Source organism: Ursus arctos, unplaced genomic scaffold (genome assembly GCF_023065955.2).
Source record: "Ursus arctos isolate Adak ecotype North America unplaced genomic scaffold, UrsArc2.0 scaffold_15, whole genome shotgun sequence".
Classification (NCBI taxonomy): Eukaryota; Metazoa; Chordata; class Mammalia; order Carnivora; family Ursidae; genus Ursus; species Ursus arctos.
Genome location: NW_026622819.1, coordinates 12,778,218 through 12,904,348, shown reverse-complemented (window position 1 = coordinate 12,904,348; position 126,131 = coordinate 12,778,218). Strand labels below are relative to the sequence as shown.

Here is a 126,131-nt window from a genome sequence, read left to right as displayed (position 1 = left end):
AAAAAATAAACAACAAATGACAAACAGAGAAAAATGAAAAGAATGGACAATAAATGTCCTAGGAGAAAAAAATAAACAGGACCTCCATATAATGTAGTGTCATCTTGTGGCAGGGTCATCGAGCACAATGGTCAAGAAGGAATTCTTGAGATGGTTTATGGTGCAAAAAGGTGTTTTTATTTTAGCATGGGGACAGGACCTGTGGGCAGAAAAAGGAGCACTGGGATTGTGAGGAGTGACTGACTATATAGCGCTTTCCATCCTGTGGAGGGGAACATGACATTGGGGCTCAAGGAAATTGTGTCTATAGGTTCCTGGAGGTCTGGCTATTATTAAGCTTGTGTTTTACTTGTAAATCATTAAGACAGTTACAAACTGTGATGGAGTTTCATGTCCTGCAGGACTGCGATCTTTATCAGTTAACCATTTGTTTCTTCCCTGCCTTTTGTTTTTGGGCAGTCATGAATGCCTGAGGAATGTCACATATATTGCACTGTTGGTGGGGGCAGGGGTGGTATGTGGGGTGTCAGCTTGCCTTTTGCACTCTCATCAATCTCACCATTAAAAAGTATACTTTAGAAGGATACAAGAAAACGATCAAAATATGCTGCCTGTAGAGTAGACTTCCCTTAGCTGAGGCATAATGTTTGGGAGGACTACAGGACTTAGTTGACTCACTAAAGGAAATCTTTCTGATAAGTATGCATTCCTAAAGACTAGCCTGTGGAGAAGATTTCATATTCTGTTAAGGGTGTTCCTATTATGAAAAAGGTATTCTGGGTCCTTTTGTCCCCTCCTTTAGGCCTCAGTCAGTCTCTCTCTGGCTCACCCTCCACCCCCATACCCTCACCAAAACCCCTCTTCTTCTTTGTCTTTGCCGAGGGTATTGGGGGAAGAGCTCCCTTGCTTCCAGGCCTTCAGGGAGAAGCATTTATGAAACAAAAAGAAAGCTTTTATTTGCATACCCTAACTTTGCTCTCTTAGCGAGACCCCTCTTTGACTCCCCTTCTGCTGCATTGTTATTTCAATGGAGATTATGGCTCTTTTCCTGCTTTTACTGAAGACCCTTCCTGGGAAGGGGTTTCTGGAAGGGACAGAAAAGCCCCGACACTACAAGGGCACGTTTGTTATGCCTGGGTTATAGCATCAGCCATCACTGTTTTTTCTATTTTGTTTTCTGTATTTTTCCGAATTTCAACAAATAATATATGTAGGGAAGGAAAGATAATTTTCCCTCTACTCTTCTAGGTTCTTGGCTGAGAACTCCCCACCTCCCCCCGTAATAAAAGATTAACAGGAGAACAAACAGAAGTTTAATCCTGTATATACATGGGAGAGACACCCCATCACATACACATCACCTTAAAGCTAAAGACAGAAGGATGCTAGGGGGAGGTGACCAGGAAAAGCTCAGGAAATAAGTGCAGCTTGTTATGTAGATCTAAACGGAAGACTTCTCCATTGACAAGATTCTCCAAATGGGATTTAGAGTCATCCTCCTGGTACCAGAGGGAAATACCTTTACACATGCAGATATCCCTCCTAAATGTAAATACCTCTTAAGAGAGGGTAACCTCTTTATTTTCCAGAGCTTTTGCAGTGGCTGATTTTTCTTAAAAAAAAAAAAAAAAAAATTAGCTCAAGATAACCTTTAGGCCAAAGAGGTATATTTTGGGGTGGCATGTTTGTCTCCCCTTCTTATAAAAAAAATCTGAAAAAATATAATCAGTGTTATTAATTTTTTTTTTGTTTTTGTTTTAAGAGTTACTAACCTGATGTCTGATAATTAGGGATTTCTTCTGAGTGTTTTTGTTTTTAAACCCACTTTATGAGGATTACATTTTCCTCTACCAGTAGAATTTTTCCTTTTCATTACTACCGCCTCTCCTAGAAATACAGGTGTCATTCCCATTGCTCTCATCAAAATATTTATTGTGGTTTAGTACGTGAATTTCAGCATAAATTAGATAAGCATGTCCCTCTATTTTTGGAGTTTTGAAGTCTAAATCATTGTGAGTTCATAATTCTTCACGTCTAATTTTTAGCTTCCATAAAGCTAATGTGAAAACCAAAATATTCTTTGAAATCAGTGGGAGGTTTGTTCACTGAGCATTGGAAAAGATGAAAAATAAGCCAAAAGTGACTCTCACCAGTTTATGAGGAGTTACCTTTCGCACATGCATTACTTTCAATCTATTTTAAATTAGCTCTTTAAGCATGTGTTCTTGTATTATGTATTGTCAGTCCAATTGGTCTTTGGACCCTGTCCTTCTTTCCTAATTGTTTCTACTTCTTTCAAAATGAAAAAAAAAAAAAAAGAAACTTCAATATTTAACTTCTCACTTTTTTACTTCTGAAACTTTTCAGAATATCCTTCTTTGTGTAATTTATAATTTCCTTTTCGGTGTTGCTTTTAAAATTTTAACTGTTTCTCCTATACTCACGTTTTCAGAAGAGTTTTGTAGTTATTTGGGGTGGGACCTTGGCATTATTGACATCTGGGGCCAGGCAGGGTTTTTTTGAAGGAGCTGTTCTGTGTATGGTCAGTGACTTAGCACCATGCTCTCTACCCAACTCCTTTCCAGAAGCACTACCTGATGATTGTGACACCCCAACATGTCTCTGTGATATCTCTCCCAATCGAACAGGGGCCCCCAAATGCGGGGCAACCCAGTAGGTTGGAAGCCAGCAGCGCGGGTGGTGAAAGGATTCACCCAAGGCAGAACAAAGGAGCTAGGAGTTAATTGAATCCACCACAAGGGGGCGGTGGGCAGGACAGCAGGAAGAGGCTGTCTGCCAGGAGGCAGTGGATGGGGGTCGTATTTAAAGCAGGAAGGTGACACGGTATGCGGATGCATGCAGTTTCCTTTTTCTTTTCTTTTCTTTTCTTTTTCTTTTCTTTTTTCTTTTCTTTCTTTCTTTCTTTCTTTCTTTCGTTCGTTCGTTCGTTCGTTCTTCCTGTGCCTGGTTGTAAGTAAGCCCTTGGTTAGTCAGGGCCTGTGGATATTTTGGGTAGGTTGCCTGATGGGCCTGTGTGTATTCAGCTCGGGGGTCACCGAGGGCCCTTTTGCCTTGATCAAGTTTCCACTGCTCAAGCCAGTTGCCTAAAATGCAGCCTCTAGAGTCTCCAGAATGGACAAGTATCCCCTAGGCGTGGAAGACACAAGTGGGCAAAGTTGCTCCCTGTGGGGAACCACAGAATTAGGGTGAGTTTTAGGCTTGTGTTGCCATTTTTCAATTATGATGTTTAAATGAATTATTCTCTGAAACATGAAAGTGAATAAGCCTTTTACATCCAGATATTTTTTTTTTAGGTAGTACACAGGTAAGAGCCTAGGAAGTATCATACTTACTCAACTTAATGACCGTTCATTTCTGTGATTTTTCTCTCTGCCACTGGCATCAAAACACAATTTTGAAAGAGTATGGCCATGTTATGTCATTCTATCAACCTCAAAAGGTCAAGCATATAACACTCCTACCTCCCCAGAGCCCTATCCTAACACTCCCTGCTACTCAGGAGCAGAGATGTAAAAATGTGGATGAAAGTCAAGTTTACCTCTATTAAAAACAAGACATCAGACCCCAAATGGAGTCTCTTATGCTAAACACCACATTACCAATCCAAAACTGAATTATGGTTTCTGTTCTCCAGGAAGTGGAGCCTTAAACCTGTCAGTCAGGAATCTCCTGATCAGATCAGCAGATAGACCCCTGCCAGTGCCTAAGGGAAAGTGACCTTCAATAACCAACCCACTTTTTTGCCCAGTATATCTGGCTTCTGCTCCCTTCTGCCTGTCAAAGTCTTTCATTTTGTACAGCTTCTCAGAGCTCCTTTCTGTCTGCTGGATTGGGTGCTACCAGATTAGTATTGATTTTTGCTCAAACTCAACATTTTTAATAGGCCTCTATTTATCTTTTAACACTATACTCCCATGTTCACTGCAGCATTATTCACGATAGCCGAGATATATAAATGGATGGAGAAAATGTGATCTATATATGCGATAGAATATCACTTAGCCTTAAAAAAGAAAGAAATCCTGCCATTTGCAACAACATGGATAGACCTTGAGGATATTATGCTAAGTGAAATAAGTCAGGCAGAGGAAGACAAATATTTTATGATCTCACTTGTATATGGATCCAGAATCACAGAAGCAGAGGGTAGAAGCGTGGTTAAACATGGAGGGTTTTTTTTTTTTTTTTTTTTAAGTGGTGAGACTACGTTGATGATCTTAAGCCACCTCTAGCAGCAGAAATTTCTTTTTTTGGTCCGCTATGAATTAGATAGCCTGGGAGGCGTATAGCAGAGTAGTTCAGGAGATGGGCTTGGGAGTCAGATGGCCTCTGAGGCTTACTAGCTGCCTGAATGGGCACCATTCACTGTCTCTGGCCTTACTTTTCTCATCAGTAGAAATGAAGATAATCACACCTGCTCCACAGCACTGTGGTGAAGATTAAATAAATTAACACATGTTCAGCGCTTGGAATGGTGCCTGACCCAGCAAATGATCAATCAATTTCAGTTATCATTGGTAAGTGTAAGAGAATTGTTCATGTAGTTAAAGGTTCATTCATTTTTAACATAAATCTTCTTTGAAAGTGCTACAATCACTTCATTTCTCTTGTTCATTATATATAATTTTTTTGGCTACCCATTACATACCAGTGCATTTGTACTTAGCACCGGGAGCAAACTGTAAATTTCATATGCATATAAATGATCTGGCCTCAATAACTTAGGATCTGCTGGTGGAGAGAGACAAGCAGAGAGAGTAAGGAGGGTGCTGTGGCCCAGGCTCACAAGGGCCCTGCGTGATCCCCGCTCCACTCAGGAGGGGGACACAGAGGGCTGCCCAGAGGAGTCTCAGAAAACTTTTTAGGGATGCCTGGGTGGCACAGTCAATTAAGCATCCGACTCTTGGTTTCGGCTCAGGTCGTGATCTCAGGGTCTTGAGATCAGGCCCTGCATCTGGTTCTGAGTGGTCTTGAGACTCTCCTTTTCCCGCTGCCCCTCGCCCCCCACTCTCTGTCTAAAATAAATAAATCAACCTTTAAAAAAAGTCCAACTTCTTAATCTGGTTACTTTAAGTGATAGAAATTTGTAATTAACAATATTGGAAGGAAATCTTTTGAACATGTCCCTCATTCTTTGCAGATTGCCCAGGCTGTAAACTTTTCTTGGAGAAATGCCCTTCATTATGAATACCAGTGATTATGCAAGACTACAAGGCAAACACCTTCAGTGGCTTAGTAAACTACATGTAGGGCAATTTGCTCTTAAATGAACTCTTATTGCTAAGATTTTTATTTTTATTTATTTTTATACTTTAAGAAAAAATAGTTTATTATTTTTCTTAGTAATACCTACAATCTCTACATCCAATGTGGGGCTGGAACTCACAACCCCGAAATCGAGAGTGACATGTTCTTCCGACTAAGCCAGCAAGGCGCCCCACTGCTAAGATTTTTAAATTACTGGGTCTGTTTCTTTGGGAGGAGAGCTGGAACGTGAGCCGTTGTTTTGCAAAGCTCCTACTCTGCTTACATTTCTAAATTTGTTATTTGTAATTTGCTGTGGATAGGAAAATCAAGCATAAGTATTAGGATTATATTTCAAATCAAATGTAACAGATCTAGTGGTTTCACTTGATAGGAAAGTAAAAGCATTAGTATCTGTGACTGGGGGTGGGCTTCAGTGGGCTTCTGGAGGCTGATTAGTTTATTTCATGGTTCTAGGTCACATTTGATGGAATAGTGACTTCTTGGTAATTAAATGGTCTAAGTTCTTCTATGGTGATTATTTTTCCAACAGAGGAGTGCTCCTCTTCCAGTATTTCAGTATGTAGTAGGTTCACTTTTATCCTTATCAGTGCCTTTATTTCTTATGAACCTGAATCATATTCTCAATCACCCTTCCTTGCCTCTATAGTCCTAATACTTAAGTCTGATATCCACAGCAGTTTCTCTAGCCTCTTGATTTTGTTAGTTGCTGAGATGGAAGCAAACATGGCACACTCCTATCTAGCCTTCAAAGCCCAGTTCAAATGACCCACTCTGAGAAACTTTTTCTTAGGACAATCATCTTTCTTACGCAGAATTGTTTATATCTCTACTTCCATCATGCTTTTAATCTTTCTACTATAACTCTTAATTTGCATAACATGTTTATGTCTTTGTGCCTATCTTTTTATTTGGACTATGGCTATTTTGAGGTCAGGTCCATCCATCTCTCAAAGTCCAATATGCAAAAACTTGTCACTTGGCAATTATTGATTTTACAAAATACAGTGTTTTGTGGTTTGCACTCAATCCTTTTTTGTAATGCCTATCATTTGTAGGATCCTCCAATTCCCCCAACCACGTATCCCCCCACCAGCATATTGAGCTCATGCTTATAGCATCAAAAATTATTTTTTAATTGTATTAACTTAGTCCACCTATTCAAAACTCCCTGCATTTAAGAAGCCTTGTATATAGCTGCAGGTTATAACTCTTGGTTTTGCATTTTAGTATGTTTTGGAGTGCAGTTTCATCTTGTTGACTTAGCTGGGAGGGGCTATGTTTGGGAGTTCTGTTGGATAGGAGGAAGGCGCTGACAAGTACTGTAAATCAAATGGGTTAGAAGTCAAATTCCAAGATGCAGAGAGGGTTGGCATCTGTTTGTATCTGTCAAAAAGTCATTTCCCTGGAAACAAGCATTTCTCTTCCTTTGAGGAGTTGCTGTTTGGCCATACCAACCATGTCATTCTGTTGAAGTTTAACTTTGGTGATTGGTCAGCAGCTCTTGATCCAGACTGAGTCAGTCATTTTCTGAAACTTTTAAAGTCTGGAAAAGGGGTAGATTGGGGTAGTGTTGGAGATGGGACATGGAATTTGTGATCTGGTGTAAACATGGAGTTTCCTCCTCTTGTCTGAACAAGGACCCTCTAAGAGGAATAAGAGCAGACCAGTTCTCCTCATGGAGGCAGAGGCCCTGTAGAAGAAAGAGAGAGCCTAGAATTCTATGAGTGAAGTAACCAGGGTTCAGGTCAGTACCCAGTTAAAGCCAAGCTCCAGCACAGCATCCTTGTATGTTTCTGGCTTCATGGCTCTGCTTTTCTCAGAATGGTGGTGAAACTGACCTGATGTCCAGGTGGTTAAGAGAAGTACCCTGGGGGAGAGTGGGCAAGGGAGTGGGAAAGGGAGAAGACAAAGGAAATGTGGGTGTTTCACTGTACTTACTTACTTCATTAATTTATATTTATAAGTAATCTCTACACCCCATGTGGGGCTCAAACTCACAACCCCAAGATCAAGAGTCACATGCTCTACTGACTGAGCCAGCCAGCCCTCACTGTACTTACTAATCTTGGATTGATCCTTAGGGACTCTGATAAAGGTATCTGTAGAAGAGTTTGTCTAGCAAACTAATTTTCTGCTCTCCATCCAAACATTATGGAAGCATAGCTATCTTTAAGTTATTTATGGAACTCTTATCAAAAACTTTAAAAAAGTAAATAATATTTCTTTTGAAGTAAGATTTCAGTTAATATTTATTTATTTGATCCACATTTATTGAGTTTCCACTAATATCAGCCATCACAGTACATGCTTCAGAGAAAAGGTCCATTTAAACAGACAGACTTGAATTCCAAGTAGCTTACAATCTAGCACAAGAGTGAAAACAATCCAGATAAGTGCATACCTTACCACAATGCAAGGCATAATGTGATAAAGGTCATAAAAAATCTACCTAATTTAATGTGTGAGTTTGGTATAGAAATAGATGATTTTCGGCTGAGGGGAATCAGGGCTGGCTTTATTCCAAGTCCTTCGAAAGCTTGGGTGGCCCTTTTGGGTTATGCTGATTCGACTGCATTCCAGATCTCAGTCAGGTTTAGAATATTCAGTATACATAATAATTCAACATATTTCTATGCCTTCAACTTGTCTGGTAAAAATCCCTCTGCATTACCAAGTTTCAAGGTAGCAAGACCAAGAGAGAAAATAATGTTTTGGGGTTTTTGGGTTTTTTTTTTTTTTTGTAATTTTTAAAATGCAATATGATTCTTTACAAATCAAACATACCCTTAATACATTATTTTATTGTTTTGAAGGTCTCAGAGTACTGGGAGAAGATATAGGGTTTTGAGTAGAAATTAGGAAGCTAATGATATATAGCTTTGGCGATTTTGTATGCAGAGTTAAATATCTGTTGAGTGTGCAAAGAAGATAACAGGTTCCGGGAGAGATGACAGGTCAAAGGAGGTTAGTGAGGAACAAGGCACCTAGGGAGGGTAGAAGGAGGATTGGCCAGTCAGCTTAGATTTGGAAGCCTTTAGGAGTAGATGAGCCAGCAGGAACAGAAGATAATGGAGAGGAGATGGAAGAGGCAGAGATAGAAAGACTTGAAGGAAAGTATGGTACCAAACTTATGAGTAGAATTGGTAAATGCTAGAATGCAGTGTTGTGTAAAATCATATGGGATGCATCATGAGCAATCAATTAGATTGGTCAGATATGGAGACCCATCTACCCATATTCCTTCACTTTCCTTTAAGACCAGGGGCATGCATTTTCAAATTTCTGACATCTTCATTGAATGTGAAATCAAGGTGTAGGGGAGGCAATATTTTCCCTTCTTCCCCTCTAGGTTCTTTGGCTGGTCTACTAATTAAGATGAGACAGATTAATAGGAGAAAAACAAATTTAATTATGTAAGTATGGGAGTCCCATAAAATAGGACACTCAAAGGCAAATGACGCAGTTGTGGCTTACAGTCCATCGTGAGCTAAGGAATGGAACAGGGGCAATCGCAGGACAATATGAAGGGCAGATATTTTATAATTAGATGTTTGCCTTGCCACCTAACTTTTAGAAAAAAAGCTACCTTTGGTAGTAGTTCTCTTTCTGGGCCATGCTCCTTATTTAAATTCTTTAGGTAGTTAAGGGAGAGGTAAAAAGTTTTTCTTGAATCTGCTGGGACCTTGACTGCCTTCACCCCAAAATAATGCACATGCTAAAATGACATATTTTGGGGTCATGTAGTCTGTTCCCCATCAAAGGTCAATCAAGACTTTGATTTCACTTCTACATGGTAGCAAATGACTGGCTACAAATTGCTAAGAGAACAGCATAATTTTAGTTGATTTGGTTATATGAACTATATAGTACACTATATCCTTCATTGTCCTACAGATTGCAGTCCTACCTGGGCACTAGGGTTTAAATAGATGCACAGTGCCTTAAAGACAGGCTGGTTAGTGATTACCTGCTTGATTAACTGAATTATTCGTCTATTTGTTCAATAAATATTGGCTGAACACTACTCTGACCAGCCACTGTTCTAGGCACTGGGGACAGAACAGTGAACAAAGGTCTCCAATGGAACCAGTGTTTCAGCAGAAGATATTAGATAAGAAAAGAAGCAAACAAAATACACACAACATGTAAATGCAGGCGTAGCTCAGCGATATCGTGGGTTTGGTTCCAGACCCACCATAATAGAGCCAAATATCACAATACAGTGAGCCTAAAGAGTTTTTTGGTGTCCCAGTGCATATAATAGTTATGTTCACACTATACTGTGGTCTATTAAGCATGCAATAGCATTATGTCTAAAAAAAAAGTACATACCTTAATTAAAAAATACTTTATTGTTCAGCAGTGCTAACCATCATCTGAGCTTTCAGTGAGTTGTAATCACTGATCGCCATAACAAATATAATAAGGATTAAAAAACGTTTAAAATACTGCGAGAATTACCAAAATGTGACAAGAAACGCTAATGCTGTTGAAGAAATGGTGCCGACAGACTTGCTCAATGCAGGGTTGCCACAACCCTTCAATTTGTGAAGAACACAAGATCTGTGAAGCACCATGAAGTCAAGTGCAACACCACAAGGTAGGCCTGCATCTAATGTTGAGTAGTGACCCGAGAAAGAATAAAACCGGGCAAGAGTTGGAGTTAAAATGGCAGGGAAGGAGTCTATTTCCGATAGGAGGGTTAAGGACGGTCTTTTTGATGAGGTGCCACTGAGCAGCGATCTGAGTGAAGTGAGAGAGAAAGAGAGAGATAATGACTGGAAAGAGGAGTGAAGAGGGAGTATCCTTGGGAAATCGTAAGCTTGGAAGCTCATTGTAGTAGGAATGAATAACAGGGAGGCGGTTTAGGGTGGGAGGGAAGGTATGGACATGTCTTGGAGCTGTAGCCAGAAGCTAGATTGAAGACTTGGAGGGCATGCTAAGATTTGATATTGCACGAAGCACGATGGGAAGCCATTGGTGGGTACTGAGCAGGGGTGTACACGATTAGGCTTCCATTTGAATTGGATCATCCTGGCTGCTACAGGGAATGGATTCAAGAGTAAGAAGCAGGGTGATGAGAGGCTACTTTGATCTTCCTGGTGCACCATGATGGTAGTTTGAATTGGGATGGTGGGGTGGTGAAAAGTAGTAGTAAAATTTGGAGTATATTTTGAATGTACATCTGAAAGAATTTTTTGATACACTGAATGTATGATGTGAAATATTAAAGCAAGGATGACTCCAAGGATTTTGGCTTAAGTAAGTGGATGAACAAATGACTAGCTTACTGGCATAATAAAGATTGGGAAATGAGCAGGTTTGGGATGTTGTTTGCTTTTGGACTGGGTTAGTTCGAAATGACTCTTCAGCATCTAAGTAGAGCAGTCAAGGAGACACTTTGATACGTGAGTCTGAGGTTCAGTGGAGAGGTTAGGAGATATAAATTGTGGAGTGGTCTGCACACAGCATTGTGTTGTAGGATACCGACACTGTTTTAGTACTCATGTACAACAGAGCTACACTCTGCATTGAAAACTCACAATACACAGATTGCACTTCACTATCCTCTTTAAAAAAACCACCCTCCCACCCATACAGCATAACCTCATTGCTCTATAACGTAGAGTTCTTTTCTCTCAGATATTTGAAGGCAACTGAGAAGTCTGTGTATTGTACTCAGAGACCACAGAGACAAATTAGGGCACCCCACCCGAGTAGATATTCTCTAAAACATTTTTCAAAAATATATAACCACTACCGTGTGTCCCTGAATGTATTCATTTTTTTAATCACTAAATTATTCAATATGTACAATGAATATTTGCTACGAATTTATATTTACAAATATGGCAGAATATATAGCTTAAAGAACATTTGTCATCAGTTTGGGAAAGAGAACAATGTCTCCATTAAATAATTTTGTGAAAATGCAAGATCATCTTAAACTAAATGTCAGGATTTATGGCATAAATACAAAATACAGAAGAATTTGAAGGACAGAAATCTAACCCCCCCAAAACAAATTAGGGTACCCCAAAGGTGCCAAGTGTGCAATTCTGGAACACCTCAAAAAGCTTAACTTAAAAGAATTGAAAAGCAATTCTGAAGTACTCTCCAGACTAACTCTCCTATTGCTAACCCTCCTATTGAAGGGCATTTCAAGGTCATCATACATAATCTAGCTTCAAGGTCATTCTGAAACCATGCTGACCTACAGTAGCCTGAATTGTTTTATATCTAAAATTCCTAAAGTGACCCCAGAGGACAGATTCAGGATATGGTAACAAGGGAAGTTCAAGGAGAATTCCTAAAGATATCCACTAATATCACTAAGTAACTTTTTGGGAGAGACTTGCCTGGGCCCCTCCTATCTCTCCTTCATTCTTGGATTCAGCCCAAGAAACTCCTGGTATTTAAAGGGTTTGCAACTTCACAATGAAAGACCTGTTTTGGTGAAGGCCCATTTCCCTCTGTGTGTGTGTGAGGGGAGGGGGACATAACAAGGGAGATTTCAAGCATTCGTTATGTTATTTATAGCTTTCTTCTCCATATAGGTTGAAGCAGGTTGGATGTGCCTTTCAGTATTTGCTCAAATTGATAGAATTGCCTCTCCCCTCATTCATTTTTTAGTTGGTGGATGCATTTTGGCTACTGGATGCCTGTCCGTGGCTGCTCCTGCCCTGCTCTTATCAGATGTTTGTGTCTCTATCATTTCTTTCACTGGGATACCAGTAGCTAGAGTGCCTCATCCTTTCTGTGCTCCCCAATGTTCTATATTTTTACAGCAGAGAATGCATTCAAAGTTACAAAGGTATTTTTCCTTGATCCAGTTAAGATTCACTGAGTTAACTGAAGAAGGATCATGAACAAATAAATTTCCCTTTTTCAGGGAAGGGTCAGCTCTGGAGGTCAGAGAAGCTGGAAAAAATAATGTTCTTATGTGGCTACTCACTGTAGCAATGAAACTTAATTTTCTCGTACTGGAATTATTTTTCAGAAACAATCAACCAAGAGGACACGTCTAACACTGGGGCTCCTTCCTCCTTTATCCATGCTACTCTGCTGTCTGCATTGTTCCACATTGTTTATACAGAATCCACAGCTGTTATGCTGCCCTTCAAATAATAATGGACTTTATCACACTGGGTAGAAATTTACTTGTTATAAATTGAATTATTTAGGGGTTTTTTAAAAGACAATTTAGAGAGCTTTTAATTCAGTAACTTAGGATCAAGGCTTCTGACTATCAGAAGACTGTGGCAGTGTACAAACGTGGCAATGTCATTTTGACAGGTGCAGACTGAAAATGAAAGCATATCTACAACCACATTTCTTCAATGTGATAAGTTCTGAGGGCATTCAGGGATTATTATTTTAAAAATATGCTTGCTGCCTGCCACTCTGCTACCAAAAATAAGCTAGGCTGAGGGGGGTTAAGTGTTAGAGGACATTCCTGGGAAGTATTTCATTTGAACCATTTGTGACAAAGCATTTCTGAACTCTTTTTTACTACCTTCTTTCTCTGCTTTGCAGCCAAGCCAGTTTATGTCAAAAGAGCTGGGACTGGTTTTTGTTTCTTTTTTTTAACCAAATATACTTTTTACTGCCAAAATGTGTAATGGACAAATTAATTAAAGCTGGTAGTTTATCTCAGTCGTATCAGAGCATCTAACTATTAATGGGAGTCAGCACCATCAAACATACCATGTACTATAATACTGTTTGAGGAGACATGATAGAGGATTGGGAAAAAAAATCATTGAGTGTTTGAGCCGGAAAATCTGAAGTCAGGGAGCTCAAAAGTTCTTTGTTAAATAGTCTGGTGACCTTGAACTTACTTTGCCTATCTGATCCTGGGTCATCAGCTATGAAATGCAGCCCAAAATGCCTGGCCAGAGAGAGTCGATTATTGTTAGAATAGTGAAAATCATCATTGATTTGGATAGGCACATTGCACTATATAAACCCAATGCTTCATGAGTTTACACTGAACGGGTTTGGAAACTACTGCCTGTGCACGCTTTTACGTCCAGTTCCCTGCAGGTATGGCAGTTTATTTTCAGAAAAGAACGAGGGGAAAGTTGCCCTGCCCATAGAGCAGTCCCAGAGAGGTTTTGCGGAGTGGAGGTACAGAGAACTGGCTTTGGGGTGCTTAAAATCCTGACCGGAGGACACAGCCACTTCTCCGGGAGGAGAGGTGTCATTCGAGTCCTTTATAAAAGGGCAAGGATGAAAGTGACCACCCGCCACACAGCGTGGCACCAGGGTTCACTGGGAGGAACCATTCCAGGAAATGACCCAAGATAGTGACAGTGTCACTAAGATATTTACATATACGCCGAATACTCACTGCAGGAGGGAGGGAGCGAGGAGGACTCGGGGAAGATTCAGGGGCGAGACGGACAGAGGGAGGGATACAGGTTCCAGAGGCTTCGGTTTTTAGGGCTCTGGTGGATCCGTGAGAGTGCCCTTGAGGAACAAGGCTCTGAGAGGGCTGGGAGCAATCGCCGGGCAGCGGCGGTTACAGTCAGTCCCCAGGGCTCGCGCACTCTTTCCCGGGCACCTGCTCAGGCAGTTCCCGCGAGCCCAGGGCAGCAGACTGCGGCCCCCAACTCCCACGAGGGTCTCGGGTTCGATCATCCCGGCCCCACCCAGACCGCCGCTGCCGCATCCCACTTGCCTTCCCAGTAACGGTTTCTGGACCCGTGGCCTCCGACCCCTCCCCCTTCTCCCGGCTCCCGAGAGCCGCAGTGCCGCGCAGTTTGGAGAGGGGTAATCCGCCCCGGAACCGACGTGAGCTGCCCCGGGGCGGGGTCCGTGGAGGCGGCTCGGGGATCTTCCCTCCCTGAATTCCGGCCGGAGGTCTCTGCACCCCAGCCGGGGTTTGCACCCGCCCCCCCCACATCCCCCGCCCTCCCCTGGAACGCCCCCTCCGCTCCTCCCCGTCGGCCCCGCGCCCGCTCCTTCCACCTCCTTCCCCCGCCCCCCCCTCGCGGCGCGGCTCCTGTCCCCCTCCCCCTCCGTCTCTCCCGCCCCCCGCTCCCCCGCGGCGCGGCTCTCACGCGCTGCCGAATTCAGCGCCGCCTCCATCAGAGCCGAGCCGGCGGCTCTGCGGAGCAGCAGCCTCTGCCGCCGCCGCCGGGCCTTCCGCGTCCCCTCCCCGTCCCGCCCCCCCCAGCCCCTGGCGTCCCGGTCCCCCTCCCCACACTCCTCCCTCCCTCCACTCCTCCCTCCGTCCTCCCTCCCCCTCCGTTCTCCCTTCTGCTGCTACCCGAGCCCGGCCCGCCAGCTGGGCTGGCAGGAGGGCGGCGGCGGCACCACCATGAGCTTTGAGGGCGGCCTCAGCGGCAGTCTGTGCCGCGGGGCGGAGAGCGGGGACACCGAGCCGCCCCCGTCACCTCCCCCGCCGCCGCCGCCGCCGCCGGGAGAGCCGGCCTCGGTCCCCGCGCCCCCACGCTACCTGCCACCGCTGCCCGCGCCGCCCGCGTCCGCTGAGCGCGCCGCGGGACCAGACGAGCCGCCGACGGAGGTGGTCCCGCGGCGCCGGGGTGCGGACGAGCTGCCGCCGCCGCCGGCGCCCCTGCCGCCCGCCGGCCAGGAGGTGTCGGCGGCTGGCGACTCCGGGGAAGGTCCGAGGCGCCTTCCGGAGGCGGCGGTCACTGAGGCGGCGGCAGCGGGGAAGGGCGTCCCCGGGGAGCCTGAGGCCGGCGCGGGCGGGGAGGGCGAGCGGCGGGGCGCCGGCGACCAGCCCGAGACGCGCTCGGTGTGTAGCAGCCGCAGCAGCAGCAGCGGCGGTGGCGACCAGCGCGCCGGGCACCAGCACCAGCACCACCAGCCCATCTGCAAGATCTGCTTCCAGGGCGCGGAGCAGGTAAGGCCCTGCGGGACCTCGGAGCAGCTGGCAGTGGGCTCTGGTCAGGACTGGACCGGCTCCTGCCCTGGACGATCGACCTTTCAGCACCACGGACAGCGCTCGCCTTCCGCGTTCCTCGCTATCCCTGCTTGTCTGTCTGGCCAACTAAGCTGCTACTTGTGTTCCCTTTTCCCTTTCTCTGAAGGCAGATGAAAATGTCCCGGTGGCGAATGCAGGTTTAATTTGATTTACACTTATTTTTTTTTTCCTACCTGGTTTTGCAATTACGCATTCCTCAGGTGCTTTAATGATCATGCCCTAAGTATCTCTTTTGTGAATTGCTAAATGGATTTTGGTTTATATGTAGAAACGAACCTATATCCCTTTTTCTACAAATGTATCCTGAGGAAGTCTTAGAATATAGTCTGGGGGTGAGTCATGCCTAAACTAGAAAGGGCAGGGTCTTCACATATTGCAAATTATGTTGACTTAATCTCACTGATGTGAAGAGCGTATTACAGTTTTTACAAGAGAAATAGGAATGTACTTTGACCTTGTGAAAGAAAGCCTATTTAGCTAACAGTGTATTTTATATTTTGTTAGAAACATAAAAACTAAAATTAAAAACTTCATTAGAGGTGGATGCAAACTTATATGAGAGTGATCATGGAGACAACAGGATATCTCTTACAAAATGTGTGGTCTGAGAAAACATTAGGTTTAATATTTTTAAAAGTAAGGAAATTGCGTAAGAATATGCAGGCTTTCAGGAATACAGTGCCCTAAGTCAATATTTATGATGCCACATTTAGAAAAAAATAAAAGCATTGCAAGCTACTTTCTGGGATGCCATGCATTTCTTCTTTAGCGATGATTAAGAATAACTGCAGAGGAAATGCATCTGACCATCCACTTAAAAGTTATTAAAGAGATTTAATAGTACAGCTTTCCCCCAAGGGTATTGGGAGCTCTATCTTGCAGACATTTTGTATGTTGGTAGAACATTTATGTCATAACTCCAAGCAATATCTTTGAAATAGTTTTAAGACTTAAGTTTCATTCCCATCAGAGATATAAAAATTTAATTTTATGTTCTAAGATAGTTTGATGCTTGTATCCTTCTGGGTAAATGGCTTTGTAAGAAAAGAAAGCAAGTTTTAAGTTTTTTTTTTTTTTTTTTTTTTTAATAGAGACATGAGTATAAATATTCACATGAGCTGGTTTCTTTTCAGGGAGAGTTGTTAAATCCCTGCCGCTGTGATGGGTCAGTTCGATACACACATCAGCTGTGCCTGCTAAAGTGGATCAGCGAGAGGGGTTCCTGGACCTGTGAGCTCTGCTGTTACAGATACCATGTCATAGCCATTAAAATGAAACAACCTTGCCAGGTAAACACTCATGACATTTTTTTCCCTGAAATGATTTTACTAAACATGTGTGCTCTTGAGTTTAGTTACTACTAAGGATATTTACATATGCTACTTACAAACATTTTATACAAATCAAAATAAAGCCAAGGTTTAGAATTTATTGAGTTGTGCTTTGAGAAATCTGAGACATTATTATCTGAGAAACTCAAGAGACATTTTATTCAAATGGTTTCCTTTATTAATTTGTTGCTTTTTGATAAACTTATGCCCATATTTTTTCTAAAAGGGCAAGTTGGTAAACTGTCTTATACTTCAATCAAATCAATTATTATTAATTAAAAACATTACACAATTTATTTTAATAATATTTTTGTTAATTTAAGCATTGAAGCCCAGAATGGGCTCCATTTATGGGAGACACATGCAAGTAAAGCGGAACTTTACAATCTGGAAACTTCAGTTGAATCTATTAGTTTTAATCTGAAAACTTTTTTCACTTAACCAGGCTCTTTTTCATATGATGCTGCATTTGGAAGCTTTGGCTACTTTCATTTGCTGTGTTCAGCTACATAGTAGCTGAAATTGTGTATATTCTTAAAATTTTTGTGTATAATCACATAAAACACAATACCCATAACCCTACAAATGCCCTTGGAAAAATAGGCTTTGGTTTTTTTCATGGTGGAACTGATTCAGATTCTTTGAATAGACTGGTGGGATGTAAAATTCAAAATATTAAGAATGACATTAAATTAAAGCAGAATAGTGTGTAATTGATGAGATCTGGTAGTGACATGGGGCTGAAGTTAAGCAGATGTTAAAGAGTAGGTTCAAAACAGACGAAGGATGCAGTAGAAGGAAGAGGGGGGAGGGGATTGAAAAGTTAGGAGGGGAAGAAAGTCATAAAATCCAATGTCCCTTGTTTCTGTTTAAATTAACAAATGTAGTTTGCATTGAGCAGTATAAAATAGGTGAAACTGTTAGTGATTGCAGAGGGAACCTAGAAGCTGAATTACTACTGCATTAATAATTTAAATTTCATAGATTTTAATTTGTGCAGCCTTCGTATGGTTTGCAATTAATTTGCATCTCTGATAGTCATCATTTAAAGCATGATTAGCAGGCATGAGATGAAAATGTGGATTTTTTTCAAGTTGACCAAAGGCTTATAAATAATTTGGAGAGAAGAAGAATAACCAATGTGGATAAGTGATGCTGTCATGCCAAAGATAGGCACAAACCTGACACGTGTTCCCAGAACCTCTAATTGATTGAACTACCTGGGTATCAATTTATGGATCTATCACAGTTGTCCTGAGAAACAGATGGAACCATGTCTGGATATAATGAAAAGAGTAGTATCACTGGATCTACAATAATTCTGTGACTAGAAACATGGGGAGAGGAGAAAGGGGGCGTTTGGAACTCCAGTGAAAAGTCCCATGAGAAGCATTATGGCTGGATGTTCAAGAGCTCAAATAGAATGCTAAGTATTTCAGAAACTTATGGCTACCATATATTAACTCATGTGGGTTGGTTAATTTTGAAGTAAACAGAAATAGGTCCTTGATATAATTTGAAAATAGAAGAGACAAAGGGCTGGGGCAAAAAATACTGTTTAATAATTCTGTAGGAAAATGAATTGATGGCTATTATGTTTTGCTTCATTCATAAAACATATCATTCAATATCATTTTAACAAAAGCAGTTCGCAAAGTTATATGACCAAAAAAAAAAAAACAAAAAAAAAAAAACAAAAAAAACCCCCAAACCCAAAAACTAACCCAGTGTTACTAAAACACTAGAATTAATTTTATTATGGCATATGCAAATACCACCCTGATCTGTAAGGTGACCTCTTTGTTAGAGTGAATTACAAAATGATATTTAGAAACAAAGTTGATATGAGTGTGATGATGATAGCTTAGATCATGCCTGAGAAAGTAACTTTCCAGGACTATGTTATACGCATAAAAAACTCAGTACTCTTAATGAATGGAAATCAGTTATAAGGTTCCTAGAGTGTGGATTCTTCTACCTAGGAGCAATTTATTCTCAGATAAAGTTTTATTAATTGTCTGACATTTCTGTTACGGATGACCAACAAACTGAGCATTACTCTCATTTATGGTTTTCTACCTTGCTGGTGTGAGGCCTATCAGATTTAGCATTTATCACATTCGTGCTTTTATAACCTGGCAGAAATCCATTTCTTCATGGTGTAGGATCAAACAGGAAGTATGTTTTGGCACCCCCCCCTTCACTTGCCGTATCCCTCTGTCCTAAGTATAGAGCCCTCCATAGCTGTGAGTGGGTGGTTCCTTGGATGTAGAACAGAAGAGAGAATAAATAATAATATTAATAGAGAACATTTGCTGACTACTTACCCTGTGCCAGGCACTGTTCTAAGTGCTTTACATATGCTGATATTGGTGTTTAATCTTCATAACAAACCTATTAGGTAGGGAACAGTGTGATCACTATTTTACACAAATGAAAACTGAGACAGACACAGAAAAGTTACACAACTTCTACTAGGTACATATCTAGTCAAAGGCAAAGGCAGGATTCAAATTTAGTCGGTCTGGCTCTGAGGTCCATGGTCTTAGCCTCCATGCCCCATAGTTCTCAGTTCCATCATAGCCATTTCTGGGCCTATCATGGCTTGTCCTGTGCAAAGCTGAGTCACTCAGGAACTGGTTTTAGCTTGTGTCTCTAAGATGGTCTAGAAAGGCTTTGACTATTTATTGTTGTATAACAAACCACCTCAAATACTTGGTGGTTTGAGCGACAATCAGTTATGATCCCTTCAGAGCCTGGGTTGACTGAGGTCAGCTGGAAGGTTCTTCTCCATATGTGGTGCCAGCCTGGAGCCATAGTCATCCAGACGTTTGACTAGATTGGAGCATCCAGGATGGCTCACTCATATGACTTGTTCTTCGTGCTGGCTGGTCGCTGGAAGCTCAGCCGGGCTGTCAACTGGTGCCTCAGTTCTCTTTCCATGTGACTTGGATTTTTCACAGTATGCTGGTTGAGTTCCAAGTGCCTACAGATCTCTTAAGGCCCGATCTTGGAAGTGACATAGTTTCATGTATGCTGCATTCTCTTGATTAAAGCAAGTCACAGGACCAGCCCACATTCAAGAGAAGGGAAAATAGACTTCACCTTTGGAGTCTGCCCTCCTTTAAAGAGAGCGGCTATCTTTAATCCACAATAGGAGATAGCTTCAAAAAATAGCTCTATCTGCCTATCCTGGTCTCTGCGTCAAGTACTCGTTAGGCCCAGATAGGTCAACAGGCACCGCCATAACTTCCCTCCTAGCGCTCAGAAATAAAGAAAGCTTGAAAAAAATGCGTGGGCGGTTGATTCCATCAGTGATGCTTGGTACATACTCTCAAGGACTTTCAGAAGTGATTACTACCATGAGGTACCTTGTAGTGCTCAGAGGGATATGGGAATAGAGAAGGAAAAGGAGCAGCTAACCAGAAAGTGTGTGTGTGTTTGTGTGTATGTGAGGGTCTTGTGCTGCAAAGAGTCTAAAACTTTAGTTTTACTTGTTTTTCTCGTTGAGATTAGAGTTCTTTGAGAACTTGGGTCTAAAATTCCCCATTCCTTTGGATTTTAGTGATGTTCAGCAACATGACCCAGTAGAAAACTGATGTATCTTCTAAACATATTTAAACCTTAATTGCTGTGTCATTAGCAGTAGGAGTTAATTAAGACATTCCAAGTAATTAACATGCATTTACCCTCCTACCTACTTGCAGAATCTATTTTATTGATTAACATATTCAGGTTGGTGCACTAATAATATTTTAAGAGTAAAAGCCAGTTCTGTTTTGAATCTCATAGTGTGGTATAAAATTAGTGGAATCTAAGGATATATAAGATCAAATTTATCTTGAGATGTTGGTGACATTAACTAATTAAGCTATATTCAAGTTTATGAATCCTTTCAGTTCTTGTTCAAGAGATACAGATGTTTGAAGAGATAACATTTATTTGGTAACATATTGTATGGGAAACTTAAGACTTGTTATAAAAGACTGAGCACACTGCCTAAACATAGAAAAACACACTATAAATGGAAGGTACTCCCTGTGTTACCTTGCACAACTTACAACTTGTGCCTCGTTAGCTCATTTTTTAAAAGTGATCTCTAAACCCAGCATCGGGCTGGAATGCGGGACACTGAGATCAGGAGACACAGGCTCTACCAACTGAGCCAGCCAGGCGTCCCTGTTAACTCATCTTTAAAAGACCATAAGGGCACCTATTTTATTCACTATTTTGAGGACTAAATACATAATATATGTAAAGCGGTTAGAGTAGTGCCCAGCACAGAGTAGGTGCCATTTTAATGTTGGCTCTGATTATTATTACTTGTTCATTCAGCTAATGGAGGGGGACCTTCGGTCGCTCATGGGTCCCTGTTGTGTCCTGCAATCTCTTGTCACCAGCGTGAAGTTAAGGACTTCTCTTTCCGTATCATTCTTTTCCCCTGGATGTTCACCCCCTGCTTTTTCTGGGAGAGCCCATCTCAGTGTCTGAACAAATTTGTTTTTGTAAATAATGAATGAATCAGCATTTAGAAAATGCAGGGGTATAATGCGATATAATGATCTCAGCACATAGAAGCATATGTACTCTCCAGATATCCCTCCCCATGGGTCCCTATTGGAGTCTGCTCGTAATCGGAGTTACGAGATGCTTCCACAGATAGCCAAGCCCAAAGCAGTGCTGTTCAGCTTCTCAGACATCATTTGTTTACACTTTGGAAATCCCCCTGCTGGGTGGGATGTGTGTGAGTAGGAGGAGGTTGGAGAAGCCCCAGAGATCCCTGGGGGGTGATCCCAAAGAGGCACAGACAGTTGGCAGAGCATCAGTCAGAGTGAATAGTGGTGTCCTTCAGCTTTCCTTCTTCCTGCCTTACTTAGAGTACCAAAGGAAAGGACTAGCAAGGAACTTGCCTTGGGCGGCATTGAGAGTTGCATGTGGGCCGTATACCCTTGTGAATATTAGGCCCGTGGACATTTTTACTAGCCTGTAACATTATTATCGGCATTCTGCTTACAGCTTTTCCTTTCAACACTTACAGTGTGCAGTCCGCAACAGGTCTTCGCATAGCAGTAAGAGTGACGGGAAAGTCTCCTGGGAGGGAGAAAGACTTGGGAGTGTTTTTCATTTTTATCCATATTCTTAAAAACCCTGGGGCTCATCGTGACAATTTTGAATTAGAGAGGACGTTGGCTCCAGGTAGGTTCCTAGGGGCTCATGTTCTGGACCTTATTTGTAAAGTGTTTCTAGAACTTTAACTTCTCAAGGAACCTGGAGTCATTATTTCCCTGAATGGCGCTGTGTCATGAAAGGGGTGGTCTGCCTTCAGAAGTGAGGTAGTCATTCTCATGATAGAGCTGATGCACTAGGAGAAGTTGGCAAGTTATTCTAGAAAATCGACTGTGATTTTGAAAACGCAATAAAACATCAGAGCATGAGCTTTATCAGTATTGCGTGCTGTCATTTGAGAAATACTTCAAGGCATTTGCATTTTACGGTTTAAAAATGTCTGCCTGCATACAACCTGTTTGGCGTCGTGAGCTTCCCCTTTTCTTTTTCTTTTCCTAAGTGTTGTTCTTACTAGCATTCTCTGTAGGTTTACTAGCAAATGGCAAGCTGAGGAGAAGCTTTTCATTACCATGCCTGAACAACTGAGAAACAACATTAAAATGTAATATTTAAATGCATATGTTGGCATATTTTATAGATAATTAAAAATGTCAAAATAAACAAAGAACACATCATGAGGCAATTTGCTCGCCTTTGAAATTATTTTTGTTTCACTTGCTTACTAATTCTCAAAACACATGAATCTTCATTGTACTCACTAGAACAGATTAACGGTTCTCCGCTGAATAAAATATGTAAATTACACTTTGTGTACTACTCACAAGCCGTCTTACTTATTGTATAGGCCACATGTACTGGGATTTTACAATTTGTCTCAAGGCCAGATTGTTCTGAGATGGTAGTTAAAAGAGACAGCGTCCATTTAGGTATCGTGTGCTGGTTTTGGCTTCTACCTTTTATCGAAAGAGGATTGGGGATGGTGTTGCCCGGATGGATGATACTCTGTGAAACTGTCTTCTACACACATTTCCTTTTGTACATTCCTTACCTCTTTTAAAGTGGATTTCAACTTGGATACCTTTCTGTTCTTTACTTTCTTGGCCCTTCTACCCAGTTGCCTGTAGAAGAAAGAACCCCTACCCCTACCCCTACCCCCACCCCTGCTGGGGTGGAGCTGGGCAGACTTTTTGGTCAAAGCAAGTTATGGTAGCAGGAAAATTTGGTAGTGGTTGGGTAGAAGATCCTTGCTATGGCTCCAAAATGTCTTCGCTTGATGACATTTATCTCGTTATGTAAACCAGAGGTTAGAAAATCTGTTCTGTAAAGGGCCAGAGAGTAAATATTTTAGGCTTTGAGGGCCTAAAATATTATAGTTACTGTCTTAGCATGAAAGCAGTCGTAAACATTGTATGAAGGAATGAGTGTGTCTGTGTTCCAGTAAGTCTTCACTTGTAGGCCCTGAAATTTGAATTTCATGTAACCTGAACGTGTCGGGAAATCATATCCTCCTTTTGTCTCCCCCCAACCCCAGCCATTTAAAATTTAAAAACTTGTGGGCAACACAAAAAGAGGTGGTGAGCTGGATTGGGCCCACATGGATTTGGCATAGTTTGCCAAGCCCTGATTTAAACAAATTGAGTATCGATATGGGCATAGGTGTTTTCTGACCTCTTAGAAAATGAAATGGGTGAAATGTTCCAAAATTTGTATGTTTCTTTGTAATTTTGAGTGAAATCATCATAAACCTGTATCATTCAGAAAACAGTGGCACTGTATCTCCATAACAAAATGCCATTAACTTAATACTAAATATTAAAACCATTGTTTCTTCTAGACCATTTCTTGGTTGTATCAGACTCAAACCCTCCATTTCCAGGAGCAGCTTTAGTTAAGTTAGAAGCAGAAGGCAGAGACATCCCAAAATAAGCCCTCAGTGTCCCTGGAATGGGCCACCTTCTCATCTCCTTGAGTTGTAGAATGCATTTTAGAGAGAGTTCACAGATCCATTCCCAAAGCAAGTCCTTCCAGGCTATCTGCAACTCAATAGGTATGCTTAGAATACCCCCTTTTGAGTGTCTTAAAAAAATATTTAGTTTGATTGGGGTTCCAAGCTTGCCTTCTAGGAGGACAAGCTTATCAGTGAGTGGAAGGGTTTTAGAACAAATTTCGTAACACAGCTCAACATCGCTTGGGAAAACTTCTCTTTCTTGGTCACTCTGTGATCATTCAGTGAATACTTGTGGAGTGAATGAATGAATGAATGAATGCAGAAGCGAATGTCTTGTAAGATGAACAGAACCATGGGGGTCATGTTCATATTCGTGCAGCGAGAACATGTCTTAGGAAAACGAGTTGCATTCGTTGCTCACACATCAGCCGTCTAGACTGGCTGTTAGTTCTCAACTTGTTCTTAAATTGCTCTTCTAATAATTCTATTCCCAGTGTGCCACGGCGAAGTATGTTCAGTTGTTCAGAGCACAGGAAAAAGCCTTAAGAGTAATAGAGGGATCTATTTTTAAAATCTAAAATTAAAAAAAAAAAAAGTTTCCAGAGAGACATGTCTGCTCTTTTCACAAAATAAAATGTCATGAAAAGAAACTCTGTGAATGTAGAATTACCCATGTGTGACACACTTGCTTTCTTGAGATTGTCACTGGTTGACAGATTTCATCTAGGGTTTGTTCTGAGAATTTGACTAATTTGTTGGAAATTTTGCTGTATGATCATGGGTATAGATGAGCTGCTAAGCATATCTACTCGGTAGAATTTTTTGGGGTGGAATATGTCACCTGATTGAAAACAAGGTGACTTTTTTTTTTTTTGACAAAAGGTCTGTACAGTTGTAACATAACTTCAAACTTGCTTTTTCTACCGGTGATAACAATACTCCAACACAGGGACATGTAGCAAGAGAACAGACTATTCCTTCCTTGCTCATTTCCTGCTTGGTATGTGGCTTTGCCGTGATAAACTTGGCTTCCTTCTATTTTCGGACCTTGTAAGAGAAGAATGTGGTATGACTGAGGGCAAATCGAGTGTGCTTCTGACCCTTCAGAGCAGCAGGGAGGGGACCAACGGGAGATAGTTGCCTATAATTACAAGTAAATGGATGGTAGAATCAGAGGTCTCTCCAGGAAAAACTACACTGTGGCTTGTGCTTTCTGTATCCTTGGATATTTGACAACATCTTCCCTGGGAGCGTAACTTAGAGTTCAACAACTGCTCGACATGATTTAGCCAAACAGAAGTCCCATGTAAGTAGAGGTGGATGGTCTCAGCGGGAAGCAGTCACCTGGAAGCGTTTCTATAGAGGTCAAGTCAATAAGAGAACTTACTGAGGATACATTTCTTATTCCATCCTTCCTTTTAGGTGTGGTATGCTCTGGAAACTCCTGTCCAAAACCTGTGCTCTCTCTCCAGTTTTTATCCCTTCAAGACAGTTCACTTTGATAACACTTGGGCAGTGTTTACTTATCATAGTAATAGAGTGTCATTGCCTTAATGTGCCTTTTGGTTTTGTTTCTCATTTTGGTATGCTAATTATGTGCAAGTGGCCAAAGCTTAATTTGGGCACAGGGGGCCCTCCCATATGCATCTAGCTCTAATTACAGGCACCCTCTTGGCACTCCTTTGTTATATATGGATGTGCACTTGTGCTGTCACGCTCATTTGTGTCATGACTCTGAGTTACGATATAGTTCAAATAAACAAGGAACTATTTCAAGAAATGTATACAGTCTCGCCTTGGTTTGTTCAGCCTGTTAAAAAAAGATTTTTAAGAATGATAACGTTTCTCACAAGTATCAAGGAATTTTACTTATATTCTTGTGAAAGAATATTCCAGAATATTCCAGGAAATACTTTTGCTCTTTTCTACCCCCCCACTGCCTCCCCAGTATTAACTTCTTTTCTATGCTACATTTGCAATTTTTTTACATAAATAAGTATGTAGGAGGAATCTCTTATTAATTAAAAAAAAAGAACTTAAAAAGTTTAGAGTAGAACAGAGCATAGGATTTCCTAGAAATATATTCAGCATTTAGTAAATATTTGTTTTATGCTCATTCCATCTTTTTCTTCCTTTTCTCGATAACATCGTCCCTTATTTTTTTCGTGGAAGCAAGTAGATGGGAGCTTGCCAGGGGAAGCTCCAGTCTTTTTAGAGAGGAGAGGTTATCGATCCTTACCCACATTGTATCCTCTAGGACCAAGCATGCCCAAGCTCAAACCTGGAAGTTGAAAGAAACTTTTGATTGTAAGACCACCTTTTCATCCTTTCTGAAACTGTTTTCCTTTACTTTTATGGTGGACTTTCAGTCCTACAGCTATAGCTTCTATTAAAGTCATTTTCAGATCTCGGCAAGACTTCTCAGCAATTTGAGAAGTAGTATAAAAAAGTGAAAAAATGCAAAGCCAACAAGATTATAAGTAATTGTGCCAAAATTTGTTGGGTAGCTTTGGATGGCACATGGTTCTTAGAGTATGGAGGGAAAGACTCTTGGATATTGAAAACTTTTTGAGTAATTTGGTGAAACATGTAACAGTGGGTGACTCATCTCCCTACCTCCTGCCTGCCTCTTCTCTCTGACCTACATTCTACTGAAACTGAAGGTAGTAACTATTACAGAAAACAAAATTTGAAATAGAATATGCTACTTTCATTTTGGACATGATTAAGCTCTACTACAGTAAACATTAGGGGGAAAATACCAACCATTCCTTGAGTTGCTTATAGGGAAAATTTCAATGCTAAGTGATGATGAGTGCGTGGAGATTGTTAATATAATAGGGCATAGCGATGGGTTAATGTGTGTTTATTTTTGGTCTAGAAGATGATTTTACTCATGTCAGGGGTTAGCCTCAAAATATTTCATCTTTGTTATTTCCTTTTTTTTCTTTTTCTTTTTTTTAGATTTCATTTATTTATTTGACAGAGATAGAGACAGCCAGCGAGAGAGGGAGCACAAGCAGGGGGAGTGGGAGAGGAAGAAGCAGGCCTCCAGCGAAGGAGGCCGATGTGGGGCTTGATCCCAGAACACCGGGATCATGCCCTGAGCCCAAGGCAGACGCTCAACGACTGAGCCACCCAGGTGCCCCGATCTTTATTATTTCCTACCAAGAATTATATAATCAACACTTTTCTGTTGATTATGTTTTCCTGCATCTAACAAATTAACCACTATTATGTAGCAGGCACTGTTCTAGGCCCTAGAGCTACAGAGTTAGGTAAACCTCTGCTTCTTATTTTAAATCGTTGATGGTGAGGGATAGACTGTAAGCAAATAAATTTTAAAAACTAGGTAATTACAGATTACATTGATACTTCTACTGGAAATAAACTGAGTGGTTAAAACAGGGCATGCTTGTGTGAGCCGTGTGGTCCTGGATTAGAGTTGGAGACATCAGTATAAATTCATGTTTTGCTTAAGATAAATACAAATATTTATAGATATTTGCTTATGCAGGGGTTAGTATACACTCATCCATTTCCTAGCTCTGTCTGTTGAGAGGGCCTAATGGTAGTGACACTCCAGTAATAGCACCAGATCTTGGTTTCCAATACCATTTTCCAATAAAGGGGACCAGTCACATACAAAATGGTGTTCTTACACAAGATGAGACTGGAGTATCTTGTACCAGAAAGTAAAGAAGTGCTCAAAAAAAAAAAGGATGGAGGCATAGCAAGACAACATAAAGGCCAACCTTAAATGGCTAAATCTGGAACACTTTGAGCAATGAAGTAAATAATATAGTATTGGATTATAACTCAAACTATAACATAAACATCCATGAGTACATACTGATATAAATAAATGATTGAATAAGTGAGTGGAGGAGAAGAGACAAATCTCCCCAACTGAAGAATTCCAAATATTTTTTTCCATATTGCATGCACAATGGAGTACTCCAGTTGTACCCTCCTGAGTGTGGGCTGTACTTAGTGACTTGCTTCCCAGAGTAGGTTGGTTACAAAAGTGGAAGGAGGCAGGGGAGTAACCTTCCACTGGAGAAGCCTGGCAAATACATTAGCTGGGTGATAAGTGTTTACATTATCTGTGATAAGTCATATTCATAACATATGCTGTTGTTATGATGTGATGAGACTACTTTACCTCTATGGTCTTCCTCTTAAGAACCCATACCTAGTCTAATAATGAGAAAAATATTAGCCCAAACCAAATTGGGGAGAGTCTACAAATACCTGACCAGGGCTCTTCCACACTGCAAAGGAAAAACAAGGAAAGTCCGAGAAACTGTCACGGACCAGAGGGAGCTAAAGAGATATAATGACTAAATGTAATGTTGTGGTGTCCTGGATGGGATGCTGGAACAGAAAAAAAAAGGACACTGGGGAAGAACTAGTGAAATCCTAGTAAAGTGTGGAGCTTAGTTAATAGTAATGTACCAGTGTTAGTGTATTAGTTGTGACAAATTTATCCTAGTAATGTAAGATGTGAACGAGGGAAACTGTATACAGAGTACAAAGGAACTCTTTATATTAGCGTTGTAACTTTTATGTAAACCTAAAAATACTCCCAAATCCATTTTATTAGAAAAAAAGATTATGGGGAAGTCTAAGTATACCTAGGTAGGAGGGGTAGGGAAAGTCTGCGGAGACAACATCTAAGCTTAGACCTAAATGTTGATGAAAATCCTATCTTGAAAAACTCTTTGAAGAGCATTTTGAAGGAAGAGCAGCTAAACCAAAGACTCTAAGTAGGAAAGAGCTCAGTGTGTTGGAGGGAATAAAAAGAGGACGATGACGGAGGAGGGGCAAGTGATGTCATTGGGGAAGCAGGGGTGCACCTCACCATGTAGGCTATCATGAAGAATTTATGTTTCATTCTAAGAGCAAGGGGAAGACATTGGAAAGTCTCAGGCAGAGGAGAAATAATAGTAGTAATAATAGATGTCTCTGATTGCTTTGTGGAGACTGGGTTGGAGAGAGGCTGGGCTGAGGCAGGAATGCTATTAGAAGGCTTCCTTGGTGGATGGATGGGAGGGACATAACAGTAAGTCATGATGGCAGCAGAGATGAGGGAAAGTGGATCCATTTGAAAAATGTTTGAAAGTTGAAGCAACAGGTGTGTTTTAATTTTGTTTTTGTTTTTTTGTAATTTATTTGATGACAAAATATCTGAACTGACTTGAGGCTACTGATGGTCTTTATCTTGCTATCAGTTAAGGTCAATATTCATGTGTTTTGCCACAGAAATATTGTGATTAGTTAATAAGATGTTAACCTAAACCTTGCTTAGTATATGGGACGTTCCATTTATGTTGAAAATGCACCATGTCATATTTTAAAAATCTGGACAGTTTCAAATTCTGAAACATATATGGCCCAAAGTATTTTGGGTAGGGGGTTTTGGCCTAACACATGGTCTGTTCTGGAGAATGTTCCATGTACTTCGGAGAAGAATGCATATTCTGCTGTTGTTGAATGGTGTGTTCTATAAATGTGTTCCTGGTGCAGTTGATTGATAGTGTTGTTCAAGGATTCTATTTTCTATTGATCTTCTGTCTAGTTGAAAGTGAGTTATTGAAATCTACAACTATTATTGAATTATCTATTTCTTCAATTCTGTCAGTTTTTGCTTTTTATATTTTGGGGCTTTGTTATTAGAAGCAAATATGTTTATGAGTGTTATATCTTCTTGAAATATTGACCGTTTTATCATGACAAAATGTCCGTTGTCTCTAGTAACGATTTTTATCTTAAAGTCTGTTTTGTCTCATATTGTGGTACCAACCACTGGAGTGGCATAGCCACTCCAGCTCTCTTTTGGTTACTGTTTGGATATATATCCTTTTTCATCCTTTTGTTTTCACCCTATTTGGTCTTTGAATCTCAAGTGTATCCCTGCAGACAGCGTATAGTTGGAGTCTTAGTGGGTAAGGGAGCTCGGACCTGCATATGGTTATTCTTGGAATAGAGCCTTCTGAAAACCAATAAATGTTGTTGAGCTAGCTTCTTCTTCTTCTTCTTTTTTTTTTTTTAAGATTTTATTTATTTATTGGACAGAGAGAGAGACACAGTAAGAGAGGGTACACTAGCAGGCTTCCTGCTGAGCAGGGAGCCCAATGCAGGGCTCAATCCCAGGACCCTGGTATCATGACCTGAGCCGAAGGCAGATGCTTAACAACTGAGCCACCCAGGCGCCTCGTTGAGCTAGCTTCTTTGAAGTTATCAATTTAGGGAGAGTCTGTGATTCTACAATCATGGTGATTATGTGCTAAATGAGATTATGTGTTTCAAATCCCTAATCAAATATTCTGTTAACCCGTGTATTTGTGCAGTTGTCTTCACCCAGAATCGTGAGGCAATTGTGTGATTTTTCATTATCTTCTCTTTCCCCAATCACCTGAGACTTGGTGTGAGTAATTGAAGAGTTGTGGGACTATGCTTTTTAAGTAAGTAAGAGATGAGTATTGCCATTAATAAATATTCAGCTCCTTCTTCCAAGGTCTCCAGAGCCTCCCGAATAGGAGTATGGACACAATTAGCTTTTGTAACTTAGCCCATCTTTTTAAAAAATTTGTTACACATCTTCTAAAGGGGTTGAGATTATATGAGGGTCAGTGTGATATAATAGAAAAAAGTGTGTGCTTTAGCAAGATGCAGACCAGGGTCCAAATTTTAGCTCAACCACTTACCAAGCTGTGTGACCAGCAGTGATGCCATAGGTCTTAATTTCATCTTGTTGTTGGGAAAGTTAAATTGAGTAACATTTTCAGAGTTCTTGGCATGTGATGTTGCTTTATTAATCCCAGACTTCTAACCTTGTTAGAACAAGAGTTGTAACACATATAATTCTGCCAGATTTTGTATTTGTTGTTTATTCATTCTTTAAATAATACAAGAAATATTTAATTACTAATTGACAGGCACTGTTCTGGGACTAGGGATGAACAAAAGAGTAAACAAAAGAAATAAAATCCCTGCCTTCAGAGGGCATACAATCCAGAGAGGGATAAATAAATAAACTTTAAATAAAATAATTAGAAAATGAGTTAGCAGTAAGTGCTAAGGAAAAAATATTGGGCAAAGAAGGAGAGATATGGGCAAAGAAGGAGAGATATGAAATCTTGGGAAGGAATGGTTAAATTTTTCGGTAGGTTGGTCAGAGAAGGTTTACCAATCCATGACCTTTGACTTTGATTCTCAGAATTTTTTAATTTATGGCTTTCTAGAAATAGGGTATGCTAGTGAATATTCACCATGAATAATTTTCCCACTGAAAGACATTTCATTCTGGATTTCAGTTTTCTATGAACTGGAAAGGTCAATAGTTATAGTTTTTTAAATTGCATCAATATATTAAAAGCCTTGATAGTGGCCAATTTCCTTAATCCATTGTAGTATCCAGGATATCATGGTAAAGATTCAATACACTGGTTTTAGGAGCAAGGAAAAAGAGTCAGAGATGCTCATTTTGCTCTTCTGAATTTATTCACTGTTCCTTCTACAGAATTATCAAGGGGTTATGATTTTAAAATAAAAACCATGATATATGAGAAATTCAGCTATTTTGGATTATAATTACTTTTTTAAAGTAATCTCTGTGCCTAATGTGGGGCTCAAACTCATGACCCTGAGATCAAGAGTCGTATGTTTTGCTGACTGAGCCAGCTAGGCATCCCTGGATTACAATTATTTTAAATAACGATATTTATAAGTATAGTGATAATAAAATAAATAAAAATGAATATTGGGCCGTTTTTTTCCCCTGGTGTTGAAAACATGCAATTTCTGAGGTGGATTGTTTTGAAGAGAAGCTCCATCATCTCATTGAATGTCATCTAGGAAACTTAGCTATTTGGAGAATGAATGTTTGAGGCCATGGTTTTCAAGGTAATATAACTGGGAGATACTGAACATGAGTTGGCCACTATGAAAGTCATTCATTGACTTAAAGAAGGGAAATGACTTTTTATGTTGTTTCTGAAACTATGGAAACTGACATCTGGGCTTCAAAAATCCATTTGGAATAAATGGCTTCCGTAACTCAGTGCAGCAGGATGCGGGGCAGCCCGTCTTTTTTTTTTTTTAAATCTCTGCCATTGACAGAGAATATGAATATAAAGGAGTTTTGAAGGGTGAACGCTCCTTCTTTCTCTTCAGAAAACTTTTAATAATTTGGAGACATTTTGTTTGAGATTCTGATACTTAGTCAACCAAAATGGAATGTTCAGTTCCCCAAATTTGATGGGAAATGTCATCCATAACTTACAACCCTTGGCTTTCAAAGGCCATAAGCAAAGTGGGTTATTAAGAATCCTTTATTCAGGAGAAAAATGATGGTCATTTCATGGGGAGTAAGATTTATATTTATCAACACATACAAGAGGGAAGATAGATCATGCTGAGAATAAGTATTGTTCATGGAGTCCCAATCTGGGTTTCCTGAATTCGCTTGATTGCCTTTGTAGTGGATGAGTTTAGATCATCTGTTAAAAGTTTAAAGTCTTTCAGAATAAGTCAGTTAGTGGCAGGTCTTGAGGATTTATCTGAGCAAGAGTCTGAGTGTTGGTATCCCTTTCCCCAACTAGATGTCAGAAGACCTTCACTATGCAACTCCGCCCTCTAGTGTTTCCTGTTAACTCCAGTTACGTTCTTGAGATGTGTCTCAGGGCACAGAATTCCATCCATCACGTTAGAGGTGTTTCTCTACTTTTTTCATGCTATTTGAAAATAAATTTGGCCCAGGTTGCATTTACTTAATTGACATCTGTTATTGTTCACCTGATTTGTTTCAAAAAAGGTGCCTGTTTTTCTATTTGATTCAATTTGATTAAATCAAACATTTCTATTTTCTTTTTTCTTTTCTTTTTTTTTTACACTTTGCAATTTGGGGAAGTTAAATTTTACTTTGTTCAGAGATTTTGGAATAGCCACTTCTTAAATACTTGAAGAGTATGAAGTATGTGAACTCAAGCAGAATGTTAAATCTATTTAAAGTGATTTTAGGGGGGCGCCTGGGTGGCACAGCGGTTAAGCGTCTGCCTTCGGCTCAGGGCGTGATCCCGGCGTTATGGGATCGAGCCCCACATCAGGCTCCTCCGCTAGGAGCCTGCTTCTTCCTCTCCCACTCCCCCTGCTTGTGTTCCCTCTCTCGCTGGCTGTCTCTATCTCTGTTGAATAAATAAATAAAATCTTAAAAAAAAAAAAATAAAGTGATTTTAGGGAGTGCATTCACATTTTGATTGCCCATTTACTATCTGGACACAACAAGTTTATATTGAAGATCATTACAGCACTTAGCGGTCTCTGTCAAAATATTTGCAATATATCGATGATTAAGTATTTTAGATATTTTTGTCAGCAGGACAAAAAAATATCCTTTATTTGGATTCATAAATATTGGAGCAGTTTTGTTATTTGAAAAACAGTGATTGCGTTTTGGCTTTTTTTTTTTTTTTTGGTTTGGCTTTAGTTTTTTTATTTTTATTTTTATTATTTTATTTATTTTATTTTTTTTAAAGATTTTATTTATTTATTTGCCAGAGAGAGAGACAGGCAGCGAGAGAGGGAACACAGGCAGGGGGAGTGGGAGAGGAAGAAGCAGGCTCCCAGCGGAGGAGCCTGATGTGGGGCTCGATCCCAGGACCCCAGGATCACACCCTGAGCCAAAGGCAGACGCCCAACGACTGAGCCACCCAGGCGCCCCATGGCTTTAGTTTTTTTAAAGAGGGCCTTTTATTTTGCTTAGGGCAAAATTTTAAAAGAGTTAGATGAGAAGCAATTCTCTTGATGAAAAACTTATGAACTATATTTGAAAATGAAGTTTTTAATTACTACTGATTGTCTTACTAATGGCAAGTCATCCTGCTTGAGGGAGAAAATTTTTCCAAGCAGCTTGAGTTCTTAGTTAACAACCAGAGGAACTGTAATTAAGCAGTAACTAGGCACTGGCCATCTCCTGAGGTTCATCACTGGTGGGAGGGGATATGGAGAATGAGTCTCTGGCTGGTTGTGAATCCCCAGGAAAGGCTCCGTTACCCCGGAAATAACTGGAAACTGAACAAAGAAATAGAGGAAGGAAAAAGGAGAGATAAGTAGAATTTTCTTTTTCTAAATGGGAAATATAATTTAAGTTTAGAGATACAGGCATTTCAAAAACACTAATAGGGAGCGTTAGACAAATACTGTTTGTTTGGACTCACATGATGTCCTTTCCATATCAAGGAGGCCACAATTACTCTTGTTTTCCACATAGTAAATATGATATATTAGTTACTGAAAGTAAACGATGCATAAATACTCAAAAAACTTAGTTTGTAACACTGTCCCTGCCTCCTTTACTGAGTAACTCTTTTATCAAATAGTCCATGAGAGCATGGCAAAAGGTACAAGGAATGTTCCGTTTGGTCAGGGAAAACCATTTCAACTGTGGTTTCCAAGCATCTTCAGTGGGACTGTAGGAATATGCAGCTTCTGTTAGAGAATGATGTGGCCATAATGTTCATTAAATGTGTTTTAAATATGGTTAAAGTGTGGGGGATTTTAAGTGACCAAAGAAATACATGAAGTAAAGACAATATCTTTTACATAAAAATGTACATATAGTACTTTTGCCTTATCAAAAATTGAAATGTGTTTCTAGGCCAAACTAAATTTCAGAGAATACTTAAAAAGCCAAACATGACAATAATTGCATACATTAGCATGGTTAACTTGAAGTTCAATATCTTGGTAGCTAGCGTATATTTTAGTTTGAACAGCTAGAAAAATATTCTTCATCAGATTTTGATACAGTAAGAAAAATGGTTTATATTACTTATTAAGTACCTTTTTTCTCTCTGCTACAAAACCATAGGGTACTAAATGACAAGCACAGTAAATTAAAATTGTTTTGCATGGTCAATAACATGTTTTCAGCAGTTAAACCTTGAGTAAGTGCTGAGCATATTAATTTTTGTGGCAATTTACAGCAAAGAGTTGGCGCAACATTGGGACAGTTTTCAATAAAATAGCATAAAGTATCGTTGGAAGTAAGGAGAGAAATACTTACATTGATGATGTCTCTGCACTGCATGTTCTGTATTAAAACCATTGCCCAGCAGCTCCAAGCTCACAGAAGGTGACTATTCCCATGAAGGACTAAGAGAATATTGGCCATTGTTGAAGGCAGTTTTAGTTTGTAACTTGAAGACAAGGTCCTTACTGCGGATAAGGTGTTAACTCTACACGGGTACAGTTGTATGCTATGAAAAGTAATACAGAGCTCCTTATCAAGCATGGGTCTGAGTTTTTCTAGCACTTCAGACATGAGAGAGCTCACTTGTCATATGCTTTTGGAGTCTGATAATGGAATTTCTTCTAGATGTCTGATCAGAACCAAACTGTGACAGCAAAGTGACTATACCATAATGAAATGATACAATTATTCTCATTTAACTTTTGTATAGTAAATCCATTCAGCACTCAGTGCAATGAATATATTGTTTTACTGGCTTCCAGATATTTAAGGATTAAAGCTGACTTGATTGCACAGCAAACAGGTATGGAAAGTGATGTAGATTAGACACGTGTTTACTTTAAGCGAATCTCGATATGTCATTTCCAGGACCAAAAGTATTTCTTAAGCATGGTTGAGAGTGATCTGGAGTAGGAGGTTAAGGGTATGTTTGGGCACCTCCCCATGGACACGCTTTCTCAGGCTGACCGCGGCTGAACCTTGGATGAGCCTGGGAAGCAAGCACATTGTTACAAAGTTTGTGTCGTGCTACAATGACTATTTCTGGAGAAACTTCCCGGTATTAGGAGCTGCCATTTATTGAGCACTTGTGCGCCAGGCACTTTGCAAAGGGCTTAAGAGGCATTGCCCCATGTCCTTCCCAAACTGCTGTAAGAATGAGCAGTGTAGAGAAATGTATCTTCCTCTGAGGTGCTTCAGTTTAAGTTGTGCCAAGATTTACAGGATTACATTTAAATCAGTTTGGGAAAAGGGAAAGGACGCTTTCCAATCCGTGAGGGAGCTTGAATATTAGTTCATGAGCCAGCACGCATCACTGTGGGATTTGGGGTGAGTCTAATGATTCACTAAACTGTTTTAAACTACATAAATAATTCAGGAAAATGTGATATTGTTAAAATGTATGTTAAAATTTAAATAATCAGATAAGAAAGAAACCAGTAGAATAAAAATGGATAATCCCTCCTTTTATTTATCTCCCAGGCCCCACCCCCAATCCATTACCACAATCCTGGTGATCCCCTTGTTAAGGCTGTCTTTTCCCTTCTAAGACTTTCTGAAGAATGCGTTTACATATATATTCAAATTCTGTGTATTTATAGTATTTCTCTTTCCCTATTACCTGCCTTGTTCTGTAATTTCTTTCACTTGACAGTGTATCAGTACATATGACCCTCTATTATTTTTTTTAACCAATGTATACTTCACGATAAATTTAACAATTTATTTAACAGTTTTCCTGTAGAGGGACATTTAGGTAGTTTATAAATTCTCACCACTGTAAAAATGCTGCAGTGAACTCTACACACACATTGGGTGTATTACTGTAGAGTAGGGTCAAATGTGGAAATGTTGGGTTATGGAGTCTGCACCATTAAATTTTTGACAAATACTTCCAAATTGCCCACTGTTAGCATTGTATGAATATGACTTTCTATCAGCATTGTAGGACAGTGGCCATTTCTCCTATTCTGACCAACATGAGAAATTACCAATTATTAATTATTAATAAATTAATTATTAATGTCGCATAAAAGTGATATCTTATTATTTTGATTTGCATTTCCCTGATTACTAGTGAGGTTGAACATTGCTTTTTATGTTTACTGACCATTGGTATATCTCTGGGCCTGTGAATTATATGTTCATATACTCTTTTTATTGAGATCAAGCTTATTAATTTTAAAAATTTATATTTACATCATTAAAATTTCCCCCCTTTTTTTGGCCAGCTTGATCTGTCAACTTCTGTTATATAACTTACAATCTAATTGGGAGATAGAAATTAATAAATCATCATGCCATTAATTTTTAAACTCGATATTAGGATTATCCTTGTGTTTCTGATTTCTAGCTTAATTGCCTTGTGACTAGAAAACATAGATGTTGAATTCCTTCTGTCAGTATCGCTGAGACTTGAATTTTGGCCAAGTATGTGGTTAATTTTTGCATTTATGTTTCGCGAGTGCTGGAAAAGAATGTGTTTTCTCCAGTTGTTGGATGTACTTTCTAAGGTTTGATTGGATTGTCTGGTAGGGCATGTTGCGCCTCTTACAGAATTCTTTAAGTTCCTACCTAAGGTGAAACTAACAGATGTCCTGGACATGGTGTTACAGAAAGCTCTTCACGTTACTTCCTAACCGCGTCAGATATGATCTGTTTTAGATGCCAGTGGTGAATATCCAAACTGTGAAACTGAAAAGAGATAGGACTTTCTTTTTTCATAGAAGTGTCAGGTAAGATGCTCCTGGGCTGTGAAGGTGCTTCATGTGTCAGAATCCAGACTCTTCCTCTCTTATTGTCCTGATAACGTGACCTCCATTCCCAAGTCCATCTTATTGCACAAAATGGCTATTTCACCTCCAGACATCATATCCGTATGCCAGCTGGGAAGAAGGAAAAAGAGAGGAAAGCACATCCCTGTAGAAATGTGTCTACAGATGTCTAGAGGCCATTTCCCAGAAGGTGTGCACAGCACATCAGACTACGTCCCATGGGCTAGGGGACGTATGGGCCACATGACTAATGATGACCACATTTAGCTTTAAGGCAAACAAGGGAATGGGTGGTGTTCATTCTGGTCAGCCTGTGACCAACGGAATTTTGGGAATTTTTTTTAACAAGAAAGGAATGAATAGGTACTGAGCAACAGCTAGCAGTCTCTGCCATAGCCAATTCTATCAGTGGTATATCCATCAATGAATACTCAATTTTACCAAATACAAGTGTCTTGAGGTGTAAAGAATACTATACTTCATTTTGTGTGCAATCTTTGCTAAAATACTTAGACTTTCACCTTTTCTGCATACTAAAACACAACTTAAGAGCCTCTCCAGCAGCACTTGTTTGCCTGCAGAGTGACGTTCGTGCTCCCAACATGGTGGTCAGGTCTTATTCGAGCTAGCCACGTCTCCGTTACCAAACATATGTCCACTTCCATGCTTCTGGTAACCTGTGATCCTGCCAAGGAGTTATCCTCATTTCTCCAGCACAAACCACGAGTCCCCTCTTAGTTCCTGAGCCAAAGACACTCCTTTCTCGTCTAGAAATGCTCCTTCTCTATTTCCTACGTGGCGAAGTTCCCTCTTGCTTTCCAAGTCTAATCTAAAAGCCACTTGTCGACCAAGTCATCTTTAAACACTCCAGCATGTGTGTAATCTTCTCTGCCTCGCAACTGCCACAGCACTGTAACTGTTTTCTGCTTCTGTGATGATGCACATGTTTTTATCTTGGCGCTCGAGGGCAGGACTGTACCCGAGTTAGTATTCTGTCCTCCACAGGGCCCAGCCGTGTGTATAACATTGGACAATCCATCAAGAAAGGAAAATTAAGTGAATGATTGACTGCTTGTAAAATGTGTGCATTTAGTGTCATAATATTTATTTTATACAGTCTAAATTACCATATTACGTTAATGTAACTTTGCTCTGTGTGGTCCAAATGACATGGTTGCTGCTTGATCATTGTAATAAGCTGAGAGATGCATTTAGTTCAAAGATAGCACAAGCAGCTGCAGGCGGCAGGAGAGAGCATGATACCACTTACTGGCACATCTTAATATTTTAATAGACTCATTCTTAGCCAAATAGAGGCAGCAGAATTTAGAAACAATGCCAGTTCCTGCCATTGGCTTCATCGGGGGCACTTTATTCCATCAACTTTGGGAGGGAGTGATGAAACTTCTGGGGCTCCATTTGTGTCTCTGACTGAGGGTAAGAAATGGATCCCTGATTTTGCTCTGAGAACTGTTTGTAGACAATCTTATCTTGTGGTCTTCTACCTATCGTCTCAATCAGGATTTCTTGGTATCCGACTGGACCCCGCTAAAATTTGGCTTAGTTTCTTTAAGATGAATTAATAAACAGGGCTTGATATGCTTTGTGACGTTGCTCTTGATAACACTGTTAGCATTCTTAGGCCATATATATACTCAGAATGTGTGTTTTAACTATATTTTTCCATGTTGGTCTGAAAACTTGGAACAAATCTCAAGTTTGGACAAAAACTGAAAAATTGCTCTGTTAGACAGATGGGTAGGCAGGTAGAAACTGACTTGCATCATACCCATCATAAGCATATTAATTACTGTGTCTTTATCTTAAAAAATACAACATGCATTTGGCAAAAGTCATTTGTTTATAATAGAGCCGTGAGTGAAATAGAAATAAAAATATAAAGCTCAACTAAAAACCTCTTCATGCTTAATGACTGAGATACTGGAAACACAGCTGGTACCATCTTACCTGAGGTTGTTCTGGAAGTACTAACTAATGGAGTTAGGAAAGAGAACCAAAAAATGGGCATTGCTGCCTTTTCCTCACGGTCAACATCAACAAAGAATACCATTCTTGGTCTTCACCCAAAAATGACAACAACAAAAAAGCCCCCCAAAAGTCACTATTATTTTATTTGCATTCCTTTGGTTAGTGGGGAGATTAGGTATTTTTTCTGGTTTTATTGGCAATGTGAAGAGTGAGATATGAAATGTTTACTTGTGGCAATAACTGGAGACACGGAAGGAAGAATTCTTTTTTTTTTTTTTTTAAGATTTTATTTATTTATTCGACAGAGTTGGAGACAGCCAGCGAGAGAGGGAACACAAGCAGGGGGAGTGGGAGAGGAAGAAGCAGGCTCATAGCGGAGGAGCCTGATGTGGGGCTCGATCCCATAACGCCAGGATCACGCCCTGAGCCGAAGGCAGACGCTCAACCGCTGTGCCACCCAGGCGCCCCGGAAGGAAGAATTCTAATTGACATTGGTTTTCAATAGCTTCCATCTCTCTCTCTCTCTCTCTCTCACACACGCACACACACACGCACACACACACACAGGCTCTTAAGGCAAAGATGCAAAACCATAGGCTGCCAGGTTTTTGTCCTTCTAGGAGACAAAAAAATGAATCAGTCTCAAAGAGTGGGGTATGGTGGGGGAGTGGTTCTGGGAAAAGGATTTGGGGCCTATAAACTGATACTATGTTTTTGGAGAGTGGTCTAGAAATGTTTATCTGAATATAAAATAAAATATGTTCAGCTCTTTGTCTTGGCAATCATACCTCAAGAGGTTTACTCTAAGGATATAATTATACGAGTCTGAAATGATGTATGTGTGAGGATATTGGTTTCAGCCTTGTTTGTGACAGAGAAGTATTGAGAAAGAGCTAAATGCACATGCATAAGAGCTGGTGGATGGTTATGCAGTGGAGTACTATGAAGCCAGTGAAATGTGTTGACTCGGAAGAATTTCCACAACCTATTGTTGAGGAAAAGAACAGGTTATAGAACCCGTGCGTGCTCTAATTCTACTTAGTAGTTGAACAGATAGGTAGACCTGTAACTATATATCTGAACTTTTCTGTGAATGTATAGAGAGAGCTAGAAAAAAGTGCTAAAAATATGGACATTGGTAATTAAAATCGAGCTGGGAAGATACACGCAACAAAGAGGCTGTTGGAGAGTAATGGAAGGTATTTACAACAACTCAAGCCCACAGGGTTTCAGAGCAGGGAAAGATCAGCGTAGCAAGAGAGATCAAAGAGGGGCTCACATAGTAGGAAGCACTTGAGTTGATTCATTTTCCAGAGTCAGGGTTTGATTGGCTGGAGAGGCAGGAGCAGAATTACACGTAAGAGTAACAGCATTCATCCCGCAATGTTTGTGTGGAGCAGTGAGGCAGACACGAGGAATCACATGTTAAGTTATAGCTCCCAGCCTGGAAGAGTTTATAGCCCATTGGAGAATAAAAGTACATAAATTACAGTCTAGTGTGGAAAACACATCTCTAAAAGCACTGTGGGAGTGCTAAAAATGGGTACCTGCCTAAGCCTTGAGTGTGGTGAACAGGGGTAGACAGCAAGGGGCTGCGTGAGGGAAGTTTCTAGGAGAGGCGAGCATGAGTTGAAATTCAGGATGAGTTAGCTATGTGGAGAGTAAATAATACTGAAAGCAAGCATGAATGCTTACCTCAGACTTGACCATTATACTGATACAAAAGGCCATCTCCAGCTCACTGACAGGTTATGTGCTGAGCCTGTTTGGAAATCGCACTATTTTTCCACTCATGGAGTCCGTGTGAACTTCTCCTGCTTGTCCACAGAGGCCATTTAGCCTGTATGCTTAATCCCACATATTGAGTTGCTTAGGTGAATTGTTTTCTGGGTCTGGTGAGGGGGGAAACATAGTTCTCCTCATCTCCACTCTCTCCAGCTTGGTGACAGGCATGGAGACAGGGCAGGGTGAAGAACTGGGGCCATATGCGGTAGGATGCACTGGGTCATGGGCGTATGTATAGATAGCTTTAGTAGAGACTACCAAAGTTTCCCAAGTGCTTGTACAATTGATAGTCCCACCGGGAGTATAAGAGAACACTTCCACATCCTCACCAGGAAGCCTCCATAAGGTAAAAGGGCTCTTTCCTGATCTCAGTTTTCCATGGCCTTTTCTCCTCATTTCACTTGGACCCTAGGTCTTTAAAACAAGAAGTGGAAGTGACTTTCTGGAAAAACTCCACTTATATTTCAAAAGAAAGCCCTGGAAGTTGAGGCCAGCCACGGCTTTGGGGGAGGCGGAGACACTGGGTGAGGAGATGGGAGGGGCCTGCTAGCAAGGTGCCTCTGTAATGGCTGGGGAAGATTCAGTAGGGGGCGTGGGGAACAAGTCATGGAAGGACAGGACGCTTATTCCCTCTTCCCCAAACTCACCATTGTGCACATGCTTTTGGACGAGGGTCAATACTGATTATAGTTGGAAGTTGGTGCTAGGGGTAGGGAAAGGTGGCCAAATGTTAGTGTGTGTAGACCACTGAGGAAAGAAGGGAAGAGGAGAGGAACATCCCATGTAGCCACTGAATTTGGTCAATTTCTGGGTAGCCATTCTTTTGTAAGGTGTATGGAAATTATCTAAACCTGGGATTGGAAATCGTCTAAACCTGGGATTATAAAATAGTGTTACATTTATGATGTGTTTGTATTTTTACTCAATATGTGTGTGTGTGTATTTAATCCTACACGTTGGTTTTCTCTCAACAGAAACTAAATTCATGCGTTCTGTTTCTTAGCAGTGCACTTCATACTCTGATTATTTATTAGATCTGCTGTTGATCTTTCCCACACTTTTTCCTTAATATTTCCTAAAGTGTGCAATATAAAACAGGGGCAGAAGATGAGGAAAAACTCCCTTTATAGAGATTTGCTTATGGCCAAGTGTGCACTACGTGGCCTTGCAGGGGGCATAGATGTTTCCTGGAGTATACAGTCTCGTAAACCACAAACCAGCTGTTCCTTTCCGGGGTTCTGTAGCTTATTCTATCCATTCACGTGTGCTCATTGAATGCGTATTGTATTCAAGACATGGACAACGAGCCTAAATCACAGCAAACCCACGTGCAGAGTGTTCGGAATTTCTATGTGTGCCACATAATATTTAGTTAGCAAAAATAGATCCAGTAGACTCCACTTTCTAGAACAGGCTCCTCTGAGTTAATGGGGGGCTGATTCATGGTCACTCAACATACAGGTTAAAGATCTTCTAGACCAGGGGTGCCTGGGTGGCTCAGTCGTTAAGCGTCTGCCTTCAGCCCAGGGTGTGATCCCAGGGTCCTGGGATCGAGCCCCGCATCAGGCACCCTGCTCCGTTGCGAGCCTGCTTCTTCCTCTCCCACTCCTCCTGCCTGTGTTCCCTCTCTCCCTGGCTGTCTCTCTCTCTGTCAAATAAATAAAAATAAAATCTTTAAAAAAAAAAAAAAAGATCTTCTAGACAGCCCTCTTCACTGAAAGAAGAGATGTGGGAGCCAACCTCCCCGAGGCAATTAGTGGCTGAGCCGTGTCTAGAACCAGGGTCTGCTGTTTCTTCCAAGAAGCGTTATAGACAAGAGCATGGCTTAACAAGCCCATGGGTCTGGTTTTGAGTCTCCACATCTATGGGCTTTGTAAATTTGGGCCTGCTTTTTAATCCTGGTGCACCAGTTTTCTCGATTGTCAAAGAGGGATGATAACACAGTAAGTGTGTCATCGGGTTTTGGAGGATTAAATGAGAATACACGTGTAATGCGCTCAGCAGAGTGGTGGAAGGCAGAGAAAGCCTAAGTACTGACTGAAGGGGTTCTTGAAAATCCCTCTAGACTGACCAGTGAAAACCTGTTCTTTTGTGGCCATGCCCTACATTAGACGCAGTCCCCTCAAACACGGCATCTACCACAGTATCAAATGAAAGAGAGGTCTTTGAACTGTTCCTTCCTTTGAGAACATTGATGGAAGGACTACGGAGATACTTCCAGGATTGGCGCTCTGGTACACGTGAACACGCTTAGCATCTTCTCTCTGTCTCTGTTTCTGTGTCTGTCTGTCTGTCTCTCTTGATGTTATTTAAGAATAGCTAAGCTGGAATTTCCAGTTACCTAGTCTCCTCCAGAGGACTATATAATGGAAGGCAAGAGCTGTATTACTTGCAGCATGTGAGTGCTAAGGCTGTATTTCTGCACGAGCTGGACTGCTTTGATACCATTCCAACAGAAAGCCTACATGGAAGTCATTGCTTATCCTCCAGTTTAGCTCTTGTGCCACAAACTTCAAAACTTGGAAACAGCCCACCCCGAAGAGTTTCTGCTTTTCACGGTCTTTGAAATCAGGACTTCCACAGTCTTTGAAATCAGGACTTGGGATTAGTTTGAGGTTTTTAGTTGTTAGAGCTGTAGATACCTTAGTCATCACAGACTCCAAACCCCCAGTGTCGTAAAGCTGGTGGAGTGAGCCCCAAAGTCCTGGCTCCTGGGATCCAGGGGCCTTTTCCCTCTTCTCCAAGTAGTGATGAACCAGAGAGGGTTCTCCAGTTCTGAGTTGACATCTTTCTCTCTCGGTGTGAATACTCTTTGTGAAACTATTTCAACCGTCAGAGCTAAAGAGAAAAAAATAAAATGCTGTTAGTAAATTAAAGGTTTTGCTTAACTGTACCTAGTTTTGTGTTTTGTTTTTTAAATTTATGATCTTAACTGATGTGTAGCAGGCATTGACTTCCATGAGTTGGAATGATATGATAAATATAAAGAAAGCCACCGTGAGAGGCCACAGGGAACACTGCCTGGCTCTTTATCTTGACGAAATAGAAACAAACTGAGTCTTGACATTTAGACAGTGAGATTAACATCATCACCTGCTCATGATTGAGGAGGTTGACCTTATGTTCCAATTCTTTTGATTATTGACAAACTCAAGAAATTTTCTGCTGTTCTTGAAAGATAGTCACATTTATGAAATTTGGGAGAATGTTCATTGAATTTAGGTAGAAGAGACTGTAAATGCTTCCACACAGAACCCTCTTAAAGATCCAAGGCCTAAAAAAAGGTAAAATCATATATAATTTTTTCCCTTGGGCAGGTATGGATAAACTTATCTAGAAATGGAAGGACATTCATTACTAGGACACCCATCTCAGGGGTCATGTACTGCATGAATATTGAAATTTAGAGAGAGTGGTTCTGTGAAAAGTTAGCACTAGTGACATTCACGAAGAAGAAAAACATCTTTCTACATTTACTTGGTTAATGGAATGTTCTGGAAGGGGAAAAAATGGACATGGTTTATATTTTTCCCCAAATATACTTCTAGCAATATTGAAAAATTGATCTTTTCAACACATGTATTATTTTTGGTAGCATACTTACGTTTGGTCCTGTATTCTAAATCCACATTTTCTTTCATAAAGAACACTATTAGTTAGCTTGGGCTGCTGTAACCAGACAGACTGGGAGGCTTCACCAGCAGAAATGTATTTCTTACAGTGCTGGAGGCTGTGAAGTGTAAGAGCAAGTTGTCCGCTGATTCTGTTACTGGTGTGGCTCTCTTCCTAGCCTGCAGAAGGCTGCCTTCTTCCTGTGTTCTTCATGGAAGGCTATCTTCTTATAAGGTCACATCTCTATCAGATTAGGGCCCTATCTTTATGACCTTTAACCTTAATACGTCTTAAAGATCTTACTTCCAAGTACGGCCTCATTGGCGATTAGGGCTTGAACGATGAAGTTTGTGGGGGACACAGTTTAGTCTACAACGTGAACTTACCGCCAGACTGAAAGTGGATACCTGTAAAACAAAAGATGTCAATTTCATTTAAAGTCTGGCAAGGACTTTATCATCATCCCTGGGCATGATGAAAGAATCCTAAAAATCTTGCTTTACCCCTCCCCTCTCAATTTATGGGCCTTTCCCCCTTAAATTCACTTCTTTGTCTTTAAACAGTATTCCAGGTAACTTCAGAGCTGTTGATATATTAACATCAATGAATGGGTCAGCTCTTCCCAGAGAACAGAGAGGGGAGGTCAAGGTGGGGATCAAGAAAGAGACTGAGTTTAGGGTCCTGTGAGGGACAGCAGGCTAGATAGGGATGGAGGACAAGAAGAAGATGAAGGTGAGGCCCAGTCTGGAATTTGAGGATATAGAAGCAAAACAACAACAGGACATAACTTACCCGTTATTTATTCCAGTCCTACAAAATGCTTGCAACGAAAGCAGTTAGTTTAGCGTTTGGGACACCTGGCTGGCTCAGTCAGCACAGCATGTGACTCTCAATCTTGGGGTTGTATGTTTGAGCCCCATGTTGGGTGTAGAGGTTGCTTAAAAATAAAATCTAAAAATAAAAGCAGTTTAGGAAGAAGAAAGGGGGGGGTAAACAGAAGGGGCAATGAACAATGAGAGACTATGGACTCTGGGAAACAAACTGAGGGCTTCAGAGGGGAGGGGGGTGGGGGAATGGGATAGGCCAGTGATGGGTAGTAAGGAGGGCACGTATTGCATGGTGCACTGGGTGTTATACACAACTAATGAATCATTGAGCCTTACATTGGAAACCGGGGATGTACTGTATGGTGACTAACATAATATATTAAAAAAATATTATTATAAAAAAATAAAATAAAAATAAAAGCAGTTTAGTTTTTCTGATTGTTAGTGATCTTTGACATTTTGATCAATTTTTAATTTTAGAATAGTTTTATGTCTACAGAAGGGTTGCAGAGATAGTGCAGGGAGGTCTTGTACACCCCCACACCCAGCTTTCCTGGTTAACGTCTTCTATTACTACGGTACACCTGTCACAATGAAGAAAGAAACATTGGTGTGTTATTATTGACTAAGATTCACATTTTACTAAAATTCCACTAGTTTTCCCTTAATTTTCTTTTTCTGTTCCAGGATCCTCTCCAGGGTACCACATTAGGTTTAGTTGTTTGTGTCTCCTTAGGCTCGTCTTGGCTGTGACAGTTTCTTGACTTCCCCTGTTGCTGATGACCTTGACCAATTGTGGATTATTGGTCAGGTGTCATCTCGTATTCCCTGCATTTGGGTTTGCGTGCTGGTCTTCTTTTGGGTTGACCAAGATTGTGGGGTTTGGGGGGGAAGACCATGTAGGTAACGTGCCACTGTCATCTCATGTTACCAGGGGAACGTGCTGTCAACACAACTTATCACTGTTGATGGTGACATTGACTGCATGGCTTGAGGTCATGTTTGTCAGGTTTCTCCACCGGAAAGTAACCCTCCCCTCTTTCCCCCTCCATAACAGACTCTTGGAAAACAAGTCAGTAGGTATACAGCCCACACTCAGAGAGTGGAAGATCTTGAACTTTTTAAATTGAACATATTCCTCTGTCTTCTTTTAACCTGCAACATTTAAGCACATCTCAATTCTAACACTTAACTCTAACGGAAGAATTTGTCTAGTGATTTTCTCACAAGCTGTATGCACCATCATTTTTTTCTCCTTTCTGGCAGCTGTCACTCTTAATTTTGCAGGTTTTCTGCTGTGTGCACATGGCATTTAAAATCTAGATTAAGACTGAAAAAGTTAGTCTGCTATCCCCATGTTCCCACTTAATGTAAATGTTTGCCTAATAGCCTGAAAATTCAAATAACGAACTGAAAAGCATTTCTTAATCACAGTGTTTGGCACTGCTAAGTGATATACTTACTCTGGTACCATGAATGCCCCACTCTGCTATTGAACTAGGATATAATTTCACTGGATGTAGAGTCTTGTGACTCATCTGAGCATTCCTCTGTGTGCTCGGCAAACAGATTGCAATATGTTGCTTTGATTAGGAATCAAAATGCATGCTTTAACTAAAAGCTAAAACCCCCAAATCAATCAAACAGGCTGACAGAAAAACAAGACGTAGGATTATAGGATAAAGAGGAGAGAAGGTCAGTGAGCACATGTTTCACAGTTAATGGTAGAGAACGAAGGAGGAGACGGGGAGTGTGTGGAGCGGTGCTGTCGAGAAGCATTCTGTTATGGGGAGGGCAGTGAGGACCCACTGGTGATTGTATGTGGAGGCAGATGGGACCCTGGGAGAGAATGTATGATCTGGGCAATTTGATAAATTCTGTTTTAAAGAGCACAGTTGCTTTAATGAAACACGTTCTTGACTTTTGTATTTACTAAACTCATTTTCCCGTGTTCATTCTGAGTTTCTCTGAGAAATAGTAACAAATATCTGCTTCTTGTTTTTCCATGTATGAAGTATTTTTGCACGCATTGGCTCATTAATCTCTTACGAAGCATCCAAGGTGTTAATTTTGTCATCAGTCCCATTTTGCAGATGGGTCTGTTGAGACTTAAGGAGGTCTCACTCGCTCAGGGACAAAGAACTAGGAATTTCACTTTGTTTCAATTCAAGCCCATTGTCTCAGGTAAAAGGGAGGGAGCAGCCTTCCCTGCTGAGCTTGGGGGAGTCTTGCACACGTGACTGTAGTCTATTTAAATAAAACTGCCTCCTGAAGCCTACCAGTATTTTGAAGAGATTTTGCTATCAGGATGTTCAAGCTGTGTGTCTCTTTTGGTATAGTGGGTGCTTACCCAAACCAAGGCCTGAGGATTCTGACTGCACCTCCCACTCCTTGCTCTCATTCCCCTAGATCTGAACAAAATTCTCCCAAACGCCCGCCTCTCTCTCTTTGACCTTGCTGTATTGTGTAAGTAGTCTCTCTGGTTTAGGTAAAAAGATCGATTATAGTTGAGGAAAAATGCCTGTGTTCCTTGGACTACTAACCGGGGCCGAGCTCTTGGGTAGAACAGTTCTCTTCCATGAGCACGTTCTTGTACATTCGCTGCTTGAGAGATCAACCAAGGGGGGAATTGTCAAATTCAGTGGCACGGTGAGCCTGCTCCTGGAAGATGGCGAGATGGCATAGCCACATTGCCTTGGCCCAGTGGGTCAGATCTAGGGTTGTTGGAAGGGCAGGGAATAACTGGGAAATAGAAGCAGAGAGGGCAGGTCAAGACATGTGTCCCCATCAGCCATCCTCTCCCACCCAGCTCCTACCTCCCTGTCTGCCTTCACCTCCATGGTGTCCTGTCACTCTTTGCCTCTCTCTGCTAACATAGGAGTCAGACAGGGACAGAACAAAAGGATAAGCTAGAGAAGCTTCCAATAGAATGATGGTCCAAGGACAGGTAAGGGACCTGAGGAACGCAGAAAGGAGAAAGGAAGAGAGAGAGGCATAGGATGTCCCCACATACCGCCCCCGCCCCCCACTCCCGAGGGAGCTGGGGTGGGCGGGGGAGGAGGGCAGAGAGAGAGGAGAGAGAGAATCTCAAACAGGCTCCATGCCCAGCGTGGAGCCCGACTTCGGGCTCGATCTCACAACAATGAGATCATGACCTGAGCCGCAACCAAGAGCCGGACGCTTAACTGCCTGAGCCATCCAGGCGCCCCTGTTTCCCGCCTTTTAAGGTCTGATGTTAGTTGCCTATATGCATTAATAGGTAACCTGCACAGAGCATATGCCGTGCTTTCCCTTTGAATGGCTCTGACAAAGGAGTGGAAGTCGGGGTCCTGGAAGCAAGAACGGGAACCTCCCTGGGTCCAGTAGATTGCACAGCATACTGCACTCCACTGAAACCCTGATCCAGGGCTTGTAGGCTGTCAGAATCCTCAGGGCACAGCCAGGCCGCACTGTCCTCCTCTACAGTGTATCTTGTTATCTCGTCACCTTTTGAGCCATCTACTTGGCTGAAGGCACTGTTGAGTTCAGAGGAGGGATTTTTCTGAAATCTGTCCCAATGGCTCTAGCGTAGAATTGCTTTTGATGTCATTGTTGTAACAAGGAAAGTGGGCTTGAGTGAAGGAGGTGATGACATAGGAACACACTAGATTACGCAGAAAACCGTGTTAGAATTGATTGTATGTTCTTGGAAGCTTTTGCCTCTTAAAATCTCACCTTAGAAATGGCTTGTCTTTGTAAAATAGAGTACAATTTAATAATTTCCCCCCAGTTTTAACTACTTGTCGATAATTATTTTGGTTTTGAAATAGTGATGCCAACTCCTTCCAGTGAGGTTTTTAGTCATTTTGGCCTGAGTTGATACTGTGAGACTAGGATAGAATCTGCTGTTTTTCCTCTTAAAAATGATCACAGGGCCGTCTTCTAACTTTTTGTCAGTGAGTCATGTGGAAACCATAGGGTGGCTCTGTTTTGCCTTTTAAAATTTTTGTATTAAAGTGATTTTCCAGGAGGATGGAAAAGAAATCCCTCTAAAAATTAGGCAACATCCTGGTTTGCTGAATGCCTTGAGGGGGTCCTTGTGCCATGAGGTAATGAACGTGAAGAACTTGGATGCTGGAAAGTACTTTCCACAGCATCGATGTTTTGGAGGCCATGCTACTTTTTGTGCTCAAGGTCAGAATATATTGTTCTCATATGTTTCTTGGCTCTTGAGTTTCAATTCAGATTTTCAAGGTGAATGGAAAGTAGAGTTTATGGTTTTAAAAAAAATGTCATTTTTTTTTCAAAATACTAAAGTGAACGTGCGGTGTAGACAAGTGTATCCCAAGCTCTTTAGCCTCTAAAGGATGTGCTTCTCTCACATTTCTGTTTGATGTCTTTCCAAGGACATCCTTCTTCGATTTTGCCAATTGAACATGGCTGAGGGATTTGCAGTTTGCCGGTTTCCAGACAGCCTTCACGCCCTTGTGGACACTGTGGGCTCCTCAGAGAAGGGCCATGTTTTTGTTTTTATTTCACTCAGTGCCTGAGATCTGGGAAGTGTTTACTACCAATAAAGAGGGTTTATGTGGCTAAATTCTTCCTGCCTTTATTTTAATTTTTTTTAAAGATTTTATTTATTTATTCGACAGAGATAGAGACAGCCAGCGAGAGAGGGAACACAAGCAGGGGGAGTGGGAGAGGAAGAAGCAGGCTCCCAGTGGAGGAGCCTGATGTGGGGCTCGATCCCAGAACACCCGGGATCACTCCCTGAGCCGAAGGCAGACGCTTAACGACTGCGCCACCCAGGCGCCCCTCTTCCTGCTTTTAGATTCAGGACCAGAAAGTTAGCTGGATGAGGACACTTTATCTGTACCGGTTTATCTTTAACACCTCGAACAGCGTCTGGCACCCAGCAGGCACCCAATAAATATTTGCACGCTGAATGGATGTGTCTACCATCTGATGTGTTACACACCAGTAATTAGATAAAGCAGAGAGTTTTATACACAGTCTCTAAGGTGTCCTGTCAAGAGCGTTGAAAGAATTCTGGGAGGTGGACTTTGGATGTTTCTTCTTCTGTTGGTTTGGCAACTAGATGATTCCTTCAACTTTCAGAATAGATCAAGAGTTCTACAGCGTCGGCTCTGCCTGCTGCCCCCTTCATTCCCACTGCCGTGGGCTTCTTTAACCATGGCTTTAGGAAAAGGAAAAAGAACAGTTTGGAGTAGGTACACATCCACTTACAGCAGCACCAGGCATGTGATACGCACTTTGTAAATGCTCATCTTATCACTCATTTTATTATATTACTCAGTATAATGATATTGGTGATGTCTCCATATTTTTCTATCTTATTAAGTGTCTTAAGAAATACAAAATAGACTAATTTTGGGCACCTGGGTGGCTCAGTTGGTTGGGCGTCTACCTTTGGCTCAGGTCATGATCCCAGAGTCCTGGGATCGAGTCCTACATTGGGCTTCCTGCTCAGCGGGGGAGCCTGCTTCTCCCTCTGCCCCTCCCCTGTGCTTGTGATGTCTCTCTCTCTCAAATAAAAAAAGGAAAACATAGATAAATTTTAAATTTTACTAAATTTTGTCCCATTCTTTCCCAACATTAATAGAGAACTAAAGTTTCTCTCTTTTTACTTACTAATATGAATAATTGTATTGGCATATTTTCTAATGTTGAACATTCCTTGCATACCTGTTATGAGCTCCATTGTGCTGCATAATTCAGCTTGTACATATTTACTTTGAGATTTTTGCATTGAGAACGTAAGTGAAATTTGCCTGTAGTTTCTTTTTGTGTGGGTGCGTTTTCTCTTTCAGATGTTGGTGTGGATGTTATGCTGGTGTTTTAGAAGGAATCAAAAGCTGCCCTTCATTTGCAATGTACGTTGTAGATAGCATTGCAATGATCTGTTCCTTCAAGGATTTGTAGAATTCACAAGTGTGAAATTAATTAAGTCTGGTGCATTTTGGGAGGGGTTATTCTTTGAAAACGTACTGCAGTTTCATTTGTGGTAATTGGTAATGTACTACGTCATCCATTTGTTTAGGTTTTTACATTTATTATAATATTTCGGAGCCCAGTAGTTTTTATGATTCACATTGTCCATGAAAAATTTATGGTTGTTTCTATATTCTCAATTTTTTTTCCTCTTTATTTTGGTGAGCTAAAAGTTTAATCTCATATATTGGCCTTAGATTTCTTGACTCGAAAAAAAGACTTTTTGTTTCTTATTTGTTGATATAAATAGTGTAATCTGTGAAATTTCTTCTGAGCACATCACAGCTGTATCCCAGAGTTTCTGATCTAGAGCATTCCATCTTTGCTATTTTCTGCTTATTCTGTATTCTTGATTTTAATTTTATTTTTGACACAAAGTTTATTTTGAAGGCTTAAAAATTTTCAGATGGTAGGGTCCCTTGATTTTCTGGTTTTGTTATAGATTTTAATTTTTATTGCAGTGTGAGCAGAAGTTGTTTTTTGTTTCATTTCTGATTGAAGCTTTGTTTTTGATTTAATTAATGATCAAAATAGTCCATGGATTTGGAAAGAAGTCACATCCTCTCTTTTAAGATACAGAATCCCATTAATAAATCAATCAGAAGAGCCTTGTGATTTTATTCTTATTTTTTGTTCATGTGATCATTCTTCTGCAGAAAGAGATAAATTTCAATACTTATGTATTTCTTTTTTTTTTTTTTAAAGATTTTATTTATTTATGTGACAGAGAGACAGCCAGCGAGAGAGGGAACACAGCAGGGGAGTGGGTGAGGAAGAAGCAGGCTCCTAGCCGAGGAGCCCGATGTGGGACTCGATCCCGGAATGCCGGGATCACGCCCTGAGCCAAAGGCAGACGCTTAACAACTGCACTACCCAGGCGCCCCCAATACTTATGTATTTCTTATACTTTGTACTTCATCTAGGTTTTGCTATAGAAACGATGATGCCATATTTATAACTGTTAGATGTTCACTGTGGATTACAATCTCTACAATTTTAAAGTAGCTATTTCTTATTGGATGCAAATTGCTTTGAATTCAATGTGTCTGAAATTTAGATCAGAATTCCAAGTTTTGGTTGGTACTCACCTGGCATGTCTTTGCCCAAACTTTTATTTTCAACTTTTCTGAGTCACTTTATTTTAGGTGCTTCTTCAATAGAGCACACCATCTGTTTTTCCCCTCTGGGAGCCAGTCTGGGGGTCTTTTTGTTTTGATTACTTAATGTAGCACAGATATGTTCACTTATAAAATAGATGTGTTTAGTCTTAATTCTGTAATCATATTTTATGTTATTCTTTTATTTCTTAACTTTTTATCATATGGTCTTGGTTTCATTGTATGTTTTTTTCCTCTTATTTGTAAAGTTCCTCTCTGTTATAGCATAACTCTTTTAGTAACAACCTTTGTAACTGTAACTTCATAGATATATTTAATGATATTTCTTTAGACAGTATCTACTTATGCCCCCAAGACTCACGAAGAAATAAGTATCATTCCACTTATTTCTACTTTCCACGCCTTTCTTCTACTACCTAATTTTAGTTGATGATACTAGATGTGTTTAGCTATTCTGTTTGCCTTTATATTTTTAATATACTTCAGTCTCTTTTCCTTTTCCTTTCCCAGATTTAAGTGTTGTGGTTTTGCCCTGGCTATAAGGGATGAAACAATCAGGTCCTTTGCCTCCTCTCCTCCTCCCGTCTCACAGTACAGACGATTTGCATTCTGTTCTAGAACTAGTTCTCACAGTGGCTTTAACTCTCATTCCTTGTTTAAATGTAGCCAGGGATCACCGCTAGTCATTTTGCTAAGGATTTTTATTTGTCTCTTGAGTTTCTTTGTCTGAGGACTTCAGACACCTTCTGCCATCTTTCAATATTGAACGTTGCTAGGGAGCAGCCCAAGGTTGGCTGATGTCTTCCCCTTCGAGATAAATTTATCTCTTTCTCCTAGGTGGATGCCCAAAGGATTGTTCTTTATCACCGAAGTCTACTAACTTCATGTTTGTTGTTTTATATCAAATTTACTTCTAGTATGCAATGTATACTTTCAATCCGTTTTTTTATTTCTTAAACATTTTCTTGTATTATATCTTCTTCCCTCCCTCCTCCCCTTTCTCCTCACCTCCCTCGCTCCCTACTTGCTTTCTCGGTCCTATTTGCTCTCTTTTCTTATTCTGGGCCCCCATTTGTATAAATACAGTTTCTCTTTGTCTAACTGCTACCACTTTCTCCTTGAATTTTTTTAAGAGCCTATTCCTTAATTTATAAATGAGAAACTGAGGCATAGTAAGCAACAGGGCTGGCTGGGATTCAAAACCACATGTACTTTCCCTCTGTCTTTTCAGATGAACACCTTTCTTCCTATTTTGGATCTTTCCAAGTTTGTCCCACCTCCCTTCCTTTCCTTTCTCCCTCCCTCCCTCCCTCCCTCCCTCCCTCCATTCCTTCCTTCCTTCCTCACTCCCCATACCTCTCTCTCTCTTCCTCTCACTCTGACTTCTCTCTACCTCTATTCCTTCATTCTTTCTTACTTCCTTTGATATCTTTTCACACATCTTTGCACTGGGGAACATGTTCAATATAAAAATGTGGCTGGTTGGGGGTGAGGGGGTGGTGGTGGTGAGAGGGAGGGAGATTATGTGATTATCACATGATTTACTCATACTTTTTTGGGGGCATTTTATCAGTAAACATGGAGACCATTGCCAGCTACATAATAGGGGAGCCACATGATCTCATTTCTGAAGAAATACTATTATTTATAGTGTTTTCCTTTGAATTTTCTTAAATTGTGAATCCAAAAACTGTAGATGATATTCATAAAAGATATACACGACCAGTAGGGTGGGGAGGAATTAATCTCATGTTTTACTTGTCAATTTAGATTTCAAAAATGCACTTGATTTTACACATAGCTTTTTAATTCATGTTCAGTTTCTGGTCCACTAACTCCTAGATGTATTTCAGACACACCTGCACTCGTTGTCTATTACATTGTGTAATTAACTTACCCTCTGTAAATGATTCAGCAGAGGTCCCTTTTGCATTTCATCCTTTTTGCTTCTGATCATGTCAGTGTTTAACCATGTCATTCTGAATTCATAAAGTCTGCTGGTCCGGTGAAAGACCCAAAGCTGTTAAGTTTTACACTGTCCAATGTGTAGTCGCTGAAGAAAAGATTATAAAATGCCCCCGGCCAGGAATGACTTCTCAATTGACCTAAAACCCTAACCAATCATTAAAAAAGTGAATTTATTGGTTGTAGTTGAAAAATTAATCTATGCTTACTATAGGGAATTTGAAAACCACGTTTGTGTGATCTATCACCCATAATCATAATCCTGAGGGCATAAAGATTACTTAGCATGATTTTGCATTTCCTTTTAGTCTTAAGCATCCATACACACACATATAATTTTGTTAAATTATAGTCCTGCTGCGTACACTGAAAATTTGGTAACACGTTTTTCTCTTTATATTGCCATGTTATCTCATTTTGATAACTATTCTTTACATGTAGTTTTTGTAATGACTACCTAATTTTTAAATTAGGCTATACCTGAATTTACTTAGTCACTCCCTCATTGTTGAAATTCTTGTGTTATCAAATTTTGTCCATATTTATAAGTATTTCATTGAGATAAGGTCCAAGAAGTAGAGTTAATAGGTGAGCATGAAGACTTTTTGGTGTCAAGTTTTTGGTTTGTTTTCTAAGCGTTTTATTTTGAAAAACTGCACATGCAGAAATAGAATGTGAGTGTGAGCGTTTTTAGTCCTGAGACGTGATGTGAAACTGACGAGAATAGTTGTGCCATTTTATGTTCTCACCAGGAGAATGTGTGTTCGTGTGGTTGTCTGCCCGTGCCAACATCAGCATTTATGTGAGTCTTAAATTTTGTTGTCAATTTAATATCATAAAAGTGGCATTTCTTTGCTTTAATGTGTTTATTTTATCAATGGAGCTGAGTAGATTGTTGATGTTTGTTAGCCATATGTATTTTTTCTGTGAATTATCTAAAAAGATCTTTGCCAAATTATCTGTTGGAGTATTAGAATTTTGCTTATTTTCTTTAAAGGCATTTTCAATATTTCAACATGTTCCATATTTTTGTAGATATGTGCATGTGTATGCATGTAGGGGGGTGTGTGTGTGTGCATCTGCACGTTACAATTTTTTGTTCTTCTTTAGGTAAATTAGTTAGCTAGCGCTGTGTAACAAAACCCTCCAAAAACTCAGTGGCTCACAACAATAATCCTTTCTTATTGTTTGTTAGTTTTGGGGTAGTTTATGTACTCTTCTTGGTTGGATTCTCTCATGCCTGTGTGGTCCACTGCAGGGTAAGGAGACGCTTCTGCTGATTATACCCAAGATCTTTTACATTTAAGCATTTAAGGCTTTGGCAGGCTGGCTGGACTCTAATGACCTGGACTGAGCCAGCTGGGCGCTCTTTCTGTCTCCAGGCTAGCATGGCTTGTTCAAATGGCAGGCTTCCAAGAAAGGCTTGGAACTGGTACACAGCTATTTCTGACGTTTCTGACATTCTTTTTTCTCCCCCCTGACATTCTTAATGGCAAAGGCAAGTCACAGAACCAGACCAGATTCAAGGGATGGTGAAATGGACTCTTACCTCTTGATGGGAGGAACTGCAAAATACATTGCAAAAGACGATGGGAGGAGTGGTTAATTGTGGCTATTTCAGTTTTCCACAGTAGGTGAATGGTTTTTTGTTGGTGGTGATTTTGTTCTTTGTTTTTTTTTCCTGGATCTTTTTAGGATATTTCATCATCTTTTTGTTTCAAAAGGATGTATTTAAGAGACATTTAAAAAATAATTTTGCTTTTTTTTTTTCGGTGCAGGAAGGCTTTTTGATTATCGCATCTATTTCTGTTTTCTGTGATAATGTCAATTTCTTGCTGCAATGTGAATTTTGATTTACCTGTTACGTCTTGTTTCCTTGCTGTTATTTGTCTTTATCTCTATTGTAGCTGGTTGTTTCTGTCTTTTCCTACTGACTGTTCATCTGAGGACTTTGTCTCCTTGTTATTTTCTAATCCCAGTGTTTGCAGGGCATACCTTCTTTCATATTTCTTTCTTTCTTTTTTTTTTTTTTTTAAGATTTTATTTATTTATTTGAGAGAGCGAGAGGGAGGGAGCCCAACCGGGGTTCGATCCCAGGACCCTGGGGATCACGACCTGAGCCAAAGGCAGACGCTTAACTGACTGAGCCACCCAGGCGCCCCTTCTTTCATATTTCTGAAGCCTCTAAGAAGTCTTCTAAAATGTTCCTTGGGTTCCTTTCATAAAGATGTCAGCTGTCTTACTCTCGGGCTCCAGGCTAGCTCATCATGCTATATTATCCTCCGATGCTTTGAATAAATCATCCACATCCAAATGCAGCCCCTTTATTCTCCTGTTTCTCAGACTTTTTCTGTATCCTAGTAGTTTGCTTGTAAAAATTTTCCTAATACAACCAGATTTCCACGCACAGTCTTTCTATCATTGACTTGTCTTGGTTCTGGCAATCCAGACACTGGAGGAAGGTTAGGAGGGCTCCTTTAAGGAAGAAGAAGCCAAAGATGGGTGTAAAGTGGAAGCTGCCAGACAAGTAAGAAATGGAGCCCTGAGACAGGTACTAAGTTGGACAGATAGCACACACAGGACCAGCCTGACGGTTGATAATAATCAGACTGAGAGGAACGTATCTAAATGGCTGCTCCTCAAGCTTTGTCCCTTCTCCTTTTCAGCTCTATAATTATTTCCTCTCGTTATCTTTTCTCTCGGACCATTTAAACACCTTGAGAAGAACTCATGTTATATACTTGGTTCTGAACATGGCAGCAGACCTGCTCTGTAGGCAAGAGGAAGTTCTGCCCCCGCTGCATTCTCCCTCATCCCTCCGAGAAGCCTCCCCAGCCAAAGTCAAGGTCCTTTGAGCTCTTGCGATGCGGCTTTCCCTTTCAGGGGTGAAAGGGATCCTCTGTAGCCAGCATGGACTCTACTCGAGGACTGCAGTCGGTGGCTTCACCCCTGCTTTTCCCTGCTGTTCTTTCTGTCAGTGAACACTACCCTACCTTGGAGCATCTGTGACTTCATCATTGTGCCTCTCTTAAATGGTGCCCCATCACCACTGTTTAATATCTCCCATCAGAAGTTGGCAGAAATTAGGAATTTTGGGGGGGAAAAAGGGCATGTATTCCCTTCCTAAGCACAAAGTAAAATGAGCTTTCTATTTAAGTCGTCCTTTGTGAAATGGCAGTATTCCCAGAATATGTGAGCTGACAAGGATCTGATGGATCATCAGGTTGGACCACAGGAACCTGAGCCCCAGAAAGGTTGGGATTGACTCATTCATGACTCCAGAGCGGGTAACTGAAAGACAGGATTTACACCCAGGTCCCCCCGGTCTGCTGCCTTTTATTCTTTATCCGCGCCCCAGGTCTTCACACTGCTTTGCCGATCATATTACATTTTGTTTCATGTTATATATTTTCTTCCCTTTCTACTACCACAGTACACTTTTTTTTCACCTTTGTCCTAGTATAATTACACATTCGTCTGTTTATTATATTTCAAAATTGAAATTATTTCCAGAATCTACTTCTTGTTGTCAAGAAAATCATAAATAACAAACCATACTTTACTATTTTCTGCTTCCATTTCTCCATACAAGGTAATTCTACTGGGGATGTGTTACTACTTACTGAGGCAGATGCTGTGTCTTCCATGACAGTGGTTTGCTTTCTTCCTTACAAATTAATTAGGACTCAAATTTTAACTTTTTTTTTTTTTTAAGATTTTGTTTTTAAGTAATCTCTACACCCAACATGGGGCTCAAACCCACAACCCTGAAATCAGAAGTCGCCTGCTCTACTGACCGAGCCAGCCAGGCGCCCGTAGGATTTTGAACTTTTTAAAAAGAATTACTTTTAGCTGTTGTAGCCCTTGTCTTAATATTACCTGTGGATTCATGTTAATTTGCCCCTCCCTTCTATTTACTTCCTCAGGCTATCCTCTCAAGGTACTGCTGGCTTTAAAATGTGTATTTAAAGGCATGTGTAAATATTCAACATTATTTCATCTATTTAAAATGAAGGATCCATCAGATCGTATTTGTGTGGTAAATTAACGTGAGCCTTCAGGCATATGGATTAAAATAAATTTTGCCAGATAGGAAGCGATTTAGGAAGTGAATTTCAAGGAGAAGGGAAAATGGGGTGCCTCCTAAAAGTATCTGGAGTTAGGCGTCAGCTTCTGGTTTCAGCTCTGGAAGTGATACTGGGTTGATTTGTGGGTGATGACGATGGTCTTCGACGCTAGGAACTACAAGTTAGGAGCGTATTTTCAGCATCCCTGATGTCCTTCAATCGTGCTTTCTTGGTTGTTTCCATCTATGAAATTGTTACTGCCTTTTGCCCTTTTATGTCTGCTGCTTTCATGAATATCATCAAGAGATTTTTTTTTTAAACCAGAACCAAGGATGTTTTATTTTCCAGAGTGATTTGTCCTCTGTTTAGTAGCACCCTGCATTGATTATATTCCGTAACAGCCCACAGCTGGGCAGAAGCCTGTGAAACGACACAACCACTTCTAATGCCCAAGTATCACAAGCACAACATTTTGTATCCCTTATTCTAAGTTGCGAGCATGTTTAGCATAACAGAAGATTCAAGTTCAAGGTCTGTGCACACTCAGTCTTACTGAGGAGCTTATGATCTTCGTTGGTTAGAAACATGGTAATAATGGTTAATAAATGCTTAATAAAAATATGAACACACCTATTATATGTGGGTGTTGATCACCTAGAATTTATGGTATTTTCATCTGTACCACAGTTAATATGAATTGGTAGCTGAGAGGTAGACCAAATTTCTGAAATTGAATGCAGATATAATTATTAAATTTATTAACATGAGATTTGACCTGTATTTGCATAATGCAGTTAGACACATCTTAGGAGCAATAGTTACTTCTCATTTTCTCCGTAACTGCCAGAAAATATGTCTTAAAGTGCTAAAAAAGAGAAGGCATGGAAATTTAAGCCATTTTGGATTTCATAGCACAAATTTGACTGCATACTCTTTGTGATTTTGATTTATTTTTCCTTTGGTCCTTGTCTCACTGACAAGTACTCCTCACTCTGGTAACATTCCCACAGCACCATGTACAGATCAAAGTAGGTTGGGACAGGTGTCATAAAGTGACCTTAAGCAAAAGAATTGTGCATCTCATTTGAATGAATGTCAATTGGAAATCACTGTTTCTGTAATGAAATACCTGAAAAGAAATTCAAGCAGGGTATTACAAATATCTTCTTCATTTCTACATTTAGCTTTCATAAAATCTTTTCTGGAATTGCTGAAACTTAGTGTAAAAATAAAGTATTGCTGAACTAGCAAGTTGTTTGAAAAATAATTTGCTTACAGCATAATGGGAATATAAAATAACCCTAAGATAAATATTTTAAATGTCTTGATTTGGACATCTTCATATTAAGTAAAATTAAAGCCTGGGTGGCTTAGTGGGTTAAGCGTCTGCCTTTGGCGCAGGTCATGATCCTGGTGTCCTGAGATCAAGCCTCGTGTGGGGCTCACTGCTCAGCAGAGAGTCTCCTTCTCCCCCTCCCTGCTCTTGTGCTCTCACTTGTGCGCTCTCTCTCTCTTCCTCTCAAATAAATAAATAAAATCTTTAGAAAATAAAAAAAATTAAATTTGACATAGCTATTTCAATATAAAACACTTGACTTAAAAATTCAAGTTCTCCCTTTGTAAACTGTGACTTTAAAAATCGTTTATTCTAATACATTGCTTTATAGAAAAAAATTGAAGGGCACAAACTATACGCTGGAAAAAGCTTTCCTGAGCAGTGTCATGAAAATATAATAAAAAAAACACCGGTAATAGTGTGAAGGTGATAGAAAACATTCCTAGCTATTCCACACCTTTAAAGACCTATACATGTCTTTGGACCATCCGACCTACACTGTTACATTTGTTAAGACATCTGACTCTTCAGAAATGAAAACCAAGTGGTGTGCCAAGATAACCAGCAGAGTACTGGCTCCTGGCAATGGCATGCCACAGCATGAACTGTGGCCAACAGCTGAGAAGTTCTTCGTAGCCCCAGGAAGGACTGAGTGGTGATAGTAAAGTGCATCTTCTAACCAACCCTTGCTAGTCAAGGGTTAATGGGACTTCTTTGTGTAAAAGTATAAATCTTGAGAGGGGAGTGGTTCTGCATGCAAAATAAAAGAGACTATCTTGTAAATGAAAACAACGAGGCACGAAAGGGTAGAATAAGTGAATGTCTAAAGTTTAAATATCCATCTGGAATTGATGTTTTATGAATTACTTGTATGAACAGATGGCCAAGCTTGCTCACATTTTTTTTTCTAAATTTTTGAATATTGCATCAGTTATTTTTTATGAGCTCTGAAATATGCATTTGAAAGTGGTGTACACACACACACACACACACACACACACACACACACACACAGAGTTTGGCATATGACCAGCGAACTTACAATTCATTCCAAGGAGGTTATTTCTTTTGTTAGGGCACATTCTTTCCTCGGAGACTTTTCCCATACCACCGTCTCCAGGAAAAATTATCTTCCAGGCCACATCAGCTGAGAATTACATGGGTAGTGACTGACATCAAGAGCATTCACTTCTGTTTCTTTGACTCTCATCCCCCCTTCCTATAATGGGACCCCGAGTGGCTTCCTACTCTTTCGTGTATATTTCTGGGTATCCCCACAGGTGCTCTCAGTGGGCTCAAGGCTGCCATGGTAGTTACTAGCTGTTCAGCAGTTTGCAAAGCTGTGTAAAAATACCCAGCCAGCCTCTTGTGTCTGTATTAGGACTGCCTGCAGACAGGCACTATCCCTTTTCCTCCAGACGTATGAGTACTGCCCGGGCATTCACTAGAGCTCTGAGGAGTCGGGCAAGGGGATGTTTCTGATAGCCTGCAAATAGTCAAGCTGCACTGTGCCTTGACTCTGAGTAAGAGGAAAACCATACTTTCTCTCTTTGGTCATTCTTTGCCTGATCGTGCTGCCTTGTGTCTTGGAGCTTACATTTCAATAAAGATATTAGCCTTTTAAACTACATGTAGCCTGCATCAACCCTGGTAGGAAACAGATGGATAACTCAATGGGTTTTGTGGGTGGGGTGAGCCGGGTTAAGAGAACCAAAAAGTGGTAGGCACTGGGAAGTGAAGGGCAGATGGAGATCTCCCGGAGTGCGTTCAGAGCTACAGCTGTGGAAGAAGCAGCTATCGCTGCGACCCTGCATTCTGAGGGTAGCAGAATGTCGCCACTGTCCTGTTCTTGATCAGGTGGGGAGGGAGCAGGGGGAGCAGATACTCTAACTTCACACCACTTCCTCCCTCTGACTTCTGGCGGGCCCCTCCCATTGGCCCCATCCAACCAGGAGCCAGAGGGCAGGGGAGCTAGTATGGTTTCATAAAGAACAGGACAGAAAAAGACAGAAATGAGATCTGGAGGGGCAAATGAGTGTTTGGCACACAGCCTTTCTTTCCCTCCCCGCTGTCCCATGCCATACTAGCTTATGGGTCTGAGGAGCTGGGTTAGAGCAGAAATTTGCAAAGGAAGAGAGAAAGAGAGAGGAACGTATAAGGTGACTTTATGGCCAGGCCTGGTGTGGCTGACATCTGGTCACTCACATCCTATTGACCACTTAGCCACACGGCTCTAACCTGAGTGCAAAGAGAGGCTGGGTGTTCGAAGAGTATGACGGTCTCTGTTCTGTGTCTGAATCCCAACAATGAGCATAACCTAGAGTGAACTGGGACTCTTCAACACATGTTAATTGAATACTCAGCCCCCATGTTTGCACATATCTGTTAATTCCTGTTGTCCTACAACTTTTCACCATGTCCTGTGAAATGTTTGACCAGTTACTCTAGACATGCTACCATAATTATCTAATTTTTAAATTAAATGCAACTTTAATTATTTCCACCATTCATTATTTGGAAGAACCATGGAAGATGCTTTTTTTTTTTTTTGACTGAGTTGAGATGATAAAAGAAGGTAGATTTACGTTATTAAAGATTTATGGTCTTTTAAAAATATTCCCCCAAATATTAATTAAGGCAAATATTAATGCTTTAATCAAGATTTTAATTTGACTCGTTATAAAATGTTCATGCCTGTTACAAGTAGGTGCTAACCAAAGCAGGACTTTTGCAGATGCTATTTCTGAAGGTTAGAACAATCATACTATGGGGAACAGTTAATATGGCAAATTGATTTAATGTCAGTGTTTTTCGAATCTTAACTCTACATGGCTACTACATGAGAGATTTTGAAGTATTTGAAACCAAATATTTAGGGCCAGAGAGAAATCCAGAGGGAGAAGATATCATTGAGCTTTCCCTGCCGTAGGAATTATAGGACCACCATCTGATGCTCTTTTTTCTATTCTTATAAGCAGCTAGTTCTTATTTATAAAATGTCTATGTAAGGCGCTAAAAAAAGTAGCTGTTGTAACAATAAGATTGCTATCAAATACGAGCTTTGCAATTAAGAACTTTAAATCCAGATGCAAAGTATTATAATTTGAAATAAATTACAAAATAATTCATGTGTTAAAAATTAGTCTATCTGCCAACATTTTCTTGTAAATGCTTTAGCTGTTAATTAGCGGCATTTATATGGTACATTCTTGGCATGTGAATTCACGGAATTTGGTGAGCACTCTGCAAATGAGAAAATAATTTATCTTCATTTCTGATTCTCCATTTATTAGATGTCAAGATCCCTGTGTGCCCCCTCCATCCACTTAAAACCATCCCTGGGTTACGTTACGTTGTTTGCTCGTTAATGATTTCTCCTCGACTGCACCAGCTACAATACTTAGCGTGCATAGTAACTGTGGGTTGGAGTGATGTTATTTAAGAAATCCAAACTAACAACTATGACGTTAAGGGATTCATCTTAACCTTTCACAAGGAACACTCAGAATGATCATTTTCTAAAGATGTGCAAGCAAGAAGTTATGTCCACAAATCAGAATGAGGAAATTCTCATCACGTTGACTTAGTGTCTGCAGACTTACGGGCATCATGTCTTTGCTGTAACTTTCTTCTCATGGAGAAAAGTAAAAATGTAGGGTACCTCAGGCCTACTGGTATTTATCAACTGACCCTGGGCTAGCTGGGCAGTTCTTCTGTTGGTCTTGACTAGGCTCGCTTCTGTGTCTCTGGCAACCACCTGACTGGGGACCTCAGGCAGGATGGCTTGTCTCTGGTCCACATTGGATGCATCTCCACATGGCCAAGTCACTTGTGCCACATTCTATTGGTTAAAGCAAGTCTCACAGCCAATCCCAGTCTCAAAAGGTGGGGATTGGCCTCACCCCCTGTTGGGAAGAACTGCTAAGCATCGTAGCCATTTTTGCAATCTACCCTAACGGGATTGGCAGCACATGAGGCCAGAGAATGGTGCAGCCTTGTGAGTTGTAAGTCTAAGTTTAGATTTCATTCATAATGTAAGTTGGAAAGCCAGCCTGGAGTCTGGAGCAGAGCTTTAACATGATCTGACTTAGTAACGGAAAACTCTCTGTCCAGCTGCTCTGTGGAGAAGAGACCATGGAGGGGCCAGCAAGCTGAACGAGCAGCTAGGAGGCTGTTGTGGTGACCCTGTCCGACTTGGTCGCAGCCTGAACTGGAGGGTAGTGGTGAGGGTGGTGAGAAATGACCACGTTCTAGATACACACTGAGTGCCTTCCCCTGCTTATTCCTTCTTTTTGTCACCATGATTGAAAGCTCTTTACGGGTGAGGAATGTTTTATTTCTCACAGTGTTCTCAGCACCCAGGACCATGGCTGGCACATAGCAGTTGTTCGATACATATTTGTTGAATGAAAGAATGAGGGAGTAAATGAACCTGTTGGACTTTTGATTTCCAAGGTGAACTTACAGAAAGAAATAGAACCCCATTCTCGGAAACTCCTTGGGACCCGACTGGCTGTGGGCAGCTCACAGCTGCTCGTGGCATGCTGTGCCTACGCAGGCTTTCTGCTTGTTGTCCTTGGACCGGGCTTCTGGGATGGGAGTGTCCTTGAGTTGAGCACTTAGCGGCATATGTATGGACATAAAGCCTAGGGGAATCCATTTGCGAAGGGTTATTTAGTAAAGCATTTTAAGCTAGTTCATTTTGCTTCATTGCATTCTGCATGTTTATTTGAATCTGCGGGTTGAGTTTTTATTACTATAAATAGAAGTAATAAAACACAGAGCCTTGGGTTTTTTGCCTTGGAGGAATAATTGGTGGGATAAACTCAGAATTTGAACGTTCTTAAATGGTATTGTCAGCAAGTCAGTAAACATAATTGTTTTGTTGGCTGATAAGGACTTCAGTATCCCCAAAACATACAGTGTTCATCAATAGGCATCCTTTAACGTTTTAAAATCACAAGGCTTCCAACCTGCATGGCTCTAGGAACTTGGAAAAATTAAAATTAATTTTTTCTCAAGTCCAGCCTAGGAAGAATGTGAGGGCAATGTTTCCTGCAGGCTCTCTCTGCCTGGTGCCAGAGGAAATGTCAGCCTCTTCAGGACCCATCCTTCTACTCCTGCTCCCGAGCTCAGCCCCTCTACGGCTCAAGGCTTTTGTTCCTCAGTTGCTTTTCTTCTCTTCCCTGACTCTTCAGTGTCTCCTCTCCATTAGATTATCCCCAGGGGTAGTTATGTAGAGTTCTGACGTCCCCTAGCCGCATTTGAAGAAGCAGAACAGAAGAAGCAAGGTGCTGACAAATCCGCCTTCCTCTGACGCACCCAGCTCCTGCTTGCTCTCCTTGTCTTTCCCGGCCATCCGCTTAAAAATATTGCCCCCCTCACCGTTTCTGCCTCTTCCCTTCCCTGTCCTTCTTCAGCCCACTCTAAGCTGCTGCCTCTTCTGTTACTTTTCTGAAACCGTTCTTGCTGAAGCCAGTCAGGACCTGGAAGAGGGGTCTTCAGACATGTCAGAGCACGAGGCAGGGGGCGATGCGTTCCTTTCTTCTCCTGCTCTCATGTCTCTTTACTGCTTCCCCATACCTTGTCCACTGCTCTGTTTTGTTTTGATTTTTATCTTGGTTCTTCCTTCTCTTTCAAATACAGTAATTCTTTCATGCTCATAAATCCAACTACCTACCTAATGTCTTCACTTGAAGACTTCATGGGAATTTCGATCTAAATGTCTGTAACCGGACTCTTGGTCTTTCCCCTCAAAGCTTTCTCTCCTCCAGGCTCCCCATTTCAGTGTGTTGCTCCTCTATTCACCTGCCTCCTGAAGATACCATGTGGCGCAAATCATGGCCCCCTCCTTTTGGACCCATTGAATGACCTTCTAAATGGATTTTCTGTTTCTCCCCTGCTCGGATCCATTCTCTAAATGGTGATCAAGGAAGCATCACCTTCTGCCTTAAAATACTTTGGTTGTTGGTTCCCCAGTGATGTTGGGAGAAAACCTCAGCTCTCGAAAGGACTTTCAGGCTCTGCCGGACCCAAACGTGCCTGAGGCTTTGAGCTCCTCTCATGTCACTTCATCTGCTCGCATGCGTGTGCCCTCCACACCGCCACAGGTGCTCGGGGCTCTGCCCTCTGCCAGGCACATCTATCCCCCTGCTCTCCTCCTAAGACTTCTTACCCGTCCCTCAGGTCTCAGGAGAAAGTGCCTTCTGATCAAACAGGCTTCCCTGAACTCCCAAACCCCAAAGAGCTCTTCCCGCTTTCCTCCTTCAGAGCAGCCCATGTGGGCTCTCAGAGCCCTTGTCACAATTTGTAGTTACATGCTGACTTTCTTGGTGCCATTTCGGTCTTGTATCTGTGCCCTTCTGCTCTTCTCTAGGCACCACGTGGGCGGGAACTTGCCTGACTTTTCACCAACATATGCCCAGCATCAGGCACATAGTGAACACCAGGTTACTGGGTGAATATGTGGATTTTATTTCCTCCCTTATTTTGGCAGATAACTGAGTTTAAAGAAAGCAGTCGTCAGTTTCTGAGGGCCTGTGGCCTTCCTGAGGGACCAGACCTAATGGGGGCAGGAGTGCGCTCTTCCTAGACGGCATGATGTTTTTTCCGGATGCTTAACCCAAAAATTCTTCAGGAGAGCAAAGAAGGAAGCTAGTCCTGAGGCATGCCTACCCAAATAAATCAGTTTAAGAAAAGTTTGCACCATTTTGTCAGATGGCTTTAAAAGGTTAGTGAATAAACATGCCGAGTGGGTACAGTCAGGAATAAATAATTCACAGCATCCCAAATGAGCCATATTATAGCACAGCCGATGCAGTCATATTTTATTCATCTCTGTATTGAAGAAAATCAATTTGAGAAAATTTCCAGAGCAATCCTGGTGCTTAGCTGACCCCCCCCCCCCCATTTAGGTGATTCTTTTCAGACAGAACAGCTGCAAAATTCAGATCCCCACTGCAGTTACCACCGCAATACTTACACATTTGTCCTTTTCAGTGCGTCTCTCACTATTTATTTATTTATTAATTTAATTTATTTATTTATGATAGAGAGCATGAGCGTGTGTGCGTGCGTGTGCAGTTGGAGGTGGGGGGGGACAGAGAGAGAGGGAAAGAGAGAATCTGAAGTGGGCTCCGCAGCTTGATCTCACGACCCTTGAGATCATGACCTGAGCCGAAACCAGGAGTCAGATGCTTAACTGACTGAGCCCCCCAGGCGCCCCTCTGACTTGTAATTTATAATTGCTCTCCACTTCTAATCGCCAGCATGATGTTGAGTTAGAGTTTTGTTCTCTTCCCTGGTCTCTGTCCTCCTCAGGTGTCCTGGCTGGACAACCTCAGGGCTCTGGAACTTTCATCCCTGTGCTGCCCTGCATGTGGGGGTGGCACTGTTTCCGAGAAAACAACTTCTGTTACCAAAGTGTTCCCAAAGAGTTCCTTGGAAAGCGCCTGGGGGGCTGAGTCAGTGAAGTGTCTGCCTTTGGCTCAGGTCATGATCCCCGGGGGTCCTGGGGTCCAGTCCCACATCAGGTTTCCTGCTCAGTGGGGAGCCTGCTTCTCCCTCTCCCTCTGCCTTCAGCTCCCCCTGCTCCTGCTCTCTCTTTCTCTCTCTCTGTAAAATAAATAAATAAAATCTTCCAAAAAAAAGTGTTCTTTGAGAATTTTACCCAAATCCAGTTTCTTCAACGTTTGTCCATAGGTTTAGATATCTTTGTGCAACTATTCATCAATGAATGAGGTTATACCTTTGAATTATTTCAAAATATTCCAGAATATTTTTCATCATACTCAGTAAGATAGCAGGTTTGACTTATGATTCCAGTAGCCTTAAGATTATTTCTCTAGGAGTGCCTGGGTGGCTCAGTTGGTTAAGCGTCTGCCTTCGGCTCAGGTCATGATCCCAGGTCCTGGGATCCAGCCCCACATTGGGCTCCCCGCTGAGCCAGGAGTCTGCTTCTCTGTTTTTTTCTTCCCCTCCCTCCTGCTCATGTGTGCTCTCTTGCTCGCTCTCTCTCTCTCTCTCAAATAAATAAATAAATAAATAAATAAATAAATAAATAAAATCTTTAAAAAAAGATTAATTTCTCTAACATTGTTATAGGATCTCTTTACCAAGGTAGACAAAGTGTAATCAATAGCTCAGAACTGCTTTTTTCCCCCCCGAAGTTCATATGGTGGCGGAAACTTTTCTGTATCACCTATAATGACAGTTCTCTGCAATTTAGAGGGTAGGGTTTACACTGAACTAAGCCATTTGAAATATTCAGAGTTGTTTGAGGAAATCATAAGCATGGAAAAGCAGGCAATCCCAGTTGCCTGTTAGATACCTAGGGGCACCTGTCATGAAGGTAGTACAGTGGGTTGAATATATAGCATAGTGAGAGAGAATCCCAGCCCTGAGCACTGAACGCAGGCAGTTGATTTCACAGAGATAGCTTCAGTTTTGTGGTCGTATCAGAAAGCATCCTGCGATCAAAATGCTCCCTTTCAGGACGCTGACTTCAAGAATACCGTTCATTGACTGAATATACTTAAACATGAAGAGGATGATTTTCTTTGATGCCTGCCGGGTCTATTCTGACGGTCATTACTAAGTGCACGCACGTTCCAAAGGTTAGAATCATGCCACACGCATGATTCCATCTTGCCCCTAATGATTCTCAACCTCATGAAATGTGAATCAACCTGAGCTTACAAGAGTGTTTAGTTCTCAGAGATGCCCATACAAAACTAGTCTCAGCAAAATTGCTTAAATTGACATTTTCCTAGAAAAAATAATCTAGAAATGTAAATAAGTCCCAAGTTTCCATTTAAGTGTTATAAACATTTTATATAAAGCTTTTTATTCCTTGCTGCACTCCCAGTGAATGAAAATACTAGATCACTGGTAACATACATGCTTTCTGAAAAAACTTCTTTAAGAAAAAGTGTTCTCCTTTCGTGCTATTGCTTCTGTCCTGTTTTCCACAATCCAGGGCTCTTGATTCAGATTTACTGATGAGCTCATTCTCTCCTCATACACCGATGAGGCTGTGACATCAAGCAGCACTTGACGGTGCTCCCAAGCCGAGGAGAAAGCTAGCCGCGCACAACACGCCATCAGGGACACACAGGGAGAGAATCAAAGTGCGCGTCCAGTGCGAGCGTTATGATGGAAATGGATGAATTAGGGAAGGAGAGGGCACTTGTTACTAAATAATGGTTTCAATTAGACTCACAAATTTTATCTTAATAAGTAGATTGGCTAAATATTTCATTTTATGTTATTCTTATTGCAAAATGCCCTTTGCAAATTTCTACCTGCATCTTCATTAAAAATGTTACTGCAAAGTCAAGACTCATAATCCTATCCATGAATTTCATTGGTGACAGGAATTTATTCACTGCAAAATGGTGAAAGGATCGCTACAGTGGGAGCCATGGTGTACAGTTAAATGCTACGGATGAATATTGTCAACTAGCAAAGCTTGGTTTTCATTCCACCACCCAGGTGTTTTATTCTTTTTTTTTTTTAAGATTTTATTTATTTATTTGAAAGAGAGAGAAAGCACGAGTGGAAGGAGGGGTAGAGGGAGAAGCAGACTCTCCACTGAGCAGGGAGCCCAACGTGGGGCTCGATCGCAGGACCCTGGGATCATGACCTGAGCCAAAAGCAGATGCTTAACCTACTGAGACATCCAGGTGCCCCCAGGCGTTTTATCTTAAAAGCAATAATCCAAATAATCAAAATAAATTGAATCTTGGGAAAAATATGAGAAATCATATTATATTTCATATTAATAATGAAGGCAGCCATTTCTTCTTGCTTATGAGAGAAAGGCTTCCCAGAGCATCAGCCCCGGCACACACACCAGTCGGTCCTCCACGTCCACTGGTCATGCAAAACGGAGATTCCGGACACGAAGGAGACACAACTGCTCTACCAAGAGTAAGGATGCTTTCTGGGGGATGAATAAGCTGGAAGTAACAGAAAAAGGGCATGTTGGAAATGATGTGCAAACATAATCAGTACAAAAATGGAAACCAAAAAAATCTTTTCCAGATTTTAGACTCTTTCTATACCATTTTTCTTTAGTTGTATAATCTTGGTTTTCATCTTAAAACCAAGGTCTCTGTGACTCTGAAAAAGTAAGGTAATAACCATCCTTGGAAAGTAAAAATACTCCCTTGACATAAAATAGTGGAATTAGGAGAATGGATTATATTGTTAATTTCTCAAAGACAGTGTGGTGTTGAGATCTTAATATATGTCATTCCTTAACTATGCCCTTTTTTATCCTCACTCAAATACGTGTATTTTTTTTTAACTGGAGAAGATAGATTCTGATCTAAAAACGGTCTTTCTAAAATTCTTTCTTTTGGGGGCTTCTGGTAGGCTCAGAGCCTACGACTCTTGATCTCAGGGTTGTGAGTCCAAGCCCCACGTTGGTATAGAGATAACTTAAAAATAAAATTAAAAAAATAACATAAATATGGGGCGCCTGAGTGGCTCAGTCGTTAAGCATCTGCCTTCGGCTCAGGGCGTGATCCCGGGCGTTCTGGGATCGAGCCCCACATCAGGCTCCTCCACTGGAAGCCTGCTTCTTCCTCTCCCACTCCCCCTGCTTGTGTCCCCTCTCTCGCTGGCTGACTCTCTCTCTGTCAAATAAATAAAATCTTTAAAAACAATAACATAAATAAAATTCTATCTTTTTAAAAACGGAGCAACATTAACATAGTGAATTTCTTCAGTATGCTCAGGAATATTCCAATTTTAGTCATACTTTTCATTTGATCCCTAGTTAACATTAATTATGGTTGTTGCATTGAAATGGTTAACCGTATGTTAGATACAGACGGGCCCCTTTGCGTGAAAGTCTCAACTCCCTACCACCAAAAGACAAAGAAAGCATGAGGTACCCTCAAATATTGCCAATCCAATATATAAAGAGCTTTCTATAAATTATGTTAAGCTAATAATAATTTTAAGGGAAGAGAATATGTCTGCCAGAGACAAATCTATTTTAAATATATAACATATTGCCAAGACTTTACTTTACTAGGGGTGTTGGCCATGGTGTGATCAGTTTCCTATCACGGAAACCATAACAGTCATACTTTCTGGCTGTGTCATTCTTTAATTCCTCCACGTTTGATATAGAATGAATTATCTTCTTTTTTTTTTTTTTTTTTTGGTAGTCTAAACTTTTATTTATTTATTTATTTATTTATTTATTTATTTTTTTTTTATTAATAATGATTTTTTATTATATTATGTTAGTCACCATACAGTACATCCCCGGTTTTCGATGTAAGGCTCGATGATTCATTAGTTGTGTATAACACCCAGTGCACCATGCAATATGTGCCCTCCTTACTACCCATCACCGGTCTATCCCATTCCCCCACCCCCCTCCCCTCTGTAGCCCTCAGTTTGTTTCTCATAGTCCATAGTCTCTCATGTTTCATTCCCCCTTCTGATTACCCCCCCTTTCTTTATCCCTTTCTTCCCCTACTGATCATTCTAGTTCTTATGTTCCATAGATGAGAGAAATCATATGATAGTTGTCTTTCTCTGCTTGACTTATTTCACTAAGCATTATCTCCTCCAGTGCCGTCCATGTTGTAGCAAATGTTGAGAACTCATTCTTTCTGATTGCTGAGTAATATTCCATTGTATATATGGACCACAACTTCTTAATCCAGTCATCTGTTGAAGGGCATCTCGGCTCCTTCCACGATTTAGCTATTGTGGACATTGCTGCTATGAACATTGGGGTGCATATGGCCCTTCTCTTCACTACGTCTGTATCTTTGGGGTAAACACCCAGTAGTGCAATGGCTGGATCATAGGGTAGCTCAATTTTTAACTTTTTAAGGGACCTCCACACGGTTTTCCAGAGTGGCTGTACCAACTTGCATTCCCACCAACAATGTAGGAGGGATCCCCTTTCTCCACATCCTCTCCAACAATTGTTGTTTCTTGCCTTGTCTATTTTTGCCATTCTAACTGGCGTAAGGTGGTATCTCAGTGTGGTTTTGATTTGAATTTCCTTGATGGCTAATGATTTTGAACATTTTTTCATGTGTCTGTTAGCCATTTGTATGTCTTCATTGGAAAAGTGTCTGTTCATATCTTCTGCCCATTTTTTGATTTGTTTATTTGTTTCTCGTGTATTGAGTTTGAGAAGTTCTTTGTAGATCTTGGATACCAGTCCTTTATCTGTAGTGTCATTTGCAAATATATTCTCCCATTCCGTGGGCTGCCTCTTAGTTTTTCTGACTGTTTCCTTGGATGTGCAGAAACTTTTAATCTTGATGAAGTCCCATAAATTCATTTTATCTTTTGTTTCTTTTGCCTTTGGGGATGTGTCATGAAAAAGGTTGCTTAGGCTGATGTCGTAGAGGTTGCTGCCTATGTTCTCCTCTAGAATTTTGATGGATTCCTGTCTCACATCGAGGTCTTTCATCCATTTGGAGTTTATTTTTGTGTATGGTGTGAGATAGTGGTCAAGTTTCATTCTTTTGCACGTAGCTGTCCAATTTTCCCAGCACCATTTATTGAAGAGACTGTCTTTTTCCCACCGGATGTTTTTTCCTGCTTTATCAAATATTAGTTGCCCAAAGAGCTGAGGGTCCATTTCTGGGCTCTCTATTCTGTTCCATTGGTCTATGTGTCTGTTTTTGTGCCAGTACCATGCTGTCTTTGTGATCACAGCTTTGTAGTACAGCTCGAAATCCGGCATTGTGATGCCCCCAGCTTTGTTTTTCCTTTTCAACAGTTCCTTGGAGATTCGGGGTCTTTTCTGGTTCCATACAAATTTAAGGACTATTTGTTCCAGTTCTTTGAAAAACGTTCTCGGTATTTTGATCGGGATAGCATTGAAAGTGTAGATTGCTCTGGGTAGCATGGACATTTTAACTATGTTAATTCTTCCGATCCATGAGCATGGAATATCTTTCCATCTTTTTATGTCTTCCTCAATGTCTTTTAAGAGTGATTTATAGTTTCTAGAATAAAGGTCCTTTACGTCTCTGGTTAAGTTAATTCCAAGGTAACGTATGGTTTTTGGTGCTATTGTAAATGGGATGGATTCCCTGATTTCTCTTTCTTCGTTCTCGTTATTCGTGTACAGAAATGCAACTGATTTCTGAGCATTGATTTTGTATCCCGCCACGTTACTGAATTGCTCTATAACTTCTAATAGTTTGGGAGTGGCTTCTTTTGGGTTTTCCATATAGAGTATCATGTCGTCTGCGAAGAGAGACATTTTGACTTCTTCTTTGCCGATTTGAATACCTTTGATCCCTTTTTGTTGTCTGATTGCTGTTGCAAGGACTTCTAGTACTATGTTGAATAATAGTGGCGAGAGTGGGCATCCTTGTCGTGTTCCTGATCTTAAGGGAAAGGCTTCCAGCTTTTCCCCATTGAGAATAATATTTGCAGTAGGCTTTTCATAGATGGCTTTTATGAGATTGAGAAATGTACCTTCTATTCCTACACTCTGAAGGGTTTTAATCAGGAAAGGATGCTGTATTTTGTCAAATGCTTTTTCGGCATCGATTGAGAGGATCATATGGTTCTTGAGTCTTTTCTTGTTGATATGATGTATCACGCTGATTGATTTGCGAATATTGAACCACGCTTGCATCCCAGGTATGAATCCCACTTGATCGTGGTGGATAATCCTTTTAATGAACTGTTGGATTCTATTAGCAAGTATCTTGTTGAGGATTTTGGCGTCCATATTCATTAGGGAAATCGGTCTGTAATTCTCCTTTTTGAGGGGGTCTTTGCCTGGTTTGGGGATCAATGTAATATTGGCCTCATAGAATGAGTTTGGTAGCTTTCCTTCTGTTTCTATTTTTTGAAAAAGCTTTAGGAGAATAGGTATTATTTCTTCTTTGAATGTTTGGTAGAATTCCCCAGGAAAACCGTCCGGGCCTGGAGTTTTGTTATTTGGAAGGTTGTTTATCACTGACTCAATTTCTTCATAATTAATTGGCCTGTTTAAGAAATCAATTTCTTCCGGTTTCAATCTTGGTAGTTTATAGGTTTCCAGGAAGGATTCCATCTCTTCCAGATTGCTTAGTTTATTGGCATATAGCTGTTGATAAAAATTTCTAATAATCCTTCCAATTTCAATGGTGTTCGTCGTGACCTCTCCTTTTTCATTCATAATTTTAATAATCTGGGTCCTTTCTCTTTTCTTTTGGATAAGTCTTGCCAGTGGTCTGTCAATTTTATTGATTCTCTCCAAGAACCAGCTTCTAGTCCTGTTGATCTGCTCTACTGTACTTCTGGTTTCTGCTTGATTGATTTCAGCTTTAATTTTGGTCAACTGCTTCCTTGTGCGTGGATTAGGCCTGTCCCTCTGTTGCTGTTCCAGCTTCTTGAGGTGAGAATATAAAAACTGCATTTTAGATTTTTCTATTCTTTTGAGTGAGGCTTGGATGGCTATGTATTTCCCCCTTAGGACTGCCTTTGCAGTATCCCATAGGTTTTGGACTGTTGTATTTTCATTCTCATTGGTCTCCATAAATTGTTTAATTTGATTTTTGATTTCCTGGTTTATCGAGTCATTCCTGAGCAGGATGGTTCTTAGTCTCCAAGTGTTTGAGTTTCTTCCAAATTTTTCCTTGTGGTTGAGTTCCAATTTCAGAGCGTTGTGGTCTGAGAATATGCAGGGGATAATTTCAATCTTTTGGTATCGGCTGAGACCTGTTTTGTGTCCCAGAACATGGTCTATTCTTGAAAATGTTCCATGGGCATTAGAATAGAATGAGTATTCTTTGGTTCTGGGGTGTAGTGTTCTATATATATCTAAGAGGTCCAACTCGTCGAGTATGGCATTCAAAGCCTTTGATTCTTTGCTTAGTTTTTGCCAGGGTGTTCTGTCTATTTCTGAGAGTGGAGTGTTGAGGTCCCCTACTATTAATGTATTTTTATCTATATGTCTCTTTATTCTGGTTAAGAGTTGCCTTGTGTATCTTGCTGCTCCCCTGTTGGGGGCATATATATTTATAATTGTCATATCCACTTGTTGAATACTTCCTTTAAGAATAATATAGTGCCCTTCTGCATCTCTAACTATAGTCTGTAGTTTAAAATCCAATTTATCTGATATGAGAATTGCTACCCCAGCTTTCTTTTGAGGTCCATTTGCGTGAAAGATGGTACTCCATCCCCTTACTCTCAGTCTGAATGCATCTTTGGGTTCGAAATGAGTCTCTTGTAGACAGCAAATGGATGGGTCATTTCTTTTTATCCAATCTGCAACCCTGTGGCGTTTGAAACCAGAATTTAAACCATTAATGTTCAGGCTGAGTACTGAGAGATATGCTTTTAATTCTGCCATGTTGTCAGTAAAGTCTTTGTTTGTATTGGCTGTGACTTTCTGTTTTGTATCACTCTTGGGGCCTTTTTACTTTTATAGAACCCCCCGTAATACCTCCTGTAGGGCTGGTTTCGTGGTTACGAAATTGGCTAGTGACTGTCGATTCTGAAATGTCTTTATTTCTCCATCAATTCTGAATGACAGCCTTGCTGGATAAAGGATCCTTGGCTGCATGTTTTTCTCTGAAAGAGCTTTAAAAATGCTCCCCCAACCCTTTCTCTCATTCCAGGTCTGTGTAGACAGGTCTGATGTAATTCTGATGCCTTTGCCTTGGTACGTGAGAAATTTCTTTGCCCTGGCCGCTTTCAATACTGTATCCTTGGATCTCATATTTGCGAGTTGCACTATGACGTGACGTGGTGTAGGTCTGTCATGGTTGAGCTTGGGAGGGGTCCTCTCTGCCTCTTGGACACGAATTTTTGTTTCCCTTGCTAGATTAGGGAAGTTTTCAGCTACAATTTGTTCAAATATCTCTTCTAGACCTCTGTTTTTCTCCACCCCCTCGGGGATGCCGATGATTCTAACATTGGATCGTTTCGTTGAGTCAGTAATCTCCCGTAGCCAACATTCGTGGGCGTGGATTTTTTTAAGACCATCTTCTATTTTTAATTTTTCCTCTATTAACCCATCCTCCAATTCACTAACCCTTTCCTCCGCTTCCGTGACCCTGGCCGTCAGAGCCTCTAGTTTTGCCTGCATTTGGCTCATAGAATTTTTAATTTCTGTCAAATTCGCTCTCATTTCCGCCCTTAGGGATTGTATATTCTCAGTAATATTTTCCTGAATACTTTTTTCAAGTCTACTCATTATCTTGACCATTGTTACTCTGAATTCCATTTCTGATAATTTGGTTACATCCATATCCGTTACTTCTGTGGCAGAGGCCCCTGACTCACTGTCCTTTCTTTGCTGGGGGGGGCTTCTCCTTCTTGTCATTCTGATGAGGAGAGGTTGCGGGGTTTCCAGAGCCCAAAATTATTGACTGGGTCCCAGGCCGTGCCCCTTGTTTTATAGGGATCTTAGAGATGTGGGCTTCTTCTTTAAAGATTTTATTTATTTACTTATCTGAGAGAGGGAGACAGACAGCAAGAACGAAACAGAAGCAGGGGAGTGAGAGAGGAAGAAGCAGGCTCCCAGCGGAGGAGCCCGATGAGGGACTCCTTTCCGGAACGCTGGGATCACGCCCTAAGCTGAAGGCAGGCGCTCAATGACTGCGCCACCCAGGCGCCTGGGTTGTGGGCTTCTTGATTTTTCAGCCTGCCTTCTGTGTTCTGGGGGAGGGGCCTGCCGCGCCGATACTCAGGCAGCCCTGTTTGGGTAGAGTCTCCGTGCCCCTGCGAGGGAGGATGGGGATGGGCACTCTCTGAGCCGGTATTTCCAGGCTTTTGTTCTCTGGCGGCTTTCCCTGGCGGTCTGCTATGCCTCTTCTGAGGGTCAGAGCAGCAGAGGCTGCATTGTCGCAGAACAGAGGGATTGCGGCCCGTTCTCCACTGATGTTCTGGCCACTTTAACTCTGTTACTGTTGGTGCTGCTCAACCCTGCGGCGTCCCGGGATGTGCGCACCAACTCGGCGACCCTGCCCTCACTTCCAGGGCCGGCGCGTCTCTGTCCTTTGTGTTTCTAATGCCGCCAGCCACCGGCCGCCCCGTCTCTGTCCTTTGTGTTTCTAATGCCGCCAGCCACCGGCCGCCCCGCGCGCTCCCGGGTCTCCCGGTCTCAGTCTATGCCCGGTGAGCACACCTCGATTCCGGAGTTTCGTGAGAAGCCTGGTGGCGCGCGCACCCGGTTCAGGGTCTCAGTCTGCTGTTTCGCGGGTGCCGACCGCGAGTCCGCCCGCTCCCCCGTGCAGGTGGCCCGCCAGCCGCCAGCCGCCCCGCGCGCGCTCCGGGAGTTCCCGGTCTCAGTCTGGATCCCGTGAGCACACCGGGATTCCGGTGTTCCGGGAGATGCCTGGTGGCGCGTTCACGGCTCACCGGTCTCAGTCCGCTCTCTCGCGGGTACCCTCTGTGTGTCTTCCCGCTCCCCCGTGCAGGTGGCTGCCGCTTCCCGGCGCCCAAACACGGCGGCTCCCTCCCCCTTCCGTTTATCTTCCGATATCCGTGCACGGTTTACAGCTCCCCTCTTGGTACCTCAATACTCAGCGCTGGAGATGTTCATTTGTAGAGATCCAGATGCATCATCCTGCGTCTCAGGCTGATTCCGTGGTTATTTAGGCTGGTCTGGTACCTATCCAGCTCGACTCAGGGGACCGGCTGAAAAAGGGGTCCCCTACTCCTCCGCCATCTTAACTCCTCCCTAGAATGAATTATCTTCTTGTTGGACCTGAAGGAGTATAGTTAACTACTACTTCATAGGCTGGAGGTTAGAAATATAAAATCACACCACTTTCTGAGTCTGCTATTATTAATTCTAATAACAAATAAGATCTGTAATAATAACAGAAAAGATCTGTATCTTTTGTTATGTTGGCCATTAACTAGCTGTGTGATCTTGGGTCAGTTTACCTTTGTTCTCGGTTTATGTAAAATGGGAATTTGGACTGTTTTTAACCTCTGAAATTCTCTAATCCAAATAAATATCCGTTTTATATTATGCGGTTCTATTATATTGTATTATGATTGTGCATTTCATATACGACAATACTGTTCTTCACCTGTAACTACTAGCCCATGTGTCACTGGTGGAAAAATGCAAAAGTAGATGGGATGAATGGTCTTCTTCATTACATCTGATCCGCTCTGAGCCAGTGACACGATTTAATGATTCATTTGTGGAAAACGATCTTACTGGGGCGCCTGGGTGGCTCAGTCAGTTGAGGTTCCTGCTCTTGATTTTGGTTCAGGTCATGATCTCGGGGTCGTGAGATGCAGCCCTGTGCTGGGCTGGGCATGGAGTCTGCTTGGGATTCTCTCTCTCTCTCTCTCTCCCCGCCTTTCCCCCCCTTAAAAAAATGATCTTACAAATACTGAAACTGAATTATGTGATCTTGGTCTTAGTGTCCTACCCAAAAATTCTTTGCATTATCAGTTTTGTCTTTTAAAGGGGTCTTTACAATTACATATATTCTTTTTTTTTTTTTTAAAGATTTTATTTATTTATTTGACAGAGAGAGACAGCCAGCGAGAGAGGGAACACAAGCAGGGGAGTGGGAGAGGAAGAAGCAGGCTCCCAGCGGAGGAACCTGATGTGGGGCTCGATTCCATAACGCCAGGATCACGCCCTGAGCCGAAGGCAGACGCTTAACCGCTGTGCCACCCAGGCGCCCCATACAATTGCATATATTCTAACATTTTCTAAATTAGTGACAAAATTGATGAATATAGTTTGCCCAGTTTTTCTAGAGAACCAGAAAGAAAATATATTCCCCAAATGGGACTTCATGACAAGTTACACTGATGGTCCTGGAAGAGAAAGAAAGGGTCGTTGCTATATTTGCGCATTTGATAAACCCTCTCAGAGCTCAGCTGGTGAGTTTCTGGGAAGTCCGTCCTCTTCACAGTTAATAGCTAGATGTCGCTCATTGAGCACTTAACGTGCCAGGGATGCTGCTAAGTATTTTATAAAAATTATCTCTGTGATGTTCACAGCAGTTCTACATATTAGTAGTATTATCCCCGTTTTGCAAAATGAGGCTCTGAAATGTCCAGCACGTTTCCCAGGTTATACAGAAAATAGCAGTTAGGACTCTCATTGGGGTCCAGCTACATTGAGGCTTCTGACGTTGACCGTCATGAGGTCGGAGGACACAGCACATGGCCGTCGAACGCGCATGTGCATGCGCACACACACACACGCACACTACACAGATGCTGTCTCCATCAAGCTGTTCACACAGAGCTCTGCTTCTGTGGCTGCAGGAGAGACACTTTTCTCATGGGCCCCAGCTACCTGGAAATACACTGGCCTTGTTCTGTGTTGCCCACCTTCTCACCTTCCTGGATTTTTAATGTCAGTGAGAGCAGCTTCCAGAGATCACCACCGTGGACCACCGTCGCAGCCGGCTTCCGTGCTGCGCTCGCTCTCCCTCTGTTGCTTCGCAGCTCCTTCTCTGCCCTCCTTTCCTGTCCCAGGCCGCTGGGGCTTCTGCAAGTGAACAGATCTGACGTTCTGGGCTCCTTCTTTTCTCCACCTAGAGCTTGTTCTTCCGTGGGAACTGTTCTGCCCCCCATGGGTCCCTTCCTCTTCCCTGGCTATGTCCAGATGGCACCTTTCACGTTCTGGACCCACCACCACAACCTGACGCCTGCCTGCCCTCTCCTGGTCTTTGCCCTAAAATGCCCAGATAAAGGCTTTGTTTCTCTTGGTGAGGGGGGCTCATTTAGTGTTATCACAGCTATTTCATAATTTATTAATTATGTGGGGGTGCAAGTTGCCTTGTTACGCTGTTTGCAATGCATGCGTAGCTCCGGTCGTGCGCTCCTGCTTTCAGTTGCAAAACTTGTCAAAGGAGTTTGTTGAAGAATAAATTATCCTTCACTAGGGACATAACCTCCTAAAAGCAACAATATGGTAATATGATTTCCAAAAATATCAATAGTGCTTCCCTCCCTCCATCCCAAGCCTTCTTCTTATCTTCAAACCACTAAGTTGATTTTTTTTTTCACTCTATATATCTTTCCGGGGAGGGAAACCTCTAGAAAATTTGCTTTCGCGTCTTCTAGCAGACAGATCTTGTTCATCAGTAGAGTGGCTTCAAAGCCAGTTCCACTGTCAGGAGGATAATCTCACAATCATTCCTTCTGTGACACTCATTATCTAGGATTGTTTTCCAGATAGAACTTACATAAGAAGTAGGGGTGCGGCTTTGTGAAAACCTCACCTGCAGTCAGGGCTCCGTCCATGGTCGAGGATCACACGGCAGGAGGTTTCGGCCACTGTTGTAGGGAACGGGCTGTCTCTATTGGAGTGGCAAGGCAGGATTAAGAGTGAATCGTACCGAGCTCACAGGAGTGAGAAGATGAGCCAGCTAGGAAGGGCGAGGCTTCGGGGTACGTCCGGAGTCCCCGGAGCTGAGGACCCATGCTGGTTGCCGTCCCAGTGGCCAGCTGCAGCCTTGCCATAGGCCTTTACTTCTCTGCTTGGACCACTCTCTTCTCTTCCTTAAAACGAAGGGCCTCTGAGGAGCATTCTGCCTCCTTCCAAATATGCTTTTATGAGGACAAGTTCTGAATTATGCGTGTTCAGAGCTGGAGTAGGCTGAATTTGGTCCCCAGGGGACACATTTTTCTTCTGTGCTCGCCATTCCTCTCAGAACCAGGTTGTTTTGCCTTTCTCTACTGTCTAAAGGGCTATTCCATCTCCAACAGAGGAGTTGAGTCTGTAAGGCAGGTTTCTCTCTCCAAGGCCTTAAAGGTGGCCTGATCTAGGTTGGTACCAGAATGTTAGCTCCATCCTGATCTTTTTGGATAGCTTTCTTCCAATTCCTAATCAAAACTAGAAAAAGCCAACAATTACCAGTAATCTGGGTGATTACAGTGTATGGAGACACAATGTCTCCATAGGCCTACAGCATTACAGATGTTACAGTGACCAAGGCCGTGGCCTTGGATGAGGGTGTCTTTCTCTCTGTCCATCCATTCATCCATCCATCACCCACCTTTCCTCCCTCCCTTTCCTTTCCTTTTCCTCCTTCCCTCCCTCCATCCCTATCTATCTCTCCCATGTTATAAAGAAATCATTCCTTAAGCAACATACCTTTTCCTCCTTCATCAGTGCTTTATGGAATCATCTCTCATTCATTTTAAAAATTAGCAGGTCGTGCTCATATATACATGTAGCTGATTGCCTACAGAATCACAGAGATTGTGCACTTGTGTTTAGCTGGGCACCGTGAACGTATCAACACATTAGTCACCATCTGACATCATCCTCTCTGCACCGTTTCTCACACATTTTCCAGACTCAGTGACCACGTAATGTAGTTTGCTGGCTGATGAGCTGACCCGTGGCACACCTTGGATGTCTCTGCCGTTCAGTTTCCCAGGAAACTAAGTGCAATTATCTTGAAAAGAGTCAGACTTTTTCCCCATCATTTCTTTTGCTTTGTGTTCAGAAGAGAATACAACTAAAACACCAACAGTCCAAACACAGCATCTGTTTTAGTCTTCAGTGTGATAGATCAGAAGAGCATTTCATGACCTCGGACTAGCAACATTTTGGGCCAGACAACTTTTTGTTGTGGGGGCTGACTTACAGGTTGTAGGAAGTTGAGCAACATCTCTGACCCCTAACCCTGAGAATCCAGTAGCACCATCTCCAGGAATGGCAAACAAAAATGTCTCCAGATGACCTCTGGGGAGTGGGTGGGGCAAAATCATCCTTGGTTGAGAACCACACTCGAATTAGAAAGTGAAAGTGACTTTTGGGATCCTTTCATGCTGTCAGAGCAAGTCACACACATAAAAAGAAAAAGCAAAACCAAACCTCAGGTATTGACCCAGTCTTTCTTGAGTTCTGAGTGTGTCACTAAACCGCCAAGCGACAAAGAATCAGACATCTATAAGGTCCAGCCTTGCCTGCAGAGAGCTCACAGTGAGGTCGGTCGCGGGACAGATGTGTAAACAGTTGTGGACAATAGGACTTATAGGGAGAAAATTAGTCATACTGCTGGGTGTTACACAGCCAAATCCCACTGACCACACTTTTCACTTGTCAGATAGTTTTTCTGGCATCCTGCATTCCCAGTCCCTTTTTAAAAGCTGGGCATCGGAGAAACATCTCTTGCTCATTCTCCCACCTTGGAGCCTTGCTCGAGTTGCTCCTGCCTGGAAGGTTTTAGCTCAGACTTTCGCATCTCTGAATTCTCCCTGCCATTCACAGGCCAGCCTGTCTCTTCCAGGAAGCCATTCTGGAAGCTTGCATCGGCATCTATCCACCAAACTCCCCCTATGAAACTCACAATCCCTTTCGCATGGCTCGTGGCTTAATTACATGCTGTATTGTTTGTACAGCGTGTTGCCCCCCTGCTTGCCACACATTGGTCTAATCACTCACGAGACTGTGAGCTACTTTGAAGGTGGAAACCAGATGTTATACTGGATTGTTCACAATAAAGGCTAAGCAAGTCACTCTTTGACTGCCATTGGCTTGCAAAACTCGGAGTAGCTGGAGAACTCAAAACTATTAGGAAAGGTGAGTGAAAGATAAGATGAAGGTGAAGCAGACCTCAAGCTAAAGAACAGCAGGTACTTGGTCTTCTGTCTGGCACCTTCTTTTCTGCCTAATGAACTTCCACTGATGCTTCAAAACCCCAGACATTACCTCCTCCTCTGTGCTTTCTGTGGCCTCTGATTATGCAGTATATCTCTGCTTTGATAGCATCATGTGCACAGATGCGATTGCTGGGGAGCCCCTGTGGTCTTGTCCAAAGTCATACAGCGAAGAGGTGGAAATATCAGACCCTATATTCAAATCTTACCCAGAGTCTAAACTCTTTATCCAGTGTGTATCTTTCTAGGAATTAGAAAGCTGAGCAGAATTAATCTGGATAAATCGTCATCTTAGGGGTCCCCTCTCTGTTGGTTATATTTAGTTAAAAAATTAAACCCATTTCAAGTAATGTTAATAAAAGATGGCATACACCAACCAAACGAGTAATCGCTGAAAAGATTTCACTCATTTTGCTATTTTAAGGATTTTTTTGAGGGCTTAAAAATAGTCTTATTCAGGAGTGCCTGGGTAGCTCAGTTGGTTGAGTATCTGACTCTTGATTTCAGCTCAGGTCCTGGGATCAAGCCCTGTGTTGGACTCCATGTTCAGCAGGGAGTCGGCTTGAGATTCTCTCCCTCTCCTTCTGCCCCTCGTCCTGCTAGCTCTCTCTCTCTAAAATAAATAAATAAATCTTTAAAAAAGTTTTATTGAGGTATAGCTTACATATCATTAAAATCATCAATTTTTTTATGCACAATTTAGTGATTCTTAGTAAATATATTGGCTTGTGCAACCATTAGGACATTCCAATTTTAGAGTATTTCCATTACCCCCAAGAAATTTTTGTGCTTTTAAGGACAATTTGTCTTAGGACCCCTAGGTGATATGGGGAGAAGGAGATGGGGGTGTAAGAGACACAGTGGGGAAGATTACATAATAAAAAGCATTATTTGAGGGAATTATAGAGCAGAAAGGAGCTTTACAGGTGATTTAATTGAAATCTTCATTTTAAAAGTGAGGGTGAGAAGGGTCAGGAAGTTGGGGAGCTGGAATGAGTTGATGACGGACCAAGAGTCTGGTTTTCTGATTCTCAGCCTGTTGCTCCCGCAGTTACCACGATTCAGAGAATGATCAGTGAAGGGAGGGGTTCCACTCGTCTCTTGCCATTGAAAAAGCTATCCCAATACTTAGTGATTTGAAACAACCATTTTCTTTTGCTCCTGATTTTGTGGATGGAAAGGGTTCAGTTGGGTGATTTGTCTGTGATCACTGTGATATCTAATGAGGGTCTGGGATTGGAGGAGCCACTTCCAAGATAGCTTCTCATTCACATATCTAGTGCCTCCGTGCTCTTCGGTCTCCCTCTTTGCATGACCCCTTCTCATGGCTTGAGATTCTTATGGCATGGTGGTCTTGAGCTGGTCACACTTCTTAGAAGAAAAGCTGCCATGACAGTTAAAGTCTGTGCTTGGAATTATTGTAGGGTCGCTTCTGCCATATTCTGCTGGCTAAAGCATCCATTACTAAGGGAGTGGAGAAACGGATGCTCCTTCTTGACAGGGATGGGCAAGGCCACGTGGCAGAAGAGCATGTGGGATGGGATACATTGTGTCCCTCTTCGGGAAACACCAGATGCAAGAGCAGAGCCAGGCAGGTAAGCCCCTCGGAGACATCCTGTCATCTTCAGACGTGGTTCTTCCTTGTGATTGTCTAATAGTCATTGCCTGAGAGGATAAAACTCAAACTCCATAGCCAATCCTGGGAGCCCCTCAGGAGCTGGCTCCCATCACTTGCCCACATGGACTCTACTCTCCAGCAATAATAAAAATTTCACTGTTTTCCAGACCTATCAGCTCCTTTGCACATGCTTTTTCCTGTCTGTCTTTCCCATCTCTCCCCACGTCTTCAGCGTACCCTCCACTGAGCAGACAACTTCTTGCCCATCCTTGCAAACTCAGCTCACCTGTCACCTTTTGTGTTTCTTTTTAATGCTAATAAGTGATTCCCATAAGAACAGGATTTTTCCTCAGCCTGTAACTGCTGTAGGGCCTGGCATGTACCAGGCGTCTGGCAAGTATATGTTGAAGGGATACATTTATACACATCAGAAATTTAAAGCAGGTGCAGTTCTGTGCACACCTTTATGTTGGTGGTGTCATCTCATGGTGAGGCTTCCCTGGCCAAGAACAGAGGCAATGCCAGGTTCCATGTAATAGATACTGTGCATTCAGTACCTAGTGTGATGGGCTGTGTTCTCCCTGTTCCTGACTCTGCCACTTCCTGACTTCATGGTCTTAGGGCCACTCGTTTAGTCCCCAGAACCCAATTAAGGAAGGAGAGCAAAGCATGGAGTGTCAGTACACAATTATTCTGAGATTCCATGTCAAATGTCATGTTATAGAGAAGAACACTGAGATCCTTATAAGAATAATTCACTTGTTCTTAGAGCCAATTCACAGCTGTCTGTCCCAGCACCTTAGGCTGCCTCTCCATAGCTAAGAGAAAGCCACTTTGTTAAGACTGCATAAATTCCACGGAAGAGGTGATACACCCCATTCTCTGGTCCCTAATTACCGAGGGCAGTGTTCTGACCACCAGAACGTACAGTGTTTGGGTGACATGAGCTCAAGTATTTCAAATGGGAAGATAGTTGCTTTCCATGAAAATTCTGCTCCAAAATCAAGATAGAAAACAGCAACCGGGGCGCCTGGGTGGCGCAGTTGTTAAGCGTCTGCCTTTGGCTCAGGGCGTGATCCCGGCGTTCTGGGATCGAGCCCCACATCAGGCTCCTCTGCTGGGAGCCTGCTTTTTCCTCTCCCACTCCCCCTGCTTGTGTTCCCTCTCTTGCTGGCTGTCTCTCTCTCTTCAAATAAATAAAAATAAAATCTTTAAAAAAAAAAAAAAGAAAACAGCAACCGTCCACTGAGAGTTTAAACAAGCTTTAGCAAAGGTAGCTTTCAACTGTTTGTGGAGAAAACACGTGAATATGTTTATGACCACCTACTAATTACTTAGATAGAAATCTCCTGGGGAATCTGTGTTTCAACATAATTAATATCGAATATTGAGAAGAGTAATGAACTAGAAATGGATTATATACAGACACACTTGATTCATATGGGGCAAAATCCTGTGACTAAGACTAACTCTATTAGTTGGCACTTGGAGCAGATTTCCCTGATTTAAAATAACGGATAGCACCTGCTTTTGTTACAGAAAGAATTAACACAGAGAGGGAAAAAGCAATATAAATTCTTGAACACTGAAGCGCTAAAGTGTATTTTTATCTTAACTTTTGGACTGTTAAATGTGGATTAACAAGCCTTTGACAATGATGAAAATCTATAACAATCAAAACAATTGAACAAGAGAGAACATTGAGAGATGAGATTGGGAATAGTTCTGGAAGAATTAAGAGGGGAAAAAAAAGGGAAGAATCAATATGTTTTATCTTAAGTGACATCCGGAATCTTTGGTATTTCTCATGGACTCTGTGGCTTATAGTGGCTAAAGTAATGCTTGTTAGTTCAAAAGCTGTTGCCTCTGTTAATTGTCATTTGAGGGATTTTTCTCAGACAAAACCTTCCCATTAAGGATATTCATCTCTTATAAGAAAACTTTTCACACCTCCTATTCCTTTGATCTACCGTTGTCCTGTGAGTCTGGAGACAGATAGGATATTCTTCAGGACTTAGTTTCCTATTCCAAATATTTGGCATCGAGATAAAGGGCAGCTTTTATTCCAGGGTTTTTTCTGGATGTTTCTATAGAAGGCTCATCTCACTTGTGTAGTTAGCATCCTGCTCCCCAGCCGTTCACAGATGCCCTCCCATGTAGCATCCCTATCCACTCCACATCTCTGGGCTCTGCTAGTTTTGCTTCTCAGTAACCAAACATTCACTTTAGATTAATTTCTATCACCCTCCTCTGCCCCTGCCGAAACTAAATGTTAACTTTGCAGACTCTCTGGTCACATTGGCCTACCTAGCTTTGGATTTGTGGTCCCTTTGCTGCTCTCTATGGCCTTGGATCAATTTTATCTTTGTCCCAATTCATCCAGGACTTTGTTCTCCTGACCCAAAGTCAAAGTGCAGCCTTGCCTATTCTACTATGTCTAGCACAATCGAGCCTAGTTGCCATGAAGAAAACTGGGAAAAACCTCCTTACCGGAGTGAAGTCTTAGAGGCCATCTTCTCCCAGGGGCTTTATTCTGGGGAAAGAAAATTTCTCTCCTACTTTGTTTAATCTTAGATCCCAGACACATAGTCCTTGACAGTCATCCTAGGAAGCCTCATCTTGAGGTGCTCAGTTTCTTCTCCTTGAGTTGCAAACCATATTGAGTACAATCTTTGTAGTCCTGGAGTACGGCTTGTCAAACCTCTTGGGATTTCCAGGTTTCTGGAAGAAGCAAACTTTGGTGGGTGCTCTGAGTGCTGTACAATAATATGAAACCCTCAGGACATCCCCTAGCACACATGGGGAGCTGCCCGTCCACTTCTCTGCTTTTCTGTTGGTCACGTGATCTGGTTCCAAGCATTTTAATTAAACAAAATGATGTTCCGTGGCCTCACGGGATATGCATTATGACTAGCCAGGGGAATGGTGGGAAAGATTGTTCCCTACAAGAAAGTAAGTCCAGAGGGTTTTCTGCTGAACTCTTGTGGAAATTGCAACCAACAATTTGGAGATTTGTTTTTCTTTTTAATCACTGTGAGTTAAAATTAGATTGATAAAGTCAACTGATTAGTGATCATTCTAAACAGTGGCCTCTGATTTAAAACTGTAAACAGTAACAAGAAACCATTGTTTTTCTGATACTATTTTCTTCTGCTTTAACTGTAGAACCTAAATTTGAGGAGAACAATTATCTGAACGACAGTGAGTCTTCATAAGTGCCATTTGTTTAGGTCTTCTTTAATTTCTTTTAGCAGTGATTTGCAGATTATCTTTTAAAAATTTTAGTCCTAAGTAATTTATGATTTATGGTATTTTTTATGTAGTATTGTTTTTTGGTAATTTATTTTCCAACTTTTTGCTCTTGGTATTTTACACAATTGATCTTTGTTTATTGACCTCATATTTTGAGGCTTTGATAAATTAACTTCCTAATTCTGTTAGGTTTTCTTATAGATTCCCTAGGATTTTCTACATAGATAATCATGTCATCTACAAATAGAAATAATTTTGTAGTTCTTCCTTTACAATCTTTATACCTTTTTTTTTTTTCTTGACTTATTCTATTGACAGGACTTCTCTAGTGAATAGGAGTAATAAGGGTGAACATCTCTACCCAGTTCCTGATCTTAGGGAAGAAAGCATTCTCTTTCTTCCCACCTGACCATGATCCTAGCTTTAAGTCTTTTGTAGATGCCCTTTTCAGGTTAAGAAGTTTTCTTTCTGTTCCTAGTTTTCATCTTGTATGAGTGTTGGTCGTATAATTTTACTGCATCTTTTAAAAGGATCTTTTTCTTTTATTTTTTAGTTTCTTAATGTCATTAATTACACTGATCAACACTTTATTATATCAACATTTCAACCCTAGGATAAGCCCCACTCACTCAGGATGCATTATTCTTTTTATACACTGCTACATTTGATTTGCTAATATTTTGTAGAGGATTACTTTTTCATTTATGCTCACAGGGAATATTAGTCTGGAATTTTTTTATAATTTTCTTTTCTTTTTCAGGTTTTGGTATCAGGGTTTTGCATCACCTCATAAAATAAGTTGGGGAATATTCTGTCCTCTTTTATTTCTGATAGAGTATATGTAACTTTGATATTGTTTTTTTAAAATGTTTGATAAAATTCTCTAGTAAAACCATCTGGTCCTTGAGGTGTTTGTTCATTTGTTTGTGGAAGGCTTTTAAGTTTAACTATTTTGTAAAGGGTTAGTCATGCATTCTATTTCTTCTTGAGTCAGTTTGGTAAGTTACATTTTTCAAATAGTTTATCTATTTCATCTGTGTTATTGAATTAATTGGCATCAGGTTGTTTATTATATCCCTTATTACTCTTTTTACCTGAAGGAGCAGTCATTTCATATCTCCTTTTTTATTTCTTCATTGGCCTTACTAGAGTTTTACCAGTTTTTCTTAATTATTTTAAAGAAGCAGTTCCATGTTTTCCTATGTATTTTCTCTAAGTTGTTTAGATTTCACCTTTCTCAAAAAAAAAAAAAAAAAAAAAGATTTCACCTTTCTCAGGCAAAGCAAATTTTTTTGCCCTAACTTTTATTTCAGCTCTTACAAGTTTCTGAAGATGCTTTTCTAGCAGAGAAGACCCATATCAAAGCATGAAATCATGTTTAATATGCAGCCTATAAATACAACTCTACAAAGAATGGGCATATAATTAACTGAATGTTGTAGCCTCATGTCAGATTGATTACACACAGAGATGTTTTCTGCCAGCATTTCAAATCCCAACTTATAGTGGTTCAATTTAAATGCTATCTAAGATGATTGAAAATAGGTTTTAGCTAAATTCATTTTTCTGAAGAGGACATTTCTTAAGAGCGGGTGTTTGCTCTTGTGACACTGGTAAGTAATCCCACCTGTCATACTGCATGCTATAAATCATCATACTACAAATCTATTAGCTTATGATTCATATCTAGCCTGCCTTTTAAAAACAAAGGTGAAACAGTACTTTAGAATGAAGGATTTAATGCACACTGAAAGAATCTACTTTCTTTGAGTTCAATTTCATTCCCTCTGAGCGTGTGTTATTTTCGGGGAGGAAGTTGGGTTCTAAATTGAGAAGGTGCATTAACTATTTCAGACAATGGAATGACAGGTGCATCTTTCTAAATAGCTTCCTGGAGGCCTGATGGAGTGTATGCCTTTCTCCAGTTCTTATCTTACCGGCTGGAAGTGATTTATATGAGGAGATGACTTGGTCTTACCTTGGCTTGGGCTCCCATCATTTCTTCAAAGAAAATTCCCAGCTTATTCTTTCATCCTTTTTTCTCTGAAGGAGGTTATAAATCTCTGTTAATTAGTTAGATTTCGCTGGAAAAGGGAACCATTTTGCCATGGTTTCAAAGAAGTCTGTGGTAATTATTAGGGTAGTTATTTAATTTCCCATGAAGAATGACACACCGACATTGACCCTCACACACAGTGGTACCCAATTCTGGGCCATGTGTCTTTTTAGGACTGGTGGACCTTACTTGGTGCATCTCTGAACAGCTGTGTATAATGAGAATATTAAATAATTTCCAATGTGAATTTATTTAATTCTTTTCAAACTTCAGTAAGGTAAAAGAGATCTATCTCCTTGAGATTGTCTTCTTTATGTTAATAATATTCATTTAACAAACTGCAATTTTCAGACTGACGAAGTATTTGAGAACGCCAGTTAGAAAATGATTGGACCCATTTCGCTGGCACTCTGCTCTGCTCAACTGCCTTTTGCGTATGTTGACTTTTCTCTAACTGTACAACCACCTTTCAGAGAGGTATAATTATGCCCAGTTTGTTTTTGCTTTCAGATGTAGGACGTGTCAGTTTATGTAAGTGGAGAGAAGGGCATTTTAGAAAGAACTTGGGCTTTGGAAACAGATCGGAGTTTAAATTCTCACTTCTCTACTCATTGGTGGTTTGGCCAGAGCTGGGACTTGATCCTGTAGGAAGGACAGAATGGATGTGCAGAGAATGAGATTGTGGCCGTCAGATAGATGATGGAAACTGAAGTCAGGATACCAAGGAGTCAAGCATCTTCTGGGTGAGACTCAGCTTCTGCCTTCATGAAACTCACAGTCTGTGGACAACAGGGAGATAATCATCTGGGATGCAAGAGAGAAATCTGCACCAAACAGAAATATAAACAGTGGATTATCAGGTCCAGACAGAGGGATTCTGCACGAGGAGAGGAGGGGACAGCTTTTTAGAAGAGTTGGCATGAAAGCCAGTTATGGATGGGCGAGAGATTTCCACCTGTGAGAAAAGGGAGAAGGGCATGGCATGCTGAGAAAGGAACACGCTCAAAGGCAGAGAGGGACCAAAATGAAAAGTACATGGCATTCGGGATAATACAGGGAGGCAGATTAAGCAGAATTGGGGAGCGTACATGTTCCTCCCTCCTTCCCTTTCTCCTTCCCTTCCTCCCTTCCTATCTCCTTCCTTCCCTCTCCTCCTCATCACATCCCTCTATCCCTTCCTTTCATCCTTCCTGCAATAGTTCTATGCCAGGCACTGGGAATATGTACTGAGCCACATAAGTAGCCCTCCTTCACGGGGCTCCTTTCATTAGGAATGTAGACTTGGGGGTGCCACTCAGGATCAGGGAATGACTCATGGCTAGCAGTCCAGCTGGAAAGCTATTTCAGGAGACCAGAGAAGACAGACTTGAAGCTGTTCCCAGGAAAACTGTGGTGTCACTGCAAAGATGGGGTGTATGTAGTTAATGAGCTTGTCATCAGAGCTCAGTAGAATTATTATATAGTACAGTTGACCCTTGGATGACACAGGTTTCAACCATGTGAGCCCACTTATACATGGATGTTTTTGGATAAATCCAGTATAGTACTGTAAGTGTATTTTCTCTTCCTTATGATTTTCTTCTCATTACCCCCCCAACTTACTTTATTGTAAGAATATAGCATATAATACATATAACTTACAAAATATGAGTCAGTCGACTGTCTATGTCATTGCTAAGGTTTCTTTTCTCTGTAAGATTTATTTATTTAATTGAGAGAGAGAGAGAGAGAGTGTGCAGACACATATGGTGGGGGGGGAGGGGCAGAGGGCAAGACTCCCCAAGCAGACTCCCTGCTGAGCTCGAGCCCAAGCCTGATGTAGGACTTGATCTCACAACCCTGAGATTATGACCTGAGCCGAAATCAAGAGCCACATGTCAACTCAAGAGCTACCCAAGCGCCCCTGTCATTGCTAAGGTTTCTGGTCAGCAGTGGGCTACTAGTAGTTATGTTTGGGGGAATTCAGAAGTTATACATGGATTTTTGGCTGTGTGGGTAGTTGGCACCCCTAACTCCTGTGTTGTTCAAGGATATATAAATATATAACATAAATATAATATAAAAGCATGAACCTAGGAGCCAGACTGCCTGGGTTAAATCTCAGCTTTCGTCCTTACTAGGTGTGTAACCTTGGGCAAATTGTTTGACCTCTCTCTGCCTCAGCTTACTTGTCTTTAAAATGGGGATAATAATAGTACTTTCCTCACAGAAATTTTGCGGGGATTAAATGAATTAAATGAATTTTAAAAAACTCTCAGAAAAGTGCCTGGGACATACTGGCCCTATATAAATATAGGCTGTAATTATTAAATTGCTTCTATACACCAAATGAGGATGAAATTTCAGAAGAGGAACCACTTGGTCCCATTTTTGCTAACAATACATCCAATGGTTTGTGTAGAAGTGAACATCTTTTCAGGAAAATAAAAGTGAAACATATTCAAATATTATGGAAAGAAATAAATAATAGCAATTATTTAGAGTCAATCTGCTTATTGGTATAGTACCTTCCCAAACTTGGAAAGAAATTTAAATAAATACATACACACATACACATACATACACCCATACATGTATACATACATCCATACATATTAAGTTTTAGAGGTGAAAAGTATGTTCAGCAGTTGACAAATTCTGTTCAAGATTTAGAAATATCTCACAGACTGAAATCCAGGCCTTGGATACCATTGGGATAGAGAGAGAAGCCCCAAGAGACTCATCTTCTATTTTTATTGTCTAAGCTAATGGTCCATTAACACATCTTCTTGAGGCTGAGCCCGTTAGATAATGTGTACTTCCCAGGGCAAAGACGCCAGGTGGGTGTTTCCTAGTGGTGGAAAGCAGCATTATTTTTCCTAGGGGAAGAATGTGAACAATCCCACTTTTTTTCGCGTAATGGTAACAGTAAGAAAGAGCATTATATAATGGGCAAAGAAATTACCAAGATGATATCAGCGTTCAGAGGGAAAATCCCTATGTTCATAATCAGTTTAATGATTTGGGTTTCAATAATGGTTTGCCCTCATTAGCTATTCAGTGAAATGGTGCTAATTTTAAGGTTCCTCAGTGTATGAAGAACATCGATGCGCTTTCAGACACATTGGCGCATTTGCATTATTACCGGAATGATATAAAACCAGAAATTTCAGGGAGCTTATTTATAGATTTTGAGCCGTTTATCCTTCTTGAGACATAAGCTTCAAAAATCTCAGATTATTTCCTATCTCTACCACAAAAAATAATTTCTATGATAATTATATATAAGCATCTCAGTGTACTGAAATTGAGAGTTGTTCTCTTTTTTCCCTAGTTTTCTGAACATAATTTTAAAATACATTAATTCTAACCTGCCAGGTATTTGAATTTTAAGCCGTTTTAAATTTGGTGTCATCAAACACGTGTGAAACATCAATGTTTCTTATTCCTGGTGAGTCTGTCCCTTCGCTCATTCTCCTTCCCTGGCACAGAACAGCTAAGCCTTGTGCTTCAGAAGCTTCCTCGCCCAGTGTGGCCGGCAGTCATGCTGACTCTCAGATGTGAATTACCGCAATTTCCTGTGTCCCAGGAGACACCTCAACTTCATCCATCTGTCCTGGCCAGTTCACCAAACTCCCAAGTGGTTAGTAGGACCTCACCATATAGCCTATGGCCACCATGTTTTTCTCAGTTGGCATGCAGGCAGTCTTGGATCAATTAATTAGTAAGCCTAATTGAAGCTAAATTAATTAGTTGTACAATATCGAGCTGTCCAAATTTAACTCCACTAAAATTACAGAATGAATGTGCAACATAAAGGATTTCTGAAAAAGGAAGGTAGATATTAGTAAGACCATTCTTTTTTTAAAATAATTTTTAAAAAGTATTTTTATTTATTTACTTGAGAGAGACCACGAGAGAGAAACAGACCCCCGCTGAGCAGAGAGCCCTACAGAGGGCTCGGTCCCAGGACCCTGAGATCATGACCTGAGTCTAAGGCAGATGCTTAACCAACTGAGCCACCCAGATGCCCCATACCATTCGTGATAAATCCTTCTTACTCACTGCTGCTCACCCAAGACTCCTGTGATTCATTCAGGCTTATATATTTTGAAACATATTGTTCACCATGTGAAAATCTCTCTCTCTCTCTCTTTCTCTCTCTCTCTCTCTCTCTCTCTCACACACACACACACACACACACACACACAACTTGTGTACCTTTGCCCCATAAGTTTAAAAGTATGCTTTGTTTTCATCTATCCGATGTGATTAATAAATTGATAAAGAGTAACATAATGCGTATAGACGTGATAGCATCCGTCTGGGATGGATGTTCGCTGGAAGGAGTTTTCTTGTTGCTTACCATGTTGTATTTAATGCAAATTTCAACGAGCAGTGAGACTAAACAAAAACAACAAAGAGTGACACCTGACCCTTGTTCGGTGACACCAAATTTAAAATGGCTTTAAATTCAGATGCTTGGCACTTTGAAATTAATGTGTTTAAAATTATGTCAGGAAACTCGTAAAAGAAAAAAAAACAACTTCAAATGCATGCTTGAAATAAATTGATTCAGTTGTAATGATAAGATAATATTGACAAATTTAATTATTATTCATCCAGAATTGTAAAAGCAAAAGCCATTTTTCAGTAAATGAATCTGCATATTAAAATCGTTAGAAATACCTTTCTTGTAGGACTCCACCAAACTGTCATTTGGTTCTGAAATTTTTAAAGGAAAAATAAATGACTTTAGAGAATTAAATATTTCAAATTCATTTTGCTATTTAATCTTTAACAAATGTAGAATTTAACAATATCCATGAATATGCAAGGTAAAGGGCACATTTAAATATGATACGTAAATTATTTATGATGAGAGACCGAAGTGGTAAGGGAGAGAGGGAAGGGTAGGAATGCACATATTCAGACTTAAAGGTAAGTAAAGAGTTTAAGGAAATATCAGATTCACCCAGTGGATACTGATTGTTCACGCTCATTTGTTTTTAAAGCTTATTTAAACTGTTGAGGAATCCTTTTGACAAGCCATATGTTGCAGCAGCCAGAGCTCTTTCACACAGAATGAAATTGTGCAGGTTGTTTTGAGTTTCACTGTTTACTGACAAACCATAATAGCAATTCTACTTTTGTTTCTGTCTCAGTTATGCAAAAGGGAGAACATGACTAATTAATTCTTTCAAGTTGATAACACCCTTGAAAGACTTTTGATCATTTGTACTGTAAAATCCTCCCAAATACTGATACTTAGGATACCAAATTATTCTCCCCATTGAATACTGTGGTACTTACGCAGTTGGTGAATTTCAAAGATACTCCGTTTGTTTACAAATTCTAAATCTTGACAAAAATGGCTTCACAGATTACCCATTAGATAAAGTTCAGTAATATCTCAGTATATGAAATGTACCAATAACAGATAACGTACAATCTTAGAGCTCCCCTATAATTCTAGTGTGTTACTTTAACGACTTTTTCACTGCTGTTCTTATGTAACTTATTTGTTTCTTACATATTTTTTTTTTTTGCAAAAACAAGAGACAGTTCCCCTTTTTGCAGTAGCCAAATGTGTTAAAGAGCAAAATAAGTTTCCAAATAGAGGAATCTTCAACACATACCTTTGGAGTGTATTTAATTTCGTGCAGGCGTGAAAGATAATAATGTGATCCCAGGTACTAAATATTCTTCAGCCATTTACTCTCAGTACTGTTATCTGGAATAAAACTAGATTAAATTTACAGAACGGTGAATTACTGAAAATAATGAAGCTAAGGCAATTCATTACTCTTTATCTGCTTGTCTATTTTTTATAGCCTGGATGAAGTGAAAAAATTCATTTGGGGTCTGATCAGATTGAAAAGGGTCTAACATGATGGAGAGAAACATGGGGCTGAAAATGTGTTCTTTTTTTTCTTTTTAAATTAAACAGCACCTTTTTCTCACATGCCTCTGTTTTTCTTTTAGTGGCAAAGCATTTCTATAACACTGGTTGAGAAAGTTCAGATGATTGCTGTAATCCTAGGATCCCTGTTCTTAATAGCGAGTGTGACCTGGCTCCTCTGGTCAGCCTTCAGCCCCTATGCAGTGTGGCAGAGGAAGGACATCCTTTTTCAAATCTGCTATGGAATGTATGGTTTTATGGATCTAGTGTGCATAGGTAAGACCATGACGTTAAACATTAACTGTCAGTAATCCATTTCTTGCAGCTATTATATTTTCACCAGTGGGATCTCATATAGAATGTTGTGGGTCATGTGATCTTGGTTCTCCAGCTACTTAACTGTCTGGGGTGTCACAATCTGGCCACTTCCCTCAAAAAGCATAGCATCTATCTTCCCAAGGAGTCTGAAAAAATGAACAGGATAATGGTCATTTAAAGTGACTTATTTTGCAATGGAAAGGAAGGAGTGGAAGAAATGATTGGGGGTGGGGAAAATAAGGACAGTCATTTATTTCTGCGGGATGAGAGCAAATCAGCCCCTCTTCAGAAAGCCCTGGAAGCACTGACAGATGCCGGTGGTGGTCTTGTGCATTCGGGGAGAGGACCGACAGACCCCTGGAGGGCTTACCTCGTGGCGAGTGACTCAGGCTTCTCTAGCACATACAGTGCTCCTGGAAGGGATGGGGACCAGGGGTCAGTTTTCCTTTCTGTCTTGGGTTTCTTTGTTTTGCTTAATAAATTCAGTGGCTTAGAAGAAAAAAAAGGATCAGACATTTTAGCTTAAACAGATCCTACCAAAAAAGGTTACTTACAAGTTTCTCTTGGCCGGTCTGCTGTTTCCCCAGTACCATGAGAAAACGGAAGTCGGTTCATGCAGCGTTGATGTGGTGTGCGTGAGGTGCCTGCCACTGGCGCTGGGATGGTGTCTGGCTGGCCATGGGGGCGGGGACGTAGAGGGGCCACAGGGTCTCGAGGAGACTTTCTCTGCTCCCATGTGCGTTGCAGCTTCGTGGGCTGTAAAGAGAGGTGAGAGAGGCAGCCATGGTTTACAGCGGTGGTTCTCAAAAGTGTGGTCCCGCTGCTGCTTTTTAAGAGAGGTGCATTCTCAGGCCCCACCCCATCTGCCAAATCAGAAATTTCAGGGTTAGCGCCCCCCTCCGGCCATCTGCGCATCACAGCCCACGGAAATCCCATGAGCACGCTGAAGCTTGGGAGCCCCTGGTTTCAGGGAACGGTGCGACTTAGGGTCCAGTGACTTGGTTTCCAGGCTGGGGCTCTGCTGAGACTTGTCACCTCTGTTTGTCCATGTCCCGTTTCCTCTCCCATGAAGACGGAAATAATAATCCCTAGCACGCAGGCCTAAATAAAGGAAATAATGATTATAAACAATTGTGTTATTAATTGGAAGTTATAAATGAAATGTATTTAAATAAGTCACAAATATTAAAATAGTTTAAATCATTTAAATTCATGCCTCTACTCACCAGAGCCTTAATTTAACTAGAAGTTTTAATATTCTCAGTGACTTTTCTAAAAGAGCTCTATAAATTTAAAAATAGGATTAGCCTGAATTTCCTCTCCTTTCCTTCCTCCCTTGCCACTAGTACAAGACTAATAGGAAAGAAAACGATCACATTTCAGGCCGGGAAGGAAAAAAGTGGTGGTGGGGGAAAATGTCATGAATAATATGTAAACTGAGCAGATGTTGCCTGAATAATTGAGCTAATCATGTATACGAACAATTTGCATTAAATGTGATAATGCACTTATAAGCATTTAGAAACGCTAAGTCTCTATACAAATATGGTCTCCAGGGTATTGCTCTAAATAAAGGAGAGTCACAAAATTGTTCTACAAATTCCTTAGTAAGTTCAGAGAGAGATTGTATTTATTCGGTCTTTCAACATCAATGTTATACAATGTGGTATTCCAGAACACTGCTATGAAAAGGAGAGATGAAAAACAAAGGAGTCATTAGGCTTCCAGTCCAACCTTGAGGGAAGGAGTCCAGTTGACTCTGATATCATTGCAACACTAAAGAGGAACATGTACACACACACACACACACACACACACACACACACACATTCTGGTTAGGAACTCACTTTCCTGGTTTTCACAGTTTGCATTTGGTGCTGAGTTACTAGGTCTTAAATTTTTATTGCTAATGCCAGTCTTTTAATCAAAATTATTAAATTTTGGTTTTAAAAAGCACATGCATATGAGCTAATGATTTCTTGGCAGAATATGACCTATTCGGGCTTCCCTTTTGAAATGTGGGTATTTGCCCATTTTATAAAGTTAAGTTTCTTGGGAACAAAAAACCAATTGATATTTTCCTGGCTTACACTTTGGAGAATGAATTTTTATTGACATTTTAAATATTGACAGTACCTTTCATTACATTTTGACTCATTAACTCCAAATCTCATCATTTAAGAATGTATTTGTATTTCGAAAAATGTTAAAGAATTCAGATAGAACAGCATTATTCATGTCACTTGGTAATCACATTAATTGGTCTATTTGGGCCCAGAGAAAATCTTACTCTTTTCTCAAGAAGTTGGAAACCTTCTATAGTCAAGTTAGCAAATACACGTAGGCTATCGATAGCCAACTGGATCATAGCCAGTAATAGGTCCCGCTGACATTTCAAATTAATTCAAATGTCTGTTAAATTAAATGTAGACAGTAACAAAGTAGATTACATTGATTATACCTCAAATACCCCTCACGACAGAGCTTAAGTGTCTGAGAGGGTGGACAGCACGTTTACGACTTTGGGTCCAGTTTGCTCAGCTCAGATCAATAAATATTTATTGAGAACTTTCTTTGTGTCAGACACAGTGCTAGGTGCTGGGAATACAAACCAGGGTCAGTCACTTTCCTGTCCCCAAGGAGCTCCCAGCCACACAGGAGGACAGGTGTATCAGTAGGTAATGAGAAGACAGTGAGATGTACACGCTTCTGGAAGGAGGCACAGGAGATGGTAGTTGGACAAAGCAGGGAGACATGAATGTTGGGGTGTTGTATGCAAGGTGGGGTAGTTCCAGGCAGATTTCAATGGGAAGTGTTAGCCAAGCAGGCTGACAGATGAGTAGATGCTTAGCAAGTGGGGAGGTGGCCCCCTTGTCACCATTGGAAGATGTAAAATTGGCTTTGCATTCAGAGGGCCTTAAAGTACTTGGAAACATTCCGCCATTCCTCTTTGCTCAAGCTTTTCAAACTTGTTTATACCTAAGCGGGAAGGAGCAGACTGACAGCTTCATAAATATTCTGTTTAAAAAATAATTCAGAAAATCCATAGAAGATTATTCCTGAACCAAAAAAATGTTATAATCCAGCCAGTGGTTGTAATACTGAGGAAGAGATTATTACTGGATTGTTAAATAGAGAATGTAAAGATTTGTAGAAAATGTATTTACCTGGGGAAAACTGTTTACTTGTTTCTACACATAGTGAATTTATCTTTTGCTTTTTGTTCATTATTATTAATTAATACCCTTTCTGCTTTCCCAAGATTCAGTTTTTTTCTTGCCATTCAAGTTTTGAATTCCCCAAAAGGTCGAGGTATTATCAGAGTGGAGCTGCCGGGACTCTGGCTGTCCGGTAGAACTTAACTGCAACGATAAAGATGTCCATCTGCATCCAGTATCACAGACTCCAGCCACTGGCTACATCTGGCTACTGAGCAGTTGAATGTGGTTCGTGAGAAAGAAAAACTGAATTTTAAAATGAATTTTCTTTAACTTAAATTTAAATAAATAGCCACCTGTGGCCCGTGGCTGTCATATTGGATGGCACAGATCCTAGATGATGATTCAAATTAAATGTGTGAGGGTTTGATTAGCACGGTTCCCCTCACCTGCAGAAACAGGTTGTATTTCCTAAATAACGAGCTCTGTGCCAAGAGAGATGCAGAAAGTAGGAACGAACTGAAGAGGCTTAAGAGAAGGGTATTGAAGGTGTGCGGGTGGTGGCCGAGAGGTAGACAGAGAGCCACGAATGGGAGATGTGTCTTAAGGAACTCGAAGTACAAAGAGCTGACGTGGGAACTCTTTTAAATATTTAAGCAGTTGGCATTCCAACTATGATTGTGTACCAGGGAAACTAATATAAAGGATTTAAATCACTGAGTTGTGTTAACCTGGGGCAGTAATTTAGGGAGAATAACCAAAGCAGGCTGGCTGGTGTTGGCTCCATCCTGAGATGGGCACAGTGGACAAAGGAAGATTAGCAAACCCAGAAATGAAGAGCAAATGCATGGCGGAAGGCTGTGGGCTCGGGCATTGGTTCTTTTTTTTTTTTTTTTTTTAAGATTTTATTTATTTATTTGACAGAGAGAGAGAGACAGCCAGTGAGAGAGGGAACACAGCAGGGGGAGTGGGAGAGGAAGAAGCAGGCTCCCAGCAGAGGAGCCCAATGCGGGGCTCGATCCCAGGACCCTGGGATCACGCCCTGAGGTGAAGGCAGATGCTTAACGACTGAGCCACCCAGGGTGCCCCTCGGGAATTGGTTCTTAACTCCATACTTTGCACACTGAGAAAATAGAAGGCTATCACTTTCATTGGGTCATGTGATTCAGAGGAAGCTTTGCTTCATCAGAAGAACGCATTTAGTAATGACTGAAGAGACAGAGAGTCAGCCTTGAGGACAGGAGTCATTTGATTAACTTGCTTCTAAAAAGTTACCACGTCATTTCAGTGTCTGGTAGAACCTGATGAGGTAGGTTCTGTTTCTTGTCGAAGCAACAGAATAAAACTGAAACCCCGTTACGTTAGTGGGATTCCTGAAATAGGGACGGCAGTGCTTATGTCTAATCTTACTAACACTGTGCGTGCCAACTCCATATCTGGCAAGTGTTTTGATCATCCCTGAGACACCAAGGAAAGGGACCAGTTATGCTTATAAAATTTAAAAACTTAGATCACTTTTGTTCTTTTAAAAATTTTTCTTAATTGTCCACAGAGTATAAACATATACTTATGCAAATAAACCCATTTTATGAATATATAAAGTTTAAAAGAAGACCACTTCACTCATACTGCCCTTTCTGTTATGTCATTCCCTTTGCAGAAAGGTCCCCCCGCCCCCAAACACACATTTTGGTGTATTTCTGCCAGATCTTTTTCATTGGGTTTACACGCATGTGGGCGTGTAGATAAGTAGGTATTTTAATATAAGCGGGATCATACTATTCATATTGTGGAAAAAAATAGTCATTTTCATTCAACAATGATCTAGAAATCTTTCTCTGTTAGAACGGACGTACAACCATTTACTTTTCTTCTACTGTTACCAATCTTCGCCATTAGAAACAATGCTGCCAATGAGTATTTCCATCAGCAACATTCCGAGAAGCGCAGTCTGGGCTGAGTAATGCCCCATTACACACCCCATTTTTGCTCTCTGAAAAGGCTTCACCAATTTGCACTCCCCCCAAATATATGACAATTCCCGTTCTCCCACACCTTGACAAAAATGGATATCAGCTTTTTGACATTTTCATTGGTAGTTTGAGCTATATTTAACACCATTAGAGTGCTTTCCTTAGAGTTTGTTTTACAACTATTTAGGTTTACGGGCAGTTTTCCTAAGAAAAGAAGAATATCCACACTGCGCCCTGCTCTTAATGCAGCTCGTCCTGCCTGGCCTCTCTTGGGATGCGGTGGGCAGGGGCCCAGACTAGCTCTGTCCTGTAAATACTCCCCCTCTTCTTCCTGAACATGAAGTCAGAAGGTGGGATCGAGGTCAGAGATCACTGCCTCTCAGAAACCCCACATTCCCCCCTCCCAGTCCCCCGCACATTTAGGGAGCTCAGGACCAGTTTCTCCTATCTGTGATACCGTTAAACACTCAAGGAGTTTCACTTCTCTGTCTCTTTTTTCATGTAGAAAGTACTCCCAGAAATTGCTTTTAGGAAAATTGCCTCCCTCTGTCACTTGGGTCTGCAGCTAAAGTACTGAGGCTGTTACTGTCTGTTCTCCCTATGATTCTATTTCTCAGATTAAAACACAGGCACACGGGGTTGAAGAGACACGCACACGGACCCACCGGGAGCCAAAAATCCCTCTCCGGGGTCTTTCAAAATAATGAAATAAAGTATACTCTGATTGTTTATGTTGTCCTGCTTTTGAACACTGCAGACATTAGGGAATCTTTAAAAATAACCTCATATATACTTGAATGAAGATCAGATCAAAATAACTTCTCTTTCATGTACCAATTATAGTCAATACTGAAAAAAAAAATGCTCCTTCTGCAGAAATTTCATACTCTCCAATGTCAGGTTTTATTTTCCTCTAGTCTAAATCTAATTAATTTTTTAAAAAATTCATGTGAATTCTTATAGCTATTAGTTTTGAGAAATCTGTTTTTCATAGTTGGTGATCTGTCTAGCTCGAGGTTCTCGGGCACACTCAAATAAACTAGGTAGAGTTACCCATTGGTAATGTCTTCACATTTCATTATAGAACTTTGAATAAATAAATACCACATATTCCTATGGTCTTTGATTATATCAGACGTATGTTTACATGTTTAAAAGCCAAGGTAATATTTCTCTCTTGCTTTCGATACTGCTTCACTGTGATTTCCCCCCCAGGCAGAGCAGCTTAAAGTTACACGTGATTGAACCTTTTACTGACACGAACCTTAAAATATACTTTTTCTAATTCTGTGATATTATATGAGGAAAAGCGAAGAGTTCTGACCAAGAATTTCAGGATAATCCAACTCTTGGTGACCACAGATGAGTTCTTCTCACTGAGGATGGCCAGTGGTTTATTTCATGCCAGGGTTGTTTTTCCTAAAATGATGCTTTTAGGTTGTCTTCCTTCCTGTGGCTTGCTTTCAACAAATATAAACCAATTAGCATAAGCAAAGCATGATTAAGAAAGTAAATCAGCTCAGGAAAAAGAATTCTAATGCATTCCAAGCAAAATATAAATGACTTTTGGACTATCTCTTGTTTAAAATTTTCCATGCTCTCTGGCACTTCTCAGCATGATTCAGAAGTTGACAATATTTCCTGAAGTATTTTCGGTGAAAAACAACATATTTACTTAAGGAGTTTGAAAGAAATTAGCATTGGAAGTTGGAATGTGCCATAATTTAGAGCAGAAAGAAAATGCGTTTGCTGGAGACCACAGGAGTGCCTTTGGTTCTTATATTGTCAGGCAAGGGCCATCAACCATACGGACGAGTGTGTTTGAAAGAGAAATTTAGGCAAAGTTCATAAAATGTGCAGCCCTTGGGTCATTGTAGAGAGGCAAAATATTTATGAATAGATATACAATCTATCAAATAGTTCCGAGTGAAAAATGTACAATTACCAAGAGAATAGTCCTGTTCCCCACGTTCTTCAGGGCCTGATAGACGCTGTCCTGCACAGAGGACTTGAGGATGCCTCGTGGAGGGGGAGAGCCACAACCCTAGAACCCAGTGTGGTCTGGGCAGGCGTCCTTTTGGGAGGTGGAGAGGACAGATGTCAGCCACTGACACCCCCAACACCTGCTCTCAGAGCCCCACGAGCAGGGCAGCCCCACCCCATTCAAAATTGTCAGCAAGTTTGATGGGAAGACTCCAAATATATGTAGATTTTTAAAAATCACAGAACACTAGAAGCCCAGATCCAGCCTTTCGTGGGCCTGCACCCTCTCCCTCCCCAGTCACCACCCCTACCACCCCCAAGTCTAGGATCTGAGCTACTGAAAGCATTCTGTGGGCGGGGCTTCGGGCTGCCGCCAGAGGCAGATGGTAGGAGGTGGCCTTGCCAGTGACTGCCCAGTGTCCCAGGAAGCACGATATGGTTGCATCTGCGTGGATCGTGAGGCATGTGGAAAAGGCACCTCCACTTAAACACTGGTTGGCAGAATACCTAGAAACGTTGACTAGCCCAGTATTTCCTTTTTGAATCTTCATATCACAAATTTCCTTCAAACATAAAAAGACTATCAGCCCCCTCTGCTCCAAGAGAAATGCTTCCATGTCCTGATGGGTAGTTTGACGGGGCGTCTGTATCCCTCCAGTGCCACAGTTTGGCCCCTGAGGAGAACTTGATCCAGCCGCTAATGCAGGGAGGACAAAAGCCTCCTTTTACTCTTGCCCAGAGCCCTTCTGGGTTTCCCTTCAAACTTCCTCCCAGGCGGAGCCTGGCTTGGGGGGCCGGCCACTCCGCGGGGTGTGGTACCACTCTGGCCATGACCGCCACCAGACTTGCGTGCTCGGCTAGCTCGTTTTGAATCATTTCTTAAATAGAGTAGAATTCCTTCACAAGCCTCGATCATTCCTTCCTGCCTTCAGCCCGTCTTAGGAGGCATCACGCCCCAGGAAATGCCACAACTTCCTTTAGAAAAAGTTCCGAAGCAGGGGTCCATCCTCTGATCTTTACATTTCTCACTTTTGAGCACGTCATGGTCAGGCCCCTCCGAGGGAGGGTCACAGTGGCGCTTTGTAATTCAGAACTGTCAGGAAAAACAAATCTTCCTCCTTTCTATGCTTTGAGAAGTACTCCATTACTATCACTTTACTCTGGAGATACAAATCAAAGGCTTTTCTATGCCTTAATGATACTGATGTTTACCAATTTCTCTAAAGATTATGATCATGGTTGGTTATCAGAGATATTGCTGCCTGTAAAACCCAGGAAACAGAATAGAAGGACTTGTTCTTGCTCCCTGGCCTTCAGTGTAGTGCCTGAAATGGCCTCTCAAAGCAAATTAACTCTTGAGGCCTCCTCATGGGGGAGAAAACACATTGCCTTCCTCTCTTTTGACCTTGTAAAGTTCAAACTCTTCTGGAGAAATGCTGCCATAGTTAGCAGAGCAATAGACCAACCACGTTCATACTGTTGACTTCTGTTGCCTCCAGAGAAAAGGTGACGCCTTTCAGCCATCTCTCTCGATTGCGGGCAGTTGAGCGAAGGGACACCAGTCATCTACGAAGCCAACACTTGCTGAGTGTCGACTGTGTGTTTATAAGCCTGGAGCGCAGGGTAGAGATATTAACAGAACAGGGTCTGCTGCCTGTTTTTGAACAGCTCATGATCTAAGAATGGTTGTTACATTTTGAAATGGTTTAAAAAATATTGAGAGAAGACTGTTATTTTGTGACCTATGAAAATTACATCAAATACAAATTCCAGTGCCCATAAATAACGTTTTATTGGAATACAGACATCTCCCTTCGTTTATATGCTGTCGATGAGTAGTTACAATCTCGTCATCGAGAGACCATAATGTTCACATAGCCTAAAATATTTACTGTCTGGCCCTTTCCAGAAAAGGTTTGTGGGGCCTCGAATATAGCATGTTCCCTGCTCTCCAGCTGCTGGCGAGAGACAGGGAGCTAAGCAATTAAAATGGGAAATGGAAGGTGCCAAGAGACAAATACATGTGAGAGCAGGTGGGAGAAGGTTGGTTAACCATACTTAGGGGCAGCAGAATCTATGGGGAGGAAGAAATCTCGAGCTAAACTTTAAAGAAGAGCATGAAAGGGGCCAGAGAGAGGCAGCTGCCTGAACCTGTCAACACATGAAAATGTGTATTTTTGAGGACTCATCGGGAATTTGGTGTGACAAGAGCAAGAGGTGCTTGCTGGGGAGTAGCGGAGGAAATAAGGTCTAATCGTCTAGAGGGGTCCCGTGGGAGAGACATGGGTGTGCGACCCAACCCTGAAAGCTCAGGGAACCCCTGGAGGGTTGTCTGCTGCGTGTGACTGGTCAGCGTGATGCTGAAGAAAAAGTGTCGAGAGCTAAAGAAGGTTGGGGGGGTGGGGCACAGAGGGCATGCTGGGAAGGCAAGAAGATAATAATCCAGGCAAAGGGTTAGGCCCTACATTAAGGTGGATAGGCAGCTGCCGGAATTAAAAGAGGTTGATCACAAGATAACGGCGATCGAATCAATGGAGGTAGGATGGAAGTGGGGGGAAAGGAGAGGGGCCATCAGGTGTGATTCACAGAGGCTGATTGGCAGATGGGGGAAAGATGATACGTTCTGTTTGAACATTTGCTTTTTGCAGAATTTCTGAGGAATCAAGTGGAAATGGCCAGGAAGTGGCAGGGATACAGGGGTCTGGAGCTCAGGATAGAAATTTGAGCTGGAGATTGACATCCGGTCGTTGAAGCTGCGGTCTGCCGGGGAAGTGGTCTGGGCGAGATGAACAGCAGTTTGAAGAACACAGAGACACGAAGAGCAGGCAAAGGAACATGACCAGGGGAGCAAAAAGTGGGTCAGGCAAGGTGAGGAAGAAGGAAGGAACTTCGGGGAGGAGGAGCACGAGGCCGGTAGTGCCAGATGCTGGGTCGAGAGCAGGTGAATTAAGCCAAAATGTACTCTCTGGATTTAGCAGTACGGGTGTTGGATGGACAGACACAGAGGTTGTGGTAGGCTGAGAGTGGCTGGGACAGGCAGAAGGGGGCTCCGAGTGTAGGTTCACAAATCTTGGCTGAACAAGGACACAGTTAAATGAGGGCAGAACCTAGAGTTGGGTGTGGAATTGAGAAAAGTTCCTGTTTATTTGTTTTAATGGTAGAGTCAGGCAGGGGCAAATGGAAAAAAGGACAGCTTGATGCCTATGTGAATGCAGAGCTAGCAGCCGGCACACAGGGGAGGGATTGGCCTTGCCCAGGAGGGGTGCGGTGCCCCTGAGAAGGGCAGGCAGGCCGCGAGTGGGCACAGCTAGATATGGCTGCCTATGTTGCTCTGGGAGAATAAGTTGAAGGGCCTCTTGGCAAAGACCTCCCGTTTCTCGGTCATGTTGGTAGTGTGGTCAAGGCACAGTATCGGGAAGAGTCTGAGAAGAGCATTAAATGTGAAGATCAGCTGCGGAGGGCTTTGGGACCTGCACTGGGCATGATCGAGCACCCCCCTGAGGCTGGAGCAAGGGTGGCTCTGATCTGAATGGCCATGTGGCTCTGTACTTTTGACCCACAGGGATGAGGAGCAGGTGGAGAAAGGTGAACTTTGAGGCTGGGCTGAGATGGGGTTTGTTATGCAGAGTTGCAGAGAGCCGGAGCAGACGGTCAGCCTTGATTTTGACCTCCAGAGCTGGGAGAGGGATGACAGGGTGGGGGTGCTTTCTCGGCGCTGGGGAAGGAACCAAAGCCAGAAAGAAGTGGCCGGTTGGGAAGGAATGTGCAGTCCGGGGGCTTGGCCTTCAGGAGGTAGGGGAGGGTGCGTTGAGATTAGGAAAGTGGGTAAGAAGCCCCGGAGGTGGTGGTTGTCTGCCCCGGGTGGGAGAGTTTCGAGGCTTGCAGCTGGAATGGTTTCTGGAAGGGAAGGGCCCAGGCTGGAGTGAAGGAGGGGCAGCAGATGGCAAGGGTCATGCATAGCAGGTCAAGGTTGGGTCATCCACACTGGCCCGAAGTCGTGTGTGTGTGTGTGTGTGTGTGTGTGTGTGTGTGTGTGTGGGTGGAGGGCTGTGGGGAGCCGGGAGCCAGGGGACGGATCATCCGTGATGGTTGAGAGCGGCTGAGGGCCCAGGAGGGGCTATCTCTTGTGGCTGCACTGTCTGCTCATGTGATCGCACGTGTGTTTCATGCCACTTCACCCCTTCTTTTGTGTGACTTTACTGTTTTCTAGAAGAATAGCTGTGGGAATTTCAGTACATGGGGCCCACGCACAGCTGGGCAGCCTTAGAGAGATCTGAGTGTCCCTAGGCCAGTCGGAGACGGGGTTGGTGCCGAGGTACTGGCTCGGAATGGCAAGTTTTCCTGGGAGGAGGGATCAGTATCGATTGTGCAGCAGAGGGAACCATGGCACGAAGAGGCGGCACCTTAACCTAAAATCCTGGAGATAGTTCTTCAGACCTGGCACCTGGCTCTTTGGGGATCTCCTGGTTTCGGACTGTTTTGCGCCAAGAACTTTATTTACCGAAGAGAATGTGAACACGATCAGTCTTCTAGATGCTGCTTCAGTGCACAACACAGAGGCTTGGGGGCGCTGACAGGGAGCAGGAGACAGACTCAAGAAGCGCAGAGGCGAGCACAGGAACGAAACTTGTACATGTTGTCAACGGCTTCCAGATAGGTAGACATAAGGTCTTAAAGACCTTCCCTGCAATAATATCTCAGGTGATGTTTTCTAATCCATGTACTATGCGAAGTGATTTTCCTCAAACTTCCCCTTTAATCCTCAAACCCTCTACAAGGTGTAGGTACTGTTGCTGTTCTCATCTCAGAGACGAGAACACTTAGGGCACCATGAAGAAGTCCCCCCAAGGTCACACAGATCGGAAGAGGGACCCGAGATTGGAATCCAGACCTTGTCGCTCCAGAGCCTGTGTCAGAATATTTATGTGATTCGGCTAGTTCTGTTCATTAATACCCCTTCTTATATGCTGAGTTTGAATGGCTCATTTACAAGATGTTGTTTATTCATGAAGTGAAACCACGTCAGTTGGTGTCTCAAACACCTAAGCCATAACAACAGGAATAAATACTTTTTTGAGGGATGGGGGGAGCTGAATTTAGATCAGAAATGGAGAAAAAGGGGCGCCTGGGTGGCACAGCGGTTAGGCGTCTGCCTTTGGCTCAGGGCGTGATCCCAGCGTTATGGGATCGAGCCCCACATCAGGCTCCTCTGCTATGAGCCTGCTTCTTCCTCTCCCACTCCCCCTGCTTGTGTTCCCTCTCTCGCTGGCTGTCTCTATCCTGTCGAATAAATAAAATCTTTAAAAAAAAAAAAAAGAAAGAAATGGAGAAAAAAAAATTTCCCTCCAACGCCCAAAGTAATGTAGCCATTTAGTGGAGTCTTTACTCATGTATTCTAAATCGATAGAGCCATACGGAACATACAGAAATATGAGTAGAGAATGGGGACGATTTAATACAGCGTCCCAAGAGCTATCTCTTTGCATTGATCTGAGTGAAACAATTTCCTAATAATTACGTATGTAAAGAATCACATGTAAACCTTGAATTTTGTTGCTAGGTCATAGGCTAGAATAATAAGGAAAGCTAAAGTCTGAGCATTTTAATATTCAGGTTAAAAATTCCATTAATATTTTCAATTAAAAAATCTTACTGAGGTTGTGTGAATGAAATCAAAGAGTTAGAAATTTTATTTATGTTTAGGTGGTTGCTTCTGTTTGGAATTTTTACCCCCTGCCTGTACGATTTAAGAGAAATGAAAAAAAAAAAAGCCAACGAAGATGAAATAGCCTATTACAGTCGTAAAGATAAACAGGTTTTAGATATTTCAGTTTAGATCTTTTTAAGTATTATTCTCATCCTGAAAAATAGAACCACCGATACATATATGCTTTACCCTAGAGATTAATAAAATCGTGCTCTGTGAGTTTGCAGGAGACGGTTCAACCAGTGGAGAAGAAGGGAAGTTAGCTGGGTTTGTTTCTACTTGCTACTAGGAAAAGCCCACTAACAGTCTCCTTCTAAGCACTGTTTTTGGTCCGGGTCTGGGTGGCTCAGTCGGTTCAGCATCTGACTCTTGATCTCAGCTTGGGTCTTGATCTCAGCATTGTGAGTTCAGGCTCTGCGTTGAGCTCCACACTGGGATAGAGCCTACCTTAAAAAAAAAAAAAAAAAAAAAGGAACTGTTCTCAGTCCATATACTAAAATGTGGGGAAACAAATGGAAGTCTACCAAAGTAGATTCCCAATCCTAAAAACTTTAGTTAACATAGAAAATGGACATTGATAAGGTTTTTTAACCCAATACGGTTACTCTGGGGTTTGCGGAGTTATTTTTATAAATTGTGAGGGTCGCTGTAATCCTTCCCAATGCTGCAGTATACCCTTTAAGACAAAGACCGGAGGAGAACTTACACTCCTAGCCTCAGGTGTCACTGAAGAGACTGTGATTCTATCTACTTCACAGTATAATATCCCTTGGGCCAAGCAGACACTAGTGTGGACTGATTTTGGCCAAGGATGGCTCCTGAGGTCTGAGTTCTTGCGGAGTATGAAGCACCCTGGACCAGGCATCAAAGGTCTGGCTCTGATCCTGGGCTTTAGCACTAACCGTGGACCTTGGGCAAGCCATGTCACTTCTCTGGGCCTCAGAGTCCTCATCCCCCAAAACAAAGGGGTTAGATGAAATCATACCCAGTATTTTCCAATTTTGAAAATCAGTGACTATGCCCACTGCTGATCGCTGTGCTGTATGACGTCACCCCTTTGCTGCAAGGTGTTTCATCTGCTCATGATTGAAGGACAGACTTGAAGTTGTATTCAGCTGAAATTAAAGTAGTTCTAATCCATGCTCCCAGTTATAGGAGGACTCCAGGATATCTTTGTCATCTCTAAAGGCATTGGGCTTATGCCTTCACTTCTTTTGTTGAAATAATCATATCCATAGGTGACTTTTTAAACAGGCACTTTTGGGTAGAAGCTTAGATGACATAACAGTTCTCTCCGGTGAATTCTCTTAATCCTTTAAAAAAATTAACATATCATGTGTTTTATAATGTTTATCAAAGTCCGCAGCTTTTGAGGAGTGTTCTGTGACTCTGCCAAAGGTAGATTTGAGAGGCAAGGCTAGTAAGTGAAAGATCAGGAGTCTTCCATCTACTAAGAAATAAAAGAAATCATTAAAATGATTGACTGATGGATTGGCTTCTCAGAACAGCAAGTAGTCAGATGAATGGGCAATCTCTTTTTTACTCCCTGTTTTGCCTGTAAATAGCAGAGAAGAATCCATATTGGCCTCCGAGGCTTTAGGCCTGAGTGTAGTCATTTTGTGACGAGCTGGGTTCACGATTGTTAGATGCAGGGAGACATTTGATGACCAGGCCAGCAAGGCCATGAAGAGTCGCCTATAGTCTACTGGGACTGAAAATAAGTCCTTGTAAAGAAATTTAGCTCTTCTACCACCTGCCAGGCCGTGTGTGAGTGTGAGTGTGTGTGTGTGAGTGTGAGTGTGAGTGTGTGTGTATGCATACATATGCTCATAAATGTATGAAACATAGGTCCTGATTCCTAAACCTCTTTCATCTCTAGTCTTGGAGTACATGTTGCATGTCTCAGTCTCAGCTCGATATCGGATCTTCGTGTTCATGGCACCATCACAGCTAGACTTAAGTTGACCCTTGTCATCCCTTAGACTCCAGTGATGGCTACTCTCCTCTTTCTCATTCCCTCTCATTTAGTGAAGATTTATTGAGTTTCTACTGTGTTTCAAGCATTGAAGTAGGAATAGGGCTCCTGTCCTCAGGGAGCACACAGCTGATTGAGGTCAAGGGCATAGAAACAAATTATTCCAGTACAGGTAATATGGAAAACAGTGCAGGTATTTCCTATGTGGCACGGTAGAAGGTAGGAGAGAAGGATTAATTTTGAGTGGGTCAGAGAAGAAATTATGAGAGAATCTGGATCTTGAAGCACGTTTAATAATAGTTCATTGTGAAAATGTAGGAGAGTGATCATTCTGGAGAAGTCTCTGTCTTATGGATTTATCACAAATTTGCTAACAATTAGCAAATTTAGTGCAAGAGGATAGAGGAGTCTAGGTGATTCCAAGGTTTAATTGATTTGGGGGATGGTCATTAACTGAAATAGGGACAGTAGGTCAAGAAGCAAATTCAACCTATGTCAGGACCTTTCAGAAAAGAGTGTGCTTCCCTCCCTGCCAGTTAGTAAGCTATTGTACTCCTTATTAAAATTTGGCTTTGCCATCTTGTTCGATTGCCAGACAGTGACGTCATCAGCATGGAAGATCCAGCACTGATGTGCTCTGTGCATCCAGGCTGATGACTACAGACTTCACTGAGCAGACAGGAGGACAGAGAGAGTGACAGGGTCATAGGACAGACACCATGAATTTTCTTTTGTGAAATCTTAGAGAAACAATCACTTAGGGTCTTTACTATCGTAATAATCTTCTCTTCGTGTGTACTGTTGGGTACGCTACTTTGGGGCTGGGTGGGTCAGATCATCAGCATTTGGACATTAGCCAGCCTCTAGTTGCAAGGGTTTTTGTGCTGTGGGAAGTTTGTGAATAATTCTTATTCTTATTATATTTCTTGCACAGAAGATTTTATTACCAATAGTTTGAGTGTTTGAGCCTCTGAGCTTTATGCTGTCATGATTAGCCTGCCATTCTCAACTTGAATCTGTAAATTAATACACTATATGTATGTGTATGTATACATAAAATTTATATTCAACAATGGAAAAATCAACTCATCTTTTATAGATGTAAGTGCATTTTATATGGGATATTTCTTTACATTATTTGTTCTGATATGGGCAACACTAGAAGTACATTTTCACAAAAATCCCCATATATAATCAGGACATTGTAGTTCCCAGAGACCTGGATTTTAAGATATCAATTTATGATGGCTTTGTCCTGTGAGTCTAGTGACTTCAGCGGCGGTATATATTATATTATCTTTCAGTTTTCATCTCTGTAAGTTTTATATTTTTGCATTTTTTTTCTTTAAGCTCCACATATAGTTCAGTTCAACAAAAAGCATTCAGTGTACAAAGAAGGAATCACTCATGTTTACTTCTTCAAGGTTCATATTAACAAGATGCAACAATGGGGGAGTGCCTTTTTTTTTAATACTTTATTTGAGAGAGAGAGAGAGAGAGAGAGAGTGAGCACATGATTGGGGGGAGGGGCAGAGGGAGAGGGAGGAGCAGATTCCCTGTTGAGCAGGTATGCCGGGAAGATTAATGCATTTTATGACACTCTAGCAAAGAACATGCAACAAAGGGTATCTTGGACCACACAGTCTTATTCCGTTAATACTCCTTGAACAACCATCCTCCAAGTAATGGAAATTAAGGAGTCAAAAATGGGTCCACTTTATGAGACTGACTCTAAACTGTTCGTAAGTGGGATTAAATGGGACCCAAAGTCCCCCTTCTGCTTCTGGTGCACCCCGACTTCTCAGAATGACAGTGGTTGTATTTTAGAGCGTATGTGTCAATTTCACTGAGCGAGGTGGGGAGAGAGGGAGAGAGACAGAAAGAAATCTTGGCAATGAACAGTGGTGAAATTTAATCTAGAAATCTTGGACATTTTCAGTCAAGAGACTTTTCTGGCCAGCTATCTGCTGTGTGTTGCAAGTTCTTCAGCTCTCCCAAAGGTCGTTTTGATTGAACAGCACATAGGGCTTTAGCCTTTATTCCTTTGTGGATCTTGCACTTCTTGGGAAAGCTCAGGGTGGGTGCAGCTTCCTGGATGAGGCCCTCACCACTATAGTGTTGCCTTCAACAACTTGCTTCTTGTGGGCAGGGAGAGGAGGAAGGGGCTGTTTCACTGGCCCTCTTAGAGATATAACAATGGCAGTGACACACAAAGATCTTAAAAATGGCAGTTAATGATATAACTTTGCCCAAATCACAGTTTCCAGGGCTTAATTTACTCATATTTTAAATGAGGGCGTTATAGGTCTACGTGGTCTGTCTTTGTCTGTTCAAGCCTTTATAGCAGAATACCATAGACTGGGTGGCTTAAACAAAGAACATTTATTTTTTACAGTTCTGGAGGCTGGGAAGTTCAGGGTCAGGGTGCCAGCATGTTCAGTGTCTAGTCGGGTCTCTTTTTGGTTTGCGGATGGTTGTCATTCTCACATGTCCTCCCGTGGCCTTTCCTTGGTGTCTCTTCCACTTTACATAAAGGCATTAATCCTATCATGAGAGCCTCCCCCTCGTGACTTAAAATAGCCCTAATTACCCTCCCAAAGGTCCCACCTCCAAATACCATCACGTTAGGGATTAGGACTTCAACGTATGAATTTTGGAGAGACAAACATTCAGTCCATAGCAAGGACTCTTTTAGTTGGTCTTAATTCTATGACTAGGAGAGACTGCCTTACATTGGAAATTAAACCTGAATAGAACTGTAGTACTCAAAGTCTATAAGTAGACACATTTGAGCTCCCATCTCTGGTCTTACATCTTCATGATGTTGGACAGCTGTTAAATCTCTCCATGTCTCAATTTCCTCAGCCATGAACTTGTTCGATCGTGGTATCTATGTGTAGAGTCGCTGTCGAGATTAAATGAAAATCATGCAAATAAAGCACTTAGTGCTATGCTTGGCACAAAATGGCTCCTTGGTAAAAATTCGTAAGTTTTGAAAAGCAACCAAACCTATTTGAACAAGAGCTGAGACTGGTAACACAAGAAATGAAGTTATTTGATCAGTAGTTTGGTTGTTAATATCAAAATTTGTTTGTATCAATTTTGCAAGTCTCTGTTCATTACAACACATCATTTGTTTGTGTTGAAACAGAGCAGACAAGTGGTGTGTGTGTGCACGCACACGCGCATGTGAGCCTATGTACCTTGATAGTTTCCCTCATCATTTCTTTCGGTAATTAATTCATTTTCTACTACCATATAAGAATTTCAGCCAACACACCGCTTACAAGTTTGGAATGTATTTTACCTATACATGAACACCGTGCTTTTATTTCAGTGAAACCAGAAACATTTAAACTTGCTCTTTTTCAAGATTATTCCCGAACAAAAATGTTCCTTTGCACATCAGTAAGGGGATGCTCCAGTTAAATGTTACTGGCAGGGAAATGATAAAAAGCGACCAATCACATAAACACACATACTTACTGAATTCTCAAAACCCCAAATTCCTATGAATCATACCTTGTTGACGTCCATGCTATTAATAATGTAGCAAGTATCCTAAAATATTTAATATTTACATTTTATAGAAATGATCATTGCTTTTCCTTTCAGGTCTAGTGACTCAGATGAAAAAAATAAATCTAAGAATAAATCTAAGCCTGTTCTTATATGACCTGAAATGTCAAGGTAACAAATTCATTTTAAGGCTTAATTTGAAGTATTACTCAAGAGAGTGAAGCTACTGGAGGAAGTGAGTTTCTCAGTTGTGAAACAAGAGGAGACAAGATCATCAGTAAGGAAGTATGGCAGGATGATTTTTAATTGTTGGATTTTCAGCGTGTGGGCTAAAGTCAGATGAATCCTTACTCCTGGATTTCAGTGATGGGGTGGCCATATGTTCTCATTACCACAAGTACAAAAGGCATTTGCTACGATTCTAGAAGATTTAGAGAAGAAAGAGGAAAATGCACCTTCCAGAGGACAACGTTGGGGGTGGAGTGGCATTCTCTTATTTCAGGAAAATTTAAGCTTCGAAAGGACAAGGAGTAATTCTGAACGCTCATGGGGAATAAAACAAAATCTAAGCATCATTCATAACTTGAAATGCAATTAAGAAGCAGCACATGGAGCTGGAAATTCAAGCGGACTTTGTCTTCATGAAAACTTCAAGTAGCTCTCTCTCTAAATTCCGTTCAAAATGAACTATAAAGACCTGTGGGATTTATTTGTGCACACTGGGTAGATTTATGCATTTAGAAAAGGGCTACCAGGAATGTATTCCCAGAAAGTGACTTTAAGCTCTAGTAAATGATCTGATTTCTGGCCTCTCAAAGGAAATTGATAAAAAAAAGAATAGGATCCTGTGACATGAGTAGTTTCCTGGGGGGAAGCTATCCCCCATCACTGCACTTCTCCAGGATGAACCTGTTACAAGCTGTAATGGTTTTGTGATTAGTGTGAATGAATGTTTCTCACCACACAGATTCACTATTGACTTTTTAATTAATAATGATGTCTTGTTTATAGAGCCACCATCTCGAGGAAATTTGAGTGCTTTATAATTGATGAATTTCAATTTATCTTCATACTATCCTGCTCAAAGTATAGATTAGGTACTCTGATTGTGTTTTAATGAGGAAAAATAGAGCCAGAAAAGCTAAATCATGGCCCACAGAGATTTCGGAAGGCTAATAATAGAATCATCAATTAATATCTGGTAGTCTTTATTTCTAATTCTGGCTGTTTCCCAAAAATATATAATCAGTTGTGTCAGTTTTTCCTTAGGAAAATGAGGTAGAGCAAAACAATCATTTGCAATTGCTATGATCACCAGAAGTTTACGTTCCTTCTCATTATTTTGGTGGTATTCCACAGCTATTATCTATTTTTATTTATTGGGCCACATGCATGTTTTAGTGGCCTATGTTCACATCCTCGGAATGGTCTTAAGTCACATGTGTCAGAAAGCTTATCTCCTGGGATGGGAGTGATCTAAAACTTAAATTCTGGTATTAGGTAGTTGTGATTTTTCAAAAATTGGGTACCTCCATCACCTACTTGCCATTGTTTTAGTTAAGCAAAAAAAAAAAAAAAAAAAAAAAGAATTAATCCTCCCAACAAAGCCATGTTCAGAACCCTTACTCATTGTACCTATGAGAATGTAGCTACCATCCTTTCAATCACCCATTCATGCAGCCTTAAAAATATGACTCTGATTTTTCCTGCTTCTTGGTGACTATTTCTATCAATTTTTTCTCATCTGCCAAGTGTATTACTTTGCCCCTCTGTATTCTCCTTACTGTTTCCACTCTGCTCTCTACGTTGCATGTAGTCACTATTGACTTTTTAATTAATAATGATTTACCCCAATCATTTCTTTCTGAAACGTCCATTTTTTTTTCTTTCATGCGGCTTTGGGATTTCTGCTTTTTTAAGACTTATCCATGTTAGTGCATGTAACTTTGTTGCCTTCAATTGTGTTGCTGTGATCCATTGACCCACACAATACAGTTCATCCATTCTTAGAATGGATTGTTGGGGATTTTCCCCCTCAAATATGAACAGTTATGTAATAAACATTTTTTAGAAGATTTATTTATTTGAGAGAGAGAGAGACAAGGGGGGTAGGGGCAGAGGGAGAGGGTGAGAGAGAATCTCAAGCAGATCCCCCTCCCACCCCGCCCAAGCACAGAGCCCGACGCAGGGCTCAATTTCACGACCCTGAGATCACGAACTGAGCTGAAACCAAGAGTCAGACACTTAACCGACTGAACCACCCAAGCACCCCTGCATAATAAACATTTTTGAACGCACTTCCTTGTTCACATTTGTGAGAGTTTCTCTAGACCCTGTACTCAAGGCCAAAATACTGGGAGGCAGGATCTGTTCACTTTCCAATTTATCATTAAACAGTGCTTGTAGCCAGCTGACGTGCTGTATTAGGTGCCATTTCCACCTAAGAAAAGACCCTTATTGATCTCTCTACCAACTTTCAATGGAATTTCAGCCTCCTGAAGGAGAAGAGTTCCTTCTCACTTCTCAAATTAAGGGGCCTCCCCCAAGGAATTTCTTTTTGTGAGAGGTCACCAGTTCAAAAGCTCTTGGACCACATGCTGAAATGTAACTGTGTGAAAAGGGATCTGGGCTGGATGATAGAGACGGAGCTATGCATCCTGGTTACAGACTGCCAGTTTATGCCAGTTTACGGTCCCTGAGGTTCCTGCATTACCTTGTGTATTTTCCTGAGAGTCTGTTCTAGAAATGTGTAATCACCCAATTGACTATCTAGCAGCAAAGAGCAAGGACTCTGGAGCCAGCCTGCCTGGGTTTGAAACCCTGCTAGACCGCTACTAACTGTCTGCTCTTGAGCTCGTTCCTTGTTTGTAAAATGGGGGATGGGCTCATAGTGAAAACTGAATGAGGTAATATACATGAAACTCTCAAGTAGGTGCTAAATACATTTTTGTTGAATTGTTGAAGAGGGGAAAAATAAGAAAAAGGTGTATCATACCTCCTGTGTGTCAGACATTGTTTTAGGAACTGGGAAGATGGTAGTGACTTTAGTATCTGTCTCTTTCCTAAATTCAGTTCCCAGTTGAGACCAAGTCCCCAACACATTACGTGGCCCACAGTAGGCACTCAAAGAGATGAATGAATCAATAAAGCTAATGATTCTCTTAAGGCAACGTAAGTGCCCAAGGTATGTTCTCAGCCGTGATGGGCGAGTTAATTATATCCGTGAGAACTTTGCTCTGTGCGTGTTAGTGTGTTCTTATTCTTTGGATATTGATTATTCCTGTGTAATCTGGAAAGTAGCTTACCGTTAGCCATAATATGTGAGAAGTCAGGGTACCATGTTTTTTGACAATGACAAGTAACAGAGAATTGACTATTTCTTTAATCCCTTGCTTGTATACAAAATAACATTAACTTTTTTTGATTATGACCGGCCTTTTTAAATTTTTTCCTTAAACTTTAGGTCTCATTGTCCATGAAGGAGCTGCAGTTTACAGAGTATTTAAGCGCTGGCGAGCTGTTAACTTACACTGGGATGTATTAAATTATGATAAAGCCACAGACATCGAAGAGAGTAGCCGGGGAGAGTCTTCCACAAGCAGGACTTTATGGCTGCCGTTGACGGCTCTGCGGAACAGGAACCTGGTCCACCCAACACAGTTAACCTCCCCGAGGTTTCAGTGTGGCTACGTGTTACTGCATCTGTTCAATCGGATGAGGCCCCACGAAGATTTGTCAGAAGACAATAGCTCAGGGGAGGTTGTGATGAGAGTGACTTCTGTGTGACACAAGTGTAAGGCGGCGTGGTATAGACCACCCTGCACACTTTGGAATGTAATGGCAATGAATGGCGAAACCATAGCACTTCTAAAAACACACATCTATGAACTTTTTAAGATTTATGCTTTTATATGAACATTTGAATTGCAAATACATTTTTCTGAAAAAAAAAAAAGTTCTCTGGTTCTTTGTTTTCTGATTTATCACATCTTTTATAAGTTGGTACTTGAAATCATTTTACATATAATTTAACTCTACTTGGTTAAAAGAACGATGAAAGTTATCCTTAAGGCTGAAACTATTTTTTCTTGCTTGTTTTAAATATATTTTTATCAAACTTCTTGCTCCATGTGTAGTTTTTCAGGCATGCTACAAACGGGAAGGAGTTGAGAACGCTGTGGGCAGATGCCAGAGTGGCAACGCGACACTGCGTACTGGTCCTCTGTGTGCCTCATGCTTATTGGCAAATGTGAGCGAGACTTTTTTGCTGGGATGAAGTAATCTGTCACCAGGCATGCAAGCTCTAGGAAAGTTGGCCTAATTTCTAGCTTCTGAAACAATACAGAGAACTTATAAGAAATTAAAGATGAGTGGGAAAAAATAGTTTTACTCCAGTATGTATGACATACTCGTATTACATACAAGTAGGCAGGGCACTGTGCATACTTCGAGCCCTAAAACTCGCCAAAACGTTGCATCCTTGCTCGTATATAATAATAATATGCCTCACATTTGCATAACCCTCTTACAGACCTATCGCAGTCATTTGGGTTAATTATTCGTGTCTTGATTTCTGTGAGCCCTATTGTAATTAGATTTTCTTTTTGTAAAAGCTTATATACCTACTTAATCATTTAAACACTGATCCTATTACTTGGTTTAATGAAGTCCTGGGAAATACATTCACCAGCAGCGAGAAATGTTTCTCTTTCCCTAGGTAAGTACTTTTTAAATGAAAAGAGGAAAAGAAAAATGAGGCTATTGATTCCCCAGGAACAGTTTGCTAACTAGTGGCACCTGGAGATTTTCTACCTTTTAATCCTCCTAATGGAGGGAAATGGCACAGGCTAATGAGCAATGACAGGATAAGTGAAGAGGCCAGCAGTCATGCTTTCCTTAGAAACAGGAGCTGAACATGTAAGTCAGTTGAAGTAATTGATGATTAGATTTTAAAGCATATGAAATAAAATGCTTTACATTCTATTTTCTAAAAATGACCTCTGAATGATTAATAATAGAATAGTTAATGTGAATAGGTAGCACTGTGATTCTAACACAGCAATTCCCACCAGAACTTGAAATAATATTTTCCCAGTTAAATTTACAACTGTCACAAATGAGTTAAGGATGTGATCATTTGCAGAAATGGGAAGGAGTCTAGAGGTCACAGAAGAAGGAAAACAACTACTGTCTAGGGGCAGATGTAGGAAGTGAGAATGTTACACATGCTCATTCTATATGTTGTTTGTTTTTGTTTTATTTTTTTGAGAGAAAAATGCTCGAGTGGGGGAGGGGCAGAGAGGGAAAGAATCTTCAAGCAGTCTCCCCACCGGGCGTGGAGCCCAACAGAGCCCAACGCGGGGCTCTATCCCACAACCCATGAGATCATGACCTGAGTTGAAACCAAGAGCGAGACGCTTAACCCACTGGGCCACCCAGGTGCCCCTATATGTCATTTGTTTTAGTCTGATAAGAGCACAATCCTGGGCGAGGCACTAGTGGTCAGTCCTATAAATCTGGTCTCTGTCTCTCAGAATCTTGCCACCTGGGATCAGATCAGATCATATAAAACAGACACCAGGAATGCCAATCTGCTGTCAAAGAAGCAATCCATTAAATGTACCCCACGAGTGTTCATGTTTGTCTTGGACTGTTCAATCACCAAGAAGAGTCATCAACAATACCACGTTTAATGGAGAAGAATTGTAGGTACTGTTCAGAGCATCTCATTAAAAATACTGGACAAAGAGACTTAGACACAGACTAGAGGAGCACTGTCCCATATTTAGCAAGTCTACCCTTCTAATTAGTGTACACCTTTGTATTCATATCAACTCACTAGAAACAGGAGTAATGGATGAGCAACCCCTCTCTGTAGTGTCAGGCGGGGTGCAGGAGGTGGAGATGTCATTGTGAGAGTACAAAGTGGGTTTGTCGACCTGGACGGAGTAAGCACTCCTAGGCTCCCCTGCTTTCCAGCACCTTGCCCTTTTGATAACGTTTTGTCTACACCCACTATTTCCCCTCATCACCTTCACAGCTGCCACCTCCTAACACACCCACACATAGCACATGCCCACATGTGACCAAGTCAAGGTTGAAATAGGATCTGGAAGAATTACCACTCAAAAAAATGTACCATCCTTGAAATGATTACGCAGAAACTCAAAAGAAGCACTCCGGGTTGGGCGGGGACATACATTTAAAGAATTGAATTCACTGCTTAATAATCATTAAAATTTTAATATGCAATATGAATTATGAAATAATCAACTCTCAGCTGTAAATGCTGTAATTCAAACTCAGGCTGCCTTAAATATTAAAAATATTTATGGTGAGGAAAGAGTTGGAAATATTTTAATTATCTTTTAAAATATTTTCCAATATTATGAAAACTTAGACCTGTAGGCCATCTGTCTCTTTTCAACCACTCATCTGAAGGACAAACATTTACAGAGCACTTCCTGCGTGCCTGATGCTATGAGCAGTGGGCCACGGGATGACCCAGGTTCACAGGGAGACTGTGGGGCCCTGCTGCACGGCAACATATGTGTTGGGATCTAGGTGAGCAAAAGGAAGTGGCCGGCTGGAGGAGCAGCCAGGTTTCCCTGGGGGGGCCGGGGAAGCCATCACTGAGGAGCCACCATTACTTAGGGGTTGAAGCGTGAGTAGAAGTTTGCCAGTGGGACAAATGGAGAAGAACATTCTGGGAACAGCTCCTTGGGGGTAAAAGAGGAATGTTTCAGTAATGAGAGATTTCATGTTGGGGAGCAGAGGATACATGTGAAGATATGATCCATCTCTACGGGGTTGACTGGGTAGCTGGGACTGAACTCCACAGGGAACCATGACAAGATGGTAAGACTTGGCAAAGTCATCTTTGGGGTAATGAATATCGTCTAACCCCATACCTATGGGCAACACTCTCTTCTCAAGATGTGGCTAAAGTATAATGGATTGTGGTCATACCCTCAAAAGAGTTTGGAGAAATCCTACGAAATGAAATAGCAGACAGCAATCACACACAGGCCTACTGCCATGAATCGGATAATGCGGTAAAAATACTGGGGGCATTGAATGGGCTTTCCTCCCTCTCCCAGAAGACAGCAAAACCCATAATTCTGAAGAAGAGAGCACATTGTAAATATTGAGAAGTAGAAGATAGTGTCTCCATTATTGAAAGTACTCCTAAACGCTTCCCAGGATAAAGATTATCATCTGATTTCTCTTAAAACATGATTAATTTTTTTTTGTTCTACATGTCTCATTAACTAAATAGATGCCAGAATAAAGCAAGTTCTCTCTGTTGCTTCTGTTTCAGTCTGGGACTGCTATTCTTTTCCTTTTTGTTTTTTCCCACACTGTTAACATAGCCTATGATTTTTGATGATGTGCTAGTCAACCCTCCCTTATCTATGGAGTGAAACAAAATTAATGTGTCTTTGCTCATCCAGAATTAGATCGGCTATCAGTTAACAACTGATGTGTCATGTTAAACAGAGGTCATGATTTGTTCATATTTTTCTTTGTAGCTAATTTTTTTTGACTTGAGAATTTTAATGACAGTAGGTTACCAATATCTGATATTTAAAATTTTTCTTTCAAGTTCATCCTTTATCAAACTTCAGTGGCAACGTTTGGTTTTTTATTTTCAATTTATGTTTGTATAAATGACCTAACATAAAAATAATTTGGTATTCGGTCTATTAAGAAATAATTGGTTTAAAAACTCAAGAAGATACTTGAGGCAGTTAGTTCAGTACCACTTAATCAGTTCAGAAAAAAATGGTCCCATCGCATGTGTGTGATACAGAATTACAGCAGGTGCCATAATTTATAGCAAAGCTCAAAGTTCCAGGCCCCAGTGGAACCTAGAGATTAATTCATTATCTCGTAAAGATGCCGTTTTATGCACAGAGGATTTACCTAATAAATTAGTCAAAGACTTCAAAGTTATCTTAAGGGATGTTCCCCCTAGGAAGTATAGACACTGGGAACCAGTGGGAGATTGAAAGCTATGCATGATTTCCTGTAAAATTTTGGTGATGTGTTTTTAAAAAATACATCATAAACTTTACCCCAAAGCATTTGGTATTGATTTTCCAAAACAGGTTAGCGGTCACTTAATTTTCTTGTAACTTTTTCATACTTCCGAGAAGTTTTTCTATATGCAACATGGCCTTTCAGGGGAAAATTATCTTTTTCTAGTGCTGTGAGTAGAAAAAAGAGGTTTGCTCCAGGATGCATAGGAAATGGAGCCTAATGTTTGTAGGTGGATAATGGTGACCTGGGTGCTTTAAAATCCTGCTCTATGGAGCTATCAGGCAGGAATCTCTAACCGAGCTGCCAGACCACAGAAAGGGCATCAGCTGTGGGTGAGTGGAACTATGGGAAGAAATGTCTTATACAGTGGCACTTCTAGATCCTCATCACAGCTGTACAGGGACTTTGGGAACACAGGAAATCTGCCCAGAAGCTGCTGTGATGACAAAGACCATGTGGATGGAGGCTGGAAATTCTCAATGGGACACGCTTTCCATGATACTCTTGGGAATGTCAAGATTTAATAAGAAGAAAGAGCCAAAGCATAGATTCAGAGACCAGAAGAAGAAAAAGTAACACCGTTTAACTAGGTCCTTCACTATGTGATTAGTCTTTTAGCTGCAGTTCTCAGGATGCTTACTCCTCTACCTCCCCATCCTTATTCATTATTCTTGGTTTAGACAACACAGGGGCATGATCACCATTACGCCATTGTTTAAAGTATTGTGACCCAGGCACACAGATGGCCCCTGGCTGCTCCAGTTGGGTATATCATGAAGGACCAGCTCCCCAGATGGGCTGGAGAACCTGCCCCCATAAAGAGATAAGGAAGAAGTCAGAAGAGGCAGCCATGACGGAGGGACAAGAAAGAGTGGGGCACAGTGGCAACAAACCCAAGGGGGTGCTCGTGTGGTGGCAATGAAAGAAGGCTGCCTGGGGAGAAGAGGCTGATTTCACAAAGTTTATGATCTTGGGGAGGATGACCTCAAGTAACCTGGCAGTTCAATGAAGTGGTTTAAACACTTTGATGCCCAAAGTGAGAATTTAAGAAAAGATTGCATAGGAAGGACAGACAACACAAACTGAGTGTTCAGAGAAAGTTTCCTAAAAAAGTAACCAAGATGGCGGCAGAGGTTGTTGCTGACTTTGCTCTCCCTCACAAGAAGAACAACTAACAACTATTGAAGAATAAGGCACCACCGAGAGAATGCTAGAATATGGGGTGAGGCTGAAGCACCCCACTGTACCACACAGACCAAGATAGACTGCCTTGGCCAGCCTGCTGGTCTCTTGTTGGAAATTCCGTTGAAGGTATAGATGTTAGGGGCAAATAGATGTAACAATATTGAGTCTTTCAATACACAGACATTTATTTGTATTTCATTGATTTATCTCAACCACATCTTACAGTTTAAAGTGTGGAGTTCCTTCGTTGGTTAAAGTTATTCTCAGTAATTCATATTTGTATGTTTTTGTAGATGATGTTTCATTTTATCTTTCTGATTGTTTATTGCTGGTATGTGGAAATATATTGATTTTTCTATGTAGACCTTGTATCCTGAGACTTCGCTGAATTCCCTCATTATTCTCCAAGGATTTTGTTGTTATTGTCCTGGTGTTCTCCACATACACAATCAGATCTGTATCTGCAAATTATAACTGTATTTTTCCTTGATTCTTGGAGTTTCATTTTTTCTTCTTTATCTGGCTTCTTAAAGTAGCAGTTTAGCTCAATGGAATTAAAAGCTTTCTTCTTTTCTAATATAAGCACTTAGAACTATAAATTTCTAAGTGCTGTTTTAACTGCATTCTGTACATCTTGACTACTGTTTTCCCTATGATCCTGCTAAAATACTTCATAATTCCCCTTGTGCTTTCTTCTTTGATCCATAAATTATTTAGAACTATGTGCTTAACTTCAAAATATCTCTAAACTTCCTAAATACCTTTTCGTTCTCAATTTATAATATTTATAATTTAACTCATTGTGGTCAAGAAGATACTTTGTATAATTTAAATCCACTGAAATTTATTGAGATGATCTTATGGTCAAGCATATGGTCTTTCCTCCGGATATCATAGATGTACTGCTTTATGACAAACTACCCCAAAAACCAAGTCACCTCAAAACTTAGTGGTTTAAAAATAATAATTTATGATTTCATGATTCTGTTGGTTGTCTGGGTGGTTCTTGTGTGAATTTCTTTTGATCTCACTCTGAGACTGCGTTCAACTGGAGGGTTGGGTGGGGGCTGGGCACAGTTGGGACACTGGCGTGGCTGGGCTTCTCTTTCAACCTCAGAGGTTAGCCTTGGCTCCCTTGCAGCAGCATTGCAGAAGGCTGGGGACAAAGTGGCAAGGCCTTGACTCATAAGTGGTATAACATCAATTCTGCCATACTTCATTGGTCAAAGCAGATCGCTAGACCAGCTCAGATTTAAAAAGTGGGAAAATAGATTCTACCTGCTAACAAGAGGAGGAACAATTAATTTGTGGTCATGATTACTGTACTGCATTTCATGAAGTTTCCATGGACTCTTGAAAAAAAATGTGTTCTTGCAATTGTTGGGTATGATATCCTATAGATTTCTGTTAGGAAAAACTGGTCAATATTGTTCAAATCTATATGCTTACATATTTTTTAAAAATTCACATGTTTTTATCAATTACTTCCATATGATTGTGGATTTGTCTATTTCTCTGTTTAGCTTGTAAGGTTTTGTTTCATGTGTTTTGAAGCTCTGCTTTTAAGTCTAAAATGTGTGTCTTGACCTTTCTTTCATCACGAAATGTTCTTTATCTCTGGTATGGACGTTTACTTGGTCAATATTAATTTTGCCATGCCAGTTTTCTTATAGTTTTTTATTTACAGTGGTACATATTTTCTCCTCCTTTTACTTTATTTATTTATTTATTTGAGAGGGAGAGAGAGAGAAAAAGTACAAGAGAGAGTGCATGAGTGGGGCGTGGGCAGAGGCAGAGGGAGCTAAGCAGACTCCCCACTGAGCACAGAGCCCTACATGGGGCTTGATCTCAGCACCCTGAGATCATGACCTGAGCCAAAATCAAGAGTTAGACACTTAACTGACTGAGCCACCCAGGTGCACCCTCCTCCTTTTACTTTTAAATTATTTGTGTTTTTATACTTAAATGTCATCTCTTGAAAACAGGATATAGCTGAATCCTGCCTTTTTATTCACCCTGAAAATGTTTGCCTTTTATCTCCTTTGCCATATAAGGCGACAGAGTCCCCTGTTTCAAGGATTAGAGTTTGGACATATTTGGGGAGCCATTCTATCCTTTCCTGTATCTCTCACCTCCCATCCCTTCCAGGACCCAGTATAATTCTCCTTAGGAAAAGTTTAATAATAATAATAATAATAATAATAATAATAATAATAATAATAATGGAAGAAAAAATCAAAACAAAACAAAAAGCTGTTCACAACAGGAAAAAGATGCAAACATAACCTTAGAAATGAGGGAACAAGAATCATTCTCTTACATTTTTTTTTTAAGATTTTATTTATTTATTTGACAGAGATAGAGACAGCCAGCGAGAGAGGGAACACAAGCAGGGGGAGTGGGAGAGGAAGAAGCAGGCTCATAGCAGAGGAGCTTGATGTGGGGCTCGATCCCACAACGCCGGGATCACGCCCTGAGCCTAAGGCAGACGCCCAACCACTGTGCCACCCAGGCGCCCCCATTCTCTTACATTTTAGCCTTCTACAGGCATGGGGGGAAAATTAACTAATAGTTAATAATTAATAAACTACCTATTTATGGTTTACTTTTTTCCCCGGAATTCATGAAACTCTCTCAAAGTCTCTAAAGATGAAAGTACCTTTTAAAACATCAATTTATAGGGGCACCTGAGTGGCTCAGTCAGTTAAGCACCTGCCTTCAGCTCAGGTCATGATCCCGGGGTCCTGAGATGGAGTTCCACATCGGGCTCCTTGCTCAGCGGGGAGGCTGCTTCTCCCTCTCCCTCTGTCTGCTGCTCCCCCTGCTTGTTCTTTCTCTGTGTCAAGTAAATAAATAAAATCTTTTAAAAAATTAAAAAGATAAAACATCAATTTATAGGGGCACCTGGGCGGCTCAGTCAGTTAAGCCTCTGATTCTTGGTTTCGGCTCAGGGATCGACCCTGCGTTGGTCTCGGTGCTCAGCGAGGAGTCTGTTTTAGATTCTCCCTCCCCCTTCCCCTTTGCCCCTCCTCTCATTCTCTCTCTCTCTATATGAAATAAATAAGTAAA

At 41.2% G+C, this 126,131-nt stretch overlaps 1 protein-coding gene across 1 annotated transcript; it reads left to right on the top strand.

Annotated features, from left to right (window-relative positions):
- The first annotated feature begins 14,614 nt into the window (after positions 1-14,614).
- On the top strand, positions 14,615-117,620 carry MARCHF11 (membrane associated ring-CH-type finger 11). The gene is made up of 4 exons (XM_026506714.3): positions 14,615-15,163; positions 16,378-16,533; positions 95,285-95,477; positions 117,298-117,620. Exons 1-4 carry the CDS (start codon positions 14,615-14,617, stop codon positions 117,618-117,620), a joined length of 1,221 nt encoding a protein of 406 aa, XP_026362499.2.
- Positions 117,621-126,131: the final 8,511 nt, after the last annotated feature.

Excerpts from the sequence above, each read along its gene's own strand:
- MARCHF11 (XM_026506714.3), top strand. The coding sequence starts at position 14,615 with ATGAGCTTTGAGGGCGGCCTCAGCGGCAGTCTGTGCCGCGGGGCGGAG. Across the intron at positions 15,164-16,377 it reads GCTTCCAGGGCGCGGAGCAG|GGAGAGTTGTTAAATCCCTG; the intron begins GTAAGGCCCTGC and ends GTTTCTTTTCAG. Across the intron at positions 95,478-117,297 it reads TATGGATCTAGTGTGCATAG|GTCTCATTGTCCATGAAGGA; the intron begins GTAAGACCATGA and ends CTTAAACTTTAG.